Source organism: Cinclus cinclus, chromosome 13, assembly GCF_963662255.1.
Source record: "Cinclus cinclus chromosome 13, bCinCin1.1, whole genome shotgun sequence".
Lineage (NCBI taxonomy): Eukaryota > Metazoa > Chordata > Aves > Passeriformes > Cinclidae > Cinclus > Cinclus cinclus.
The window spans coordinates 6359627-6503805 of NC_085058.1; the positions used below are offsets into that span (position 1 = coordinate 6359627).

Consider the following 144179-nt stretch of genomic DNA (forward strand, 5'->3'; position numbering starts at 1 on the left):
ATCAGGCAGGCAGAAAGGCAGGATTGCACTGAAGATGGTGCTGGACATAAAAGACAGTTTTGACAGCTGAATTGGGATTTTTTTTTAAAGAGGTTTGTATATGTTGTTGGAATTGAGAATTTTAGTTTCTTCTCCATGCTTCTTGAGAAACAGAGCTATGAGAAATGCTCACTCCTAACACGTGCATCCAGTCAGCCTTGCTTTGAATGTGATTACTCTTGTGAACCTGCCAGCAGTTTTCCAACCTACCTTAGATCACACGGGTCTTTGCCAGGTGTCTGTACTTATTTATGTTCTGTGTGTCTTTTAACTCTTACCAGTTTGTGCAGTTTTATAGGAAAATCCTTTTCTTTCATTAGTGTTTGGTGTAGACTGCCAGAGAACAGGACTAATGTACTGAAACATGGCTGCTTTTCTCACACTTGTCTCCAACCAGACAGGTGCAGTGAGACTGGGGAAACTGCACCTGATGTGCACCACGTCAGCTTTTCAGGGTCTTGGAGGAATTAACACGTATCTAGAGCCCACAAAAGCGAGTCCTTGTAGAAAGATGGATGTAGTTTCCTCCAAATAATTAGCAAATTCAGTCTCTGCTTTGGCAACCATTTGAGAGAGCTATTCACCCTAAGATAGGTGACTTCAGCAGCCAAGGCAAACTTGCACTTCTAGGAGGTTCCCTCTTTTATTGCTGAAAGGGCAGTGAAAGGACATGGCATTTCAGGGGAGTGGTGGTCCTGTAAGGGTTAAAGAGTGATGGCAATGGTGGCTTTATGCATCCACTATTCCAATCCTTCTCTCTTCAAACATGGTCCTGACAGGACTGGCTTCGTGTGAGGCATAGAGCATTAGCACAGAAATGTGTGTGAGAATTTAGAAAGATTTTTTTTTAAAGAAAAGTGGATTAAGATTCCTATGCAAAAAAGTACTCATAAACACTTTTGCATTGTGTTTAATGATACTGCCATTGTGCTGTGTGCTTTAAGTAAAATATAGATGGAAAATGGAAGGACATTTGCTGAGACTGATTTTAGATGCTGCTCTTGTTTCTGATCCAGTGCAGTTTCTTCAAATGATCTAATTGAAGATGTACAGGGAAACAGATCAGATATCTCTGAGAGGTAACAAGGGTTTTAGGTGAGTAATAAATGATAAACAGGTCAAAGGAATGTGTAATCTAGTGCACTCATACTATAACATGATTCTCCTCTTCATGAGAATTGCCTATTTTTCTTTGAAACCATCTGAAGCAGATAGATCTTCCTCATGAAATTGGTGGGACGTTCATGGGTTCATGGTGGGACTTGGAAACACATCAGCATTTCTAAGGGTGGGAAGTAGTGGAAGAGGGATTTGGCAGGGTCGAGGACAGCTCAAACACCACCCACTGCTGTTGGTGTTGGGAGTAGTGAGACACTGGGGTAAACAGCTGGGATTTCTCTGAGTCATTCATTCTCCTTCCCACCTCATCACTCTGTCTACCTGCGTGGGTGGCCAGGTACATTTCTAGGCAAGAAAGTCATTAAAATTGATGTCACATCTGACAGTCACATTATGGGGGAGAGGGGACATGATTGCATCTTTTTCTTATCTGTTTTGGAGCCTTTTTGCATTCACCTGCATGTTGTATGTGACCGTCAGTAAAAAGGGCAGGGGAGCAACACAGGGATAGCCAGTTACTGTCCCTCACAAGGATACCATAGCTTGTATCTTTAGTCTCACCTGTCTGTGGCATGCCAGGCCCTGGTCTGCACATCCCTAGTAAGATGCAGGAAGGGTCTTTTTCAGAAACAGAATTGTGAATATCTTGGTATTGCTGTATTCATTTGCCCACCTGCTTTCTGGGAGATGGGTAGTGGTTTTAGGTCCATAGCAGTACATCTGATCAGGAGCATAAAGATTAGGGGTGATGCAAGTGGGGACATGTTAACTTCAGCAGGTAGAGTGGCTTGTGCTTGAATCAATTCTGCCTCCTACTGAGAAGAACTGGTACAATGATAAAGTATCAATGCTGGGTGTCTTGGAGCTTGATGAAGGTCACAAGTCAGAGTTCAGGGTGTGCTCGCTGTCCTGCACTGGCAACTTGTGTCTGCTAACACCAGGGTTGGACATTTTTGTACCTCCAGGTAGAAACTTAGGGCAAGGTTTCTACCTCAGCGTAAGGCTACAGTAACCTGGAATAGTATTTTGTGTACGTGTTCTTTTGTTAGATGGTGTAAGGTAGAGCAGAGTCATCCTGCTTCTATTAATAGTAAAATCTGACACACCTGAGCCCAGGAAGGCCAGCTGGAAGAAGATATTGAAACCCTCCAGTAAGAGAGGTAGCACCATGCAGCATTCAAACAAGCTATCTATAACTCGAGATAAATAATTGTTTCTTTATGCTCTTTGAATTTGTTTGCATGTTTCTCATTTGTTCTTTCAGGTAAGACTGTGAAGTCTTTAACTGCTCCAGAAGAAGCGGGTCTTGAAAGAAAATGTCTGGCAAAAAAGTACCAGGTAACGCTGGTAGTGGGGAAGCTTCTTAATTTTAAAAATATTTATCTGAACCAGTCTTGATGAACTGAGTTACACCTGAATTTGAAGTTACGGGTTCAGAGGAAGGAAATCTTGAGCTCTTAGTCACTGAAACCAGAAAAGTGCCTGCTTTTAGTTTTTATGTAAAGTGCTACTGCTTTTGATATGCAAATGGTGCACTGTACTCTGTAACCTCAGTCTTCTAGAGAGCAAAAGGAAGGGCAGAGAAAAATGTGGATGGTGCAGAAAATAATTCAAATTATAATTCAAATTGTACTGAAACAGGGTTCCTACTCTCTTTGACAATGCAGTCCTAAATTCCAGTAAAGTACAAAGAGATGAAATCAGCTTGGATTCTGAGGGCAAGGATTGCCCTGTGTTGTGAGGGGCATTTGATAATTCCTGCATGCCACTGGTATAAAAGCTAAGTGACGTGACTGAATGTTAAAGGAGCTGGAGCAAGCAGTGATAGATCTGAGTGGGTTGTAGCCGAGTGACAGCTCATCATATAATCATCATGTTTTCCACTTACACCATCTCTGGAAAACAAGAAAGATGGTTGAATTCTTTTTGGTTTTCCTCTAAAAAGAGATTTTGAGTAATTGTTATTTGGAAAACCTTCATTGACATCTGGGCTATAGGTACCTATTTTGAGTGATAGAAGTGCTATTGCCTGTGGTTCAAAATATATTTTCTCTCACACATACGCCCCTCATTAAATCACAGGGAGAATTTCCCTTAGTCATTTTTCTTTTTCCTTAATTGCCTTCTCTTGCGCAGAGGACAGGCTGGCTCTGCTGGCATTTCACAGTGTAGAAGCAATCACTGAGGAAAGCACAGATTTGTGCATTTGTTTTGGTGTCTTTGATGTGCCATTCTTCTTCCTGCCCATGTCTCACCTCTGAGGAGCTGCCAGATGAATCCTGGATGGGTACAAAGGGACCACCTGAGTGTGTCTTTGAGGGCAGCCCCCTGCCCTTCCCATGGCTCAGCTGTACCATGGTGGGGAGCCAAGACATTGTCTCCCCTTCTCCCTCCAGTCCTCAGTTCCAAGGAGCTGATTGAGGAGAAACAATGGTGCTGTGATTACATAAAGCAGTAGCAGGTTCCCAATTTTTTTCAGGAAGCTCTTATTAACTTCTAAGTCAGTCTTTTTTGTAGTATTATTGGGAGAATGGCAACTGGGAAATGCCTTTATTAGGTGAAATAGGATTTAAAGGAAAATGGGTCTCATGAGATGAAGCTGAAATCAATAGGAGATTGCACTTTATGCTGTGAGTCTTTAGGAATCCACATGCACTGTGGTCTAGTTTTGGGTTGGGATCTTGTCAGATTTTGTATCCAGATGCGTGCTTTGCAGTTAATAAAATATGATTCTTTTAATGTGAAATTGCATTTATTATTTGCAAAGTTGAAGCTGTCCCTGTGAAGTCAAGTGTCGTAAAAAGTCTTGAAGGGTGAAGCTATGGCTGTATTTTTCTGTGAAGTCAGCAAAATGTGGTTGATGCAGAGTGTAAGAGAGTAACTGCAATTGTTTGCTTTTGTATGCTTTCAGAGGTGCTTTTTTTCCCCACTCTGTTAGCAGCAGTGGACTCCACTGAATTGCTAAAGTTTGTGAAGCTCTCTAGCAATAGGTTTTCCTGCTGCAGCCCACCACTGAAGTGTCTGTATGCCTGTAAATTGCTTTGCTGATGGCTTTCAGTGACTGTTGGGAGGGTTGCATGTGTATAAGATTCAGAAATAGCTTGCTTTTTCTCAGAAATTTAGGGCAGATAAGCTAACTAGAAATCATCAGAAATTAGGAATATACATGTCAAAAGCCATTCATGTTTTGCTACCTAGGAATGAATGAAGGAAGGAAGGAAGGACATACATTCTCATTTAATTGAGAATTCTGAGCTTTCAGTGGCTAGGGGGAAAAAAACCTCCTTATTTAATAGTGTTTTTAAAAGATTAATATGTTCAATAAAGTGTAGGTGCTCACAGTGTTGGGGAGGCAAAAACAAGGTTTATGATCTTATATTTATTTCTCAGTCATGTTTACAGACCAGTCAGACAATCACCAGAGCAGTTGTCATGAGGTGGCCCAAAGCAGTGGTGCAGAGAAGGAAGAGGAATTCACCCTGTTCAGGCCTTCTGGGTTTTAGCATCATCTTTGAGTCAGTGCAGACAACTTGTGCTGGGAAATTGCTATAAGGCAGATAGGTGGAGATTGAGGATAATACCCATTGTTGGTTCAATTCAGATTGTACCTATTTTATTTCAAAAAAATGAGTGTAGATAATTGATAAACTTGAGAGTTTGAGATTTGATATCTTTCTAGTATGGGCCTGGAAAAGTGCCTTTGCTTTTTGTGATAAAGAACTACGTGTAGTGTGCCAGGTCTTGATTAAAAAGAGAGTTTTCCCTTGTAAAAAGTTGTCTCTACCTTTTCACCAGTCAAACATTTGCTGTGTGTTCTGTGACTTCATGCTGTTACTACAGATGCTGACACACAACCAGACAGCTGTCTCAAAGTGACACGTGCTCTGGGAGCTAAAGGGACTGAACAGCAAGCTTCTCAACATCTTGGTGATACTGCTTCTCTCACCAAAACCTTCATGAGTCATCAGAGATTGTCACATTTTGGTTATGCCATAAACAAGAGCCAGGTTGAATTTTGAAAGTATTAATGGGAATTTACTGTAAATGTTTCATGTTCTTTCCAGAAAAATATTCTTGTGATTGTTTCAGTTTGACTCCGGTGCCATTTGTTTTTCTTTCATTATTGATGAATCATCAAATAGCTGAATGTAGAATTGAATGCTGAGGTCAAATTCATTGCTTGTATTGGCAATTACAATTTCATTTAAATCTGTGGTTCACACTTGTAAGAAGCTCTGGCTTTTGCTCTAGCCTCTTCATTGAAAGACATGTTTTGTATCTCCATGCCCATTGTTTGTGCTGTCATGTGAATTAAACCAAATTAGGATGACACCAATATTCTTTCTCTCAGTTTCCTAACTTCTGTTTTATTACCCAGTGGATGCATGCAAACATCCAGGGATGGTATTGACAGGAGGCAGAGAAACCACAAGACACTTTTCTTTGCAAACCCTCGTGTATTAATTGTTTCCTTCAGGTTTTCCTGCTATCTAGAGAGTGATTTGTTCTGGCTATCTTTTAACTTCTGGAATTGGAGCAGCTGTTTTTATTGGGCCTTCAGAGAGACCAAGGGGCACTTTGATGGACAGTACACTCTGAGTAGTCCTTCCATGTGTGCTGTTTCTAACTGAGTGTTGTGAGTGCAGCAGTTGAGCAGGATGAGAGGGCAGCACCACAGCACTGCAGCATTACTGATGCACCACTTGCTCTCAGTGATTTGTGGCTGTGGCTGTAATGTGTGTGTGAAGGAAATGTTGCTGTTGCAAGGAATCTGATGAACTCCCAGATCATGTTTCACTTATGAGAATTTTGGAATAATTATGTATGCTTGTACAATCTGCACATAACAGTAAAAACATTACAGAGAAACTAAGATAAAGTTTGGGTAGTGTTTCAGTCTAGAGGTTTGAAATGAAGACTTTGGCAAGAGTGAAAAAACTATCTGGATTATCTTTAAAATGTCTAAATTTTGCCTTTTGGATTAATTCCTGTAATGCTGAGAATTAAAGTTCTCTTTAGTCAAAAATGCCAGTAAAATTTTGCACGTGAAATTCTGTAGAAATTTGTTGAAATGTGCATGTAAGTTCCCAACAGCATGGAGTTGTATCTTCATTTTCTAAATCTTCAATATGTTGGTTTGTGACCGTCACCACCACTTGGAAATACTCTGTGTTTGAATGTGGAGACTAGTTCTTTCTGGTCAGGTTACCATGTCTGTTTTCCCTTTTCAGTGCAGTTCCACAGAATAGTGAACTTAATGTTTGAGGTGGCTGACATGAGTTCACCAGTTGAGCTCTACTCAGCCTCTGGAGCAGGTGGTGTCTAAGGGCTTTAAAAATGTCCAGCAAGTGTGTGTTATGTTGAAATAAATTAATGTAACAGCATATACTTGGAAAAAATACAGCTATGAGAGTGGAAAAGGTTAATGGGAAGGGAAAGGTTGTTAGTCTGTCTTTTTTTAAAAAAAGAAATACATTTAACAAATATGTGGATTTTCTTACATAAATACATAATTCACTTCTTCTTTTTAATAAAGGAAAAGTGTAACTAGGAGGGATATAATTTGAAGGAATTGTGTGAATTCACAATTTGTATTCTTATATTTAAAAATTGTGAGAGTGAAAGCCTCAAGAACTTTAGATTACGTTTTAAGACTTTAATTAATGATGCATAGACTGATAGAGAAACAATATTCAGTGAGTGTCAAAGAAAAAATTATATTTGGTCACAGTATTGCTAAACAGGCTGTAAAAGAAGAGTATGTGTAGGTAATTTTTGCTCTCTTAGCAGGTAAATCGGATTAAAGCTATATAAACTGCAATGTGCTCACATATCCAGTCAGGATGCAAAACACTTGAGATAAAACTCATTAAACCACTCAGGTCTATGCTTCATGGTTAATTTAATTAATACTGGGGATTATTTTAGATCAGTCTGCAGTGTTTGTTGGTTTTGGGGTTATTGTTTTTTTTTAAATCATATTACTTTTTTGAACAAAATGAGTAGTTTTCAATCTGCAGGTGAATTTTTCGTAAGTAGAAAGGGACTAAATATATTGGATCTACTGGAATATTTTTCTCTGTTCTGCCACTGACAGAAATTGTCAAACTAGTAGAAAACCAGCCCTCTGAATTAAATTTTGAGGTGTGTTTCCTCTGTTTATTTAAGCCAAATGGGAAGGTGGCAGGATTCCTTAGAAGCTGCCATTTGATGTAGATAGCATGGAATTATTTTTTCCATAATGGTGCTCCAGAAAAGTATTCCAGGGTCAGAGTGTGTAGTGGGTACGACAGATGGATGCAGGATAATAAATTAGTGTCACTTTTGGATTAAAACAGCAAAACTTGTTCTGCTCTTCTCTCCATCCTCACAGGCACATGATACTGCAGAGACTCAAAAGCAGAAGTAAATCAGCTGGACAGTTGCCTCCTGCCTTCCTAAATAGGCAAACATATTAGAAACAGAAAAAGGGGGGGCCTACCTACCTCATTCCTGTAAGTACCTATAAACACCCCCCCACCCCTCAAATCAGCATCTGCCAGGTAGTTGTTTTGGAATGCTGAGAATAAGAATGTGGTGAAGAAAACAAAAATTTTAATTTCTTTTCTTGTTGGTAACAATTAAGTGTAGCCAAAGAAACCAACTAAGATTATTGACAGGCTACTAGCATGCTTATTCTGTGGCTGCACAGAGTTGTTCATTAAATGAGCCTTTATCTGTGCTTCCTAAAGCTTGGATGCTGCATAAATTTCTAAAACCATCCATATCGTTGCCATGTTAAACTGATGCTGCAGTTGATGTGTAACTGCAGAAGCTGTTTGGGGCTTATTTCTTTGTTTTTTTTATTTCTTAGCAGTTCATTCTATAATGACATGGTGCAACCCATTGTGAGGCTTGAACAGAAGATCCCCAGAGCGACCCCCTTGGTCAGGGCAGTGAACAGAACAATGTTTGCTGTGTAGCTGATATTTACCTGCTCTGACCTGCCTTTCCTTTCTCCAGGGAGAAGGTGGGTTTGCTGGTGTGGATGCCTGCCTCATTTCCTTCACCAAAATGAGTTAGGGCATGCAGCAGAGAAGAGAGACTTTTGCAAGCAGAACCTAAAATGGTGAGTCAGATTTTGTCCCTGCTTTTGCTGTAGAGCTTCTCAGTGTTGCCACATTGCTTAAACCAAACTGTTCACACAGAACTCTCTCTTCCCTGGAAGTCTCTTACATGTAACACTTCCTTGGCAGCAGTGCTGGATTGAGAGGTGCTTCCCTCCTGCTTTTGCCTCCCCTGCCATGAGGTCCACAAGAGTGCTTGGAGGAACCTTCAGCAAATTAAAGCAGCAAATTGAATGGAGCTGAAAGTAGTTGCTTTCTACCATGTACACATGAAAAGTATGAGAAACTGTGGTCTGCAGCTTTGATTTGGAACCACACCATCTGTCTTGAACATTATCCTAAAATTAAGTGCATGTAAACTGTATTTTTAATTTTGGATTGCTAAACACCCTCTAAAGTAATTCTCTACTACTACAGGTTAAATTTTCTGTCATTGTTCATTGTGATTGTGAGGGAGTCCCAGCAGAACTCCTGACAGTCCATACCACTGCAGCATGGATGTTGTTTCTGCCCTGTATCTTCATTTAATGGATTTGTTTCTAATTTTGAAGCTTAACCTTGGGTTTGATATTCACTGCAAAGAACTTTCTCAGCAGCAATAGGGAGAAATGACACATAGTTTGCTATAGAAGCATTGCCCTTCTCCCTCTTCCTCATGATGATAATTCTGCCTCATGTCTTGCATTCTTTATTGCCTTCATTTCTCCTGGTTTTCCCAGCCTCCCACTTCTGTGTTATCTCAGTTTTCACATCATCTCAGCACCTTGTGCAGATACATCAGGTCAAGCTTCTGGGCAGAGGGTTCCCACATACTGCACTCAGACAGGCCTAAGCACTTGTGTGTTTACAAAAAAGACAGTTTTGAATTAATTCAGGATTAATTTAAACAAAAACAAATACAATATCTTCTGAAAAATGTTTTCTTTCAAGCAAACCTTCATACCAAATATGTCTAAACAGACTGGACTGTGTGTGGATAAGCAAAAAAAGCAAAGTTAGAATTCACAAGTCTTTCTTTCCTACTTTCAAGCATGAATTTCTCCAGTTCCTGTGCTGTTTTGGGGGTGATTTTTTTGTTTTGTTTTGTTTTTGTCTCTGACTGCCAGAAATCTCTGCTTGAACATAGATTCCATGTCTGTCTCTGCTTGGACACAGATTCTTTGTTATCTTCCTTTTAGAAGTGGGACTTGATATTCCAAACTGTCTTAAAGCTCTTGAACTATTGCTGAGCTCATCACTTCTCTCTATAGCTGATACACAATTTTTTTTTTCCAAGCTCCACCCTCCTCTGTGCATACTGGATTTTATTTAAGATTTTGAGGATTAAGTATGGTATTAGTAAAACCTTTGGGATTCTTGCTGAGAATTGTATAAGTACCATTTTGATCATGGAGAAGCAGCTGTATCCATGTGTTGAATATAGAATTTTTCCTATTGTCACTTCAGAGGTCCTTGTGAGTTTGGACACTGCACACAACATCTGCGAGTCCCTGTCTTTCTACTTGGGTGTCACACAACATTGATTTGTCCTTGCCAGATCACCAGCACTGAGCAGATTGCATTGCTCTGTTCTGCTGGGACAAAGTCAATCCCTGTTAATGGCTTCTTTAATCTTTAAAAGTGATTATTTTATTTGGGGCAGTGGCTCCAGCCAATTCCATTCTCTTGCTAGGTATAGTAGTCAAATAGAGATAAGCAGTGCCTGCATAAGACAAGTCAGACTCTAATCTTACCTAATCTTGACTTTTGTGCCTAATTTAACTGAAAAAATATTCTAAACTTGTTTCTCAGAAGTCGTAACATTGCATGGCTTATGTGGTTTACCTTCTCCAACTTTGATTTCAGGGAATACATTTAGCCCTGTACATACTATTAACTCTTAGGTATCTAATCTAAACCAAATTTATCCAGTCTGTCTTGTTTGTGCATTTGAACTGTCTAATTCTACTGTATGCTTCCATTCAGTTTTGGTTTTCAAGGTCCAGAAGAGGGAAAAATTAGAGTAGACCAAGGAGCCTGCAGACTTGAAGTAAGAGGAGGAAATTCAATTATCTATTATTCTACCTTGCATAATTTTTAATGGTATAAGTCTCTTCTAAGCTATTAATTGTTTTTGTAAAACTAGATCCTTCTTGGATATTCCACTTACCAACTTCATGCAATTTGTTTCTCTGTGTGTCCCTTGATGTCCTGGTTTAGATGGTTAAATCTTCAAGTTACAGATGCTGTTGTGTTGCTGTCTTGAACTGTGGGAGTCCTTCAGGTCCTACTAATTTCAGTGTCTACTTGAGCAAGGTGGGATTCTGGCTTGTAAATAAGACCAAGCATCTCTTACCCTTCCTGTCTGAGCTTTCTAGGTGCTCCTCCTTTGCAAAGGAATTTCCAGGTTCTAGTTTGTTTTACACATCTGCATCAGGCAGCTGCTTTTTCCAGCAGGGCTGGTGACAGCATCACCCAAAACACAACAAACTCCTGCCTACGAGTTGTTGGGAAACTGCCTTCTTTGGGATGTAGGCCATGTCCCAGAACTTTCCTGTAGTGAGGAGGTGGTTATCGCTTTTAATTTTTTGATGCAGTTACTATAACTTGTAGTCAGAGTGATAAGACATAAATGTTATTCCATTTTATTTAAGTGCCATCTTGGTTGTTGCTGTGATAGTATTTTTATAGAAGTTGGCTTATTATAGAGTAGTGGCATTTGGTTTTGCAAGTAACTGGGACACATTAGCTGCCACTACAGGCAGCTTACTCTTGAATTCATCATGGTCACTGTTCATTTTAAGCTGATTTAAGATGATGTACCATTTGATTATAGTCTGAATTTCAATATTGAATTTTTCCTAGGACTCCTCATTAAGATACAATTAATAAAGACTAACTGCTGCATTAGGATACTTGGGCAGCTCTGCCTAACGTGGGTGGAAGTAGAACTGTGTTGTAATTACAAGCAATGCTCTGTAATTTTGAGATTTAATTTCTAGTTAGATTGGTTATTTAATAACTGTCTATTACCAGACACTTATATTACATAATAGCAACAATATTGTTATGGCATGAGGTACAGACTCTTGACTGAGTGCACCCATGGAGATGTAGAAAACATAAACATTCCAGTTAGTGCTCTTTATCTCTGCTACATGCCTTTTTAGCTTTCATCACTTATTTTGTCAGTGTGAACTAAACTAATTTATTCAGTTCTCATGAAAGCAAAATACTTCTTCTATGTATTAGAAGTAGAGTGAAATACTTCTAAGTGCTGTTCCACAGTGAGAAATGAGATTAATTCTCTCTTGCACAAACTGTTCAAATCTGTTTTTTACCACCGAATCCATGTCTCTAAAGAGCAAACTTCACAGAGCTTTTCAGGCCAGTGTATTTCTCCTCTTAGCCAGTACTGTCCAAGGTAGTTTCTCATGGAATTTCAGGAAATTTTTGTTTGTCTTGAAGATTACTTTTTCACAGTAAACCTATTTTTCCAAGGTAGGTAGTTCTAGACCTGAGTGAAAAGAATGAAATGTATCCTTTAAAAAAATGTTCTCACTGGACAATCTAACCATCAGGATATAATATAATTTAAAAATATGAACTGGTTCAGTTCAGAGCAAGACCCTGTCATTCTACAGAAATATATCTTAATCTAAGAATCCTAATCCATGGAAATTACCAATATAGAGCAGTGGAAGGATACAGTTTAAGTATTTGATGCAGTACACTTTGGTAGTATTTATACACTCCTTTTATAGTTATTTAGCATGAAGTCCTTGAGAATTTGCATTTCATTGGTTTACTGTTAATAATATGATGTGCATATCAGCATGGTGTCTGCAGACAAAAATAGAGACAGTGGCTGCATGATGAAAGTATGATCTTTGTCTCTCTTGAGGTATTACTATTTTAGATAGGGTGGTTAGAAACTCTTTAATTTCTGATGTGTTAAACCTTTAAAATCAGAATGGTTCAAAAGAAATATGTTCATCTGTTCTAGATGCTGCATGGCTTCTGTAGTAGAGTTTTAGCATTGCACAACTAAATTATGGTCAGCCCAAATTCATTCAGAGTCATATTTATGAGTAAAGTCATGTGGTTTTGAATTATATCTCCTGTAAAGCCAGAAAGGATTTCAGTAAATCAGACAAAAGTTATCCATACCCGATCTCTCGATGCTTTTAATGTATATAAGGGCAGTCTGGAGAAGCTGGCACTGTTTGTATTGCTAAAAGAAGAAAGAGTCAGTTCATAGAGAAGACAGGGAATACCTTGGTTCCAAGTAAATAATCTCCTCTCACATTTCTTTTGAGCTACCTCTATACTACCTGAGTATATTTAAATGTAGTACCTATACTACCTGAGTATATTTAAAGCATGAAAAACTGACATAATTTGTTTCACATGGATGTTTAAAATCTTTGGAAACCTTACCCAGAGAGAATAAAGTTTTGAGTAACTAAAATAAGTTACAGTGTAAATTAGACCATCAAGATCCTAAAAGTCTGTCTTCATGGGTCAGTGTCCTGGTTTACAATACAACATACATATTCTATTGCCACCTGAGAAGGATGATCATCCTTATCTCTGTGGGAAATGTCTTCTGTTGATGAGCCATAACTGATAAGGGTGATCATCCTTATCTCTGTGGGAAGTATCTTCTGTTAATGGGCCATTGAGTCCTACTGTATAACTGATAAGATTACATCATCCCATTGGGAGATGCTCCAGCCAGGAGGACCAGCCAAACCTTTCCTACCTAGATAAAAACTGAGGTTTAGAACACCAAAGGCAGCCTTTTTCCACTGGATTCCAGAGGAAGAACCAGGTTTTTATCCACATCATCGCTGGACCCTTTGGAGGAAAACTGCACCCTGACTGACAGGGTATCAGGTTGTATTCTGACTCTGTCAGTGGTTTTATTTTTATTATTGCATGTATTTTGGTTTTTTTTCTCTTTTTTTTTCCCTCTTCCCTATTAAAAATTGTATTACTGACTTGAAGTCTCACTAGTTTTGCTGTTCAAACCAGTACAGTCAGTTAATTCTTTACAAAGGGCTAGAGGAGCCTTAACACTTATAACCTGAAACGACATTTGGCAAACAGTAAATTTCAAGACTGGAAAGGGTCAAATAGACACTGTGGTGAAGCTCCAGATACATATTTACTGGTCACAGTTTGCTAAATTTGGAACTGAGTCCACATCCTTTGCAAAAATGTGTACTGCATGTAATTATACTCCAAATATTGTTTCACTGCAGGCTATGAGATTTGACTGTTTAATTTGTGTTATTTATTGTTGCCATGTTACAAAAATGAATTGTGCGTTGTTGGTATAATAAACTACCAAATGTCTTATTTGTCTCATTAAACAGGCAGGGATTAAAAGGATGTTTTATTAAAATGTCTTGGTTGAAAAGTTATGTGAGTAATTGGATAAATTTTTATGTCTTTATGTTTCTTGTTAGAGATAGACGAGATATATTTCTTCAAGTGGTGAAAAAGTCTTTGTTATCTATAGCTTTAAATTTATCAGGTTTGTGTCTGGTTCTAATTATTGGTAACTATAATTGGTATATATATATATTGGTATAGTTGGTAACTAGCTGTAATCAAGCTAGCTGTTTTATTGGTTAGTTTGCTAGAGGTGGTTACGCTTTTGTTAGTGTCTCTTTTTAGATAAGCTTGCATTTTTCTCTTAACAGTTTTGGATAGTTGTTACAGTTTTAGAATTCTTTCTCATGAGAATAAGTAGATTTCTGCTGTTAATGGGGTTCCATTTTTATGAAAGTTCATAGGGTCTCACAGGAAGCTATCAAGTTAGTTATTAGCTTAACTGAAGCAATAAGGCCTGATTTTACAAGGCCTTTCTTTTATAAGGTTTTGTTTATATGTAGTATTTTTATGATGAGGTTTTTTATTATGTGAGGGAATGACCTTTCCCTTTACAGAGAAATTAAGAGAGATTTACACTCTTTCCAGCCACTGTTGTTAACAGAGATTTTACTGCATACAAGAAATCATTTCAGTATTTTTTTCACTGATTCTGGAAGCATCTACTGGATTGCTTAATACTATGGTGAGGCAGTTAGATACAGTTTTGATTCTTGTGCCAATTAAAAGATTACTCAGAGGAGGTGCCCCCCAAGAGGAAGCCAGTTGTCTCTTGTGTGAAAGTTTAGCTGGTGGAGAAAAAAATCCCTGAAATTAGCATAGTACTTCTTTTTTACACTGTTTGACAGAACTGCATACGCGTGTCTGGGCTAATTCTGGTACGTGCTGGTGGCTGCACAAGTTTAGGGTATCAAAGGACAGAAATCCAAAGAAAATGATGCTTCCTTGTCTCTGCTGCTTGCAGAGCAATTTCTTGCAACGCTGATAGGATTTCCCAAATAAGGTTTCTACATGTGGAAGTAATTTATTCATTCTGTGAATTCATAGATACTAAGCGTACCTTGAAGCGTGCTGATCCTTGTGTGTTGTTATTAACCTAACGTAGATAGATGGGTCCAGATAAAACTGAAGAGATTAGCACCTTCAGCATTGAGATCTGTCTTCTATTTCTTAAAAAAATATTGGAGCTATTTATAAATTTGGAAGATCACAGGACTGTATGTGGCTTATCATGCTTATACTTGTTAGTTCAGCTTCTGATGTACTATTGTAATTAACTTTATTCCTAGCTTTCGCAATCACAAGGCTGTTTTTCTATTTTTAAGGCCTTCTGCAAGAATACTGGATATTTTGTCTTCACTGAAGTGCTGTGGCACATTGCAAATGATGTATAAGGCTTAAGTGTTTCTCTTTATTTCTCTTCAGAGTACATAGTATATACATTGTGCTGTTTGACATCACAGCCAGCTTAGTAATGCCCAGGAGAAAGTTTCCAAGGTCTAAGAAGGGAGAGCTAAAGTACTATAAAAGCTAAACCCCAAATTTCATCTTTACACCTCTACCTACAATGAGCAGGGAGCTGAAAAAGTTTTCAGTGTTTTTTTCAGGCTGTTTAAAACACAGATACAGGAGAAGGAAAAAGACTGCAGGTCCTCTCTGCTCTTCCTTAGCGCGTTGCACTCTTCAGAGCAATACCTGCTGTCCATGTTTCCTGCTCCACCAAGGCATGGTGAGTCTGTTGACCTGTCTACAATATTTCCATTACAAACACTGCTTCATTGCTGCTGTTCCATGCTAGCAAGGTAAAGGGATACAGTTCCAGCACTTCAGGTATTTTCTCAGTCAGGTTCCTCCTTTTTGTCTCCACGTAGAAAAGGGCCCTTGCTGAAGCCTTTGCTCCCATAGATGTATGTGCCTTCATCTCAGTGTTTAACAGATTGATTAGTTCATAGAAAGAAATGAGAACAATGTGAGTAAATCCATCCCTTAGTAAATTCTTGTAGTGGTTTGTAGAAGGCCTGATAGGACAGGAAGATTTTCAAGGTCAGCTTTCAGGAGGGACACTGGCTGGAGTGACATTCTGTTGTGTATCTGACATTCTATTAAGTCTCTGACTTTCCAGAGGTACAGTATTATGGGAACGTTTGCTGCTTATCTCTAAGTAGCAATAGCAATTATAATATAAATTCTCTGAATGTCTTTCTGTTTGAGAGCTTAAATTCTATCATTTGAATTACAGAGAAGGTACAGAGCCAGATTTTCAACCTCCTGCTGGAGATGGTTTGTCTAACTTTGGACCATTTGGCTGTGGCTTTACTTCAGGAGACTGACAGTATAATTTAATCAAGCAGTTGTGGATTTATATATGTGGAGTAGCCATTCAGTCACATAAGCTGTGAAAATTGACAGGTCAGATTCAGGACTGTTTGAAGTTGCCCAATAAGTTCTTTGCAACTATATCTCTTTTGGATGAAATCTATTTATGGAAGTGGGGGTCTTTTACTAACTTTTATTTAGTCTGCAATCTACAGAGATCATCATCACAGAAAACATTACTGTTACATATAAGAAAATAGTAGTTGCAGTGTAGTTTCTGGGTTGCATATATTAAAATGCACATCAACAGATCCATTTCTGTATTAATTAAAGCATAAATACTAGTGGCCTGAGTTTAGTTCTGATCCAAGTTTAAATATTTGACTGTTTGGTGGTTGTTTGGTGGTGGCTTCTTTTTTTGACATATCACTTTTACTTTAAATCTAGTGCTTGAAAAATTAAATTATTATCAACTGGGTAAAGTTCAGCTTGTGCCTTTTTACATTTTCAAGTATCATGAAGTCCCCACAGATAGTTTGCTTTTCAGTGTGTACTGACTGCAGCTCCTAGAAATGAGCTCATTCTGTCTGTCAAGAGATGGAGAACACTGCTGGTTAATCGACTGGTTCAGCAAACAGAAAAGCAAGAGGTTTTTCCCAAACATTTGTACATAAGAGAAAAGCTGACTCAAGTGAGTGAATATTGCATGTCTGCTGGTTTTGGCTGGGCTAGAGTTAATTTTTTCCCACCGTCTGGTATGGGGCTGTGTTTTGGATTCACACTGAACACAGAGTTGAAGATATAGAGATGTTTTTGTCATTGCTGAGCGGGGCTCGCACAGAGCCAAGGCCTTTCTTGCTTTTCCTACTTCCAGGCTGGGGTGGGATCCAGGTGGGGTGGTGTTGTGAGGAGACACAGCCAGGACAGGTGACTCCCCACTGACAACAGGGATGTTCTAGACCCTGTGACATCATGCCCAGTATATAAAGCTGGGGAAAGGAGGAGGAAGGGGGGATATTTAGAGTGATGGTGTTTGTCTCCCCCAGCCACCTTTCTGTGTGATGGGGCCCTGCCCTCCTGGGGATGGCTGAACACCTACCCAACCATGGGAAGCACTGAATTGATTCCTTGTTTTGCTTTGCTCTCCCTGTCTTCAGCTCAACCCAGGAGTTTTCTAGCTTTTGCCTTTACCATATCTCATCCTGGTGCTGCTGGAGGGGGAGCAGCCAAGGAGCTGCGTGGGGCTGGGCTGCTGGCTGGGGTTAAACCACAACAGCACATATTGCCTGTCTGGCAGACCGACTGATTTAGTGCAAAGTGACTGACATAAAAAATAAAACCATCATTTTTCCAAATAGGTTTCTGCAAAGCTAAGCAGGGAAAGTGAGAGTTCTGCTTCTTGCTCTGTGGTTGGTCACTCCATAAGCCACCAATGTGAATTCAGCTCATGTAGTTGGGTTTTTTGCAGGTGATGGAAGAACATGGTTACAAGCAAACTCGTTTTCGTTGGTTTTTTTTTTTTTTTTTTCTTAGTTGGGTTTTTTTGTTTTGGGGGGGCTTGAGGGGTTTGGGGTTTTTTGTGGGGTTTTGTTTGTTTGTTTTTGGTGGGGTTTGTTGGGTTTTTTAAAATTCCTTTTGTGTGGTTTATAGTCTTGTCCATGTGTTGGGCATCTGTCTTCCCTAGCACTACTGATCTATTGTTGTGAGACCAACTCCCTGCATCACATCATAATTTTCTCTTTTTCCCTCCCTCCCACACACCCATTTGTGCTTCATTTAAAACCGAAATGAACTTAAAGATCTTCATTAAAATCGTTCCTGCTCCACATCCACAAGTTTTTATTCTGAGCCAAAAGTAACAGAATTCTCTCTCTTCTCATTGCATTTCTGGCTAATAAGCAGCCCTGCTAGTCAGACAGAGCCATTTTCTGCGTGAGTTTTTGAATAATTTCTAATATATTGACAGTAGGTATTGTCCAAAATGCTGAAACATTTGTTTCTAAAAATAATCAGCAACAACTCCCAATCAGCTCTGCTATGCATCTGGCTTCTGATCAGCAGCAAAGCAGAGGAGTTTGATTAATGTCTTTATAAAATAAAGAAAAAAGTTAAATGTTTGACAGAAAATAGTTTTTGATAGCTTAAAGGATTTTTTTTTAATGTATCTGTCAACTTTCCAGGGCTTTTATGACAAAATGCAGGGAAAAATTACAGGTATTTCTGAAATATTTTCAGAATCCAATTTAAGATATTAAAATATGTATATATATATAAATGTTTTTCTCTGCAGCAGATTAAATTGAAATATATTTATATGCTGAAGGTTGCAGTAAGCTCTACAAATATGTCCTAATTCCTTAGAGTGAGGTTGTCATCACGTTTGTCAGCTAAGGCTCAAGGAGACTGCAAATTCTTTTGTGTTTTCCTCTTTTTCCTGTCTAGGAGTTCATGATGAACAGTTTGTTTCAGAAGAGATTGTTCTTCATTTAGTTTACGGGTGCTCTTTTCATATGTGAATTTGATACATAGGTTAAAAAAATGCAGACACAGTTTTTTTTTGGTTTTTTTGGCTGTTGCCTGTAGACATTAATATTCAGTGTAGTGAAAGGTTTTATTCCCCTACCCCCAGGCTCCATTTTGCAATCAATGGCCTTTTCCATATTTTTTCCTGGCATTATGAATTTCCTAGTTTGTATAGTGCTATTTAATTCCATGTCCTGCTTCTCTATAGAATGCAATAATAGATGATGACGACAGTGGCAATTAGAACTAACGGGCTACTTCTTAGAGATGCTGAATATCAATTAAGCCCGTTGAACTTGGTCAGAAATTAGGCTATTTTAACATCAAACTTATAATATCTGCTAGTTGCTGTTGCTTTTTTTGTGCATACAATTCTGCAGCATGCTTCCTTATCACACTTTCCTTGATTCATGAGTTTTTAGTTCTCCTTGTTTAGCCTTAGTATTTCCTATTAATTATTATTTTTCATATTGCCTGAATTACAGGAAAAATCATAACTATAGAGGTAGTTACAGCTTACTTATGGCTAGAGAAAATTAAGTCTGTGTTACTAAATTGATTTGACTAAATGAAAGAGGGATTTTTCTTACTATTTAGGGCATTTATTTAAAAAAAAAAATTGATGAACAACCGTTCTAAATACTCGATAATTTCACATTCATTTCACTGAATGGCTTTCCTACAGCAGGACTTTCAATTGCTTATGTAGTCTAAGTGAAACACACAGTTGCTGTACTTATGTATCTTCAGAATGTTGTGAAATGAATCATTCTAGATGCCATGTCTCAAATCTTTATTTCCTCATTTGTATCTCTAGCTCTTTTAAGATCTTGGAGATCATATTAAATGGATAGGGTTTTTTTAGGACAAAAAGGAATTAAGTCTTCTATTCTTCTTAGTTTCTTTTTCTAAACTAAATGCAGTAACTAAATGCATGATGAGGAACATCAGGTTTCAAAGAAATAGGGTGGGAGTCTCAGGGTTGGGGGGAAATTATCCAGTTCTGTTTTGCTGCATTATGTGTCTGTGTTTTTCCCTGCTGGACCTCATTTAGCTCAGCAAACATCAAGCTGATATTCCAGCTTCTGCTGAATTCCAGCACGTTACTCAAATGCCTGCTCATAGCTTGGTATTCTTTCTATCTTACGTGCACCTAAGGACTTACAAGGACATGCTTTCTTGTAAATAATCTGAATTTCAGGAGTTCAATCCTGCTGCTATTTTTAGGGTTCTTGTAAGAGAGAGAACTTTCTCATCAGTCTGTCACTGAAGCTGTGGGATGAACCAATTGAGTGGATCAGTATTTTTTAAGAGCAATGTGGAAAAATCACCATTGTGTGTTTTGCCTTGATGCGAGGAGCAATGTAATGAGCAGAGTAACAGACAGTCAAGCCTTGTGTTTAAAATAGCAGCTGATTTGTCTCTGTCAAGGCATGGATGTGCTGCAGACTCCATTTTTAAAGTCTGTACTGAACCCTTGATCGCTGACTCTGCACTTGACATACAATTAAGCATTTGAGCTTTCCTCTAATCTCTGTGTACAAGAAGATAAAGGATGCTTGGAGACTTGTATCAGTAAGACTATTTATACAGAGCTCATACTGCTAACACTTCTGATGTCCTTTAAGCTTCTGCCTTCATATCCCTGTCAGCTCATTCCACTGCACACATTTTCTGAGTCAAAGTGGCATAAGCTGGGAGGGATAAATGTGTTCACATGCAAGAACAGTGGTCACAGTAAAACTTCTTTTCTAGCAGGAGGAGAAATCCTTTCCTTCGTCAGTAACTTGTGACAGACTCTACCGGCTTAGGACATAGATAAAACAATAGGTGTTTCTCATGCAGTGATTATAAAGAGATTTCAAGTGATGAAGGTTCAGAAACAAAAAGAAACTGAGTTTGTGCCAGCACTTCAGACTGTGCTCAAGAACTTGTCTTTGAAAGTTAGATCACTGAGGTGCTGCCTTACTCTGGGGAATGACAGCCATCACAGGGATCTGCAAGAACATGAAACGTTAGCTAGTCGTGAATCTTCTGTAGCTGAGCTGTAGACAGATGCTGTGTGTCAAATTCTGCATCCTTCTCCCCACAGTTTCCAACACAGATATCTGCAGGACACAGATAGACACAGTTCCATAGCTAGAATAGAATTATCATTTCTTTGGTACTTGTCCTTTGTCTTTAAGAAGACAAAGTAAGTACCAATAATGGCCATCTGTATAATGAAAACCCCTTCCTGCTGGTGATCTTGTTATTATTTCTTGAATATTATTGCTTCCCAATTATTAGAGATATCTTTTCCCTTATATGTTGCTTGAACTAAATTAAATAATTGCAAAGAACCAATGATCAGTAAGCAAGGTCTTGTACTGAATGTAGAACTTGCACAGAAGAAGCCAAGTCTTGATAGAATCTAAGCACAAAACTAATGTTACAAAAGGTAATGATTTATGTCTGGACTTACAGCTACTTCGGTGTGCATGTATGTAACAAAAATAGTGGAAGCAAGCACACACTTGAGATGTGCTCACACTTCGGGAGATGCTGATCCACAATCAGCAGAATATTGGCAGAGGTTTTCAGCGCTGTGCGGCTGTTCCTAAGCTGCTGAGAAAATAGTTGGAAGTATTTGAGTCCTGTGTCAGAAGCTGAAGTGGGAAATGGAACCCCTTTTGAGTTCAGAACAAGCCGTGCACGAGAGTCCTGGGAAAGAATCGAGGTATTTCTAGAAACCGAGTGCAGGAAGCTTCTTCAGATCTTTGTGAGTGACTACTTTAAAATGTCAGATAAAAATAGGGAAAAATGAGAGTTACTTTGGATATTCATTCTTAACAAAGGACATCTCTGATCTCTGGCCTCAGCTGATTTTGTCTCAGACTCTTACCTTCAAAAGACTTGTTGGAGATTGAGTTCTTTGGTTTGCAATATGTATGTAGCATCTTCAGTTTGTGTTTAATTTTCTTTGCTAACTTCACACAGAAGCTTTGCAGGGACCATGCAAAGGTAAAAAGATAAATTCAAAATTGTGTTCAGAATGATGAAAGAATTGCAACTGAAATTTCATCCTGAACCTTTTCATATGTCATGATAATGTTATTTTGAGCTGTCATATCTTTGTGTAGTTTGTCACAGACCAAGTTGGGATCATATAGGGAGCATTCTTCAGTTTCTTGGGGAATGCAGCAGAGTAAGCAGTATTTAAGGTTTGTCTTAAACTGATGAAGTTCTAATGAATGTGTGAGAGAGGCTGAAAAGGACTGAGCAATGTGCCTGTCCTTGTGCCCTGACCATTACAGCATTTACAAGTGCAAGCTAAATGGAGTAATTTTTATTTTAGTTTAAATGGTAAATTATGATATAACAAAAAAATTTACTGCAAGCTCGTAAGTTGAGTCCTGTTTCAACAGAAGTAGACTCACTGTTGGAAGTGTTTATTGCTCTGTGTAGCAGATGTGTTGAACAAAACTATAAAAATGTTTCAATCATTGTTTGTGAATATGCGTTGAAAAAAAGGAATATACTTTGCTTTTTTATTTCCAGGGCGTGGTAAAAATTGCATCTCCTTAGAAAAAGCATCATCATTCGGTTTTGAGGGCTGGATATCAGAATTTTTAGTTATTTCCCAATAGCTACCAGGAGTTTCATGGTGTAGATGTTTCAGTTTGTTAATATCGTATAGCTGGAAATGTGGAGGTATAGTCACACTTGATTACTTCTATCCTCTGCAGTCCAAGTACCCTTGAAATTATTAAGAGTTATTAAAAGTTGCTCCTGTAAGTTTTACAGTTGTTGTTTTTTTTTTAAGTTCCCTGAGGGTGATAAAGAGAGGGTCACAGAAGAGTGTGGTTTCACTGCATTTCCTTTGCAAATGTATGAAATTAAGCTTTTTATGCTGTTACGAACTTTGAAATAATCTGCTTCAGTGTGGGGGTATCTGTGATGTGTTACATCTGAGTTCCAACGAAGAATTGGAGATAATGCTTTGGCCAGATTTATAGTTCTTGCATCAAAGTATGTCAGAGTGAAGAAAAAAAAAAGGTAATCTTATTAACTCCTACATGTTAGTTCACATACACCTGAGTTAGAGTTGGGTAAGTTAACACTTGATAATTTAGGTACTTAACTCATGTTACAGTTGAGTTTTCACATAGACAACTGGGAGTTTTTGCATAGGAACCATTATATACTGAGATTCCGTTACTTGTGTATGTATTTTAGGAAATAAGAAGAAATAATGTTATGTTCTGTTTTCATATCCTAATTCTCACAAATTCATAAAAATTGTGGACCTTGTTACAGTTTTGCCTGTTTTAAAAGCATTATCAAAAAGGAACATCATCCATGATAAAAAGATTTTGTGGGGTTGGACCCAGTTACAACTGCATGATTTTTGTGAATTGATGAAAAACCCAGAAGCAGTAAAACTGATTGTTAGTGCATTTTAGAATAACAAGGTGAAGCTTACAGTGTCTGGATTTTCTATTTCCAAACAGCAAGATTTATTCTTAGGAGATAGGAGTAGATTATATGGAAAGGGAACTGCTGTATCTTTTAAAAATAAATAAACCCCATGAAATGGTGTTCCTTCTTTCTTCATGTGCTCATCTCTTTGATATCATCAAAAGAGTGGCTTCCCTGATTGAGTCTTGTCCTGGATATCTCTTCATTAGTTCATTGCTTCAGATTGGGAAGCTTATGAGAAGAAAACTTTCAAAGTGTATTTGATGACTCTTAGGACAAAGAACTGTTAAAAGAAATTCCAAGTGCAAGTTGCCATTTTCATGTAGGAGGGCCATAAGGATATTTTTGTACATTCATAATTCTTTTTTTATTAGTTGTCTGCATTGTGCCCAAGTAATATCCTGAATGCAAATTAATGTATGTGGTAATTTATCTGTATTAAGAGTAGTATCTATTAGCCTTTGAAGGTAAAGTCTATTTTGGCAATTATTGTTATTCAAATAGCAGAAGTGTAATTTTTAATATACTACTTCTTTTTCTTTTTCTTCCCAGGTTTCTCAGGGGACAAAACTTTGCTTATTCATACCTTCTACTGTGGCAAAAATGGATTATTTTCCTCACCAAAAACCAGCAGCGTAACACCCATTCAACACCTGCCTCAAGAAATTCCTATTTAAAGTCTATTGTAAGTCAAATTAACCACTTGCTTAAAGGCCCCTTTTATCATCTGTGCGTCTATTTACGGCTCCGGACCCAGCAGACTTGCCAGGAGCGCTAATCTGAGCAGGCTTTGCTGCAGCTGTTGGGTCTTACTAAAGACGGCAGAGAAGGCGGGGAGCGGCTGCGGGGCTTGGGCTGAGCCTGCCCTGAGGACCGGGCTGAGCCGGGCTGAGCCTGCCCTGAGGACCGGGCTGAGCCCGCCCTGAGGACCGGGCTGGGCCCGGGCTGAGCCCGCCCTGAGGACCGGGCTGATCCCGGGCTGAGCCCGCCCTGAGGACCGGGCTGAGCGGGGCTGAGCCTGCCCTGAGGACCGGGCTGAGCCCGCCCTGAGGACCGGGCTGAGCCGGGGCTGAGCCCGCCCTGAGGACCGGGCTGGGACCGGGCTGAGCCCGCCCTGAGGACCGGGCTGGGACCGGGCTGAGCCCGCCCTGAGGACCGGGCTGGGACCGGGCTGAGCCCGCCCTGAGGACCGGGCTGGGACCGGGCTGAGCCCGCCCTGAGGACCGGGCTGGGACCGGGCTGAGCCCGCCCTGAGGACCGGGCTGAGCGGGGCTGAGCCCGCCCTGAGGACCGGGCTGAGCCCGCCCTGAGGACCGGGCTGGGACCGGGCTGAGCCCGCCCTGAGGACCGGGCTGAGCCGGGGCTGAGCCCGCCCTGAGGACCGGGCTGGGACCGGGCTGAGCCCGCCCTGAGGACCGGGCTGAGCGGGGCTGAGCCTGCCCTGAGGACCGGGCTGAGCCTGCCCTGAGGACCGGGCTGAGCCGGGGCTGAGCCCGCCCTGAGGACCGGGCTGAGCCCGCCCTGAGGACCGGGCTGAGCCCGCCCTGAGGACCGGGCTGGGACCGGGCTGAGCCCGCCCTGAGGACCGGGCTGAGCCCGGGCTGAGCCCGCCCTGAGGACCGGGCTGAGCCCGGGCTGAGCCCGCCCTGAGGACCGGGCTGAGCCGGGGCTGAGCCCGCCCTGAGGACCGGGCTGGGACCGGGCTGAGCCCGCCCTGAGGACCGGGCTGAGCCGGGGCTGAGCCCGCCCTGAGGACCGGGCTGAGCCGGGGCTGAGCCCGCCCTGAGGACCGGGCTGGGCCCGGGCTGAGCCCGCCCTGAGGACCGGGCTGGGCCCGGGCTGAGCCCGCCCTGAGGACCGGGCTGGGCCCGGGCTGAGCCCGCCCTGAGGACCGGGCTGTGCCGGGCTGAGCCTGCCCGCGCCTCCGGCGTGCCCGCGGTGTCAGCCGGGTGTCCCCTCAGGAGCGGGCTGTGTGCAGCGGAGCCGGGCCCCGGTGACAGCAGCTGCTCAGGAAGCTGATCTGCCGTGCAAATGAAGGCTCGGCCTCCTGTTGCTATGACAATTGGTTTCAGACGTCGCGGTGGAGAAACAGGAGGGTCAAGAGCTCAGATGTAGGGAACTGCAGCGGGTTCAGCTGGTGGTGTTGGCTGTGCGGCTTAAGGTTTCTCGTGGTGCCCACAGGCCCAAGTGCGCCACTCATCATGCAAGGCTGACTTGGAAAAAAGTAATGAAACTCCATGTCACAGAAATCCAAAAATGGCTGATCAGAATGTTTTTGGTGGGTTTTTTTTTGTTTGTTTTTCATGCACTGAATTTAATTTTATGCAGGCAGAGTGCATGATAGATGTTTTGGGAGAGAAAGCTGTGTTAAGGTTAGAGTTTTGGCCAGCATACCTTCTGTATTAGAAAGGTAAATGGCATTTGGAGAAAGATATTCAATATTTCATTATAAGATCTTGCTGTATTGGGACAAATTCATAAATGAGAAAAATGAGGGGGAAAACTAAGGAACAAAATCCAAATGAGGAAGAAATCTAGTTTGTTCATGTTGCTTGTTTGGAGATATATTCTAGTAAAGAAGATACATGTTACTTAATGAAACTGCATTTAATAGGAGGCCTCAGATTAACATCTGGAAGCCTAATTGTTGTCTTTCCAGTGCAGTATAATACTATTTACTTCTTTATCACTCTCATGGATAAAAGAATAATAAATACATTAATTAGTTTTAAAATCAAGGAAATTGTTTCAGAGAAATTCTGACTTTATCAGTGGCATTACATTTATCCTTTGCACAGCTGCTATCTGTTAGAATAAAATTACCACACTATGAGGGCCCTTGTGAATAAAATAAGAGAAACATTATAATTGACTTACGCTCATTCTCCATATCTTGTTATCTGTATCATGTTTTCTTGTTCGAAAAAAACCAATACTGTAGCAATGGTGATGTTTTATCCTGAAAAAATACTGATGCAGGGATGTTGGAGACCCCTGAAAAGGCTGTGTCTCTTGCTTGATTTATTCCAGTTCAGGACCCCTGTCTCTATGGACTTCTTGTTCATCTGTGACATTTTTTCCTTCTGAGAATGCAATCACTCTTAAGTAAGAAAAGTGGTGTTGTGAAAACCCTCTGAAGCTCCATGAAAATACAGTTGTAAAAATCTCATCTAAAGGTAATTTAGTTGTGTCTTTCATTATAGCTCTAGCTTGAAATAATTTATATAAGCAAATAGTAGGCACTTTAAATAAAATTTCTGAAAATTGAAATGTAGCTGCATTTTTAAAATACTTCCTAGTTGGTCCCTGAACCTTGATGGTGTTTATCCTAGAACTGGACTTGAGGTACTTGAACAGTTCTCTTGGACAGCTCTTCTTTGATGGTACTCACAGAGATGAGGATTCTTCAGCATAGCTTCTATCTGTCTCTGTTTTTTCCACTTCTGTGTCTAATGTATCTGTTCAGGACTTGTCTGCACAAGATACCAGGGAAAATTGATGCAAATCAACTAAATGTAGGAATTTAAAGAGGGCAGCTGAAGTCCCACCAAGTCCCTGTGTGCACTAGCCTATTCATAATTAAAGTGGTCTCCAGTGAATTCAGTTTAACTCCCTTAATGCAAGATGAGCCAAACCAAATTAAGGCTAGCATTTTATTCTCAAATGAAAGTGTTTGCAAAGGAATTTCATGGATATAGACAAATCCAATTAAATTAATTGGGTTAATTTTCCTGAGTACCATTGTGTAGATAAAACCTTAGTAATAATATCTGATTTGAGCTTTTACTTTTTGTCTTTTTTGCTTTTCTTTTGTTCCAAAACTCTGGTATTTTCGGCTTCAGAAGGTAGATAGCCCTCACCAAATGCTGTCTTACAATTTTACTGTGTTTTGAGAGTCCATATTTTAGCATATAAATGCCCCACTTTGCCATCAGGTCTAGTTCACAGTAACTTTTTGTTTTGGTAATTACCATCAATTTGGCTTCTTCAACTAATGCCTTTTAATCCAGTTAGCAGAAAAAAGACCATCTCCACTTTCTTAAGTGGCCTGCATTAACTACCACTTCCCTTAGAGCTGCTGTTCTTCTCCTAAACAAATAATCTCTACTGAATTTGATTAATTATCGATTTTTGCATAATAGTTTAACCTAATAAAGAGTGATTTTAATTTAATAACATTAAGATTGTAGAATTATGGCGATTCCCATCAATCGTGGCCTGTCAGAAAGAATTACTTTCAAAGTCTCAAACTGTGCACAAAGAGATTCTTTCTGCCTTCACAGCCAGTCCAAGCAGCAGGAGTGTTGCACCTAGGAGCTGACTGTACCTTTGTGCATTGCCAGAGCAGCTGAGAGCCAGCAGTGATGTGGGACAGGCCCTGAGCCCAGTCACATTGCAGGAACATCAAAACAGCCTGGGGGAACTGGTTTAATGCAATTGCTGGGTGTCTCTCCACTGGTTTCCCAGAGCACCAAGACTGTGCATCTTATTGATGGTGGTTATTTCATCCTTTCTTTGAAAATTAAGAAAGTGAAAGATCTTAGTTGAAGCTTAGTCGTTCTGTCTTCTTGAGGATTCGTCCAGTGTGTGCTGTTTTCTCTCTGTTCATTGCTTTGGTTTTGTCAGCTGTGTCTGTTCTGGATGCATGGGATGGCATCTGTTTTAACATGGTTGCTTCTGCTTCATTAGTTAGCCCTGTGCATCTCTTTAAGCTTCTTCAGGAAAAAAACCTCTTCATATCATTTAAGTGGGTGAAGCTATTTGATTTTGAAGAAGTTAAATTTAGATTCAGGTGAAGACTGTTTGCTTCCAAGTATGGCTCAGCTTAGAGAGAGAGAGAGAGACACTTGAAGAAGAAAAAATCTAACTGAGATTGTACTAAATTGGTTTCAAGTCCTATTTGCCCATTTTAACATTTCAAATTAATCAGTATCTCCTTTTTAAATGCTTTTGAAATTATTTTTCTTATAATATAAAACAAAATATTGAGTTTCACTGCATCTTGTATTTGCGCTGTAGAAATAGGATTTTTTTTTTTTTTGGGAGGAAGTTCAGCCAGAAAATGAGTGAAAACTAAGGTGTTCTGAGATTTGATGACCAAAATGTGTCAATTTCCATTTGGTTCAAAGTGACATTTGTGTGTCATGTGTGACCCATTTGAAATGAAAACTGCAGGTGTCTGTAGTGTTACACACTGGAGGAATGGGGCTCATGGACAGGGGTGAGGTGAATGATTGTGTTAGATCTGCTCTGTGTGTGTATTTAAAGTGTAAGTTGTGTTAATGCTTTGACAAGCCATTGAGAGCAAAGGTGGTGCTGATGGTTCCTTAGGTGAGGAGAGACCAAATCTGTCTGGGGAGAAGTGGGTAAGAGAGCCACCTGCCTTCTGAGTCACCACCTCCTTTAGAATTTGTAATTTATTTTCTTTTTTGCTTAATTTTTATACTTCCATCTCAGTGGGTTTTCACGGCTGATAGTAGTTTTCTGGCAAAGATAGTATTTTAAGACTTTTTCTGTTGGGTTTTATTCTTGTTTTGTTTGCATTTTTTAAAATCTAAATTCTAGAGAGCTGAGCAAAAAAGTTCCATGGGGAAAAAAAATAGTGTTAGTTCAAATGCAGAGAGGATCCTGCCAACTCTGCTCTTCGCTTCCAGGGTGTAGATTCTGTATGGTAATTTTGAGGCGATGGTGACATTATAAATGCAGAGATTGGTCTTGTCTCTTTCTCTGAGAAGGATGTCTTTTTTTATTATTGAAAATACTAAAGTAATGCTGATTCTGAGACAACTCATGAATTGGCATCTCCAAGCTGATACACACTTCAGCTCTCCAAACTTATGACCACTCCAGCCCCCACACAGTGACTGTACTTGTACCCAGCTGGTGCATTTGAAATTAACACTCATTATACTACTGAGTCACTTCTGGTGGTGATCTGAAATGCACCAATGCTTTGTATCATCTCTGGCAGGTTTCTTTCGTTTGATCCATATGTTTCCGTCCTGCTAGCTAAGATTAATTTCATTCTTTCTTGTAATCACTAAAGAAATTAGTTGTGTTCAGTTAGTTTCTGGTGATCTTTTTGTACAGGTTGGTGCTGTTGAGTACAGTGCATCTATGTATGAGTGTTTGTTAAAAATAAAAGTAGCGTCCTGCTACTAATATCCTGCATTTGCATTGGACAGAGTTTAGATGTCAAATTTGGCCATAATCCATTTAGGTAGTACTCTTTCCAAAATATCTGCATTCCTTTTTAACTAGTCTTCTCAGTGTTTCCAGATTTCTTTCTGTTGCTACATGTTCATTAGTATTACCTTTTAGAAGTGTTTCCCTGGCACAGAGATGATCCACTGTAGTTTGTGATCCTTCATGGGACTCACTCCAGTGTGTCCATGTCATTCTTGTGTTGTGGATCCAGAAATGGACATAATACTCCAGATGAGTCTCATCAAGACTGAACAGAGGGGAAAAATCACCTCCCCTGCTATCCTCATGTGGCCCCAACATAATGGTACATTTGTATAAAAAACATAAAAGATGTGAAACATACGGTATGGTACAGTGTGGAGGCCAAAAGAGTGTGAAGTGGGTAGAATTAGCAACAGTCCTGAAAAACGTGGACTTGGTATCCACAGAGCACAGGTCTGATGAAGAGCTTGTGAGGAAGCTCAAGTTGTTCAGTGTGGAGAAAAAGGGGCTCAGGGGTACCTTATTGCTCTGGCCTGAAAGAAGATTGTGGTGAGATGGGTGTCACTCTTCTCCCAGGCAAGAGTGACAGGGTAAGAGCTTGTGGCTTTTTGTCCAGGGGAGGTTCTGGCTGGACATCAAGATGACTTTCTTGATGAAAATTGGCACAGGCTTCTCAGGCAGGACGTGTAGTCACATTCTCAGGAGATGTTTAAGGAAAGACTGGACATAGCACTTACTGCCATGGTCTAGTTAGATAGGTAAGGTGGTGCCAGGTCATGGGCTGGATTTGATCATCTCAGAGGTCTTTTCCAGCCTCATTGATTCTGTGACCTTAAAAGTATCTTCCAACTGTAGCAGTTTCTATGATTCTGTGATTTTCTATCCCACAAACTTTTAGTTTGTTGGACTAAATTGGGTTTAGTGGCCAGTCCCCATGGATGAGGCTAAGAAGGACCCCACCATCTGGAGGCAGAAGCTAAATGATTGCATTGTAGCAGGAATATGTACTTGCAGATAAAGGCAATGTCTAAGAAAGCAAACACATTCCTTTTTTCGGGCTAAGTATGACCAGGTAATTACACATGAAATAGGAAAAGATTGTTTCATGTGGGGGACAGTGAAATTAATTGGTTTCCAATTTCCTTCACAGTTTATTTTCCTGTAGCTGTGGTGCAAGCAAGAGCCAATCAACATCATCTGCCGCTAAAAGAAAATCTTCATGCCAGTCCTTACCCTTGGCACGAGGTAAAGTTGCAGTGGAGCCTGTGAGGAGGAATCAACAGGAAAAGTACAATTCATGCCCAAAGGTAAACTTTGACCAGTGAATAACAAGAATGAAAGTAAAACATAGCTGTTCCTTACCTAGTGTATTGTTTAATTTCATCCTGTTTTCGTTGATTTGCACTATTTCAGCGGTAGTGCGGGCAGGGTTGAAGTCTGGAAATATGCTTAGGATAACTGTTTTAAATTCCAGCTGTTTTAATAGCTTGCCTAGCACAAACTCCTCTTGTGGTGCCTGCTTTAATTTCTATTTTATGTTTGTAAAGGGCATTGCCTAGAAAGCAGAGGTTCCTGTTTTCAGGAATGAAAATCAGATGCAAAATGCAGTAGATCAGATATATTTTTGTTGGCCATGGATTTGGCAAGAAAACTTCCTATGCCAGACAATGTCACATTTCACTTGGGGCAAAACAAGATCTTCTTCCTAACCCCTGGGTGATCGTGCCCCCAGGAGAGCACCCTGGTAAGATTGTTCCCCATGGACTACTCATAAATACAGTAAAAATTGTTCAGCAGCTACAGCAGTGGTCACAATAAAAGGAAATAAAACAAATAAGCCTCATAAATTACTGTAATATCAGCCATTATGAACACTGGTTTAGCCACAGTTCTAGAAAAGGAAAGAAGAAAATTAACTCCATCCCAGCCAGACCCAGCACAGGAGAGAATCTATAAATTACAGAAGCTCTATTGGCAAGGCAAATAAAAGAAAAAATCCAAAGCCCTGCTGTGTGTGTGTTAGTATTAGTAAGGCAAAAGAGCTCTAGATGTTTAAATCCTTGCTAAACCTCGGTTTATGAGCAGTGACAATGATCTGGTGATTGTGCTTTTAATTAACTGATCTTGTGTTTTGGTGAATTGGAGTCAAGTTGCAAAGCTATTTATGAGCTGCACATAAGAAAAATCAATAAAAGTATGAAATGTTAAGATCTAGAAAAGCTTCCAGTGTGAGTGATCAGCAGCTCTAGGCTAAGGCAGAGATGGATGACAAATGCATTTTATTTTAATATGCTGCAATTTGTATGTTGTAGCTTTTTTAATAGTCTTGTTTAGGGAACAGAGGGCAAATGTGGTTTATGTCACCTGGGAGTATTTTCTAAACCCTGTTTGTTTTTCTCCTTGGCAGATGGAGACCTTTTAGCCAGCCGGTGAATCCAACTGCTGCTGCATGTCTGGCAGCACCTCTGAATGATCACATGACTCTTGATATGGATGCAGTCCTGTCAGACTTTGTTCGGTCCACAGGGGCAGAGCCAGGTCTGGCAAGAGACTTACTGGAAGGTAAACTTTTGGGGGACAGCCATTTCCTGCCTTCACTGCTTGTTTAAACCAAGAACCAGTCATAACAAGAGAGCTCTGGTCTACGGAAACAGATATTTCTTAGTATTTTTTACCAAGTCAACTGTTGTAATAGGATGACCATAGATTATACTAAGGCAGGTTTCTTTAAGAAAACTCTTAAAAATTTCTTAGTATTAGATAGCTGTGTTTTAAGTTACTAGGAGTCAAGCCCTAAATGTTTATGTGCCAGTGAGAGAAGGGAGGAAACTTTAGCTGAATTTTCATATTCATCTGCCTGAAAGTAGTTGTAAAATTTTCTCAGGTCACTGTGTTTAGTCTGAAGTTCAGTCTGAAAGGGATTTACTGTACAGTGATAAAGACACCAGAGGTAGTTTTGGGTCCCAGTAGTTAATATGCATACCTGAACTTCCACAGCATGGGAGCCAAGTGGCTAGGTTGAAAACCAACTAAGAAGCTGTATCAGAAAAATAACTGTCTATTTATGCCTTTTGTTGTAGTTGTTTTAGGTTTATAGGCTTAAAAGTGGAAAGACACCATTGATATTTGAAAGTATTTCATCATAGTTGTGTTTGTTCATTTCTTCTCGTGTGGGCTAACAATAATGGTGAAGATGGGAGGCTGAAAATGAATAGGTGAGACCCGTAAATTGCAAGGTGGTTCCGGGGCCTTGAAACTTCTATATTGGTCTTGCTGCCTGAGAGGTTTGGGGTTTGCTTTATATTTTTTATCTTGATGTGCTCTAAGAAACTGCGTTAAATCAAAGTAACTGAACAGCTACAGCAGACGTAAAAGTATACCTCATGTTATCTATCTCCTTTTTGCAAGAACTGTTTTTCACTTTATGTATGCTGAAAGTTTTTCATTTGTGATAAGTTTTTCCTTTACTCTGGGTTTTTGGGAAATAAGGCATAATAGATTATTAACACAGAGGTGTACACAATTCTATAGCATTTCCAAAGTCATCTGATGTGTGAAATAAAACCTTGGAATGCATAGCAAGGAACATTAGCATAGGCTTGCTATATTTAAGAGCCCTCTGTTTTGTCTGACTGATTTGATCAACCTGTCATTCTTGCCTAGAGTCTGTCTTAGTCTGATGGTCTTTTAGAAAAAGAACATGAGAAGATTTTTCTCAGCTATATCAGGACAGATTGTCAGTTATTGCACTGATAGAGCATTGCCAACATTTTAAAGAGTTCCTACTTATCAGAGGTCTTTCAGAAGAGTTACTTACCTTGTTTTCCTTTCTCTAAAGAGCAATGCTTTCAAATAAGTATCAAACAGGGTTTCTCTGTGGTGTACTTCTCATTTCTGTAGATTAATAGATTCACATTGAACATACTAAAAAAGAAATAGGCAATAAACAATCTAATTATTCTGACAGGCTAATAGACATATGCATCTGCCCCAAATAATTTCCTCCTACACAGGAATTTCTCAAAGTAAAAGGGATTGTTGCTAGTTCAGAACAAGATGTGCTCAGACAACGATTTCAGCACTTTCAGCTGTTACATTTGGTGTAACAGCTTCTAACACTGGTCATATCTTGTGCTGGGAGACAGTAATTGATGGAGTGGTTTCTCATTTGTTTAAAAAAGATGCAACAGGGACTGCCACCCTCACAGCATTTTGAGTTTCATAGTGTGTCAGTTCTCTGTGAGCAGAACTGAAACCCATGGAGTAGCTTCTTAACAATAATATAAGCAATATTCAGAAGAGCAATCCCCCCCCACCATGGTGCCAATGCCTTCTACTTGGCCTTGGAATGATAATGTCCATAGTGTGCACTAATATTTCCCAGAATTTTCAGAGTTTGGTTGTTCTTAGCCCTAAAAATGACAGTCATACTGAACTTGGAGCCAAAAAAATGCTTGTGTAGACCCTCATTTCCATGTAATCACAAGTTTTGATCAGACCTTCTATGATCTCGTATCCCTTTGCTCTTTCTGACCCACTCAAAAATTCTATTTTTTGTAACTTGCTCAGACTGGATTTTCACAGTGTGCTCCTATGGAGCAACACCACCTTTTCGGAGTCAGCGCTGTTTCTTTTGTTTGTCCTTGGGAGAAATGTCTTCAATTTCACTATCTTGTTGATAATCAAGGATACCAACTTCTGCTTCCTGATCCAATTATTTTAACATACTAATTTTTTTTTCTTTGATTATGTCCTGCTACATCCACAGCACAGTTGTGCACAATATGTGTTGTTTGTCCCGGCAGCAAGTGGGTGAGTTAAATACACACTGACTGTTGTGCAAATAGCTAAAAATCTATACACTGCATATAGATTTTCTACATTGCCAGAAGCTGTCCTAAATGTTGGCTCACTTGATGTTTCTATTCTCTGCCTATCCTGCTGGTAAAATCCCTGCAGTTTTCTTCTGCTGAGCTTTTTATTGAGCGCAGCTGCTTGTCTCTCTATCTCAGAAAACATTTTGCTGGTTGTGCTTGACATGTATCTTTCAGAAAGTGTGCATTCTTCTTTTGAAATGAAGAGGCAAAGAGATTTTAAAAAATAATAGTTATATAACATTTTCATGGCTGGTATCTGGTATAAAAGTCTAATATTGGACTTCCATATTTATTAAGATGCTTACAGCTGTTTCAAATTAATTATAAATTAATGTTCATAATTTTCAATTTTGAATCATTAGCTGTACCAATTCTGTGTTAGTGGATTATACACACATGCTAAACCATTTATTTGTTCCTTAGAAATGTCTTTGCTTTCATTTTTGGATGATTACTTACTGAGTCTTTCATATTTTGTTTCTTATCTCTGAGATGTTGCTTGCCCCTTCCTGAGGTTTTTTAGCTTGTTTATGTGCTCTCAAGAGCTGAAAGCATTCTTGTGTATGTGAGGTGAAAGAGTAGAAATTACATTTTGTGAACCTTCACTGGGTCTGCCTTTTCAGCCTTTCATTCTCAGCCTTGGCTAATTTCTATTAAAAAGACCTGAAAAAAGCTCTCAGTTGACTGGTTAATATTGACAGAGCAATTTGACAATAAATGTGACCCAGGTGACAGAAACAATCTCAGCAAAACAGTTTGAAAGGCAGCCTATGCTTGCAGGTGTGTATCACTGCTTTGGGCAGGAGTGAATTCAGAAATGGATCAGCATTGTGTCACAGGGAAACAGGAAATCAGCTGCAAGACTCTCCAGATGTCACCTCTGTGTGTGCAAGGCACCTTCTAGTCACTGGGAAAACTCCTTTAGCTCACTCAGCTTTGGGAACATTCTTAAGCATAAACTGAGAGCTCTGCATGGTGGAGAATTAATTTTCTTCAGCTGTGTGAGCTCCAACTTCTCCAATGTCCAGGAATGAGGAGGGCGCGTCCCTTTTCCTCCTGGATAGTCTGGGCTGGCACCTTGGGTGGCCTAAGGCAGAAAGAAAACCATTGAAGAAAATAGTTTAATCTTTAAAACAAGTTGTACTGTATGTAGTTCACAGTGTCAGGGTTGTATGTGTGGATGAACTCGGAGATCATTGATAAATCAGGAGAAAGCAGCTCAGTTTTCAGGGAGCAGAAGGTGTGCAGGCAGTGACCCCTGGAAGAGAGGGGGAAGGCATAGGATGAAATACTTTAAAATACCAACAAGTGTAGGCAATCATCAGGTACTGGAGGATTGGTGAAATAATAATAGTAATAAAAACTGATTTAAAAATAATATATTTAACTGAAAAGTTGCCCTTTGACTTGTATAAATGGTTTCATTTATTTATATAAATGATGTGGTATTCCACCATTATATAAAAAAACCTTCTATTTCCAGCTTCAAACAGCATAATTGAGGGATACATAGCTGAACATGAACTCAGGAACTGGGGGATTGGCTTTCCAGTCATGAAATGTGGGCAGGAAAGGTGGCTGACCCCATGGATCAAGATAGAACTGCAGTACAGAGGCATCTCCTAAAAGAACAATGTATATGAGCAGAATTCAAAGAAAAGCATGTAATTCATAGAGAGGGAGAGAGACATTTACAGTGCTGTCATGTGATTGAGTGTACAAAACTAGCTCCCCAAAAATAGTCTCTTATTCTCCTCTCCCTCAGATGGTTCTTTTTTTAGTTCTCTTGTGGATGGCTTGGCAGTGGGAAGAGGAAGCTGAGCTGCTACCAATGTCTCATTAAACAGGGAGCAAAACTGTCATTTCCAGCTGCCTGTTCAGTTCAGAGTGGCTTTGCATTCTAGCAGAAAACAAGGCATGTGTTAACAAAATAGCCTTGCTGTATTATTTTCCTTTGAGAACATTGACCAAAATTAAATCCTGGTTTAAAGCATATGGTCTAATTTTATCCTGTTTTTTGTATTAGTTTTTCAGAAGGAAAAAAGCTCGTCTGAAGTTCTTCTTACCTTTTGCCTCTAAATATTTGTTAATCTACTTTATGCCAAACAGGAAGAAGTACCTGCATTTAAACTGAACTTGAGGATTGGTTTATTAGCAGTTGGTTTGTAAGAACAGACTTCTTTGCATTAGCCTGGGGTGTTGCCTTCAAGTTGCACTCACAGTTGCATTTCATAGATACTGTCTTGATGCTCAGTGCCTTCCTCAGATTATTCTTCTCCGATTGAAAGTTAGCTTGTTGCCCACTCAGTTGAAGTTGTCCCATAATGGCTGTATCCCATAGGATCCATTGGTCCTGTTTCACTCCAGGCAGTGTTTCCTGTCCCTGTGAACATTTCCTCTGCTGAAGTCCTATCTATACATGTTGCTGCAAGTTGCCTTTCATTGTGGTCCTTACTATTTAGATCTTGCCTAGTTCCCTATCTCAAATTGCATCCTTTCCAGCATTTCATTTATCATTAAATCAAGAATTCCTGCTGCCCTTGTAAATGTTCTTTTTAGCATAATGGAGTAGGTGGTTATTTGAAAGCTTGGGGAGTGGGGCGACTTTGTAATAGTTGCATGTTTGCTTTTCCTACTAATTAATGATAAAATCCTCTTGGTTTTCATTATACCCAATTTTAAAAGTAAAAGACAACAGATTTATTAACTGTTTAAACCCCACTAAGCTATATAATGTTTTAGCCAAAACAAACGAAGCAAAAAACCCCAGGACTAAATATCATTTTGCTCTGTGGTTACAGCAATGGAGAATGCCCTTACGACACCCCACCTGCAGTGCTGCATGCAGCTTTGCTCCCCCAGTGGACCTCTCAGGACATGTCCAGAGGAGGCCATGAAGGTGCTCAGAGGACTGGAGCACCTTTGCTCTGACACCCTTGGGCTGTTGGTGAAAAGAAGGCTCTGGGAAGACCTTAGAGCACCTTCCACTACCTAGAAAGGCTCCAAGAGAGCAGGAGAGGGGCTTTTGACAAGATAACAATGAAATGATCTTTGAGGTCCCTTCCCGCCTAAACCATTCTTTGAGTCTATAACTTTATCTATGCTTCTAAGGTGAATCCTAGTTGTGCTGTTCTTTAGCACTTTGTTTATTAACCCTCTGCTGATCTAGTTTGAGGTGAAATGCAAAAAATGGTTAAGTGGCTTCTTAGACCATATATAGTTTTATCTAATCTTTGTTTTTTCTTCAGGCTCATAATGTCTCCTGTTGTTATTCAAGGAACTGTTATTTAGGGCAGAAACTTCACAGCATAGCTGTGTTTATTTTTTAATTTCCCTTTTATGTAGGCATCTGCTATCTCTGACATTAAAACAGCAGTACCAGCCTTCAGCCATAGTGTATCTTCTCTTCCTTACTCAGCTGCATTTTTTTTTTTTGGTGTTTTGTTGTTTTTGGTCCAAACAAGAAGGGCTTGGTTTCAAAGAAGAGACCTTGGAGTGTTAAATTGCACACCTGCTGACTCACGTAGCACATGTAGCCGTTCAGGAAGCAATTGCTCAGTGAGAGTGTTCTTTCTGTGCAGTCAGTGAGTTTATTTGGTTCCAGCACCATGATCATTATTTCACTGCCTGTGTTTTCTAATCAACTTTGTGCTTCTCCAGCTTTTTTGCTGACTGATGTTCTCTGGACATTCAAAACTGGAAGCCTTTCCTGCAAACCTACTGTGTTGGTGGTGGTTTGAAGCAGTCACATTGTTCCTGATACAGTGCTGCCAGGGGCTTATCATCTGATGTGATTGTGTGCACCGAAGTAACATTGTTATGCCCCTGAAACGCCTTTTTAAATACAATAATTTGTCATATAAACAAAGAAGCAGTCGGTGATCTAGGTGCATCAGATAAGTAACAGTGTAACAAAAGTAGCAGACAATCTAAAAAATAGTCTTGTGTTGTTTTTGTCTGTCAAACTGAAACAAAGGCTTTTACTTGACTTAATTTAATTGATGTAATTATGCAGAATAAATTATTTGCCTGTTATTTGTCCTTCAGGCATAACCTCTGTGAGGGTAGGAAAGACTGGCCCTTTCTCTTGGGTGCCTGTGCAGGAGATGGCAAAGAAAATGAGAGATGTGATAGAGAAGGGAATTGTGTGAGGAGCAGGGTCTGGGAGATGTCAGAGAAGAACATGGGAAACACACAGAAACAGAACTTAGGAGAAGACTTCCTCTTTCCCTTTTCTAGGGGCAAGAGGGACTCAGTGCAGTCTGCCCCAACCATGAGGCCAATGCCTCTTAGACTTGGACAAGGGGCAAGACTGGAAGGAGGGACCTGCCCTGTAGGCTTTGGATGGGAGGGGGTGTTTGTTTTCCATATTATGGGAATTTACTTTTCTCATTTTTAACCCAGCGTAACTCAGGGGTTTTTTGTATCTCAAAACTTGGTTTGTAATGTAATAAGATACAGTTTTAGAAATTCAAAAGCTTTTAGAATGCAAAGTTTAAAGGAGGAGAGATAGGCAATGTTAGTTCTGTTAATCTCCACAACCACAAGCCCCACTAATATCGTTGGTAACTTGCAGCTGAAACTTTTTCACCTACCTGTTACACTGATAGAAATCCTTGTTCAGATCATCTGCTCTGGACATTTCTGAATTTAATAATCTTCCTGATTAGTTCCCAGTTTGCCTCTAACTTCTGCAGTCTTTTCCTGTGGTCCAAATGACATCATATTTTTAATTAGATGTGTCAAATTTTTGAAATTTTGCACTGCATTAATTTTTGTACCTATTTATATTTCTTCTCTGTGTCTTTCATAAAGCCCTTAGTTTTGTTCTCTCTTTCTTTTCTCTAATTGTCTTTGTTGCCTCCAGTTTGCTCTACTTTAATTTAGGATTTTTCTTTAATAATTCTCCTAAACTGATTGATTCTCCTCTTTTTTTTATGGGCAATGGGGAAAACAAAAGATTTGTCATTTGTATTTACTTGTGAAAGTGTAAACAAGATGGGGAGGGACAAAGGGGGAAACCTTTCCCCTTTCCAGTGGAGAGTGTAGCTGGGAACACACTGGTCAGTGAGGGTGGCTGATTTTCAAAAACACTATTTCATGGAGATGGAAAGGTACCGAATATGTTCTTTAATTTGGTTGAATGTTTTTCTTGCATTTCAATGCTTGGAGACCCCAGCAAATTTAGGGAAAGTGAGTCCAATCATAATTTCCTGTGTTGGTTCTCTGAAGTTTAGGGCTTTGGTGCTGAATTGGTGCTTCAGTTCAGGACATGGGGACAGCCCCAGGGATATGAACAGATTTGAAAATTAAATATTTCTGTGTTAGATATAGAAATTTTATTCATTTTTGTAAGGTTTTGAGTCTATATTGGAAGTTCAGTTGCTACAATGTACCATGGAGCATAACTCAAGAGCCTCTGTGCAATCCAGTTTTAAATGCAACACACTGTGAGCCTGCTTTCTGAAGGCTCAGTGTGATTTTTATGACAGAGCTTTTATATAAGATGATTGCATTTGGCTTAAAACTGAGGCCAGCGGGATTTCTGTGAGTCTGCTGATTTTCTGTTTTCCTCTTACATACATCAAAGCCCTGTCACACAGCAGCTGCTTATAGCACATGCACTGGGATTTTTGTTAGCTTCAGAATCTGAACATGAAAAAATTTTGAGCAGGGGAACTGCAGGGAATGCCCTGAGAAATGCTGTCTGTGTTCTACTTCTACAGGTCTGATACTCAGGGATCTGTACTCAATGAATCCAGGTTGTTCTGGCCATCCCGGGTTTGTAGCATTGCCAATACTAGAATAATAATGTTTTGTTGAAAGCTACATTTCCTAGAATTACACTCACTGCCACCTTCACTTTTGTAAAAATTTACTTTATTGTTTTTATGGTTGAGAAGAATTTAAAAATGTGTTTAAAGTGCCTCTTTAAAGCTAGAACCAAAGAAAAGCAGTTCTTACTCCAAAGACTGATTGGTTTTGGGAACGCACTCCTGGCTCTGCCAATTTAAGTTTTGTAACTTGGTTGGGATCTGTGTAAAGTTAGAGCAGAGCCCTGGCTGGATTACAGCCATTCACTCCACGTGGGACTTTTAGGGAACAAATGCTGGCAATTACTGAAGTTCATGTTCTTGTTCCAGTATCTCTGACAATTTTCACTGAATTTACATTTTGTCCTACAGACGTTCTAATAGGCAATTACAGCATTACAGAACAATTCTCATATGGCTCACATGGTGGTTTATGTTACAGTCCACTTAGAAGCTAGGTAACATTCTTGCTCAGTGATACCAGTTCTCCATTCAGCATTTTGTTAGTACTTCAAAACACGAGGTAGTTTTAGTTACCTATAGATACCAGTTGTTTTTACTGTTCTTTTTTCCTTCTTCAGTTAGGTTTTTGTTCTTCACAGATATGACTGTAACAGTAAAAGGCTTTCTTTTATTTGTTTAAAACCGCTTTGTACTATACTTAGCTTGTCTCCTTGGTGTAAACAAGTAATCTTTAACTGCTTCTCAGGTAATGTAGCTTCTCAAAGTATATAAAATGACAACCTTCTGTGGTGTAATAAATAATGTATTAATCAGAATCAGATTACTTTTGAATTGCCAGGAAAAGTGCTTGTGGAATGCTCTGATAGTCTCATATAACTTGTAGGGTCTCTATCTTGTTACTAAATATTTTTTATTTTGCAATTAGAAACAAGTACTTGAAGAATGGTAGACATTTCTGTATTTTAACTTAGCAGGATTGTTTTAAAAATAGCAGGCAGACATCTCAACATGTTTTTGAAAATGACAAGTCCCGTTTCATCACCTGTACTAAACAGACATCATCTCTGGATATTGGCCTGCACTCTGTGGTTGCTGGTCAGAGCAATATGCTGAAGTGGAAGGTGGAAGCAAATCCTTTAGAGGATTCTGTTCTGACAGATTCCACAAGCAGCTTCCACAGACATGGCACCACACTGATTGAGTCTCTCGTTGCAGGTTTTGTTACAGAACACTCTCCTATATTACCTGCTTTCTAAAAGGCTTTTAAAATCTCTAGGAGAGCAAATTCTCCCTCATGTATGAAATAAAGGGACCTAAAGTATTTTGTGTTTGCATTCTAGCTGTTCTGCAAGTGAAAGATAAAGTTTCTCACTCTTTTTGGGCTATCACTCTTGTCTTTCCATCATTGCTCCTAATTATTATTTATTATTAATACAACCACACAGTTGCAAGTTATTGCTCCCTCTCAGTGGGATTTAGAGTTAATTGCTGATTTCTGAAGCCATTTGATAGGAATCTGAGCAAGGGAAGTCCTGGCCTTGATCACCTCCTGTAATACAGAGTCATAGATTTTGGGTTTGTGGACGAGAGGAGGGCAGTGGATGGTGGCTTTGACACTCCATCCTACAGTGCTGCTGTGTTGGGATGCCACAGGCTGGGTGGGTGTGCCCCAGGAGGGTGGTGGGGGTAGCTGCTCCCCACACAGAGGTGAGCAGATGGTTCCTTTGCTGTCTTGCAGGCAAGAACTGGGACCTGACAGCAGCTTTGAATGACTATGAGCAGCTGCGGCAGGTGCACACGGCCAACCTGCCCCAGGTGTTCAATGAGGGCAGGTTTTACAAGCAGCAGGAGCCAGAGCAACCTCCCCAGGTGACCAAGGCTGAGAGGCCCTGCCTGCAAAGGCAGGATGACATCGCCCAAGGTAAGAGCTCCTCTGCAGGGTTTTGGGGGACAGGTGGGTCTCTAACCTGTCTGCTTGGGAGCTGTGCTTGCCTGCAGATAGTAGGAGGCCATGTGCCAGCAGCATGTGAGCTGTGTCATTGTCAAGGGGCTCAGAGCTGCTGCTAGACCCTATTTTTCATGTTTTGATGGTTGTGAGCTCTGCCTCAGTTCTTCAAGTTGTTTTTTTGAATGTGTGATTAAAGTAAAATATATTTACCCCAAGCAGTCCTGTGCTAATCATGAAAGGACTTAATTAGAGGATGTCACAGACCACTCTTGTATATAATTTTCTATGCTTACTGAAACAAACAAACAAAAAGGTTTAAAAATCTGTATGTCATACTCTCACAGAGTGTGAATAGGGTGTATGAAGACTATGAATAACTTTCAGCTTTAAAATTTCATTCTTTTATGGTTCCACAGAAACTGCCTCCTGTCCCCTGCTGAATAGAAATTGAAACCTTAAGAAAAATCAGTCGACTGCCTTTAACAGTTAATTTTCAGTATAAGATGATAAGCATTAGAATTTGCTTTTTTGTTTGGAGACCTCTTATGGGTTTTATTTCAGATCTCTCTCTCTCCGACTGTGGGGTTGCAACTTTTTTCTGTGAATTTCTCAAGAAGCTGTAGTTTGCACCAAAAAAAATCTGCAGGTCTGACAGCTTGTCATGTAGGCAGGTAATTGCAGTAGCCTAGTGATGGCTTTCTGTGCAGCTATTGAAAGAACAGAAGGGCTTCCCTTCTCCTGCTGGCTCTTCCCTCCTATTAAACAGGAAATAGTGTCAGTACCAAGGAGTTTCAGTAAAGCATTTTTAAAATTGCTGACTTCCATCAGAAGAAAAGGAACTTGGATGCTTCTTTATGACTCCTTTAAACTCTGAATACAAACAAAGGGAGGAAGAGAGGACAGTGGATAAAACCACGTCCCTTCAACCTCTTTGGAAGAGGCTTTTCACTGAAATGTCCATCTGATGTTTAGTGGGTGCTGCCAACTCAGTGTGTAGCTGAGGATGTCCTGGTCTGAGAACCACGTCTGACTGACAGGTGGACCTAGGGGTGTTCAAGGAGGAGCAGAGCAAGGAAAGGAGCACCTTGGTTTGCACCAAGGGGTGGAGAATGCAGCCAGCACAGAAGAGCTGGGCTGTGCTGGGAGGGATGATGGCATGGCAGTGAGGGGATGGCACATGGAGGTGCTGCCCTGCACTTCAGTCCCCCTGCTTAGGGGATTTAGCTGAGATGTACAGGGAGAAGAAACAAATGCAAAATCAAACCTCCTACCCTCTCCCTCAATTTAGGATAATTTAGGGAGTACAGTTTAACTCTCAGAATTAGAAAGACTTTGATCCCTTAGAGAAAAAAAGGTTCACAAACTGCAAGAAAGTTAATTTTAAACAACAATTAGTCAGTTTGAGATGTCTTAAAAACTCTATTAGTGATAAGTTGCGTTAAAGTAAGCTTTAATTAGGAGTTCAAAACCTTAACTGATTATTATCTGTTTATCAATAAATTTTTCTTCCAATGAACCTTTGAAAACTTAAGATACATCAACAAAAAAATTTATAAGAATATTTGTCTTTCATATTTTGTTACATTTACTGCTGGTCTTTTTTGCTGGAAGGAAAGTCAAGTTCCTCTGGCTTACCAAAAGGACCTGTAATAAGAACAAGCAATCTTTTACAGTAGGGAAATAATCTGAAAAAGGTAGCAAACATGACATGGAATAAATTCCTAGTGAAATGAATGTGCATTCACCAGCTTTGACAGTACTAGCCCTTTATGCAGTGGTACAGGCTGTATCTCCTCCTTGGTTTCTCTACAGAAAAGCGTCTTTCTAGAGGGATTTCCCATGCCAGCTCAGCCATAGTGTCCCTTGCTCGCTCACATGTAGCAAACGACTGCAGCAATGAGCAGTTCCCTTTGGAGATGCCCATCTACACATTCCAGCTGCCAGACCTGAGCGTGTACAGCGAGGACTTCAGGAGCTTCATCGAGCGGGACTTAATTGAGCAGGCCACCATGGTTGCATTGGAGCAAGCAGGTGGGTGACATCTTGGGTGTTAGTAGGTGGCAAATCCAACATTTGGGTTGGCATTTCTAATCCTGCTTCATGTCCAGAGCTTGCACATCCTGCCTAGGAAATAAAAGCCAGAGAGTAGATGCAAGCACTGTGTTCTTTGCTAAATGACTCATAATCCAATCCTCTGTTTCTTTTAAAACAATATAGAAAAAAATGGTCAATTTAGTTAATAAAACAAAGAAATTGGGAGAGGAAGGAAAGAACTGATGGGGAAGTCATGCAAGAGACAAGGACATGAATCTGGATGTTCGGAGGGAGTTCTATTTCCAGTTCTCATGAGGAAATTACATTGCAATGACTGTGAAAGGAAGCATCTTCCAACTTCTGTTGCAGCTTGAGAAAATAGTTTTTAGATATGTATTTTATGTCTTTGTTATTTTTTATAATGAGAAACAACATGATTTTAAAGTAATACTTCAGTATTACCATGGGGAAAAACGTGTATATATTTAACATTAATGTTAATTCACATATATTAGTAGTTTAAAGTTTTAAACCAGTTTTGAAGGATATGGAGAAATCTATTTAAAATTAGTATTGGTGCCTTATGAAACAGCAGGAGTGCTAATGAACTATGAAATTAAAGCATCTGTATAGTGAAATGCCCAACCCCGGTGATGTAATAGAGTTGTACAATCAGAATTCATGGTTGCTTGTGGCATATGGAACAGACATTTGATTTTTGTGTATGTGGATTGCTCTACTGGCTTGTATAACACACTAGATTGATCTGAAATTCATTCTCCAACACTGGTGCCTTGTGTAAGCCCAACCTGATAAAGTGCATCTCCAGTTTGATGCAGGAGCTCTGCTATTCTGGTGTTCTACTGAGTACTTATGAGGTGTTATCATGTGTTCTTTTTTAGCTTTGGTAATTGAAAAGCCAGACATACTTAGATAATAGAGCCTCAAACAGTACACTCTTAAGGAAAAAGAAACAAAACCTAGAAACAACCAGAAGAACCCCAAGCAGTGTTCAGAAGGCCTTTTCCTGGGATAAATAGCAGTGTAAAAAATGCTGCCAGCCACCTATGAAGCATGAAAACTGCAAGTCACCTATGAAGAAAATATATTCAGTTTCTCTAAGAACTAACTAACCCAAGGAGGACAGGGAAAAAGTAGGATGGCTCTTCCTCTGGCAGCTCTGCCAAGCCCTCCAAATTCCATAGGGATGTCAGAAGATACCTTGGTACAGTACCATTTTTGACCTACCTGCTTCAGTACAATTACAGCCTTTAGAGTCTAGTATGAACTAGAGGATCACAGAGGCTTTCTGACCTTAAAATCAGGGAATATGTGAATTTAGAGCTGACATCCTCTAATCCATACAAAGCTCGCTGGCTTTGAACATGAAATGGCTGCAGAAGCTGCTGAATTTGCTGCCTCTTAGCATTCATCTCTCAAATCTCTGAAAATTAGAATAAATCATTTATTCCTTTCTTAACATTAATTAGGGCAGTAACTTGATGCACACTGGAAAAGTGCCTTCATCCCCAGAGCCTCTTGCATCCTGGGAAGGAGAGGGCTTGACCATTTGAAGTACTCAGGGTTTTGATCACAGGCGTCTTTGTAGCCTGCATAGACTTAGTTTACTTTGTGAGCATTTCATTCAAATAACCTGGAACTTCCTGGGGAACACGTCTGTATTTCAAGTTAGCTAAACATATCAAACAGTTTGCTTAAGAAAATCATGTAAGGCTTCATAGAAACTAAGCTTTTGTCTTTGTTTTAGATTTATAGATATTCAGTTTCCTGCCTATTTTATTTTACTTGTTGTACAAAATTAAGAGAATTAATTAATAGAAAAGCCTCATAGTAGTAGACATTTTATTGTCTCCTACCAACAGTTTGACTGTGGTTTGGTCCATTACATAAAAAACCTGAAAGATGAGGTGCATTTCCTGCAAAGAGCCTAAAATCTATTTCAAACCAAATCCCATGACGGACAGTAGCTTTTGTAGCTGAGGTCGGGAATGTTAAAGGAAGAGGGAAGTGCACTTGGGTATACTGCCATGAATTTCAAGAGAAAAGAAATAGAAAAGAAGCTGATTAGGCAAAGGAGGAGGAAATTTGCTAGGAACTAACAGCCTACTACTTCCAAAGCCTGGACTGGGAGAGCAGAATTGCCACTAACAAAGTCACACGTGGCTTCTGAAGTGGCCGTATGAGCTAGATGTCTGTAAAAGTCTGTAAGGTTTTATGTTCTTTTTTTTATATACGCTTAAACTCTTTCTACCTTGACATCTATATGTGACAGCATGTCCTATTTGTTTGGAAACTTGGAACAAAATTCACAATTTACTGTAAAGTGCTTTATGAGATGATAAAGGAAAGGCCCAGAGAAAGACAAGACACTGTGATTTATTCCACACTGCTGCAGTGTATTATTTACTCCTTAATATGATTGCTTTCCAAATATTCCTCTGAAAGTATAGAATGCATCACATTCATAAAAAACATTTTGAGGTTTTGTCCATCTTTTAAACTCAGCTGTTGATTATTGCCAGAACTGGAATGAGGTCAGCTTGTGAGTAACAGGCAGACTGATCTCTCTGAGCTCTGGCAGGAATTCCTGTGGTTCTTCAACAGAGGATGGCTGAAGGTATTGATAATATTACATGAAGTCTGTGTGAAAGCAATTTTATAATTCTAAGTATTTTGCTGCAGCAAGTTGATTTTTATTATAGACATGTGCTCCCCTGTGTGTTGTTAATGAGTGGGTTGACACATAGAGAGATGCTATGAAAACTGCTGTACTGAAGTACTGTGTTTTAAAAAACAGTACAGGCAGCAGAATGGCTGGACTAACTAACACAGTGTTTTTAACTGGAAGAAAAACCAATTCTATTGCAGTGCTAAAAGATAATTCAATACAAATAGTACAATTATACTGTATGAAAGTCCAAGAAGTGTTTTCCTACACTTTTATTTCTGTGCTTGTGTTTGTGTTTTCTAAGAAGCTAGAGCCAAAGTAAACAGTAATATGCTGTTAAGCCTGGACTTCATGTCCCCCATACGAATCCACCAAAATTGTGGAAATGTTTGATCTCAGTTTTTGTTTAAGCTCCATTTTCCTGGTTCTTTTTTTCCCTAAAGGGTCCCACTATAACCACTAGATTTGAAAAATGGAAATGCACCACTTTTTCTTATAATCCAATAATAAACCCAAATAATAAACTCAAACCCAAAAGTAAACCCATATTTTTTCAGTCAGCCATAAACTTTGTGATGTTAACCAAGCCCCCAAATGCTTTTTGCAGAATGCATTTGATGAAGATCACTTTTATAGAAACCTCCTATTACTTAAAAGATTCATAAATTCCAGACTTTCAAATTTCTTACCAATAGATGTTAGTTAATCTGCAAATCAATGCCACTCACTATTTCCTTAAGTCTTACCTAAGGTTTGTCTGGTTTTAGGTCTTCTAACTAGCCTTTATGCAGCGCCTTGGTGTACCTTACTGCTGAATATGATTCCATCAAAACATTCTGCTAAAAATAGATGGCAAGTTGTTAGTTCCACAGATGCAGGAGTTGCTAGAAATGATCTTGTTATTTCCAAAGGCTGTCTAATAATGATTTAAATTAAGCTTCTTTATTGCACATTGTAGTGGTTTGTATCAATTTCCTGAAATAGTTCCCTGTCAGGACCTGGGCAGCCTCCTCTATGTCTGACAAAACCCAATCAGTGATTGGTTTTGGAAAGAGACAACCCATTAAACCAGTGAAAGAGATGGACATGCCTCTGTCAAATTCACACTTTAAAATTAACACACCCCAGGAATCTCTCTTTGATTTCTGGCCTCCTTTGGACCTGACAAGAACCAATTGGTGTCTGATTTTTAATATTGACACACTGTTACACCAATGAGAAAATTCATGCACCTTTGTGAAATACCCATGTGGAAATGAAAAATCCCAGGAACTGCTCCTTTTGTTTCAGGCTGTTGAGCAGGTAACTGGTGTGGCTGGGGGCATTTACAAACCAGCTGCTAAAATAATTTGTGGATTGCCAGATGTCCTTATTGATCTGCTATACATCTTTACAGTGTGGTACTCTGAACCCCTTTGGACTAATTGCAATTTAATTCCGTTGTTCTTAATACCCAGAACAAATAACTGGGGTACATAATAAATATTGCTATACTATTTTTTCCCCCAATGTGTATTACCTGTACTTACAAATAAACTTCAATATAATTTTGTAATGAAAATTTTTAATGGAGAAACATTTATTGTTTGAACTTTCTTTTGTTTTGGGGTTTAACCTGTAGTGCAAGCCTGCTGGTACAAATATATAGATGCTATTTCCTCCCAGCTTCCCAGTCAAGAAACTGGGGGAGAAAATGTCTGCCTATTGCATTATTCATTCAATTATTCACTCGTGCATTACTCACAGACCTGGCAAGTCCTGGGAAATGTACCAGCTGTACTCATCCCCATTAATCATCTGCTCTTCCTCATCCTCAGAGATGTTACACTATTACCCCCATTTGCTTTCCTTCTGCTAGAAGTGCTTACATGACCTTTTAACCAAGACTTAACACTCCAGTTTGCTACCACATGGCAACCTATGTGCCAGGAATTACCTACTTGTACTGTGGGCTTGGGCAGTGGTAGTCTTCATGACTATCTTCATGACATTTCTTCATCAAGTATCTTTCCTTTTGCCAGACTTTTCCAGAACCCATCTCTGCTTTATAATGTGTAAAACATGCTTCACATAGCAATTATGGGTAGGTGATTCTCTTAAGTATTCCCAAAAGAGAAAGGCCACATTCTGTGCTATACTTTGGGCTATGCTTTGGTGTCGTTTTAATTCTTTGGTAGTGCAGTCATTGGTTTTAGTAGATCTAACAATGATTTACACTATGGGAAATGAGAGGAGAATCAGCTGTTGAAACAATCCACCTGATTGCAATAATTTACTTAATAAACTTACCTTTATAGTAACATATCTTGATTACCACATACTTTTGTTTTTTGACAAGAGAAATATTCCTTTATTACCTTAACGTAATCTGTCATGTGTGTGGGAGGCCAATGTTGATTATGTCTGGGAACTGACAGCAAGGCTTATAATGGTATTAAGGCAATAAACTCCTTGGAAATTCATTCCTGGATGCAGCGTATGAGACTGGAAGATGCAAATTAATTAAAGGTGCTCTTTTCTTTTCTAGACCCATGTAGAGAATCCTTGTAGTTCATCTGCCTCATTTCTAATCTTTTCAGTTTTGACTCCTGACATTACATTTAAGCCTATTTGGTTTAGAGGATGTTCATGGTTACCCCTCCTGCTCTGTGTTTACCTGCACAGAGCACTGCTTCTGTTCCAGATTCCCCATATGACAGGTGTTTCCTTTCCAGGACGCCTCAATTGGTGGTCCACGGTGTGCACAAGCTGCAAACGCCTGCTGCCCCTGGCAACAACAGGTGATGGAAACTGCCTCCTGCATGCTGCCTCTCTAGGTAAGGGGCAGTCTGGGCAGCAGACCTTCTGCCAGAAATATTCACTGCTCTCCTCTAGCCCCAGCCAAAACTTGGAAACACGTGAGATGCAAAGATTTGCATTAAAAGTCTGGTTCTGGAGCAATATGTCTTTCACATTTCACTGTTGTGTTGTTTCCCTCAAGTTTACCTAAAGTAGGAAAGGAAAAGGTTTCTCAGGATATGAAAGCATAACTGCAACAGTATCCAAATCCATGTATCACAAACGCCAGTGATCTGTATTTTCCTTACATTTTTTGTGTTCCCAGACTAACAGGTCAGGAACAGGCAAATTCCAGGTGCTTCTGCAGGATTGTCTTCATTATGTGCAAGGAATTTGCTTCATTCTCTTGATTTTCTTCAAACAGTTCTCTGCTGTTTCAAGAATGCAGTGTCAAGCTATTATCTCTGATAGTTCCGTGTAGGGTTTAAGCATATGTGAAACAGCATTTGGGGTGAATTAAAATAATTTTCAATGGATAAATTAATTATTTATACAAGATTTTGTAAGCTTTTCTGCAAATCAGTAGAAACCTATGAAGCTGAAGGTCTTTGATGTGCTTTCTACATCCTTACCTATTATGAGGAAAATTAGATTTTTTTTTGCAGTTGCTAAAATCTTCCACCAAAAGTACTCCAAAGAGTGACTTTTAAAAAACACTGGGATTTTCAATATTTTAAAGAGACTCCTCATGTTGAAAGATGTAGTAAGTAAAGAGATTTTGCTGTTTCCAAGGATTGTTTTATCTTTGTCTACTTATTTTTTATGTTAATTACTGCAAACGTTTGGAGTATTTTGACCTGAACCCAGCAGCTGACAATGTGGTGACTGAAACATGGCTGTCTATAGGCATAGGACTGGGGACAGCTCTGCTTTCTTTTGGTGTTGGTTACTATTCCCAACCATGTAAAGATGTTTCATTCTCTTAAAATGAACTTGAAAGCCTGTGGCTGGTTGTGTTTCTAGACTTTCTATCATCCTGAATGCTTGTCTCTTCATTTGGGTGTGGAAACCAAAGGAAATTTCCTGCTGTGTAAGAGCTGGAGCCTTTGGGGGCTGGCACCATCTGTGATTATGAGAGGTGCCTGCAGTGCTTATTAGCACCCTTGTGCCTGCTGGCAACTACAGCTAAAACCAACCTGTGCACTCAATATTTCATGGCTCGCAGCAAAGTTGGAGTTGCCTTCAAGCAAACACTGAACCAATTAAAATCCTCGGTTGTTCCTTAATCAGAGTTTAAAATGTGTTGGTACTCCCTCTTGTTGTTCATTAGCTTATTTGCAATGACTTTTTTTTTTTTTTTAAACCTTAAAAATAGTGTTTACCAGGGAGAATCTTCAGTTATGTATTAGCTATTTCTATCTTACTGTAGCTTCTTTAAAACTGGATGTCATCTTGTGCTGCCTTAGGGATGTGGGGATTTCATGACCGGGACCTTGTGTTACGGAAAGCCCTCTATACTATGATGAGAAGTGGAGCTGAAAGGGAAGCACTGAAGAGAAGATGGAGATGGCAACAGACTCAGCAGAATAAGGAGGTCTGTATGGCTCAAAGACAGCTTGTTAATATCATTAAGAGTTACAAGCATTCTTCTGAAGTTTGCTGTGAAAGTTTCAGTTGCTATCAAATTCCTTGTGCTGCCATTTTGTGTGAGGAAAGAGATACTTGTATTTGAAATTTTCATACCAGAATGAAAATGTTTGTAGCTTTGTTGGTATAGCTATGCAGAGTTTTGTGCTGAAAAGGTTTAAGATGCATTTGGAACCTGTAGAAAATGAAACGTGTAATTTAGCTATCAAAAGCATTTAAAAATTTTGTGGATGGAATCCACAAAAGAGAGAGAACCCCATTTAGGAAAGATTTCCCAGAGCCATGTATTAGGATTTTTAGAGCTGTGGCCAAATATTGAGTGGAAGTATTCTAATTAAAATCATCTGCAAATTTGGCTTGACTTTTGATTAAAAACTGTACCTTCAGCATGTTGCTGTTTCCTGGAGATGCCTGTGCCTAAGCAGTGGCTAGAAAAGCCAGTTTCAGGAGTAGTCCTGAAGGTAAACAAGTGAATGTGCTAACTCTGCAGTTGGTATTTCAGATCTTTTTAGTAAGTTAATATTCTTTCACCTGAGTAGAGATGTTGAACTATTAATGGTCCAAGGTACTGAACTGAGTCATGTGTGAAACTCAGGTTAGTTCTAAACCCTGCCACAGACCTCTGCTTATGCTGTGTATCAGCAGAGTGGTGACAGCACTTCTTTCTGCCCCCTAGTCAGGTTTGGTATACACGGAAGAGGAGTGGGAGCGGGAGTGGAACGAGCTGCTCAAGCTGGCATCGAGCGAGCCGCGCACACATTTCAGCAAGAACGGGGGCACTGGTGGGGGGTAAGTTCAGAGTGTGACACAGTCTCTCAGGCTGGTTCTCAGTAGGAAAGCAACACAGCACAACTGAGTGAAGGTGTTCATAGCACCACCAGACTACCTTTGCAACTGCTGTATTCTTTTGGTGTGTCAGAATTATCTAAATATCCCATTATAGTATTTGTCATTTTGGTGATGTTTTCTTATACAGTTACCACACAAACTTGAGGTTACTTTGTATCCAAAAGACTCTGCATTTAATAAATTGTAATTACTTTGCGTGTGGAACCAGCATGTTGTCAGTATCATTTAGTTGTTTTCCTCAGGAATATATTTGTGAGAAGGTTTGGGATGAAACAGTATCTACAACATTTAAATACCCCTGACCTACATATCGAATCTGCTTTAAGTAGCCGCTGTGATAAACCATCCCTCACTTTCAGTGCAGTTATCCCCAAAGGACAGGATTATCGACCAGCCTTCAGAATGCAGCTTTACTTTTGGTGTCTAGTGTTTATCACTAAAAATATTTAGTGTTTGCTCAGTGTATAATTTTTTCTACCTACTGTTTCCCCGGGAGAAAGTCATGTGTGGTGATAAGTAAATTGGCAAAAAAGGCATACAGCACAATGAGAGTAACAAAGTTTATAGAAAATATTCTTCAGGCTCTGAAAGAATATTATATTTTCTGTTTAGCCTTGTGATATTAAGGATAGGTAATTCTAGGAATTCAGGAATTTGCTTACAGAATTCTCAGCCACAGCATGTCTCATTTACTTCTATTCTCAAGTGAAAAAAAAATATTTCCATTTTAATCTCTAGTTTGTTTCTTATGTTTATAGATATTTTCCTGTTGATGCTTTTCAGCTTTCTAATGCAGTTCAGTTCATGTTTCTATTAAGTCTGGTCATTCAGCCCCGATTTTCTCTGACCTCTTCTATTTCATTCTGTATGTTCCATGTACCACATATTTTCAGTACCTTCTAGTCAGAGATGCCCTCAAATGGCAGTCAACCTTCAGTTCCCAGGTACCTACACGGGGAGCAGTGCTAGTACATAAATAACCTTCTCACTGTGGTTTGCATTTATCTTTTTTTTCCAATCAAAATAAAGTAAATATCAATAGCCAACAGTTAATTTTGCCTTTGAAATAGTGAAAGATGAATAGGCAATCCTTATCCTATTAAAGATATGAATGTATATTTCTCTTTACAGTCATTCCAAACACACAATGAATGTGGCAGAATGAATTATTTTTTCAGTTTAATCAGCCCATGTTCAAAGAAGGGCCCTTGACTAGGAAAAGGAATATCAAAATAGTATTTTTGAGACGGGGTATATTATGTCCTCTAGTTAGGTGCTATATTAAGCAAGCTTGCACATCAGTCTTTGAACTGTAGATGAGATGTTTTCCTTTGGTGTCAGAATAAGCTAAAGCATCAGAAGTTGTATTTGCTTCAAAAGAATACAGTGACAAACCTAAGGCTGGAATTGTGCTGCCTCATTCACCTGCAAGCTTCTTTTAGTTGTTTTTCAGAGTGGACTACATGCAAAGGAGATCAGCAATTGGTGCTAAATTTCCAAAGATTTCTTCTTTGAGAGCACTCTCATTCTGAGGCTGGGAAGTTGGAAAAGGAAAAAGAAACACAAAAAAACCTGGTTGTTAAGTTCTTGCTTCCAGCATGTAAAGCGGAGAAAACTTATGAAGCAGATTCTTGTTTTGAAACAGATTTGCACATCTTCCTGTAAATGTAAAAAATTAATTCCAAATTGATATAATTGCTTCATTTATTTCCATTTATGAGCAAAAGCAGGGGCACTGAATTGAAGGAACTGCACTGAAAAAAGAAAATGTGTGATACCCTGTTTTTTGTTAAGAACTTAACTATTGCCATCCTGCTGAAGAAAATTCCAACCCCTTCCATCATTGTGCAATTGTCAGTCAGAGTCTGTTCTCATGTAAGAGTGAATATCACTGTTGTTATTCACTGTTGAAAAACCAGGTGCTGTTGTGGTTTGAGCTCATACAGACCCTGGAAGTGGATGGTGTTTGTATTTATTGTCACCTCCTAGCTGTGTCTGTGCTGTTGGCATTATCTTATTAATAAATTCAAGGGACTTTAAATGGGGAAGAAGGGAGGGTATACTGCTCTAATCTTCCTGTGTGTCATTGGAACTGAGTTTGAGGAAGAAACCCAGAACATTTAAACAGGAAGTACCTATCAAATTCAAGTGTCCTCTGAGGTTTTGGACTTGGTTTGGTATTCAGAGTGTTTCAACAAACAGCTCTTCATATACAACTCCTGCAGCCATGCAAGACATTCACCTTGTACGTAATTTAGTTTAGACCATTTAACAAGGCATCACCCTAAAATGATTCTTATTTGATCTGGTGTCTGTTACAGGAGTGCTATTTCTAAATTATGCTGTTCAGTGCATTCAGCAATTATAGGGTGCAGATAGAAGTGGGTCATTATAACATATTTATTGATTATTAGCTGTAGTTTCTAAAGGCTAATACCTCTTTTTATCTGCCCTATTTTCAGTTCACATAAAGTACTGCAGCCAAGCACAGCCAAATTGCTGTGGTGATTCAAATATGTAACCCAAAGCATTCACATTCTGTGTTTCCTTTCTTTTAGTCAACTCAGTATACCTTTTTTCCCTTGAAGAATGAAAGAGAATGTTCCACTACTGTGCAATTTCCTGTGTTTGAATTGAAGTTTATTGCTGACAAACACTGTAAGGAAATCAAAGGAGAGGTTCCTACACCTACAGCTGCAGCTGTGGTTTGTGCTGGTTTTCATTTGGGGATTGTTAGCAGGAAAAGAAAAGTGCCAGAAACAGAATGGAGGCAAACTAAGCCCTGAACTCAGATATCATTCTGATCACCTGCTTCTGGCAAATCACCAGGTTCAAGAACTTTATCCCTGTCCTGTTATTGCAGTGCATCTCGGCTGTCTGAGGGCATTATGTGTGAATCCCAGAACAAGTCCTAAACTCAGAATAGCTGTTAGAGTCTGTTGGACTGAAAATCTGGAGCTGTGTGTGGGGAAGGTAGGCAAGGTTACCATAGGGAGCTGTTAGAAGGAAATCCAAGGACATGAGAACAGATCTTGCTCAGAGTTTATAGGTGAGAGAGCAGCAGCTAGCCAGGTGGAACAGCATGGTAGGTGACTTTTCCCTTCCAACTTTTTGAAAGAGGTTTTCATTCATTCCTGGCTGCAGTACAAATTGGATTTTCCATAAGAGAAGGAGTCTCTTTGGAGTGCTGAGATAGTGTCTGCTGCGTTTGGACTGGAGGTACCAGTGGTCCTGGTACCTGGTACTCAGGTCAGACTGAGATTTTTATTTGGTTTTCTTTTTATCAGTAATTTGCTCTTAGAATCGACATTATTTATTTAGTCAGCATGCTCTGGTTGAGCAGGGTTCTGCAATGCAGACTTACACGCTTTTATATAAGTGGATTTTGTTATTTTAAGTTAGCTTTACATGAACAGAGGAATTAATTTCAGTTTCTTACATTTTCTTTGGTTTTGTGTTTTATTGACAAAATTATTTTGTCCAGAATTTTAATGGTCACGTAGCCAGCATGCATAAAAGATCCCTGAAAAAAAGTGGAATGATCAGTGGATCAAAGGATGCAGCAGGTTGCTATGGATACTTGTTAATGATGATTTTTCATTCTCATTAATCATTAGGAAGATTCATACTGAATCCTCAGCAAGTGACACTGACATAACATAAATTGGGCCACATTAATTACTGGCAGTAATGGTAAAAAATTGAACATTGAAAAGGTTTCCTGGAGAGACTGTGAACTCCTTGGAGGTCCCCAAAGGCTGTCTGGACACAGTCCAGGGCCTTGGGTGGCCCTGATGGAGTGAGGGCTGAATAAGGGGTTCCCTAGAGCTCCCTTATGACCTCAGCCACTCTGTTCCTATGGCTGTGAGCAGAGGAATGTGTAATAGCAGAGAAGGGTTTGAAGTGTGTGAATATGATCAGAGATAGTGAATCAAGCAACATGGGGATATGACATAAAAAAAGCCCAGTGGAATTTTGGAGTTTGTGCAGTCAGGCATGGCATCAGCTGATCAAAGGGATAGAGATCCCTCTGATGACAGCTGTATCTGGAATACGTCTTTCACTTCTAGAAACCTCATTTACTAGGAGATGATGAATAATGAGAGGATTTGAAGGAAAAAAAGTAGGACTGATAGGCTGGAAATACTAATGTGAGAAGATAGGTGGAAATCTTTCTTGCACGTTTTCTTGCCATGAACATGGTTCCCCTGAATCGCTTTTGGCTGACAGATTACTCTGAGGTGACAGACTGCAAATGCTGAAAAACTGTCACAGCCAGCTGTGGAGAAGAGTTCAGTAAGGAGCATGGGAAGAAATTGCAAAATGGGGAATTTGGTTTGAACCAAATGGGGAATTTGGTTTGAAATTTTTCCTGGTGAGTCTGGGTAGCGGGAAGAGGGATGCAGGGGAGGAGAGGTGTCTCACTGCTTGACCAGTGGTTGTCCTGCACCAGCCTGCTGGTGATCATTTCCACCCTGCTATGCTCCTAGGCTGGGATGAAAGATTTTAAAGTGAAGTTCCAGAGATGGGCTTGATGCTGTCAGACCTCTGAGAGGTTGCTGTGTTTGTCCCACACAGTCTGGAGCAATGTCCAGACACTGCTGCTCTGTTACTGTTCTTCACATACACAGAAAATTAATGACAGTCAGTTCTGGAGGTTCCCTGCACAGCTGGCAGGAAGAGGACACATGCTGCCTCCATTTAACAGTGTGCCTGTGTCACCTTGCCCACGTTTATTTGTCAGAGCTCACAAAAGCTGGGCTCTGGGTGTATTATATTCTTAAGTGACACTCAGCTGTGAATTATCTTCACTTTTGTCTGCTTCCCACAGCCTACCGTTTTTCAGTCTTATTCCATCTAGTTTATTTTGTTTCCCAGGCAGAGGCAAAGCTTTGAGATGTGGTACTGACATTAATGACATTAAACTGGGAAAACAGAAAGGGGATGACTGAAACCAAAAATTCATTCAATTTTTCATGCAGTCATAAAAGGGCTTGGAAATGGTCAGCTAGAGAAGTGGGGAATTTAAAAGATTTATTCTTGCAGTCCAGATAAAAGAAGGACCTGTCTGGTAGAAATTTGACTTTCTAGGTTGGCTTCCAAAGGTGCTGGGCATTTCCATCTCCTGGAAGAAGTGGGGCTGATCTAAAGCATAGTGACACTAGTTGGAAAACTTAAAAAAAATGCTGCTTTTCATTTTATTATTTTATTTTTAGAAGTGCATTTTCCTTTCCATTTCTCTTTTAGCTACTTCAGTGATTGAAATATGGGTTTCAGAAGAGTGATATAAGGGGATATAAGGGACAGCGAAGAAGAAACAGTTGCTGGGGTGTGTTGATCCACCAAAGCCTCATGGTTGGTTCAAGCTGCTTCATAAAGTCTCAATGCTGTGTCTTCCAGAGTGGACAATGCAGAAGATCCAGTGTATGAGAGCCTGGAAGAATTCCATGTTTTTGTCTTAGCCCATATCTTGAGAAGACCAATTGTTGTAGTAGCAGACACGATGTTACGAGACTCAGGGGGAGAAGGTAAGAGCTTTTATTAGAGATTCCTGCACCTCTGTAAATTGAATCAGTTGTAAACTAATACCAACAAAAGACCCAGCTGTAACATATCAGTGTTTATGGCAGAGCTGCTGCCTTTTTCTGAAAAAAAAAAAACAAACAAAAAGGAAGCACAGAAGAGTGCTCAATCCATTTCTATTAGATAAAAGTAAAAAAAAAAAGATACAGGATAATTATATAAGCCTTGCTGAAAACCTCTTTATCCTAGATATCCGCTATTAACTTAAATAACCACCAAATTGCAGAACACAGTACATTTCTGACTGGTCTAAGTGAACAAAGCTCTAATTTTGCCATGTCATTTAGGTGCCCCTTAAAACTCTGCAGAAATCAATCTAATCTGACTTTGAAAAATTGAATTTTAAATGTTTGTATCTTGGATGTTTGTTTTTAATGACTCCTTTGGAGCTTCTCATCCAGAAGTTTCCAGAATGTTTTATTCAGTTTGCACATGTGAGCACACAAATGTGAGATCCATATGTGGAGCCAACTGGACACTGTCTGATCAGGACTCAGAACATTAAATTCATCTCACTTTCTACCATGAACTAACAGAATTCTAATTCATGAGAGGTTGTTACTTAATTAGAGGGATGTTTTGTCTGATTAAAGGAGGATGGAGGTTAAGCAGGTGATGGAGTTTACAGAAATTTACTTCCATAGGAAAATACTGCATCATTTCAGTTTCCATTGAAATTAGGAACTACAAGTAATAGTTGTAGATTATTCTGTAAGTTCTTGAAAAGCACGCCTGAAAGACATTGGTCACAGCCATAATGAGAGGTTCTTGAGGGGTGCTCATCTTGCAAATATTTCAGCAGTAAAGTCTCATATTTTTATAGCAAAGGAAAAATAATTGGTTGGAAGCAAAAACATTGAGAAAGTTTTCCTGCCCAAATTTCTTGTTTCCCGTAATTATATATATATATATATATATATAAACAAGTATAGAATCTTTCAAAGGAGAATTTTGCCCCTCCAGGTGGAGCATCCCATTCAAAGTCTACTTGTAGGATTTTTTTTTGAGTCTTTCCTTAACGTTATCATATATACATGTGTATGTACATTCAGATATATACAATGTGTGGACTATAAACATGTTTGTAATGGTGCTTATAGAAATCTGTAATAGAAGGCACAAGCACAACACCTTACCAAAAGACCTGACAGTGTATTTACTGACCATTATTAGAAAATAATTCTGCCTAGAAGCATTACAGGAAGGTAAAACTCTGCTTACATGTGTGAGAGTCATCAAGATTTTGTTATAAGACATAATATCTTTACTAATAAACAATTAGAATGAGGAAAATTATGCAAGAGCATAAGGTTTTCTTTATGGTTCTTTGTATATTTCCTGACATTTTTATAATGAAATTTTACCTGTTGTGACTGTTTTCTGCATTGATTACCCCACTTTAAGCTGCTCTCCTGGAGCTCTGATGATATTGCACCACAACTATTTATATAACTCTTGTCTGTACTTTCACATAGTTGAAAAAATCTCCTTTTTCTCTGCAGCATTTGCACCAATACCATTTGGAGGAATTTATTTGCCACTTGAAGTTCTGCCAAACAGATGCCATTGCTCACCTCTTGTGCTGGCCTATGATCAGGCCCATTTCTCTGCTCTTGTCTCCATGGAACAAAAAGATCAACAGAGAGAACAAGGTATGCTTTAAACACAGCAACACTAGTATATATATTGAATGCAGTGCACAAAGTACTTTCTTTTACCTGTAGATGTATTTATCTGTCAGAAGGGAAACAATGCTCGCTACATTTTATTGCCCCATATTTAGGAATCTGAGTGGCCTAATCACAAGACAATGGCACGGTCCATTTCCTCCTTTCTACCAATGGAATAATATCAGCAGACTGACAGGAACCTCATTTATCTCAGGCACATCTATTTGCCTTCAGTATCCCAGATTTTACAAGAGCGATAATGCTACAATAATGATAAATATCTTTATTGAGGTTAGCAACTGCTTTTCTGTAGGATCTTCCTACACCTCTATTTGCACAGGAAAGGTGCTGGGCGAAAAACCCCTACCAGATATCCAGCACAGCATCAGAAATAATAAATACTGACTTTCATGTACCAGTTCACTCAGGTTAATTACAGGGGTCGGTGAATCAAAGAGGTGTTTGTTTTGTGTGACCTGATTGTACCTCTCTTACTACAGGGCCTTGAATGCAGAGGCTTCAGTTGTGTAGAGCAGCAGAGAGCATTTGGCTCTTATTTTGGGCTGAAGGGAATGCTGTAGCTGTAGCTGCCAAGCAGATTGCTGTTGGAGACTGCAGCAGTCCAGCAGCAACCACAGCATTGCCATTGTCCTCCACTTGCTGTGAGAGGAGGGAAAGGGGCACCGGGATGCTCCAGCAGTGCCTGGGGTTTACACCTTGTCAGCAGATCTGCTCTGGCAGCTTTGGCACATGGCAAGGAAGAGCCACAGTTGTCAAGTGTCAGCAGCAATGGCACAGGGGCTTCAGCACATGGGCAGATTTTGAACTATCAGAGCTGCACCTTCTTAAAACGAGCATCTTGGAGAGCCAGGCCATTCATAACTTGCAATGTTTATGCTCTACCCAGGTGTCAGGAGCAGCATCTGAAGGTGTCTGAACTACTGGAGGTACATACACAGACGTTTAAGCAGCTGCTGTGCTCTCTAGTGGAGGAGACACTATGTTTGCATTTGAGAAATATGTGTGGTCAAATAAATACTGATGTGAATGCTTGGAGTTCTGCTTTGGCATAGAGTCCTGTATCAGATCATTAAAAACACTACTGTAAATATATATAAAGAGAAAACATTCTAATATCCCCTTGTCTGGAGAGGATTTAAAATACATTTTCACACTTCTTTTTATACACAGCACACAGCCCCTGGCATTCCGATGGTCGCCAGGTGCCCTTTTGCCTTGAAATCCAGTGTCTGATTAAAAATGGGTAAATACTTTTATATTAATGCAGGATATACTGATGCGGAAGTTTTGTGTCTTTTTTTATGGAAAACACAGACTAGGTCTCAACTGTCCCTGAGATTGCTTCCTTGGCATTGGAGCTTTCCACACTGTCATGCTCAGTCCAAGTAACACTGTGAGAGGTCTTGAACAGCACCATGTCAGTCTCTGTGTCAGCACTTTATTGTACTGGCATGTTCAGAAAGAGTTAAAGTGTTGTTCTTTTTAGATGAATAGTGGCACTTGAGGCATGAGGATGAGAGCTGGGAAGTGCTGTGACTTCCTTCACAGCACAGAAGGCAGCACTCCCAGCTAAGAAATGGCAGCAGAGTCCTGTATATCTCAAAGTGCCATGGACCAACCAGCAGCTGTGGCTCGTCACTTACCAGTCTGTTGGAATTAGGGCTGGTAGACTGTGCTTGGAGTAGTGTAGTTCCAGCTAGGGAGCCACAGCCAAGTGGGACCAACACTGGCCAAAGCTGCAGACCCTGCTGAGTGTCAGGGAGGTGCTGCAGTCTGTCGGATTTGCTTTAGAAATGAATGGGATGGACCTGCTTGCAGTTGTGACACAAAAAAAACTTTTCTGTCAGGAGCTTTGGAAATCTTACATTAAACCCCAACTATCAAACAAAGTTCCCTGAGAGAGGAAACCTCTTGCACTGAAGACAGAATTTTCAAAGTCCCTCACTTTAACAAATTTGTTTTCCATGAAAACAGCAGTGCTTCACACCAGCCTCAGACTATACCTTAAAATGGGGATAACAGCACTCAATTCAGTGAACACATTTCTGACACTCAGCATGTGTACATGAGTTAAAACAGTGACGTGCTACAGACAATCAGCTCCAAGCTTTGTTTTGTACTTAACTTTGTGTTTTAATAAAATGGAGTATCACTAAGCATTTTAATAGGTATTTTCAGTATCAGTAGAAATAGCAAGCTTTAAAAAGGATTCTTTAAAATTTGTTTATTAAAAAAAATAATATTTAGCTATGTGAGAATTAATCATTTCCTGCTGCCCATAAATTAAGCCACATTTACTTTTTGAAGTTTCTATCCCAAAAAGAGACTGCTTCAGTTCTCTGTCAGTTCTTTGCTCCAAGTTGTCCATTATCACCTGTGTCCTGGTTTGAAAGACAGGTGTTTGCTAAGGAAAGCAGAAGCTTCCCTTTGGACTGAAAAAAATGTGATCCTTCTGATTATTATGATTTTGAAATTAAGAGCGCTCTCAGGCAAAGATATGGGGGTAGGAATAACAGTTCTTTACTAGTGTATCTAACAAGACAAACAAGAACAACAGCTATGAAATTACCCACAAACAGAACAGTAACTCAGTCCCAGTGTTTTTTGGCTGCAGGCACCTTTTCCCTGAGCTGCAGTTCCCGGTGCTGGGGGCGGGCGGGTCCCGCAGAGCTGCAGGAGGGCTGGGGGTGATGGCAGAGCTGTCCCAGGGGGAGAGAGAGATGGAGAGAGAGCTCTCCGCTCACGGTGTGGGTTCTGGTGCTCAGCAGAGTGCTGGATGGTGGCAGGTTACAGTGAGAAGGCAGCAGGGCAGGGTCCCACAGCAGTGAGGATGGTCCCCAATGCTGGGATGGCAGGGATGGGGCTGAGGCAGCGATCGTCCTTCTCGTCCAAACTCCAGGGGGAAATGGGGAGAGCCAGAGCCTTCCGCTTCCTCTTCTGGATGTTTGAATCTCACAGGGTTTCTTTCCCCTCTCTCTCTCTCTCTCTCTCTCATTCTCTCTCTCATTCTCTTCCCCCCCCCCCCCCCCCCCCCCCCCCCCCCCCCGTCACCTGGGCCCAGTCAACTTAGCATGACAATGGGGAAAATTCCACAGAGGGAAAAGGGAAAGAACCAACAACCTGTCCTAGGATTACATTCACAGTTCTTTACCAGGCTGTACCTGTAAAACCAGGTGCTACCAGAAGGGAACTGCTGTGTTGTAAACTTACAACATTACTCTTTCCTAAATTGTCTTCTTCCTTTAAATGTTTTGAGGTTTTTGTGCTTCCGGGTCCGATGTCAGTCCAGTCAGTGTCTACTGGTAACTCGGTTAATTGGCAGAATATGCGTTTTTCTTGTGAAACTTGTTCAGTTAATTGTTTTCTCAGTTATCCCAGCCTCTTTGTTACAATAATTTCATTGAATGCATTAGGGTAAGTACTAATGCACCAGGGAGCGTTAGGAGTGTCACATCTGCTGTACATTCGTGATGTTCCGGTGCCCCAGGACGTTGCAGTGCGGTGTATTCTGAATTGCAGACGGGCTCCCCGCCTGTGGCCCCGGAATTTCCGTGGGGAGTTCCAGTACCGTGCAGTGTTGGTGTCCGTGTCGCTGCACTTGGGGAGCGGCGCTGGCAGGGCCGGGTTTGCGGCTCCGCTCGAGCAGAGGGCGGCATTTCCCGGCGTGGCCGGCAGGGGGCGGCGCCCCGTGGGGTTTGGGCCGATCGGGGCCGTTCTGGGCTGAGCCGGGAGCGGCCCCGGGAGCGGCCCCGCCCGCAGCCACGGGGCCACTGAGCCGCTGCGGCTGCCGGGGCGGGGGAACGCTGTGTGACCGAGATGCTGCGCTTCCGCTCTGACAGCGCGTGTTTGCTGGACCACAGAAAGGGTTGCAAACGGCACGGAACCCCCAGTGCGGTCAGGTTTCAATAACTGAGTGCCACGATGTTTGAGTGGCTTCTCCAGGTTTCTTTGCCCTTGGATTGTCCGGAATAAATACCCAGGGCAAGTCTGAAGGGTTCTAGTGCAGAAAGGTAAATGTCTTGATTGGCTGTCAAAGGAGCAGCAGTGACCTGCACCATGCTGAGGATCCTACCCAAGCCCTCAACAGCTTTTACTTGTTTTCTTAATCAAATGGAAGCAAATCGGCAGCTTTAATTAAAACTGACATTGCTTTATTTCTTAGTCTCTTGCTGATGATGAATGATAGGCACTCTGTGGCATCTGTGTGATTCCTGCATACTGAGTATAAAGCAGAGTCATTAAGAGGTAGAGTCATTAGGGCAGAGCCCGAGCAGAGAGGGGGAAGAGCAGAAGAGCAAAAGTGCTGGGCAGCAGTGCTGGGTTGTAAGAACAATAATGGCCTGTGCACTGCACTCACTCAGAGGCCTCCAACTGGGCTCTTTACCCATATATATGTTGATCTCTGCTCTTCAATTATGTTCATTCAGTTTGAATTGAAAATCACTGTAGCTTCCTCTTGCTTTGTTTCTTAACGTTGATATCAATATATTTTTATTTCTTTGACAGTACAAAGTTACTAAACTGAAAAGACAAAATAATTAATAAAGTTGTGAATCTCTGATTCTGAGAGATAAGCAGGAATATTGCAATATGTTATTGCTTTCTGCTATTCTAATGGCTCTGTCTCTAGAAAATGTTGATTGTACAGTACAAATGGCCGTGTGGATCTCTCCAGAGGTCTCCCCTCCTCCACAGATGACTGTTGTTCACTCCAGGAGCAATCAGTGTATTAATCTCTCCCTTTTTATTGCACAAATGTGAAAATGGGCAAATGGAGTTCAGTACAAATCATTTGTGGTCCTTTGGATGAGTCAGTTCTGCAGCACAAATTCTGCCCTTCTTGAAGCAGTGATTCTGCTTTTCACAGCTGAGTCTTTTCTTCTTTTTGTCATTTTTGTTCCCCCCACCCCAATACTTGTTTCTTTTCTGCTTCAGCGGTGATCCCCCTGACTGACTCTGAACACAAGTTACTGCCTTTGCACTTTGCGGTCGATCCTGGGAAAGACTGGGAGTGGGGAAAAGATGACAATGATAACACCAGACTGGCTAAGTAAGACTTTTCTGTAACTTTGGTGTTAAGCAGTAAAATGTCTTGAGCTGTACCTGGTTGGAGTACTGGGAGAACTGCTAACAGCTAGGCTTGGTTCATGTACTCTGCTTACCTGGCAGAAGAAACTGGGGGGGGGGGGGGGTCTTCAGCTGGCAATCACAGTCAGGCTGCTGTTAGATCTCTCCCTGTTATGGAGTATTGTTTTTTTCTTTCAGGATTTTGACTGTTTTGTTCCCTTATTTTTTTATCTTTAGTTTGATTCTGTCTCTTGAGGCAAAGCTTAATCTTCTGCACAGCTACATGAATGTAACCTGGATCCGCATCCCATCTGAGACACGGGTAAGGTAAACTTCCCCTTTGGTCCCTGAGCGTGGGAGATACAAGGCACAGTAGGATAGGCTGCCTGCAAATGCCTCAGTGTCCTGGCAGCAGGGACAGTCACTCATGGCTCGCTGATGCCAATTACCCTTACAGTTCTGATTATTTGTTTTAATAACACTGTTCCTTGCATATTTTTTGCTGAAATATGTCTTCTAGCCTAATTTTTCTGTTATATGTTTTAGTCATTTGTGTAAATTAAAGAAACCTTTTCTCACCATTGTTTTCTCAGAACTTTGTCTTGCTCTCCTGATGCCAGTGTTAGGTCACCAATTTCTTTCTGAGTGTGCATTTGCACCCGTGGACAGCTCCCAGTTTAGAGTGGCTGACAAAAGGCCACAGACTGGCACTGAACTGGAGCCTGTCCCTTCCAGAGAGTTGTTTTAGAACCATGCCCAGCTGGCACTGAGTCAGCTACAAATTTCTCTGCAAATTGCATTGAATAAATGGAGGAGTTGGGCTGGAGGCAAAAGGTTGCTAGGAGAGGATGGAGGTGATTTATACAGCCTACACAGATGGAATTTAAACAGAGAAACAGAACACAAAAGGAGAAAGTATTTTAACAAGCTGCAAGAGGAGAAAAATCCATTTTTCTACAGTCTCTACAGTAGTAGCTACCACATCAGAAAAAGGAGAGTCAAATTGGTCCAGCACTTGTAAGTGGTGAGTCCCTGTGGAAGCTGGATTACCTTTCCCTGCTCCCATTTGCTGCATGAGCACAGTCAGGTCACTGCAGCACTTTCCCCTCTGCTCTGTGGGAGTAACACCTCTCCTCCCAGCTGAGTGTTGAGGTGCTCAGGGCTTCCTGGGAGAGAGGATGTGTAAGTACCCAGGGACAGAGGCAGGAAGGTATTTCTATACCAGAAGTATGTAGATGTACACAGCTTACCACTCCCCACATCCTTGTAGTCAGCTGAGTGTTTCAGATCTATCTCGAGCGGATTTTAGCTTTGTGGTGCCTGACAGCAAGGCTGTTCTGCAGGAGTACGTGAATTGTGTCCTGTTTTAAAGTACCCTAGGATCCATGTTACTGCATTTTCAGGGAAGATACTTTATCATGTTACCTAAAATATAAAGTGGACCTCAGACTTGTGACCAGTTTTATCTGCAGTGTCTTTCCAATAAACATGAATACACATAATTTTATTCCTCAGCCTTCACGCTTGAGTTTAATGTCTGATATTTCAGATGAGATGCTTAGCTCTGGTACATCATACCTTTGATTTTCTTGCACCAGAGACTTAAGTAAATAAAAAGTAATTTTAGTAAGCTGGGTTTTGAACATAATCAATTTTGAAATACTGCTGCACACAGGTTTGTGTGCTGTATCCTCCTCACAGCTTTCAGCAGCAGCTCCTTTCCCTTCCTTTCCTGTGGGCTGAGGGACAGCCTGCACTGCTGATCCTCCCTGTCCTGGCTCGCTGGGGCAGGAGGGAACTCGCTTACCCCCATGACTCAGGCACTGACTTTCACAGAGCAGAGGCTGACCTCTATTCTACAAATGTGCCTGAAACGAGCCAAAAGCTACTCTAGGAACAAGCAAAATACATAGTTAGCCCAGCCTGAAAAGTTTATTTAGCGATGAAACCAGTCAAAAAGGTCAGTACTTAAATTAAAAAAGATATTTAAAATCAGTGTCAAAATCTGTATTGAACTTTGGGTCGGTATTTTCGCACCAATTCCTGTATGAAGCAGATTTTGCTGTATCTAATTATAGTTCCTTTTCCATAGCAGGCCCCTTTGGCTCAACCAGAATCCCCTACAGCTTCTGCTGGAGAGGACGTGCAGTCTTTGGCTGACTCAATGGACTCAGACCGAGATTCCATCTGTAGTAATTCCAATGGCAATAATGGCAAAAACAGTAAAGAAAAAGAAAAGGAGAAACAAAGGAAAGATAAAGACAAAACCAGGACAGATTCAGTTGCCAATAAATTAGGAAGCCTCAGTAAAACCCTGGGAATTAAACTGAAAAAGAACATGGGTGGTCTTGGAGGTCTGGTGCACGGGAAGATGAGCAGAGCCAATTCAGGGAATGGAAAAAATGGTGACACAGTAGAGAAAGTCAAAGAGAAAAAGTCCAAGTCTCGCAAAGGGAGCAAAGAGGAATCTGGACAGTCTGCGAGCACATCTCCATCTGAAAAGACTACTCCATCTCCGACCGACCGGGCCAGCAGCTCCCCCACTGAAAAGGTGAACACTAAACCCTTCTCTGACAAGCAGTCTGACCCATGGAAGTACAGCACAGACGTGAAACTCAGCCTGAATATTTTGAGAGCTGCCATGCAGGGTGAACGAAAGTTTATTTTTGCTGGTCTTCTTTTGACCAGTCACAGGCATCAGTTCCACGAGGAGATGATCGGCTACTACCTGACCAGTGCCCAGGAGCGCTTCAATGCAGAGCAGGAACAGAAAAGAAGGGAAGCTGAGAAAAAGGCTGTGCTGAATGGCTCCTCTAGTAGGAAATTGGAGCCAGAAGCATTTTCAAAAGAAAAATTAGAACCATCTCCTCAGGATAGGGCATCACCTGTCTTGCCTCAAAGCCATACGACCCAACTGGTTTTAAAATTTAAAGACCGCACCAGTCCCACTCCCGGGTCCTTTTCTTCACCCAGCAATGGTGCCAAGAAAAGTGGCCCCATCCCAGTGTCTGCCCACTATAGCCATACCCCCCCCATTCAAAGGCAAAGTGTCATCCATTTGCATGACGTCAACTCCAAGCCATCAAGCTTCCAGGACGATACCTACAAGCCAGTGGTTGGCACCCTGAAGACCTGTGCCACCTACCCCCAGCAGAACAGATCCCTGTCCTCGCAGAGCTACAGCCCCGCGCGGCTGCCCGGGATGCGCACGGTGAACACGGTGGAGTCGCTGAGCTACAGCAGGCCGGCCGAACACAAGTCCCAGACCTACACAAACGGCTTCAACACCGGGGACATCAGAGACTGCCTGGAGTACGCTGATGAGGATGCTCCTCAGACCTGGCTGAACAATGACAAAAACCAAGGCAGAAGCACAGTTTGCCCAATATATTCCATCCAGCAGAACCGCTGTAAGAAGGAGAACTGTTCCTTTTATGGTCGTCCTGAGACTGAAAATTACTGTTCCTACTGCTACAAAGAGGAGTTAAAGCGCAGGGAGAGGGACAGCAAGGGACACAGGCATTGAGGATTCTTCCATGACTACTTAGTTTTACCATTTTCTTACTTACAAAGTAAACGGTGTTGGATTGCAGTAAAAGGAATCCTTAAAAACAGAATAAAGGATTGTTGAGTAAATAGTGTTGAGCTCTTCGCTTTTCCGGGGCAATGAGGAAATAATAGGAATAATTTATCATAAAAATATATTATTTTCCATTTTGTCAGTGTCTTTTTTACATGTACTGGTAAGCTGAAGGGTTGTTTATTCCTTTGTCACTGCTGTGTATATGTTTGGTCAAAAATTTACTAATGGTGCCTGAATTTACACTGACATCACTCAGGTAGTAGAATGATAGGGGAAAGTCATACTAGTGAAGATGCAGTGTTGTTGTACTAGGGTAGTATCTGCCTTGCAGACATTTGAAATGATGAAACTATTATTGAGAGTATTTTTTCCTCAGTAAAACCTAAATTTTTCATAGCCTTTCTTTCAGGAGGGTAGTGATTTTGCATACTGCACATTTTTAACATGGCAGCATATTGCATTGCTACTAACATTTTATATTTCAGTCTGAAATTGAACACTTCTGGAAAAATGGGAGTGAAAGGTCTGAATTCATGAGGGCTGTAGCTCGTCCTAATTTTAAGTTCTTACCAATTATTTCTAAATTTTCATTTAAAAATAAGCAGATTTGAGTCCGTTTTATTTGCACTGAGTTTTTAAACAGGTTTTATAAGAAAAATCAATATGACATCGTGTCGCCAAGCCAACCCCACAGTACAGTTTTGCACACCTGAATTTCAGAAGTACTTTCATTGATGTTAAAACGCAGAAAAATATTACAATAAAATTAAAATGTAAATAATTATTAACTATGGAAAATTTGACGACCAGCTAGGAAATCTAGGATCATTTTAGACTCCAGCTACTTGCCAAAACCAATGTAATGCCTCAATTTATTCCCTTAGCTAGTGCACAAACCTAATCATTATTTACTTATTCCTTCTGAACATTATTGAATGACAATTATTGTAAATGTAACTACTTGGGCCTTTCTTGAAGACTGTTGGCTCTACCTTTTTTCAAGTCTTCTCCTAGAGTGAGTCATTTCCCGCCCCAGGAGGCCCCCAGATGGCTGTAAACTGCCTCCAGCAGGAATGGCAGCTCCTAGCACAGATTTGCACAAGTCTGAGATCCAAATATTTACGTAAGTGTTTGCAATACTTTTGAAAATAAAACTTTGCTCACAGAAGCATTTCTGCAAAGCAGACGCTGCGGATCCAGTTGAAGTGGATGGATGTCATGAGGGAGTTTTCTGGGATACAGTGCTGGGTTTGCACTCCTCTACCATCAGCTGGCAGAATGTAACAGGAGTAACAGGAGCTCTTTGGTGTTGTTACCCTTGTAAACAATGGCTCATTTTAAGAGCTAATTTTGCATAACAGGTGAAGTATTGCCTTCAGGGCTGCTCACTCTGCCACCTCAAGGTGTAGAACAGGAGTTCTGCCTTCCTCATTGGGGAATAACACACTTCTGGCCTACACAGGAAAGATTCCTTGCCAAAGAGTCTTCATTTCTGATTATTTTCCTGCTGTGGCCCAATTTTAATTCTTGACAAGGGTGGCACCATTGCACACAGTTAATCCTAATTAACCCTGAAAGCAAGCCTAAAGTCCCGTGTGAAACAAGATGCACAAATTCTGCTGCTGTGTCCTGACTTTCAGAAAAAGCATGTGAGCTTTTTCCAGTATCCCAAATTGGTAGAACTGAGCACATACTTAAAATTGACCATATTTTTAGGTTTTCTGCTGAATGGGAGGTTTCAAAATAAATCCCTTGGTCACTTTTATAAAATGTTAGGGTCTTTGCCATGTTAGCTGTTCCATGAATCCAGACCTGTACTTCATGTATTCCTTGCTGTATACTGAGCATACACTGAATCTTACTGTACTTGCATTCCTTCATGAAAGGGAAATGTTGGTATTTGGTAAAGCTCCATGTGACTTCTGTCCTCAAGGTAAGCACCTTCCAAATCCCATGTCTCCTGTTGCATACGCTGGTAAGCAGTGCCCTGCTTTGCTTTGCTCTTGTGATTATTACATTTAAGTTCTAATTGTCAAAGAAAACTGGGATTGCAAACTATGCTAAAACAAGCCAGGTCATGTTAAAAGGACTTAAATATTATACTTGGTTGTATTTGCTGCTGAGACTGAGAAAACTGACAGGATAAAACTTCAAGAAAAATAGAAATACTTAAGAATTCTTAGGGCATTAGAGTAGCAGTAGTATGTGATACTCGAAGAATCATTTTTGTGTAAAGTTATGCTTAAGCAATACTACATTAGCAGCAAACCACACTAGCCCATGTATTAAAGTGAGTTACATCCTTTCTGAATGAGGAAAAAAAGATTACATATGTAAAAATAATCAATTACCATGAGATTTTGCTGTTTCTATAGTATATTTTTAAGATCTTCTCATGAAAGAAAGAGATTTACAGCTGATCAGCATTTAGGTAAATTACTCTGTTCAGAATTACTGAATACATTGTACTTGTACATTAGATTACTTTGAAAAATTAATCGGTCTTGTCTGTATGGGATACGAAACCTGAGTGTTCATTATCATCCTCAGGACACTCAGATAGTTCCATAAATATTTACCTCTACAGGACTGCTCACTTTAAAATATCTGTTGTATGAAATACTGGCAGCACCCATTTTAGTTGTGCCTATGTCCTTAGAATCTTTTTGTTGGGATATCTTTGGTTATTTTTCTAATTGCTGTTTTCTTTTAGAATTCTCTTCAGACATTCTATTTCTGATCTATTTGTGGCTGCTGTGCCATAGCTGTCGTTAAATATGCAGAAACTGTGTCCCCCTCCTGAAGAAGTGTTTTTCCATTAAAAGAAGACCTTAGCTATAGAAGAAAAATTTCTATCTATTTTTTAAAGAGAATTCCCAACTGCTCATGAGTTGCATTCACCAGCACTGAAGGACACTGTGTCATTCCTTAGCTACATGCTGGAGGCAGTTAACCTTCATGTGTATTTTTCTGTTGTACTGTATGCTAACCTCCGAGCGCTCTGATCTCTCTCTACGCCCTCCAGAGCTGTAGAGTCCCCAGAGAGTCCCAGATGTGGAGAAATCAGATTTGCTTTGGCGGGACCCTACTCTTCCTTCTGTTAGCCCGAGTGGCTGCAATGCACACACGTATTTTTGCATTTGTATGTGCTTTTTCCTGCCTCTCTTCTTGATAATGAGTCAACATTTGTGACTGTAGTCCAGATTTCAGAAGTACAGAGTAAATACTGAGTAGGCTGCACCTTCCCAGATGGATCCAAAATCACCAGGAGACATTTAGGTTGGAGAAAGCTGGAATTCTTTTAGAGTGTGAATGTGCAATTTTTCTAATTAAAAAAAGGCTTAAACCTATTATACAAGTTTTTTTGCTTTGTTCTAAACTCTGTTGCAAAGGTCTGTTTGTAATAGAGGATACCTGTGATACATAATGGGTTTCAGTCATGCTTTATATTAATGTTTCATTTAAAATTATTTATACAGAGTTAATAAACCACTGTCAGAGCTTACTAGTGTATTTTCATAGGTGGGTATCAGTTGTAGCATATGGCTAACAAGCAGCTCATTCAGAAGAAGGGTTTGTAGATTATCAAAAGTAGCTTCAGAGTCTGGATTTTAAAACAATTGGTGAGCCTTGTGTTCTATAAATGCAATGGCAATATTGTCCCAGCTTTCTTTAGCAATTAGTTGCTTCTTCCTAAATCAAAGGTACCGTGAGGAGCGTCAGTAAAAGAAAAATGCTGTACTTGAAAAGTTTTGTGTTGCTTGTACCCTAAGAAGTCAAAGCAGGCCAAGTGGATCCTTCAGTGGTGTTCGTGGAGCTGAGAGCTGAGCTGTGAGCAGTGGAGCGTGGCCCAGAGAGCCTGGGGACATGCACAGGACCTGTCACACACCCAGGTGCCACGGCTGCTTGGGCCACTCCTCGCACAGGGGCATGTGCAGGGGCATCTGCTCGGGTGATGAGCCTGTAGATGTCAGAACATGCACAGCACAGAGCTGACAGAATACTGCCCTCCACCTCCCTGATTCTGAAACAGCTACACTGGTGCTCACCTTCACCAATGTGAATGGTCTCCCTGACAGCAAAGAGACTGCTTATCTTCAGAAACTTTCGGCAAGTGTTAAAGAATAAATGTTTTTGATCAAGGCCTGAGGCTTTGGCAGCGTCCGTTCCCCACAGGCTGCCTACCATTACTCTTCCAATGAGACAATGGATGAGAATTTTGCCTGAGGAGTAAAGAGAAGCCTTAGGCCTCTTTGGGCTACATTTGTTGTCCTCTGCAGTGTGGGACAGTCCCATTAGTAGTGGGGGCCTTAAATCAGGTGCTTCATTGACATGTAAAATATTGCAAACTGAGCACGAAAGTAAAGTACAAGCTAGTAAGGGAGTAAGGTCTTCATAACACTGTGAGTGTTTTGCACAGGTGAAAACCCATATGTTCGTAGAAACCACAATGATCTCGGATAAATGTAAATCCGGAGAAGCAAAATAACCGATGTTGATTGTAGATGGCTTTCAGCTTAGTGTATTTTAAATCTCTGTCAGTGTATTTGAAGAGTATTTGTTTTAGGGAATGGCAGCTTATTTGAAGGATCACCAAACTAGAGCATAGAAATGAAATTATTTCAGTAATAGACACTAATATCTATTTTAATTTGCACATGGGTTTCCAGTGTATATGACTAAAATCTTACATTGTTAAAAATGAGAGGAAAAACAACACAAAGGTGTTTGTAAGTATGTTCTATTTGTAGACTTAAGGCTGTATTATGTTGGAATTTCACAAGCCAAGTTTAAATTGTAATATAGAAATTATTTTTATATTATTTTCAAAGTACGCTACAGAGCAATATTTTGCGCCCTTATTATAAACAGGGTCATCATTTTAGTAGGTTACTTTCAGAAATGCTGGTAGAAATTAACCATGAAAAGAACGCTTTGTAAATGTACTTGTTTCTAACTGCTCTGTCTGTTGTGCACATCTGTATCTAATGTGAGTTGAATATACAATTTTATTTTTAACTGAAAAGCTTTAAATTTTTCTTTATATATTTTGGTACAACACAGTTCCTCTCTATTCAATTCTCTTCCAGTCCTTCCCAATAGCCACTTTTATAAGCAGCTTCTGAATAAACATGCATCTGGAAAATTTCCTTACCAAATGAAACATTTCTGCACAGATATTGATTGACTTGGACATTCATATACATCCTTGAACCCATTGGAGTAGGATTTGAGGATTTGTTTGCTTTAAAAAAAATAAACAATAAAAAAGAGAAACAGCTATTTATTATTCCTTCAGACTGAAAATCAAGAATGAATAATCCATGCAATCATTTAGTATCTGGAGGAAAAAAATCCCTCTAGATCATAGAAATGTCATCCCTAATTGGCAGATAGAGCCTCTTAATATGTGTCAAATATGCATTAGCTTCTTGCAGATTGAAGTGTTCAGATATTATTTCTTCAAAGTTCTTTGTACTGTACATATCAATTACTGGTGAACTGTGCAAAAGGAAAAGACTTCACAAATTAATGCATATATTAAATTAGAAGTATGTGTAGTTTTTAAAATTCCCTAACTTTTGTGGTTTAGTTTCTTGGGATTTGTTTGTTTGTTTAATACCTTAATACTGTTAAGGTATTTACTGCAACCAAAATTTTCAAACCTAATGATCGTGCATCTGGGTTTCTCCTGGTCAATAGATTGGTTTTAAGGTACTGAGCATCAGTTTGTGTGGGAAGAAAAGCTCCCTCAGTTTCAGAAAATCAATTGTTACTCCAACACATTCAGGTTTCTTCCTTATTAACACTCTACTTCTTTTCAGTCAATGGAATTTACATTTTATCTTTAGCGATCTTCCATGTGTGAACAAATAATTGGGCTTATTCATAAAGTGATTGTTTGAGTATGGAGAGATTTGCCTTGTACCAAAACGCCATATAATTGTTTAACTGTTGCATTCTTAATGGGGCTCTTGTATTCCACTGCTGGGGTGGGGAAACAAGACCTTATTTGTTCCTTGGGTATCATGATCCTGTTATTTGTCTGGTTGGGTTATTCCTCTCAAGTGAATATGCTGTTCTGATTACTATTTTCTGATGGTTTATCTCCCATTACCTGAATGCCTGTACTGTACCACAGGCAATTGAAATGGCTGATGCACATTTGCACTGTGGAACAGGCCATGTGGGTAAAAGCCACCATGTTCCAAACAGCCTTAAAATTACAACTCTCTGGGGACTGAGAGTCACTTAACTGGATGCAGCCTCTGTCCTACTTCCTCATTTACCCATGACTGTAAAACACTCAAGCCTGCTGTAGTCTGTGTGTCTCTAGACTTATTCATCTGATACCCTGTAATCTTAACAGAAAAAAATATTTTTAAAATTGTCATTCTTTAATGACTGTTATTGTGTCAGGAAACCTTAGTCAAAAGAGGAGATGGAATAAAAACAGAGAAATTGTTGTAGCTAGTGAAGGAACCAGGGCACCAAAATACTAAAAAGGGAGAAAATAGTTAAGATGCATCAAAACTTATTTCCTGTCAGGACTGCATGTTTTGTAGATCTTCCTGTATTCTGGGAAAACAGTGAAATGTTTTTGCCATTCTTCTCTGCATCTAATGGAGCTGCTTACTTTATTGCAGAGATTTGCTGTTGGGGAAGAGGGGAGAAAAGGAAGTTCTCTTCCTTTCTTAAAGTGAATTCTAGTGGCAGAATCACCTGAGATTGAAAAAATATGATCCAATGTTGGAACTACACAGTGCCTAACTCCCATGTGCATTCTGTAATTCGTTTCCATTTTGCTCCTTTCAAACACCATTTCTTTAGGAAAAGAAGGAGTGGGAGGTTTAAAGACTAAGCTTGTATGTTAATGATCCAGTTATTCCTTCTTTCACGTGTGGAATCTATATAAACATGAAAAGAGTTACTCAGCACTTCCCCTGCTGAGAGCTAAGAGCCACCTTTATAGGTAAATTCCATGTAATTTCTTTGCCACTAGAACCCCTTGGGGCAGAATCTTTGCTTCATGAAGCCTGACAGCATGTCAGGAGCCTGAGAGCCATGGTTGCCATGGCTGAAACAGCAGGGCTTGGTCATTCTTGCCTTGAACACAGATGAAGTTCATTCTGGCCCCTGGTGTCTGAACAGTACTTTGTAGTAAAGATGGAGTGGAACACTGCCTTGCTGCCATTTGCTTCCAGGTTTGAGTAACAAAAAGCCTCTTCCCCATGCTTTTGGTTAAAATACGCAGGAGATGCAGCAGTGGAATGTGGCATCTCAGGCTCAGAGAATGCCCCACATCTTTAAATGGGCTTTGCAATCAGGTATGAATTGAAACACAGCCATGTGGGCGTGACAGAAGCGCTCTCATCTCTCAACTTTGCAAATTGTGTGCACTTTCAATACTAACAAAAATTAAGCAATGGTTTTATTGTTTATTTGCTCAAGATCCTGTGTACTGTAAATACAGTCTTTGTATAATGCACAGTATGTGTACAGTACAGAAATGCTTTTCCCTTGGAGCCATCAGAGAGCTTTGCATGCACATGGTGCCCAAGTGTGCCCACTCACCATAACCAAGGAGAACAAACAGGATTTAGGCCTAGACTAAATAACGGATGAAATTAGCCACGTAGACCTAAACAGCTGTGAGTTCCCAGCCATGGTGTTCTAGGTCAGCTCTGACAGCTTTGTACAAAACTCCATCCCAATGACTGAGATTAGGTTTGTGCTCTTTTCTGGGTAGGAGCAGTTACTTCTGTGTCTTTTCCAAGCCCATTGCTCTTAGTCTCCAACTCCTGTGTTTGTAATGTGCCATGCTTAGCATGATTCAGCTAGGAAGCCATTTTTTAAATCTCCATAGAACTCTTGTTTTCTTTTTGGAATCCATCTTGAGTTTTATTTTGCATTCGATTTTAAGACATAAAATATTGTTATGAACTTTTCACAATGCCTTGAAATTGTCTTTTATGGGGCTGAAAGACTTTGTTCTCCTTGGGAGGCCTTGTTATTTCTCATTGATTCTTGTGACTAACACTTTTGTATAGAAAAAGTTGAAGAATCATTGAAAGTGTCACTGCTGTTTACATGTATTTCTGCCATTTGGTACACTTTGTGTTATTAAAACACAAGGTGTTTTAATGCCTCTCAGACATGGGCAAAGCTTGAAGGACAGTCTGAAGTAATAGATACAAAAGGTATATGTAGTTTATTCATCAGAACTCTACTGTTGCTATTGTATCATATGCCCCCTTCCCCCAAATCGTACATCTTTTTTCCTATTGCTAACATTTTTTTATTTTCTACTTTCTTAGACAAATTCTAAAGCTCTTTGTCCTTAAAGCCTCTGATAGATTTTCCAATTAAGAAGATTTGGCTTTCTCAGTTCAGGTTGTATATATAGTGGCTTGTCTCCCAAACAGGAATTCAAGTAACCAATGTTGTACCCTTGGCTTAGAGAAGTATATTTATTCATTAACTGAGAGTCTCTGTTCAATTATAACCAAAGCTAATTATATAAAGTCTACTGGTAATGTGACTCTATCTAATAACCTGGCAAACTCAGCATTTTTAACCCATAGAAATGTACAATAAATGTATTTGTACTTGAAGTCTATTTCAAAGAAAGTAGTTGGCTCTCACTGGGGCTTAAGAAAACGTTAATAAGGAATAAAGTAAGTCTCATTGATTTTGGTTGGCTGAGAATTCAACTTCTTCACAGTCTTACCACTCTTCTCATTTTTCAGAGTCTGAGTTTCTTGTTGCCTTCTATAAGTTTATACTCTTCTAGCAAATATTGATGTAGGCTTTCAATAAACTATGTAATAGAAATTACAGAAATTTATTTAAAGCTGAGATTTCTTTTCAGGTTTCTTGTTTGATCATTTTCACACAAAATTGAGTTAATTTATCTTTTCCCATTTCCCCTCTCTACTTATAATTTCAAAACACAACTGGTCGCAGTCATCTTTGTCTGCAAAAGAAAACAGTTGATCATTTTTAAGCTGACTGCCATATTGTTTAAATCCACTGTTCAAAAGAAACAGGAGCATTAATTAATGTTAAAGAATAAGGAATATTTCTTGTGAAAAATGTGAATTCTTGAGAACCTTTTCTACATTCATTCAAATTAATATCATTTTTAATCTGATCCATACTTTGACAAAGATGATGTGTAAGAGCTGTTTTTAGCAGTTGGATTGTTACTTTGTAAAGTATTAAAGCACTAAACCAATTTTTGCAATAGGTAGTAAAACTTGCTTTTGTTTTGAAAAACTTCCAGTTATAACTGTCGCACTTTTTATAGCAGAACTGTATTTAATTTCTTTCTTTTATGAAAGATTATTCAAAGTAACTGATAGCTCTGTAATCTGTGTGAATTGGCTTCTCTGTTATTTGAATCTGAGAGAAGCTACAATGCCTATTAAATAAAATTAACTTATTTCTAAAGTATCTGTTTGCTTGAATTCTTGTTTGTGCTTTCTGTGTGCTCTCTCGGGGTGGTGATGGATACACCCTGAAGCCCAGGGAGGAATCAGGGACAAGGATAAGGAGCAGCTGCAAACCTGGGGAGGGGGGAGGGCAATTGGCTCAGCACAGCCTTGTGCTGCTGCTGCTGTAAAATGTAAATAGCATTAAATTAAGCATTTAGCATTTAAATAACAAATTGAGTTACTTTCCCAAAACTCCACCTAGCTTGGATACCTTGCTGAAATCAAGCTCTTCATACTGTTACCTCAGAGGAAACAAAATGAGAGTAGTTCAAGCAGCCTAACATTACTATAAACCTCAGATCAAGAGCAAGAACAAGTCCTGTGGGAAAGATTTCATTTATTGCCTGTTGTAGGGGCTGATTCTCTCTTATCTAAATCCAGTGTACATCAGAAATGGTGATGATGGAATTGCACCATTGAACAGCATCTCTGTGCCAGTTCCCCAGGTCAGGGGCACACTGGAAATGGTCAGGGTGCTGCAGGGGCTGCCCCTCGAGGACAATAATTGAAGGAAAAAGGCGAAGTGTAGATTGAGTGAAGAAGTTAGAGCAGCAAAAAGAACCTGAAATGAAAGTAGAAGCTGTGGCTGACATGCCAGCCCTGTGCCTCCTGGGAGAGATGATGAAGGCCTCTTCAAGGAGAAGGACTTGGAAGGCTAAGCTGGCACCTAATAATGGTTTACAGGACCAGCAAACAGATAATCAAAACTTGTAAAGGCTGTGAATCGAAGACAAAAACAACAGAGCAGAAATATTATTATTCCTGTAACCATAGTATTTGCCCAAATATTTAGCTATTTGCAACATAAGAGAAATCTGTTTGATGAGGCAAAGGCCAAGGCAGTTACCTGAGCTCCTTGAACTGGAGAAATTCCTAAAGGATTCCTGCCCTCCCTCTGCCATGCCCCATTTTGTGCTGGCAGAATACTGTCTTTCTGCACAGAAAAATGTTAACTCCCTGTGTTCACTCAGGGAGGTCACGGATCATCTGAACAGAAAAGCCATATGTCTCAATGCTGTGCAGAATGATGCTGAGTTGACTTTCTTCATTCTGCAGGAACTCATCTTCAGGATGCCTGCAAAGGCTGAAAACTTGGAAACTGGAATGAAAGGATGGCAGACCCAAGCATCCACTCCTGTTCCACAACATTCAACAGCCTGTAAGTCATGGTATAGTCAAGTTTCTTTGAAATGTGACATTAGACCCTAGACTTCATCTGCCAGTTATGATAGAAAACATGGATCATTTTGAGGAGGAAGATGGTGGAGCAAGTGGCAACAGCTACTGAAGGATCCAGCTATCAATATATTTTAATTAGTAAGTAAAAAAACAAGCTGACACCTTGCTTGCTCCGGTAATATTCCAGATTTTCTGGGTGCTACCTGGGTTACAATACAGTATCAAACACTTTCCAGAAGGCTGGCTAATATGTTACAAAGTGTGTTATAAATTTGCCATTAGAACTAAAGAATTTGTGGGCTTGAGGGAGCAGGACCATCCAAAAAGGAAGATTTTTTTTTAAGGCAGGGCTGTGCTTACAGGCAGCACTGTTTCTGCCACAGCATCCAGATGTTTTCTGTGGACCAGAATGTAGCTATGGAGGAAAACACCCATGTTCATGTCAGCTCTGTCAGTGTCCCTGCATGGTATCCACACGTGTGGGTGGCAGTGGCTGCTGTTTGGTCACTGTCACAAGGGAGCTGGATCAACTCACCAAGCTCATTCCTCACGTGGCAATTCAATCTGTTGTGCCTGATGGCCTGTGAGGTGTTTGAAGTGCCTCTGCCTTGGATCTGCATGGTCATGACAGGCTGTGCATCTTCGTAACTGATGAAACCACTACAGCAGCCAGTGTGCTTTGCCTTTGGCTCTGCTCTTCACACAGTGACTCGTGGTTTTTTGAGGAAATTACCAGAGAAGCCAGAAGCTCATTAGCTATAGCATAAACATCTAACAAATCTGGGCTTCTAAGTTTTGTGGACAATAATGCTGAAATATTATATTATAAAAAATTATTTAAAGTAAATACAAAATATAAATGCAGCAATATCACATTTACTGTATAGTGCTTCTTATTAGAATGTGGATAGCACCCACATAGCTGAAATGCTCATTACCCTGTCACATGTGCAAACCTTTTAAAAATTAGAAATACTGTTCATTAGAAAAGACACTCTGTAGTATGTCCTCATTCTTTCAATTTTTCTGTCTATTCATGGGAGATGACATTTACCTCCCTGAGCTCAAAAATAAACAGATCCTCATCTAGCATGTTTGCAAAGAGGTTTTGTGTAACTGGAGACATGAGGGTGTGTGTTTATCAGGCAGGAAAGGTATGATTAGCAATAATACTGAATAATTCCCAGGGATTTTTCCTAGCAATAGCCCTTCCTAGATCACCATCATGCTTACAGGAAATGTCAGTTCCAAGTTAAAAAGATAATTTTTGTGTGATACTCCCCAAAACAAATCTTTTTAGAGGCACCTCAAAGGAAGGTACAGCTTTAGATCCTGACTGTTGCCCCTTGACATGTTCCACTTTGTGCCAGGTGTCTCACACAAATGTTTCCTGTGCTGTCAGGAATTTACAAACTGGGCTCAGTCCTGTCTGAGGTGGCCCCTACAGTAGAAAGATTAGTCTATGTAACAGTGTGTGTAGATTGCAATTGGATAGTAGAGAACCAGGTTTTTCCTTTGGAGGAGGGCAAGGATGCCCTGTGTATGTATTGGTTGCAAGGTGCTGTGCAGAAGAGGCTGAGCAGGGAAGCTGTGCTCTGAACAGCTGCTGTTTGGAATGCAGTGGAATGTGAGCACATGGACAGAAGGGAAAGTTTTTTTCTTCTGTGGCAACACAAACACTGCTAGAAGCCTATGTCGGCTGAGGGCCGTGAATATAAAAACCATTGACATCAGTAAAAGAGAATTTTGAAAGCATTGCACACATTGTCCATCGTATTTCAGCTCCTGTCACCAATAGGGTGGGTTTTTTCTTCTCAAGAATCTTCTATCTCAGTTCATAAAACCATTTTTCTGGCCTTAAGATTGCCCTGTGCTTCAGGCAGATTATTTGAAGGACCTGGTGAGGGTGCTGCATAGCTTGGCTGTGATTCTTCTTCTAATCTGTAACTTCATGCACAGGTTTGTGCATGTTATCAGGTCCCAGCTGGCCCTCCCAAAGCCAGATCACAACACCCAGAGAAGAGAGCCTAAGCACAGCACAGACCTAGCCAAAAACACAGCCACAGCACAGCTGTGATTTAAAGCTGGCCATTCAGCTGTGCCTTTATTCAAAGTGCTGTCTCCTTGAAAAGCTTCCCCTCTCTTAGCAAACACCACATAACATGCAATTTTTACAGTGACTTGTAGCATATTTTTACTCCTGAAATACAACCCTTCTGTTTTAGATCTCCTTAATCATAGTGATTTTGTGGAGAATAACGAATTTTCCGTTCCTGGACTTAAAACTTTTTTCCTTATTACCTTCAGCATTAATTATCCCTTCTAAAAATAGACAGGTGGGTCCAAAAATATCCAGTGGAACCTTAATGAGAGGTTTCTTGCAGGGAAGCCGACAGCCAGACCTGATTTATTCACCCAGTCTTGTTGTTTGTGCAGACCCACCCTGCACCAGGTTCCTGTTTCCAGGCTTGCCTCTTATTTGCTCACCCAGTTAATCAGTACAGCTGCTTGTGAGGGCAAGTTAGGGGGAAGCCATCCCCTACCCTGTCTTCTGGGGAGGTTGCAAAAATTGGGGAGCGTGTGGCTGCCTTCACACCCTGCACCCCTGAGAGCAACTCCTGTCTTGCAGGGAGGAAGGTGCATGTAGGTAATTTCCTTTGAGGGATCTGCCAAGCTGCTGTGCCTGGGAGCACGGGTGTCTCCCTTGGCCGGCCCTGTGAGCTGGCAGCAGAGGAGGGATGGCATTCCTGAACGAAACTTTCTTCTTCCTCTGAAGTCATCCTGTTCCTCCTAGCAGGCTGCGAACGTAGTTTGTACATCAACCCCAGAGAGGGAAAGCTTGGGATTTGTTTTATGACTTCCAAAGTCAACAAGATGCTTGGAAGTTAAACCGAAGCTACAAGGCCTTGCAACTTCATGGATAATTCTGAAGGGTTTGAGTTGGTTCTCAAGCTTGGCTCCGAGGAGTGGTGATTCTGTGTTCTGGTGCAGGGAGTCGTGATACAGCCTGGGTTTGGGCCCAGCCAGTTGTGGGTGTGCCTATCCCATTACTCCCCTCAGACCAGATGGCAGCTGGGATGTTGATTCTGAGACCTACTTGAGCTTCTAAGTGTGGCATTTTGAGAGTCCCAAACTGACATATTTTTTTGCAAAGGGTGGGGCATGAGGCTTGAGAAAAAAAATGCAGGGTCTTTGAAGTGCAAGGCTTTGAAAAAAACTAGCAAATTCCTGTTGCAGTTCACTGTCTGTGGAAAATCTGGAAACTAACTTTTGACCAAAGAGGCTGGATAACATTTAAAAGTAACAGACTGAGGAAGTGTGGGTTTCATGTTTTAACTGTTTATGCAGTGGTGGAGAAGGTGAGCTTGATTCAAACAGTGTGTACCAAAAAACACTGTCAGTCCCTGCCTTCCTTCTCTTCCACTCTGAGGCTCTGGGTGCATTCAGATCACTGATGTAAAACGTGTGTGTTGTGGAAGGGGGAGGGAGGAATTTCTCTCTTCCCGTTGCCATTGTGTTTTGTTATGTTTTGTGTCTGTTCAGTTTGTCTCCAGGATCAGAGAAGTGACTCAAAGTTATTTCCACAATAGGAGAGCATGGGAAAACACAAACATTAGTCTCTTAAAGACACACAGCCCTGTTTATCACACACTGACATGCCTCACCTTCTGTCTGCTGGAATTGCTACCACGTGAGCTACCTTACTCCTTTCTTTAGAAAGCTGTTAGGATTTTGCACCTTAAGCCTTTCCTTTTGTCTCTAGAAAAATACATCAAACTTCCCCACCCTCTACTCCTTCCTTATTTTTCTATGCTTATCTTCCCCCATTTAACTTGCCTTCCCCATTTATTGCACCTCTCCTGTTCCTCACATTGGCTCATCTCATCCCTCTTTCCATACTGCCACACACATGAAAGTCTCTAAGCAGCACCATCTCTCATGTCCTTCAGCTGGGCCTTTTTTCTCAATGGTGTCCTCATATCCACCAACTTGGCAATAGGACACCTTCCCTGTGGGAGATGTTCCAGTCCCGCCTGGTATGCCTTGGGGAGAGCACTTGGGCTAGCTCTGGACAAGCCAGCCTGGCCTCTATGAACCTTTGGGACCCTTTGGAGAATTCCCTGTAGATCCTAGTGCTGCAGGCCCAGACCTGCTGTGCTGTGCTCAGCCAGGCACAGTCATCCAGTGACGCAGAGAAGAAACATCAGCTCAGCAGAAACCTGGCAGCAACAGCATCCTGGAGCCTCTGTTAGTCCAGCCCCTGGTGCCAACCCCTCCTTTTTGACTGAATATTTGTTTTGGCCAGCAGGAGCCAAAGATGAAATCTAACTCCGGCCAGTGCCAACCAGGTGGGACAGGTTGATCCTTTATTTACAATTATGATGAGGTAGCAATTATACTCTCAGACTGTTTTCTATTGGTGAGGTAGAGCTACTACTAAGCTCAGTGGTTTGGTTTTGTTACCAGACCTTTGGGGCCTGCTCTTGCCTATAACCCCCCCTGAGGTTTTCTTGTGTCTCTTCTTTTCTTGATTTTTTTTTTTTTTGACAACTTGTTTAACATAATCTTGTTCTCTGAGTTTTCCAAAGCACAGATCTGCCCCATACCTGTGTTCAGTCATGCTTCTCTCTTCCCTTCCTGCTGCTCACATATCTGGGCATCCAGACTCCATCCTTTTTCTGCTGCCTGCACTGAGAAATCTATTCAGGTAATTCCTCCCTTTCTCTTTAACCTCTTCAGCTGTGCCAGCAATGCAGTGTAGCTGGCTAAACAAATGTGCTTGCCTGCTTCAACTACTGCTTGACTTAGCTCCCTTCTCTGCTGCTCTTGGAAAACATGTTGCAGTTTCTCCTCATCTTGGGAGGTGCTGCCTTGCTTGCTTGCTGTGAAATTCTGTAGGAAGCCCCATGTGTATTCTGGTGCTGGACAAACCTTTCTAGTCAGCTGCTACAAACACTTGTCTCATTGTCTTCACCTCATTTTTATTTCAGTCTTCATCCTCTCTTACTTTTCTATCTCTATTGACTGTGTATTTATATTTATGTCACTTTCCACTCATGCAGTCAACTAGCAAAGCACGCCATGGTTGTGGTTCCTTGAAAAGCTAGCACAATGAATCTTAAGGTGGATTACTTTGAAGCCAGAAATTATACACAGGTAAATAGAAATAGGAACACCCCACCCTAATTCTAGCATTATTCTGGCTTCTCTTCTGAAATGCTGGACTACTGCCAAGTCTATGAACGTTTCACGGCAAATGCTGAGTCACAGGCAAGACAGAAAAAGGAGGCAGGAGAAATGCACACTCCTTGCATTTAGGAACTGGAGAGGCCAAGCAGGACAGAATGTGTTAACATACATATTTCAGAGGGTGGGGAGGCACAGTACATTACATTACCAAGGCAGCAACTCCAGACTTAAACTGAAAAGGTATAGTCCTTTGGAGGGAATTGTCTCCCTTTTCATCCTTCTGGCAAGTTTAGGAAACAACCCCTGGCTGCTTTTCTGTTATGGAACACGAGGTGAATCTTTCATTGTAGGAAGACTTCAGGAATGCTACTGCTACAAGTCTCTGTAAGGAACGGTGCCTGGAAGTGTTGTGCAACCTGTATTTTCTAGAAACTTCAGCTTCATTCCTTCACATCTGCCAATGCCTTATGTTTTTGAGAAAGTGGCAAAAATTTGTGTTTCGATTTTCTCATCTTTAAAATCAGGAAAGAACATTTCAGGATACTGTGAGATTACCTTGTTACTGTTTTTACATGGTATTGCTACTTGCAGAGATGATATCAGGAATTTGCAAGGAACTGGACTTTGAAAGAAAGGACTCTCTGAACCTTAGGTCACACATATTAATCCCATAACCATCTTGTAAAAATGCAATATATATACCACCTTTGAGAAAGGAATTTCACTATGCAACTACAAAATACCAGTTGAAGGACAGAATACAAAACTAAGGCCACAAAAACTTTCTCTCAAACGTTAAAAGAAATCCCATTTTAAACAATAGAACTGGGTGATATTTAAATAAAGACACCAAACAAAATACCAAGTCTCAAATGAACAGCAGAAATATTAACAATTGATGCTTTTTTTGGTGATAAACAGAGAACGGAATTAAGAGAAAAAAGGTATTTCATAGTTATAAGTTTTATTTTGGAAAATGTAAACTTCACTAACCATGCATACAAGTTAAGACAATGTTTTACAGTTCTTAATTTTCTTCCTTTTTTCATTTTTTCCTTTTATAGTTGCATAGGACATTATCACAATATATAATCTATGCAATACAAAATACATAAAAAGTTACAGCAGAGCAAGAATAGATGAACATATAACTGTACAACTGTAATACTTCAGTGTAGTGATTTAAAGAGTTGAAAAGTGAGCCATGGAAGCTTTCATGTGCTGCTGATAAACCTTTACAGCTCACTGCAGCTGGAAGTTTGGCTGTGAACATGTGCACGCTCCCTGGCACACGTGTCCCCTGTCCTCCATTCAGGCATGTGCTGCTGGAAAAGCACATGTGCACACACACATGTCCCTCACATGCACAATATACACACGTAAATGCACCTGTAACCAGAGATGAATCTCAACCACAAATCTCCAACAGGTTCAAAAACCCAAATGCAGTGGCATTTGGATCTAGGAATTTGGTTCAGGCCCATCACTAGTTATAATGAAATGGATAGCTATTTCTGCTCTGTAGACATCCCTTCATTAGTCAGTGTGTAGTACAGACACACTGCTGTGTATTTATATATACACACATACACTACACACATATATATCTATTTATTTATATATATGTGCATATGCTTATATAAATCCAGATATATAAATATATATATATATTTATAAAAACCTATACCAGTGGATGGGATTTTGCATTCTATATTCTGGCTTCTGGGATAAACAAGTATAATTTGGATATTTTCCTCTGCCTAAGGCTATAGCTCTTATCCCCGAGAGTTACAAATACAGATGTTCATCATACCATTCACTGACATAGACTAGATTTTAGCACCCAATGCACAAACAGATGGTGTGATGGAGTAAAAGAGCACCTGAAAGTTAGTTTGTAGGCATGACCTGATGGAATTAGTAAATCTAATGGAAATGAAGAGGCAAAGACAACACTGCACAAAGTACAAATTCTGTAACTCATGACAAAGCACTGGAGATGAGCAATTGTGGAACAGGTCTGCTCCTCACACAGCCTTTAATGCCTGGCTGTGTGAGACAAGGGGAGTGCTGAACATCTGGGTAGAGGGTAATGAAGTTTAAAGGTGTACAGAGGCTCTCAAAGCTACAACTTCTTGCAAGGCTTAGTGCAGTAAAGAGGGTGGGATACAGGCAGGAATTAGGCATTGCCATTGAACAGAGGCTTCTGATGACTTGTCATAAATATATAGCTTTGCAGTAATGTAAACAGATACTAGGCATGTATTATAAAAGCAAGGAACAATTAATTTGCAGATACAAAAAATTCTCACAAAATCTAGCTGCCAGGAATTTACCAGGACTGCTTTCTAAGAAGCAGGATGAAAACTGAATTCATGTTGCCATTAGGCCTTTGCACTGGGAGAGGTTAATGGGAGGGGTGAATGAGTTTCTAAGAGCATCTTTAGTTTCATCTAGTAGAGAGGTGATGATTTTCACTTGCACCTATTTCCTACAGAAAGGCAGTTCAGCTCAACACTTAAGAGAAGTTAGAATCATGGCTGGAGAAAAATGAACTTTCAGGGCTTTCTTAATAATAGCAAAGCTGTTGCTATCATCTGAAAAAAAAAAATCATGGCAATGTTGTATTTTGTGAGAACACCTCAACAGCTTGCATGGTGAAAGGAGGAGGCAGGAGAGATGCACACTCCTCCAGATGGAGGAACCTGCACCTCGCCAGAGCAGTATTTCCTGAGTGTGACGTGTTTGTTGCTGTGCCAGGAGACTGTTTTAGATTACACTGCTGCTTGAAACAACAGAAGGGTAAAACTCTGAGGTTAGTTTGGATAAGCAGGCAGATTTCAAAATATAATTTGAGCTGTTCTGGCTTCTCATAACTGCAAAGCTCAGGAGAGACCATCATGAGAATAGAGTCTAAGGACCTTGCTGACCATCAGACATTTCTAGCAGATGCTAGAAACCCCCGAACACTCTTTGTTAATATGAAAATCTTAAGTTTTTATTCACATTCTGTTTTGGAAAATACTAGTGGTTTGGAATTTATCATTTTATCCTAAAGTTATAATGTATTAAACTTTTAATGGAGATATTTGAAACTCTCTCTGGGATTTTAAAACACAGTAACTTGACTGTCAGCCTAATACATGCTGAGGTATTTACAGCTATGATGTAAAAACAAAAAGGTTTAAATGACCAATTTCAGAGTATTTCCTGAAAGCCTCATTATGTTGGCTATATACAGTCCCATGGTGTTCTCACTAAATGAATTGACTAAACTGGAAATTTGACTTTGAACCAATTTATTTTTTCCTGCTTAAACTTGATGAACTATTAGTAATATCTATGAAGAATATGAGTAAAAAAGAACATGAGTAAAATTAGTTCACTGTTTGAGTTAAAGATTACATAGTTCTGTGTCCCCCAGAATAGGTTGTCCCATAACCTTTATATCCTATAATCTCAGTACCAATAAAACCTGGTGCAAATTATCCCTTCTCCAGGCTAGTAAAACAACTTGTTTGTAATGCATAAACTGATTCATGCTGAATTATTAAGTCCTAAATAAATGGAGTGGTTCCTCCTTTCCTGAAGACTAAATTATGCTCTTGTTGAAAAAGGTGATTTTACAACAAAATTAATTTGGAATATGAAGCCTATAATGTTTGCCAATACACAGTGCTCTTTTTTATTTTGACTGTTCCCCCTCTCCTCCACATACTTCTCTTAAGGTATCATGAGAAATGTGTTTGACTTGTTTTGAAGTATGTGCACAAGACAGAGCTGACCTGTAGAATTCCTTGAGCTAGATGCCCCTCTACTAACTACAGCACAAGAGCACTTCTTGGAGTCACAGAAGTTATTGGAATGTGAATTCCTGTTACCTGAATTCTATCAAATTGTTAAAATCATGCATCTCAGTACAAAAGATTAAAAAAAAAAAAAAAAGAAAGAAAGAAAAGAGGAAATCTGTTGAGGCTAACAGATCTGGTTTTCCCCTAACTCCAGAGGTTGGGCAACTCATTACATTAACTTTCTTTGTCATCTTGCAGAAACCCCTTACTATGTTCTTTCACTTTCTGTGAAATAAAACAGTAGAATTGTGCCTTTCACAACTTCCAATTCAAAGGGCAAAATTAACAGAGGTGGAATCTGAAGCAAATGAACATTAAAACATACTGAGATGTCAGCACTTGTTTATAGTTGTATCAATAAATACTTAGAGTATTTCCCTATACAACTAATAGAACGTGTAGTATTAGGAATAATGTATGTTATGGAAGTACCTATGAAACTATTTGGAAATCTATATTAGCTTCTCACAGTTAACATACAGTACAATAAAACCTTGCAAAACTGGATCAATGCAAAGCAGCAAGTAAGATACAGGTTCATGGGGAATCTGGAGGCATTCACTTCATAATGACAGGTTTGGTGTAGAGAGTTTCCTTCCACCATGCTACACTTAATTGCATTTATACCCTACAGTAAAAACAGCAAACATCCCAAAATTCCAGAATCAAAAGGATCTGAATTGATAATATGCACCATCAGACCCACACAAACCAAGTGTATTTGCTGCCATTGAGGTTTTCAGTACATCAGTATGCTCCTGGTCTTCTACTCTATTTTCTACCATATAAAACATAAAAATCTATCTCCTTGTGCTCTATCTAGTCTTAAGTATTTGAAGGTTATTGAAAACTAGACAATATTCCCTTTCTGTTCTTAAGCAGTTTTTCAGAAATAAGAGCACCTTGCTTTATGCTGGTATGTGTATTTTTGAGAAACTTGAAGGAGTGCTGAGCTATAATGTCATTTTATTTTAAACTTTAAAATGCACATTTTATTATTCCAGTCAGAAGATACCTTATGATTTTCACTTCCTTTTATCAATGACCACGATTTTGATGCAACAGGATACAGAAACTATGTCTTAGCCAATTTTTCTTTCTATGATACAGCTGTACAGTAGGTAAGTACCTTGATAACCTTTTTGGTGGGCATTGGTTCAGTAATGCTATTTCTGTAGTTCATTAAAAAAACCCCAAAACAAACAAAACAAAGGAAGAAGGAATAAAGGAAATTGTTCAAGTCAGTGTGGTTTGATTTGAATAGTCTGTTGGTCTCATACTGAACAGGCAGTGCAGACAACTTAACTTGGAGAGAGTAACAACAGAATGCCTCTGAGATTCCAGGCCACCTTGCTGTAAAATGTTACCCAGTGTAAATTTATTTCTTTGTGATTTAGGTTACTTATTTAAGGCATCTTGTTGAAAAATTTTTCTCAGAATTTTATCTAGCATGAAACAAACCAACAAGCAAGTTTATCAGCTTCACAGAGAATTCTGCAATTGGAAGTTGGTTTTGGAGCATCTTCAGCATGAAGTGAGAAGACAGCTTGCTACCGTAAGCAGAGGGCAGCCTGAAGAAAGACAAGACTCCTGTTTGGACACTCCCCAACACAGGTGTAAAATCAGGAAAACGAGCAATGGAAGAGTCTGGTACTACATTCCAGTATTGGATTGGTTTCTGTATTGTTTGCTTGTCTTTAATTTTTTCCCCAGTGTGTGAAGAACCTAACATAAAGCTTCTGAGTGCAATTATATCTACAGAGTAAGGCCATGGTTAGGGTGTGTCTTCATTGTAATTATTGTGTAACATAAATATCCATCCCTGAGAAAGGAGAAAGGGGACACAAATCCAACACAGTTGATTTTTAAGTGTATGTATGCTTATATTGTGCAATCCGGTTTTACAAACTACTTTGACACCTGAGGTGAATTAAGCGGATTATTTTCCTTTTTTTTTAAGATTTTTTTTTCATTTTCTTATAAATAATAAAGAAGAGGATCCATAAATGGTTGCAAAATATATGAAATATTGAGACAGCAGAAGTCAGTAAGTGTAACATGTAAATTTCTCTGTCCATGAGGTTAGAATACCCACTTGAGTGGCTGGGTAAAGAAAATCTGACTAAAAATTGCAGTGGGAGGCAGCTATTTACTGATTTTTTCAAAAGAGAGGGTGGCAACCGAAGGAGGGGAAGCAACAGAGTTTTTTAAATGTGTGCAACACAAACAAAACTCCAGGTTAGGCATTAGAGGCAAAGTGCTGACATCCAGTGCAGGTAGTCTACGGGGAGCTGGCGGGGCTGATGGTGGGGCTGGAGGCGTCCGAGCGGCTGTAGTCACTGACAGACCCTGTCCTGGAGCCGCTGCCGCTCCTCCTCTTCAGCATGCTGGGGTGGAAGTTGGCGTGGCGCCGGGCGTGTTTGGTCAGGTGGTCGCTGCGCATGAAGCGCTTCTCACACAGCGGGCAGCTGAACTTCTTCTCTCCGGTGTGAGTGCGGTAGTGCCGGGCCAGCTCATCCGAGCGAGCGAACTTCTTGTTACAGCCCTGCCAGTTGCATTCAAAAGGCCGCTCACCTGCAGGGAGCAAACACGGCACGGTTAGAAGGGAGAGCAGCGTCTTCCGCGGGCTATTTTTTGGTACGCAGAGTATAGGGCAACAAGGTTGGGTGCGGGGCGGATGCCACTTGGCACTAAGCGGATGGAGGTGTTGCCCTCTGCCACAGGAGGCTGCTGTACGTAATGGGCATTCCAACCCGCTAAAAAATGCTGTCAGTCAAGCAAGTAATATACCTTATTTGATAACTGTGTCTTCAGGGACGCTGGGCTCCTGATCCTTTAATGGATATCTCATATCTCTTGTGGTCTGTTGAACTAATGACTTTAATAATATCTGTACTGAACTTTCACACTCACTAAGTGACTAGTGTATTCACTTAGTCCTCCAAGCTGCCCCTATGTGTCTGACTAAGTGCTGAAGCTCAGAAGGCATGATGAGGTCTTCTTCTTCAGCTATTTAAAAAGTTATGGTAAAAATGCAAAATTGCAGTTTTGAGGTGCTGGCTGTGAGGCTGTTACCTTGCATTCTCCAAAGCCCTGCCGGTGTTTTCTGCATTTGCTACAAAGTACTGCAGTTTCCCTTGTTCACTGCCTTCGCTGTCAGTGGAAGTGAGGCAGGGAGTGCTGTATTCCGGTGGGGACAGGTGACACCTTGAAGGTACCAAGGTGCCTTTTTTGAATAGCTAACATAAACGCCATGAGCTGTGGCACTTAAACTTGGAGAAAGGATCAGTGAGCTCACAGAAAGAGTGGTCTGGTGACCTGGTACAGCTCTGGACAGATCTCAAACATGGGATGGATGCCCGGTGCTGTTTCAGGGCAGTGCACCGTGGTAGATGTGCAGCCTAGGAAGCTCTGCACGGGCTGCAGACAGAAGTAGCATTGTTGTTGGGTAGATGGGTATCTGGAATCTATTCCCAGCTTCATCACTGATGTGCTGCATAGCTTGGGCACCTCGTATTATCTGCTTCTATCCTTAGTTTCTCCATTTCATAAAAATGAAAATGTTAAATAATGGAATTTGCTGTCTACTACTTCTGCTTATTGGTTTGGTTCCTACTGTCACTGATTCTGAACATCACACATTCTTTAATTGCTATTAATTGAGAATGTCTTATTCTTTCGTGAATACATAAATACACAGACCTAGCATGTTCTGCAGTTGTAATTTTAATTACTTCCTACTTGCACTAATCCTAATGTTTCTAATTCTGAATAGCCTGTTCAAGAGGCCCAGAGAGCTACATAAATTCTGGGCCAAAATAAGAAATAAAAGTTCTTTCCACAGCAGACTAAATAGGAAATAAAGAAAGAAATCAGCCTCCTGGAGAAATTTGATACCCCTTAATTAAAACTGTATGAGATAAAAATTGACCCCAGCAAATCTTGAATCTAAGCAGCCAATAATCTGCTTTAAATTCACAGATTTGGCAATAACATTTGTTTCCAGAATCTGTTTAGGAGGCTTCTGGTCAGAAAAATAGTTTTATAGGTTCCTTTACTCTCTGTTCATGAGTCCTCCAAGACACCTCAGCCAAATGTCAGTTTCTCAATTAATAGACAAGCAAGACTTTCTAAAACAGGAGTTTGTTCAAGAATCTGGAGAAGTCAAGTGTCCCTGATGTTTCCTTGATTATTTAGGAGAAAGACCAAGGCTTGCTAAAACCAATTGTTCTTAAGCACATTTGGTGGATTCCATTACACCTACAACTACAATGCATGATGCAGTGGTTGCATTTGTGCAGTACACACAGATATTGGTGTATGGAGAACTAAGGACTGGAATAAGGCAGCAAAGATAAACAGAACAGTGGCTTCCCCTGACATAAAGCTTAAAAAACTCAGGGTTCCACAAATGTATAAAAGAATAAAACCACAGCCAACTGTATTTAAAGGATATAGTCTTGTTGCTTAAAATAACCCATTAAAATCCATTCAATGTCCTCCTTAGCCTTATTCTGCCTTCAGTCAGGGACTCAACTCTCCATCTGCTGCTAGAGACAGGAAACAAATGTATTTTGTCTGTTTGTCATATATCCAGTCATGTGTTCTTAGATATGTTCCTGCCTGTGGTGGGACAGCCCTGTTTTATGACCATATTCACTGGTCTTGTCCCTGTGTTTTGGTCATCCTACAGATACACATCTAACAGGACTTTAGAACCCTGGGGAAGAAGGGCAGTGAGGTATGGTCTGAGGGGTAGATCTAGGCTGCAGAATCAGAGTTCCTCACCCTGAGCTATGGCGTCAGTTTTTGCTAAGACAATGGCCTTTGGGGTTTTCTATTGCCTGTGTTAACGTCTCTGTTTATTTGCATTACAAATGGTATCAGCAAACGTTCTCCACTTGAAGAACTGTCCCATTAAAAGAGTGCCTTCAGAGAAGGAAGGCAAAAGTTTTCATGTAATGTTTTGCATCTGCTGTTGACACCACCGTGAATCACAAGCAAAATGGTACCTTCTGTTCCAATCAGTTTAATGGCACCACCTGCTCCTGTCCATGATTCTAGCATTTGGGAGCTAGCAATAGGCACAACATTCCAGCTACTAAAGGGAGTGGTGGTTCTGAAGCAGGATTGTGTAAGATCACTGTTATCCAGCACTATCAGGTGACCAAGGCATTGCACAACTTATCTCCCCTTCCCCTCCCTGCAGGAAGGTCTGGATGAGAACATTCAGGTTCTCATTCTGTCTGATTTGATGTTGATGGTGGTGAGGATTTGGATGCTGAGCCAAAAAAAATGTGCTATTTCTTCCACTATATTTCTACCATCCCTGTCCTTCTCCTTCCTAGGGACTATTTTCCCTCTCAGTCCTCTCTAGTCTTGATTTTGTATCCTCTTGGTACTTTTAGCTTCTTGGCCAAGTGATTTTCCACTGACAGCTGGCATCACTCTAGTAGTGGTAACAGCTCTTTAGGGTACTTCCCAGCTTTGTTGAGGTTTAGCAACTCCTTTTCAGAGAAAAACTGTATTGTGAGGAAATGCTGGATGCCTTGTGTGAAGATACAAGAGTCATTATTGTTCATAAAAAATTAGTACACAGTCTGGAACAAAGTTGCTGGGGGTGTTAATTAAGGCAAGACCCAGCTGCTGCTCCAAAACCACACATGGAAATTCAGTCTGTCATCATTCTCATCTCTCAAACAGAAGGGATGTGGTATTCTGTGCAGGTAAGTTATATAAATGTCCTTTTGCCAGCAGTAAAGCAATCAACAGAATGAGAGATTATATTAATTGATTGCCTAATCTCATGAGGGAAAAGCAGCCACAGTATAACATTCCTGCATAAGCAGTAGCCCATGGACATATACTCAACAGAGATTTTTCAACATTTAAATGGCTGTAACATGACACAATAAGGGTTCTTTCAGGCAATGTTGAAGTCAGAATTTTACCTTTATACACAGAGTGAATAATTTGATCTTATAGACAATTGTAGAAATGCTTTCAAGTATCTTAGATATGGCAGGAAATGCATCAAGCATGTTAATATGTATACTGAGAGTCATAATGCTGTGCCTTGGCAGCAGCAGTATCTTTGTGCATTATGAGCCTTACTAACAGGTCTCCAAGAGTCCTAAGTTTCCAAAAGACAAAGATGCTTGAAAATAAATTAATCGAAATACAACTCTGTCTTCTTTATTTTTGGAGAGGCAGGCAAGAGATGCCTTTAAAAGGTAAGGAATACTGTAAATTATTTTTTCACAATTTTAAATAGGTTTGGATACCCATGTTCCAAATCCTACTAAATGGTAACCTTTCTAGCTCCTTTGCCAGGACACATGACAGCTACTTTGTGTTTAAGTTACACAAACTGATGGAAAAACATCACATTTGAGAATTAGATTCACCTGATCTCAATTGAAAATTACACAAGCAAGAACTTTTTTGGCTTTTTCCTCAACTCCATCCAGTCAAAAAAAAAAAACAACAAAAAAAAACCCCAACAGGTAGTGTAAAGCCACATTAAGAAACTTGCAGTGCTCACATGTGAAAGTACATGAGCTTTGCAGGTGCACCAAGTTCTGCACTCCTTTCAGGGCCACAGGCCTTGCTGTTCATATTGTCTGGCAGAGCAGCCTGCCAAAGGGAAACCAGAGTTGCCTGGGCTATAGTAACAGCATGAAAAATTGCAGCTCTCTTGTCTCTTGTTGGAAAGGGTTCAGAAGCAACTAGAGCCAGCCTGTTCTTACAATATTACATAAAGATCCTCTGTATTATTCTGTATTTTTCAATCATTATATAGTGAGGCAACTGTATGTAGTTACGGCAAACAAAACCTACAGAGATGGTGGCACCAGATCTGATGTCTACTGGGCTTGACTTGTACAATCCTTTTAGTGCACATACAGTGTTAAGGACTCTTTTCCTATACAGTGAGCATCCTGTACAGACCCTGGAGTAATCTGCTTCCTGCTGCACCAATTCATCTGTCTGATACCCAGCATCTGAATATCAATTTAAAAAAGATAGCAAGTACTGCATAGGCCTAAGCATACTTTGAAAATAACCTACTAATGACTGAAATGCCCAAACAGTTTCAGACAATTGTGACCTGAACCGTTTTCTGATTTAAAATTCAAAGATTAGGCAATTGTATGTGAAGAATTTGAAGTGTCATATCTACTGCCCTACAGATTAGAGCATTATCAGGTCAAACCACATACTGGAGGCTATTTTTTTTCAATTTAACTCATGTAATAGCTCTGCACATTATGTTGGCATCTTCAAGCACATGTCAAGGCCATGCAGCAACAAAGAAATTTGTACCCTGGGAATTCCATGAGTATCTGCAAAATCAGAAACAGTAAACCAGAAACAATTTTCTGTGATCTTTAATCTGTTCTGCTGCTTCCCAGAACAGAGTTGAATGTTGTTATAAAAACAGACTAGAAGCCTGAACATGCTGCTGTATGCTATTCTTGTATTTCTACATTTTCATATACATAATTAAGAGTATATTTGGAAACACAGATCAGCAGGCTGGGTGGGGAGGATGAGGGGCAGACAGTTAAACAGAGATGTGACTGAAGAGGCCTTCCTCCAGGAGAGGAAATGCTATCTTGGGAAAAAAGCATTCAGCCAAGCAGACTATGTTCCTTGAGACTGGGCTGTTAATAAAAAAAAAAAAAAAAAAGGAAAGGTCATCCTTCAATTGTACTGATTTGTATTTATGGCTATTTTAATTTCTTTTATTCTCTTGTTTGTGAAAAAGCTCTTTTGCATAGTCAAACAGCAAATCCATAATCTCAGTGCAAGAGAGAATAAGGCTCTGATGTTAGGCAAATGGTGGCTTCTTTATCAAGTATTTAAAAAGGGATCAAAAATTTCCAATGCCTCACAATTTCAAATTCCTATAAAATGAAACCACTTAGTTTTAAATTAATGATTTTGGGGGTGGTATTTCATAACCAAATAAGCCAAATGCAATAGTTTGGTATTTATTTTTCTTCTACTTTTGTGTCTGTCCAACTTCTTTGAAGTATCTCAGCCACATTCACACACAACTAACAGAGGCAGCAAATTCAGCAGTATTAAGCTTCACTATTTCTATGAAAATGAAGATGTTTTAGTAATGTTCTCAGTGAAAAGCAAAGTTATAGGGTGAATTAGATTGTCACTGGACACTGGAAATTCAGTGTGGGAGTGTGATATGAATGTCCAAATCCAAGAAAAGCTCTAGTTAGAGTTCCCATGTCCCTAGGACACACAGCAATAGCAGCTAGGTTGCATTAGGACCTGCAGACAGAAGCATGCAAAGTCCTGCTAATTCCATTATCTGTCATGTGACTTTTTAGGAACTGGAGTTCTCAGAATTCCAGCAGGCACAAACCCAGGCATCTACAAAGTTCATTCACTTTAAAGTGTGCATGTCTTCATGTTGACCTTAACAAATCCAGTCACTTAATTTATACATTACTGGATCTTATGTTTCCTGTGTGCATCCAGTAGTAGTAGGAAACTACTATTGAGCAGGAGTGCAACAGCTACCATCATTGAAATCCATCGTTTATTTTCTGTACTTTAACGTTTTCATTGAGTTATTTAGACATGTATGGATGTTTCTTGTAAGGGGAATTTCCAAGTGGCAAGTTTATATTTGAAGTCAATGTGTGTTACTGTTTGCAGTGGAAGTGTTTGTATTACTCCATCTGGGAGCACAGATTACACCCTGTGATTTATCTGTTACAACCACAGTAACTAAAACAACTCAAATAGCAAATGACGAGCACACATGGTCAGATACTATAATGATAACAGCTACAATGCCAGAGAAATATTAGTGAAAAATTCCTATCCTAGCCTTAACCACAGACAGGTCTGTCTGAGAACCAAAATAGCTCATTTGGTATGTTCCATGCAGATATCTGGTCCTCTTAAAAAATTAACATTCACTTTCATCAAAATGGAAACAAAATGTTTTTTAAAGCAGATTTCATTCTATCAGTTACATTCATGGCTTTTATTTCAAACTTGTTCATTAATGTCTTAAAAACACCATTTATAATAATTTTAACCACTTAACTGTATTTTTATCAGCCACATTTGCTTCACTTTTGTCAAAGCAGAATCATTCCAGTGTATTCTATCCTTTTTCTCCCCCCAGGATCCTCCATCACAAAATCTTTCTATTGTCTAAAATATGCATTCCATGGCTTTACTGAATCTCTTTTCAAACAGGGATGCCCAAGCAGGACTGCTCCAAGTATCTATAGCTTAGCATTTTTAAAATATCTATGTTTTTCACCTTGCATTTTTGCACAGTGAATTAAAAATCTGAAATTTGAACCTGCTAGCTTTACCAACTCATTTTCTGCCTGCCATTTTACTTCCTGATTTACTCCCATTTAGTGCTTGCTTCATCTCTGCTGCTCACCACTGTGTGTACAGTAAATTAAGCTCTGTGTCCCACTCCCAGCCGAAACCTAGATCCAGACCATTTCACACAAACAGCAAGTAGCTAGAAATTATGTTGCAGGATCTGGAAAATAAATCTTACAGCAAATTAGCTTTAAAGCGAAATGGCCACAAATCTGATAAAAAGAAATATTGCTATATCCGTTGCTAAGGTTTTGAATGGAAAAGGGAAATAAAGGCTAGAACTATATGGATAACTTTTTTCCTGCTCAACTGAAAAATTTAAAAATCCCATTGAGTTGCAGAAGAATTTTGCAAACAAAGAAACCCATAGTAATTTTATTTTTAGTTGACTAAAATGTTTTAGTTCTTTTGGATGGATTTTTGTAACACTATTTAAATTCCTTTAGCTTTGGGGACAGTTTTCAAGACAATGAGGATGTTAATCTGAAATTAATTAATAAAACATACTAACATAATTTTTTTCTGAAATTAAAAAAAGTCAGTCTAAACAATTTGCTGACTACTTGTCAGTGAAAAACTGTTCACCATAAAATTTGTTCCCATAGTTCTTGCTAGTAAAAAAATACAGTTTTTTAAATATTCTTCATTAACATTTCTTGGCAGATTTCTATCCATGAAGATGAAATGCTTGACATTTTTATCAAGTGTCTAACTGGACGTCTGATCTTTGAAGGGAATGATTTCATTTGTGCACTCAACTCCATTAAATTCCCTGTAAGCACAAGGGAATTCCAAAGACAGCCAAGGGTATGGACCATGAAAGTTTATCCTCCACTTCACAGAGAAATCTTAGAATAGATTTTAGCTCTACGCTGCAAATGAGAATATGCCCTGTGGCATTGCAGTATGACCCAAAACGCCTTGGGTGATTTCCTACAGCACGTTAAGTACAAGAAACATTTTCCAGAGTTATGCTGAGCTGCTTTCACTTCCTTGTATTTTTGTCCTCCAGAGTAATTTTGCAAACTGGTGGTAAAGTGGTGCAGCTTTCAAAATGCTGTGTCTGTTTGAGTTCTCCCTTCAAACAGCACAAAGATGCACTAAAGTGCCACACCCTGCCAGGACAAAGAAACAAAGCTCATGCTAGAAAGACCAAGCATATTTTCCAAACATGTATTTTTATGAAATTCCCTGCACTGATACAGCATAATTCCATAGATTTATAGTGAATTTTGCTTGGTTTTCTTCTCTCTAGTTATGTTCACACTGTTGCTCCTCTCTGCTAGAGAGTACTTCAAAACACAGGTAATCCTGTTGAGCAATTGAGAAATTAAATTCTTTCCCATCAACTGGAGGTCATAAAAAAAACATTAAAATCCCTTCAGGATTTCCAGTTTGAAATTCACATCTGTAGACCTAAGCACTGAGCTGCTATTTGTTTTACTGCACCCCTGTTCTAAGACACAGAATGCTTGTCAAAGCCAATATTAGGCTTTCTCCTGTGCAGTTTGTCACTTCCTGGTTTCAGAAGAGTTCCTGCTTTACCTCTTCCTTACAAAATCCCTCCCTGTCTTGTGTGTTCCTTTCTTTTGAAACTACAAAAAATCAGCTGTGCTAGGCCAGGGCTTTGTGAAGCTCTGAAGTCAATTATAAAGACTACATCAAAACACAGCTGGGATGGGTGGGTGGGGGTGTGGGTGTGTTAAATATGTTAAAGAGTTTTTCTCTTGAATCACAACCAGAGAAAAAAATCACCAAGGTGAGTGAGTTTAGCATTCCAGATTCCTTCCTTTTATTATGGGACCTAGATATATGGACAAAAATATTTGAAATCATCCTCTCTAGAAGTAACTGGAATATTTAAAGCTATTTCAGCAAAGAAGCTGAATTAGCTGAATAACACGTTGAACCAACAGCATTTCCATAACTTTCCAAATAATTAATTAACCTGGTCATCCACTCACCACTGAGGTATGAATGTGGGCATTTGATAACTTGATTTGATACATCAGAAGAATCCAGTGGAATAGAAAAGCCAGCAGAAAGGAAACTCTGAAAGTGAAGGCTGAGGAAAGGGGGGTGAGGGAACAGAAACATGTAATGTCTAAAACACTCCTATGACTTAGGGATTCTTCATCACTTTTTTAAGCAAGGGTCACAATTAGTAGCAAAATGATGGGAGTTCATTTAGCAAAAGGTGATGAGGGCATCTTTGGTTTTGGTCTCTTTCCCAGCTTTCCATCACAAAACTCCTACGAGCCACAACAAAGAAGAAAAGAATCAATATTCTTGTTGGTATCTAAAGCACTAAATGTAGCAAAACAGCTCAAAATCCTTAGCAAGGTGTTTCTGGGGGACTTGGGATTGATTATATGCAAACGTATTAAGAGCAGGCCCTCTTGGATGTAAACTTGCTCATTGATACTCTGGGTGTTCAGGTTAGACATGTGAGGTAAGGAGGAGATGCACACATATGTCTTCTCTTCACAGAAGTATCATGAGTAGGAAGGATGTTCCCCACATCTCACAGGGCACGTAGTTTTCCTTCATGGCTAGAAAAAACTTTGCTGCAGCAACTGCATTACTGCTGTATCTTCCAGGAGGCCTTGTCAGAGTCTGCCTAAACAGTATTTCCTTGAGCCTTTTCTGTCATATTTGCTGTGTTTTTGCTATGTGACTGTACTGAGAACATGGATACTTTAAATGCATTACCAGTAGAGTAGTACTACCACTTCCAGTTAGTCTGTAAGGCTGCGAGCAATCAAAACTCTAGCCATCTCCTACAAAGGCAGGAATCCATCATCCAGCAAAAAGGTAATTTGCACAATTGTATGAGATGGTGTTTACAATGAATAAAATTTCAAAAATAAGGTATTAATCTCCTTATAGTCCTATATGGATTTGTCATTGTTACCTAATGCTCTTTGTGGATTCTGTTTTAACTCTGAAACCCAAAGTTCACTATTTCACTCTCTTTATCCAAAGTTTTGACACATTACCAAAATGGAGACCTCTCATCTAAGAAGAGGGAGGCATCTGAGCCATTAGGATACCCATGAGGCTGGAAATGTACCTAACTAGCAGGACAATTTCCATATCTAAGTGAGTGCAGACTGGAATGGACCCTGTCTGCCCCACAGGAATAACTCCTATCAATAGTGCTTCCATTAAGTGCAATGCCTTTTTTAAAATGGACTTTGGCCACATCCAATTATAAATGCAGAAATTTTTAACTTCTTGCTTGAATATATGGGTAAATAAAGCTCTTATACTGAACACCAATGATAAGCCAAACTTAAAAAATGAAAAGTAACTGCCTCAGTGACAGAGAGTTTATGTTCTAAAATAATGCAAACTAAATGTTGGGCTTTCTATCAAAAGTGACGTACCGGCAATCGCTGCATAAAATTTCTGTTCACTAAGCCTGAAACTCTTACTGGGTCTCCTTATCTCCGAGGCATTAAATCCTAGACCACTGCTCAGCAAACAGTTGAAATCCACTAATTTAAAAGAACAGCAACTTCCACTTGATTTTCTCTCTCCTGTGGCTTATTCCAAGAATGGAGATCAATAGCTGACCCTTTGACTTTACACTTAAATGCCAGATAATTAAATTGTATTATGCTGAAACGATGAAGTGATGAATTCTGGGGAGAAGAAGATGTATCTTAGCTATGTGTCATTTGCAAACCACACTGAAGTATGACACTCAGCAAAGAAGGGAGCTCTGAAGTTTAGTATAGCAGTGCTCTAATTACTGTATTTCACTAATATTTTTCTACTCAGGTCTATGAATGTAATAAAGAAGGATGATTATTTAAACATCTACTGTGATTAGAAAATAAAAAAAAACACTGTAAAAAAGCCTGTAAGCACATCTAGGTATTGCTGAATGACAAAACTAAACGATGGTAATTTTTTTTTCCATTGGTCAATTACACTTTTAAATAAATATACTTGAAAAGAATACCAGGGTTGAAAATCCAAAAAATCTATGTGCTAATCAGCAAATCTGACCTATTGCATCACCCCAGTAAAGGAATTTCAGCCTAGAGTACTTGCCTTGAGCCAAAAATTTGTTGTTTAAGGGACTTTCTTCATTCTTTTCATACAAAGACTGTGGCTTCAACATAGGTTTGGCCTCTTAAAACAGACTAATATTGATGAAGGTATGTGGGATTTTGTTCTTTTTTTGCCCTGTTGATGAGCCAATTCAAACATTTTAAAGTGACAAGGGACTAGAGGAGGGCTCTCCAAATGCACATAATAATAAGCACAGTTTTTATTGATTTATTTATTTACTTATTCAGCTACAAGATGATTTCAGCTGCACCATTCACCCTATGTTAGAGCAAACAAAGTGATTAATGACAATGCTATGCGGACAGCAACTGAAGCCAAGAAAACAAACTCCCCAGACTCGATTCTTTCTCCTCCAGGAGGGAAACATATCTTTCTGAGAGCAAAAACAACAGATCCAAATGTATATACAGGAAGGTGCAGTTAAGGTACCAAGAGAAGCACGAAGTTTCCATTACAGACTCCTGTCTGGATCCTTCCTGTGCTACCTCAGAATTGCTCAGTCTGTTACCCAGCCCACTCTGCAAACCCAGACCAGCTCCAGATCAGACATCAGTCTGTTAGCAGCTCCATGGCAGCTCTAGAGTATGACACTCCTTGGCATACTTGGACACTCCTTCTTCAGCCCACTCTTTACAGTGGACAAAAATATAACATTCTCACTATAGGACACTTGTGCCTCTCCTTCCAGTCTGGGAATTTCTCTATATGAAGCCTAGAATTATGTGCCAACAGAGCTCACAAGCTCTCAAGCCATTCATTCTCAGTGGTGTGGTCACTGCATAGTGAAATTGTATAGGCAGCAGAATTAACCAATAGGTACTCGTAAGTCAAATGGCAGGAACCAAAAATGGCACACAGTGACTTCTTAATGTCATAATGTCATAACTTTTTTCACAAGATTCTTTTGCAAACACGTCTCCATGGATAAAAAATTTGAACCTGAAGATGCTTGTATTGCAAGAATGCTTGAAATCAAACTGAAGCTTCATAAACCATCCCTGTCTGTACAGTGACCACAGGAATGACCTCTGCAGTGGCTTAGACTGCTTTCAATGAAAGTCTACCTCACAAATTTTTAGTTGTGATGGCTTTCAAAAAATTTTGCATGGTAATGTTCATGCTTTCTGGTTAGACAATGGAAATATTTTAAGAGGGAGGGCAATTAAATAGGTTATAACTCATTATATTAATCTGGTGTGAACTGTGGGTGAATTCATGCTAAAATTGGGAAACTTTGGCTCCATGAGCTCTGCCCAGCAGTTGTATGAAGTGCTGCAAAGAAGGAATCATATGACCTCATGAATCAGTCTTTTCTCTGTTGTCATATCAATGATTTTTTTATTATTCTATTCTACTAAAAACAGGGCAATGCTTGTAAAAGCAAATCTTACCAAATTAATGAAAGGTTGTCCTGCTATGCAAAATAACAGACTAAAGGATTATTCATCTAATCTGAGACCTGCACTTTATTTATCTGAGTTCTGGAAGATGTTGAATGTCATTTGCCTCCAACTGAAGTGCACATACTTTGGCACGAATAGACCTTGTGGGTAAGTTATGACATTTCATGTGCACAGCAGCTCCCAGGATCTGGGGACAGGATGAGATTTCATTTTGCTAGAAGCCAAGCAAACAGAAGTTAGTGAAGTTGTCTTTGTCTGTAATTGTGAAATGTCTCCTTGTGAACTTTTGAACTGCTCAATCAACAACATCACAGTAACACAGCATGCCTGAAACATGGGGCTCCAGCATTTATTAGCACAGCTAAAGCTGTAAAGCTAAGTGAAAAATCTGATACTGAGAGTTTATTGCAACTGTATGGAAGAGAGAGGGAGTGGGTTTTCCTGTTATTTTATTCTCATTCTGGGTGGATTGTTTGCCAGAGAGCAAGGTGGTGTTGAAATAGTTTATGAGCAGCATCTGCCAATGGCTATATTGAGCATCCAGCTTCAAGCAACAGGCAGCTCTGGAAAGTCGTTTTATGGGCTGATAATCAAACACTAAATCTGTTGCTGGACACAAGGCAGCTACCATTCAAGGCAGCAGCATAAAACTATTGCGTGCACACCAAAATCTTCTGCCCAGATTGTTAAACCACCCTCTCTGTTTAAACCAGGCTTCAGGTTTTTTGTATACGGTAGAGGAATTAGATTCTATTGTAACAGTTGTAATGTTCTAAACTGCCCACTTTTGAAACAGATCAACTTTTTAGAAAATACTATTTACAGTTAAACATTCAACTCTTGCAAGTCTCATTTATATGTCTTTTTTTGTCAATACCTTTCCTGTTTATTTTGCATCTCCTTGTAACCTCCTTCTACCACAGCTCTATGAAAAGGAAAAAAAGGCACCAGTTACCTGCTCCTTTCCAGTTTCAGCCTTTTTCAGTCTTTTTTTAATGTGTTAATACTTTAAACTACAAATGTTTTAAGTACATGCCCATCCAGGCCTCATTCTCATAGCAAATCAGAAAATAAGTAAGAGAAGGTTTTCAACACTTCTCTCATTAACACCCAGGGTGTGACACAGCCTAAGTGCAGCTCAGCTTGGTTTAGAGGACAGCACCAGTGCAGTGTCTGAGGGAGCTGGCCCCACCAGCCGTGCCTGATGTGTGGGGTCACGGTGTAGGACAGAGGCCATGGCCAGTGCTGGAATTGAATGAATGGAGCATTTGCTGGATTGTGGAAGATCTGAGTCACGAGCCAATTATCTAAGTGTGGCTCTGGATGTGAAACATGACTGAAAAGCTGAGGTCTTACGTAGTACACAGACATATTTCAAAGACAGCTTTGTTAAGGGGATCTTGAGATATATAACATACATAATTCAAAAAGAGAGAGGTGTTTTCAAAAAACTATCTTACCATGGACTCACAGAAAGAAATCAACTGGATTCCCTTTTTCATGAGGGAATACTACTTTCACTACTTTTCTATCTCAAAGTAGTATTGAAAGAAACATCTATACTATTTTAAAATTTACTAAAATATACATCATGGCCCCTTTAGCAGCTCTGTCTTCCCTGGCCTGCTGCATCCATGTCTTCATTGCTTGCCTTTACAGATCACTCTGTAAATTGTTAAAACTCTGTTAAACCCAGTTCCATCTCAATGCAGAATATGGTTTATACATATGAATCATGCCAGAAGGGCTGCCCAGCAACCACCATTTTCTCTGTTAAGTATTTAAAAACCTTAGTCACGCGTAAACCATTTCACCTCGTGAAAAATCAATTATTCTTTATCAGAGATTCTTAATTCTATGGGTCCAAATATGTCAGGTAAAAATTCAGTAGCTGTAAATGTAGACAAGCTGTAGTAGAAAGATCCCTATTACTTCCCAAAACATAAATTCCTAGTGCCTCCAGCACATTTATTGCTGCTCTTCTACTTGCTTGATTAAGTGTGTAGATCTATTATTTAACAAATCTGCTCTTCTGGGTCAGGAGAGGAAATCCACTGGCCTTTCTGTATTTTTGAGGTAGAGCACATGTTCCCTGTGTTTACAGGAAATCAGTTGACCACACTTAACATGCCTGACACACAGGGGCTAATGAAATACACTAAAATACAGGATCTTATTATGGCCAAATTTTTTCAGGAAAATATTCCTGGGATAGGGAAGTTCTACAAAATATAATAGGAATTGCACCATTACTATGAAATTCTAAAAGATATCAGTGTCACATAAGTCTTCAGGCTAGCTCCAAAACCCTATGCACTGGATATAATCTTTACTTTGAGAAAGATCACTGAAGTTCCCTGCTGTTCTTATTTCCACTTGGACTATTGCTCAATCCAGTCCTAAATCTAAGAACCACAAAATTATTTTAACCTGATTTCCTGTCCATATTCCTAGCTCCTGCTGAGCACAGCTCTGGCAACTGTGGATCTTGGGTTGAGATTCGGGAATTGCAATATGCAGAACTGCAAGGTTCATAAATTTGAGCAATCAGAGGTTCTGTTACAACAGACAGTGAGTAAACCCAAAGGAAACAGGAACTGCAGCTTCATGAGCTGTGGTGCTGTATCCTGACTTAGCTTTGAGGGACCGAGATGATACAATTATTGCTGTTGCAGCTTGACAGGGCCAAATGGGACAGCTTATTATTCCTCCCAAAAGATGTGATGCACAAAGTACTTTGAATTTGATTTTCAGCCAATTGGTTTGAACTTGTTTCTACTTTCTTTTCAAAATTAGTTTTTACAGCTCAATTTTAGAATTTGTGAATAACGGTCAAATAAGATAAAAACTTAAGTCTTAGAAAAAAGGATTCATCATTACACTGCACAAAAACAGGTACGTGTTTAGCAATTTTTCAGAAGAGAAATACCTCAGCACTGTAAAGTTGTGCACACCATGCTGTCTGCATGCTCATCAAGCTGTGTTTTACAATCAGAAGAGTCAAGCACAAGACTGGCCTAGGAACTCAGGACTATTTTAATATTTTTTAAAAATTAGATACTAAAAAATCTAAAGGTGGTCTGATTTCCAAGAGAGAAACAGCTGTGCAGTGAAAGCTACTCTAGTTCTTACTGTGTTTGTCTGTGAAACCACAACAAATGTACTCAAGTGAAAAACGTGCCAGCACAGTCACTTCTTCATAAAGGGAATACCACAGACCTTACATTGCACAAATGAGAATACAAATGGTAGAGCCTCCTTAGAACTATTTGAGTGAAGAAACAGTTATGTGATAATTTGGATTTCTTTGCAAATGAGACTGGAACTCAGTTCCTCCACGGCATTCAAAGAAGGAAAACTATCAAGCACACTAATCACATCAGCTTCTTGTCTTTCTGTAGAGAAGTTCATCTAAACATCTAAGAAAGCAATTTTCATGCCAACACCAGAAAGATGTAGCTTATACTGAATGAGTCTGAGTCTCTTGCAAACAACAGCGGTCATATCCAACTGATAGTGTATGTGTGTAATTTTCCCAAGGATACTCTACACACAGAACTAGAGTTGGCTCCTGGAAAGAAGCTTTAAGCAAATGTTTCCACAGAAGTTCAGCAGAGGTACGGAATGTTTTTCCAAACTAATTAGTCTATACTTCACCTGCAAATGCTAACCTTGGAGCACAAACTGATGACATAATCTCAGAAAGTATAGCTGCTTTTTCAAGAATTCATTACAAAAGCAAAGCACCAGCCAGATAACATTCTCTCAGAACATTTTTGTAACTAATTATATTCCTGTTGACAAAAAAAGCTTTTAGTAATTTTTTCCTGAAAGACAAAAATTAATGTAGTGATTTGTACAATCAAGGGGGAGTAGTCTATTGCATGTAGAAATTAAATTTCATTTCTGTAAACACCAGTTCTGTAAGAACACCAGTCAGGATTCTTTTTTTCACTGAGAGGTTTGGTGTTAGAACGAGAGGCGGGAAGTACACAAATCCTTATGAATCTATTAAAAATAGTGAAAGGGAGAGCTAGGACTTTTTCATGTTAGAGTCCTAAACCCTCAAGGAATTAACAGCAGCCTACTAAACAATCTCATTTGAAATTATAGGGAAGAGAAAAGGAAGTATCAAGAAAACAACATAAGTTTAAAATAGCATATTATCACAGAGGTGATTTTGTTTTGATAAGGTCAGTGATATTGTTGTCTCCAGAGGCCATACTGCTCAGAAAAAGTACATTCAGAAATGCAGAGAAAACAGACAAGTTTACATGACTTTTCATTAGTAAGCAGTGTTAGCAAAAAGTCTCTAAAATGTGTAGCCCTTCACCATGTAGGGTGAGACTCATACCCTTTTGCTATGAGTCGGATGAGAGTTTATGCTTGGAGAGGAAAGCTGTATTTGCTTAGTCCACACTGCTTACTGGAAACATCAGCCAATTCCAAATACTGCAGCAGAGTAAGAAGCAGAATCACAAAATGTTCTGTTCTTTTTGTTGTCTTTTTTTTTTTTTTTTTTTTTTTTTTTTTAAAGAACACCCCTTTGGGGACTGACTGAAACTTTTCTTAGAAGATACTGGTCCTGAACATCTGTACTTTCACAAGCAGTGTTTAAAAGCTGTTTCTCATTACAGTTTGTCTCTGCAGTATATAGTTTGAGCTTTGTAAATTATTACTTTTATTTATAAGGTATCTGACAGTCATGTTCCTAAACAGATTTCATCTGCACGTCCCAGTTACAGAAGTGTGGGACAAGGTTCATGGTAAAACATTTGTGCCAACTGTTGAACAATATTTGCTTATGTCAATGAGCACAGCAAAGATAACATTGTAATCTGCCTGACCACTTCATCCTCTGAAAGCGACCAATGCCACTCATTAATTAAAATGGCTACCCAGAAGTTCCACTGCAAAATTTGCACTCCAAGCTCCAACAGATGCTGGCTTAAATCACGTCTGATTTGCTGAGGTGGTGCCCTTAATGATATTATCCTGCAGACTGAAAGGAGATGCCAACACAACAAAACTCACTCAAGCTGAAGGAAAATGTGGAAAAATGGTGTAAATCTTTCAGCATGCCAACTACCTCGATCTCGTGTCATAGCTGAACTCGTTTGCAGATGACATGTTCAGAAAGCTGTGGAGTACCAGAATGAACGATGAGTAATACTGTGTTCCCACAAGTTTCAGCTATGCTCCTCTTAAGGTTACTGTTCCAGACCCCTCACAAACTCTGGCAGTCGTTTGAAAACTTACCTTAGCAACAGTGTAAGGGATTCTGCAGCACAGGTAAGAACTGGAGGTTTTGGGCAGAGGGAAAATTCTCCCTCCAGGTTCCACTGTTTGAGCAGTGTTGAGTTAATCTACCAGGTTGCAACAGCCCTAATCCCCTTTCAAAGTCTCAGCAGCACACAGAGGAGCAGCAGAATCAGAGTCAGGGTTCACAAAAAAAAGTGATATTTAACTGTGAAAACCCACTTTCATTGTATTATCAATGCAATGCTATATATATGCATATTATATTTGCAGGTGGTGGGTTAGAAAGAGGTTTCTTTCCAAATGAAACACAGGATTCTGTGCTTTAAAAACTCCATGTGTACTTATTAGGGACACTGAGAGGATTTTTTCTTAAAGACAAGAGGTAGGTGATTAGCTAGAGACAGTCTTACCTCATACCATACAGCTTGAAGTAAAACTGATTCTATTAAATTTACACCTAGCATCTACTAAAATTAGCAATCAGTAATTATAATTACTTTGTACCATGACCAAATTCTACTTCTTCTCTGCCATTTGAAAAAAAAAAAAAAAAGAAAGCTATTTGATACATTTCTTATAGGCGTATTTATGCAACTAACACTGTGTAGGGGCACCTATAAATTCCAAAGCATTAGCGTTTCTGGTTGCTCATATATATTTGCTCATACATTTCTATTTAAGCTAGAATTTGGTTCCAAAGGTTGCCAAATTCTTAAATGCTGTTTAAATGCCAAATGCTTAAATTTCTGTTGAGAAATTCCTAAATGCTAGTGAGAAGTCCGTAGTTTTCAGTGATGAAAGCTGGGGGAAATAGGTGTAAATGTGGTACATCTTTGCACAAAGGGGAAAAATGTGTCAGTGAGAATCCTGTCTGCAAGTAATCCTTTGGGGTATATAAGAAATTCAGTTTAGGTCATGTGAGGAGAATTTAGAAGACATATTTACAAACACGTCCTGGATTTATTACACAGTAAGGCTAAACATTCAATTGGCACTGCTTGTATAGACATATTACAGCAAATGAAAGTTTCCTTTGACTTTGAGGGGCTTTCAGTGCTCTTACAAAAGAGTTTCACATGTGTAAGAAACCTGCATACAATTCACATAGGGCTTGGAAAATATATCAAACACCAGAACAATCAAAAACTGCCACGGCCCTCATGTATTAATGCTCAACTGCAGTCCTTCTGCTGGCATTTAAAAGAGATTGCAAATTAAAATTCAGTAAGCCCCTACATACAAATAACAAAAATTAGTTTGTGGTTCTGTGAGGTTTGAGCAGCATCTCTCTTCTATTTGTTACAGCAGAATAAGGCCTAAACTACTAGATTATGAAGGTAGGAAAGCACTATATTCAACTGGAAGGCAAGAATGTGAAGTCCCAGTCTAGTATGTAAGTTTCATTTATTTATCCTGAAACTGCAAAATAAATATTTCCCTGATCTATTGGCAAACAGCTCATAATTTCACCAAAAAATTTGCAGGAAACATTTGAAAATGTACTAATCCTTCTCAGCTGTCTCCATTCTAAGTTCCTCTAGTGGAAATACTGACAGCTGTTTACTTTAAAAAGCTCAATACATCCCTTCTGGCTGCTGTACCTCACCTGATCTGCTCTGGAAGAGTTAGCATTTCTGCTGCTCTCCTTTACCAGCTTTAAAAGCTGCTATTGAAGGTAGTAAGGACATAACCAGCATGCCCATTCTGCTTGAGTATTTACTGTCAAGGGATACTCTAGCAGGCTGCAGGACCAAGGCAGATGGAAAGATGTGAAACATGCAGCAGCAACACTGTTCTTTCATGTGACTTTTTCAAGGTTGTCTATTCCAAAAACTCATATAACTTATAACCAAATAATAGAGAGTGGTCTGGTAGAAATATAGTATGCAATAAATCTAAGATAGCCTATTGATCCATTGACAGCAACATCAGCAGATACTCAGTCACCAGTATTTTGCCTGTATTTCCTAAGAGCACTACAAAAGGACTGTAAGTGATTACGGCAAATCTTTTCCTTGCACTAGAGGTCATTTCAGGATATGCTTACTTTAATACCATTTGACTTGTGCCAAGTTCTTGGTTAGTAAATGCTTTTTATGTTAAGGCTGCAAAAAAGCTTCTGAGGTCGTTTTTCTACAAGTAACCACAACGGTGGCACTCTGAACTTTTAATTTTTTTTTTCTTTTATATTAAGTGGAGGCCCTGTAAAGTCTGCTGAATCTGCAAGACCTGAAAAATACAGGATATGTGTGTCTGACTTCAGTGCCTGCACTTAAATAACCCACATTGTCTAACTATTGTTAAACCGAATACAGCAAGATAATGATCTCACTGCCCATGCAAATCTACCTCATAAAAGCCAAGTGGGTAACAAAGGGGAAAAAGTATACCTATAGAAATTCTACAGAAAGGACCCTTCAAAAGTTGTCCTGCATTTGAACAGCAGAGTATTTTTTTGGCACTGTCAGCACCGACTTCCAGACAGCTGATCCAAGATTGGAAGGGGGTGGGGGGAAGTTGGAACATGCTTAACTTAAAAAACAGAACTAGAAACCACATGTTCAATATAAACAAGTTCCAGGTTTCTGCTCTTGGACATGCCATAACCATGTTCAGCCAGACAATAACACAACGGAACAGTTGTGTTTTAAATGGTTAAAAGTGCCTTCCTTTCAGATGGAATCCAATTGTGAGTTTGTTTCATAAGGAATTCCAGTTTAGCAAGAGGTTTGTTTATGCAAAACTTCTATCACATACACTTTCCAGTGTCTTGCAGAGAAATGCTACTGCAGCAAAGTCTTCTGCAGATCATTCTGAACACTCCTGTCCATAGGGCCGTGACCAATTTCTACTACTAACACAGCAATCAATTGCAACTGTCCATTCATTAAAAAACCTCGCTTGCCAGTTTACTCCCAGCTATTTGTAAGACCTAGGTCTTGCCACTGAGAAGGAAGTGCTACTACCAGTGTCTAGAATGAGGAAAGCAACTGGAGGGTCATCCATCTTCACTAGTTCCAACAATAATAGCTTTCATTACACTAGACCTAAGTCCCACTTCCATGCTAAAAGAAAAGTGGTTTGTGGAAAGAGAAATATGTGATATTTCTGATTTTTTATTAGACACATAGTTGTAACAATAATAAATACAGTTTTACTTTAAATGCCTTTGAGCTACAATACCTAAATTCTGTTGGTAACAGAAACTTCATTTCTGTGTCTTCTGCATGATTAATATCTCCACAAAGACTGGGGTGAAAAATGGGGAGAAAGGAAATAAAGGGAAGCTTTTCACAGAGAAACATGTAAAGCCATTAGAAGAGGTAGCTCCCCATAACAGCTAATATTAATCAAGTGTTTGGTAAATACAGATGTCATCCAACTGGATTCTCCATGCACCTAATTTAGCCCTAACCCCTTTGCAGCTGAATTAACTGAATCTTATTATTCAGTCTTGAAGCAGTCACGTAGAAGGCACGAGCAGGAGAAGTTCTACTTTTCTTCCTGACTTAGCTCCTTTTGAAACATTTTAAAATTTGCTTACTCTTTAAGAAGTTTATGCCCTGTGTTTATTTCAAAGATTTTAACATTAAGAAACCTAGAGAATATATATATATTTTGTTATCTTCAATGAACACAGATTGTTTGATCCAGGCTTAAAATCAATACTTTTAAATCAGAACTTCAGTCCTGAGAATTGCTTTGTAGGGTAAGGACTCAGGCAGGTTTTGAGGGAAGTCATTCAATGTTTTCTACTTACTTTTGTTTATGTGTTGAAACTTTCTTAGAGGAAGTAAGAAAGGAGTTGCAGAGGTCTTTCAGAAGAAACACAAACAGTGCTTTGAAAATCTGCATTGTTTTTAAAAATATAGGCTTATTAAAAGAGTTAATATTACCAGCTTTCAGAAAAAAGTAGCAGGCTGCTGAAGTTCTTAACACTGAGAAAGAAGTCTGATGCCTTAGGCTTGAAAGACAACTGTCTCATGAAGCTGGTATTTGAATCTGTCCAGAAACCACCATTTGGGCCCATCCCAGAAAAAAAAAAAAAAAAAAATTAGAGAAAACGTTTTGATGCACTCAGCAAAGTAAGGAGGTGGAAGGCACTTAAGGGATACAACAGCCTAGCGGTACCTTGCAGCTCTTGGATAACCTGGGTGTATGCTAATGAGACTGAAGGAAGCACACAGAGCCTACGAGTTGTTTCTAACTTTTAACACAAGAAATCAAACCCAGGAGGCCCAACATGCAGACGGACAAATTCATTTAGTCTGTCCTTTTGCCTCTGGGAAATCTGTGTTGGGAAAAGGCCGTTTCAATTTCCTCTGGCATCCTGTTCAGAGGCAGTGCAGCTCCCTGTAAATCCTGTATGCAAAGCAACCAAACTGGCAGCTCAGGAGGATGGACTGAAGCACCAGCACTACTCATTTCATCCTGCTGTACGCAAAAGCTGTCTGCAGTCCTGCTTTGCACTCCTCTTGAGTGGCACAGAAGGCCCTAGATTGGGTTTCTTCTCTTCTAATCTTTTCCTGCAAAGCCCTGGGTCTCCACAAACACTGACCACCTGCTACACACATGCACATATATGCCTTCAAGACTCACTGTGTGCCTAGAGACAAGCGAAAAAAACCTCAGCCAGGTCTAGTCCATGGGTTTTCATTTAACTAGTTATGTTTCTGGTAATTGACAGGTGCTAAAGTGGAAGATAAGGTTTTTTTCCATGATAGAAAAACTTGCTTCTTACATTGGTTAGTAGGTTTCTAGACACATGGATAGCATCTTGATTCAGAACTTAATGGAAGCTGTGCTTTACTGTTTTGTTTTGAATTAAGATCGTGTAAGCAAATCAGACTTACTAGAACTGAAAGTGAAATCCAAACCCCTATTTAAAAGGGATTATTTGTACTTTATATAAAGGCCTTTTTACCAGCCTGAACACAGGCCTTATACTACTCCTGTTTGTCCAGCCTAATTGTTATGCTCTTGTCATACTTGTCACAGTGAGGTCTGATTGCTTTATTCTCAGATTGTTTCCAAATACCAATTGCATAATTAAATTCTCCAGCCTCACATATACCAGCTACAAAGAAATAAGAGAAATTTTATCTAGTGAAACAAGGTATAACAATTGATGGGCAAAAAGGGTACACAAGCTAAAAAAAGAGCCCTTTTTTTAATACACATTCATTATGTTGTCCTCAAATATATGATTATAGAGATTTAATGTAAAGAAATGGAAATGAGTTGGTCTTTTCTACCTATTTCATTTCCGCCAATGAATAAAGGTTTGACTAAAAAGAGCAACAGATGCCAAATAATATATCCTCTACAACTTCAAAGTTAAGCAGGCAGAACACATAGCTGCCCAAGCTCACTCTGCCAGCTAGAGATCGAAAAAGGTCTTGACCACTTTCTCTTGGATGAGTCCTAACCTGACATGTATGAGCAAGGATAATATAATTAGGCATTTTCTTCTTCCTGTGCTTCAACAGCCACATAGAGCTGGTTTAGCAACAGTACAGAGGAGCTACTGTAAGCCACATTACCCCCAAGTTGGTTTTGCTGCAAGACTAAGACTCCAGGCTGAAACTGGTGCCCACTTCTCCCTAGCTTCTGTGAATTTGTGCAGACTCATTTAATTCTGATGGCTGACTGAAAAGCTGCTTCTGGGACATGATGTGCTGCTTAGTGCTTAGAACTAGTATGTTTAGAAGGACAGTTCAGTGGAGTTAAATTAAGACTTATTTTGTGCTTTCTCTGCATTCACTATGGTGATGGTGTGCTAATGGTAATGGCTAAAAGCTTGAAAGGTCACAATGATTTGGTGGGGACCTGAAATACATAGGATTCTTGCGATCCCTGCTCAAAATCCCATCAGTTTTTCTCTACATATAAATATGTGATATAATGCAGTAAGTTGGGACTCTCTACAGCCTCTCAGAACACAGTGGTCCCCAACAAGGCTCTATAAGACTGTAGTCTGTAGACTGCTCTGTACTGTCTCCTTTCTACCACTGGTGCACCAAGAGACTGACTGGCTTGCAGTAACTCCAGAAAATGTCCAGACCTTTGTGCTGAAAATCTGTTTAGATGAAGAGGAACTCTGTCACATGAATTATTTATCTGATTTTTTGCAAGTCATTTGTGTTCAGAAATTTTCTCAGTGGAGAGGATTTTTAAAATCAGTGCATCAGTGAAACCTTTTTTATCAGCGGGGTCAGTATAGCTTAGGACAAATGGAAGTGCTGTCTCTGTGGACCACAACAGAGCTTTTGAGATCCACAGGAGCCTTAGTGAAAAAGTATTTGGACCTGACAAGTACCCACTGACACTAAATATAACCTTCTGGTAAACACTGAGACTTCAAGGGCTTTGTGGCTGATGATCATATTGAACTCCAGGACATTCAGTGAGAGACTACAGTGGAAAACATAAACATGGAAAGAAACACAGGGGGATGGGAACTTTGAAAGCTGGTGGAGAGAACAGAGTAAATTTTCATGAAAAAGCTTTTTTGCCTGGTTCAAGGATTTTCAGTGTAATAAGGGGGAAGTATTCGTAAGGCTGAACAGGTTAACCAGCAGTGTACCAAAAAAGCACACAAGAAACTGGATTGCTCCAGCACATTTTATCCTAATAGGAGTACAAAAAAATCACTGTACACTGAGTAAAGGACAAAAACCAGATGCTTTTAGCATCTCCATCTTGGTTCTTCTGCTTTAAGTAGGAAAGTTAGCATCCTCTGCACTATGGTTTTTATTTTATGCATTTAAGCTCTGATATCTGGCTATAACTATCAGAAGGATTTCACACAGAGCACCAAACAGCTGGAGAATAGGATGAGCTCTCAGTCCCTATCAATGTGGGCTGGATTTGATGCAATAGTACTTGGAAGGCTCTGTATCTCTTCAACATACGCTCAAGGATCTGGTCTATTTTCCTCAAACCATGAAGAGCAAAGCATTTACTTTCTCAGCACAGTAGCAGATGGGGACAAGCAAGTTTCTAAAGCAGACCATAAACTGTTCTTTTCAAGTATCTCTTGCATGGTCATCAGTTATCTTCTAGCCTGCAGTGCTGTTCTCAGCCCTAAATGCCAGCTCATCTTGTAAAACAGCCCATGGAAGGAGTTCCGTTCCATAGCAGAAGTTTGGACTGCTCTTAGCAAACAGGTTTGGGACCTACTTGGACAGCTGTTTAAAGCTGCTTCCACCTGTACCTGGGGTACTTCCACCTCTGCTCTGTGAGGTGGATAGCCATCATGCTATCTATCTGACAGCTGGGCAGACTGATGTGTTACTTAAGTAGTTCAGGATCACTAGAAAGCAGAGAAGACCCGAAGCCCTCGTTCTAAAGCAGTAAATCACCATGACATGTTTTGTAAGAACAAACATTTACCAGTCCTGGAAGTAATAACTTTTTCTGTTAGCTTAACTCTTATTGCCTTACAGACTTTCTTCAAGGCTGTCATAATTTCTTTTAAAGCTAGAAAAAATTTCAAACACCTTAGAAAAAATTATGCAAGGAGAGTAAGAGGCATTTAAGCCTGTTTAAAACTCAATCCAGAGACAGACCTGTTGCCAGTGAGGAGGGAAACTTGGCAGCTTTGCTTAAAGCTTCCCACACAGACACTGGAGACGAAAGAAAACAAATAAGCTGTAGTCCCCGAGGGTACTGCCACTCCCTGGGCAAAAACAGTCCCTTCTCTGCTTTTCTTTTAGCTCTCAGACACACACGTGCTTAGTGCCATTAGCTACGGCAATAACCAATTGAGCCCTACAGTCCTGGAAAAAACACAGGAAATGAAGAGTTAAAAAAAAAAAAAGTTAAAAGAGGAAAAAAAAAAAAGATAACTTGGAGGCGAGCCAGCGTCCCCGAATGACTCCGGTCTGCCGGCAGCCTGGAGCGACACTCCCCGCCGGCCCTGCCCTCCCTCCTCTCCCCGCAGGGTAGGAGGCATGCCAAGCCCTCCTCTCTTTATCGGGGCTGGAGTTCCCCTTCTTGGTCTCTGGTTGGTTTGGAACCCAGAAACGTTGCTAAATTTATCATTCACTTTCAGGACAATGGCAAATGCCAGCAATAAGAATGCAAAAGAACTGAAAATTAGTGGAGACAATTCCCTGCAATCCAAGTGGAAACACCTTTTCTGTGTAACTCCCAAGGCAGCAAAAAGCAGTTACACAGTGCAAAGCAGGACAGACTGCCTGGAGTGCCAGGAACACGCTGTTCCTTTGGCTGTATGCTACAGGGAATTGTCCATCCATATGCTCAGATCTGATGGGGCTTTCTTCTCTCCCACAGAGAGCAAAGCATGCCATCAAATTAGAATGCCTCTTACTTGATCTCAGGAAGGCAACAGGAAAAGCTGAAGGCACACTCAAAGTAGGGCCAGCATGGGTGAGGCTGACACCTCAGAGCTAAAACTGCTCAACAGTTACATCATGTTTAGCATGTTAGATCTGAGGATCTCTTTATTACTGCTCTGTTTAAGAGAACTGACCATACATTTTAGTAAACAAATTTTCCATCTGAAATTACTCAGTGGAATATATTGCACAAGTCTGCTCTTGTCGGTGTGGTGCCTTCAGCAGAGATTGGTCTCAATTTTTGGTGTCCTCTGTCTCACTGGACGTCATCCTGTTTCCCAGCACCAGGCAGAGGCATGAGGTGTGGCAAGTCATGGGGCCTATTTCAAGATGGCCTTCCTAATACTTTCAGTGCAACTTTCTCAACGGCTTGCAAGACTTCCACTTTTTCTGTGGGTGTGTCTTACAAATTACAGTAGCAACAAAAAAGTGTTCAGCCTTCACCAAGAAGTAAGCATTGAACACTGATGAGTACAAGTTACTGGTTGCATTCAAATGTTTTTATTTCCTTTTGAATTCGGTTCTACCCAGCTGCCAAAAGCATTTTAGACACTGCCCATATCCCCCTCTCCTCACTCATGGTGTCTCCTTGTGACTCGTGTTCAGCCTGGCATCTACCTTCTGCTTACTCTAACATTCACAAAGTGTCTGCTGAAGAAAGAAACAGATACACAGCCATGTAGGTGCCTCTAGAACATTTAATTTTAAAATATCAAGAGTATCAATACTTGCATGGGAAGTGATAAGTTGGTATAAAGAGAGGGAGTGGAGCATGGAGTAGGAAAAACTGGGAGGTAAGAAGTACTGGTAAGGGAAGTAGAAGACACACAACAAGAAGGCCAGCAGCTAAAAATTACAGCTTGGTACAATCTACACAGATGACCCGCATGCCGTTCCCTGTGACATTAATAAAAAAGGGCAACATTGGCTTTGAATCTATGCCCAGTAAGGGTTTATTCCCAGAGGGTATTTTTTTTTGCTGTTGTTTTTGGTTTTCCCGAGCTTGAGTTCCGAGAGGTGAAACCATAACAGTGGCCAAATAAAAGTTTGGTTTTGCTTTTCGTTTTAATTACCAAGCTGTAACAAATAAATCTCTGGCTGGATTGTAACTAACCTGTATGGGTCCTTAGATGAGCTTTAAGATGGGAAGATTTGCCATAAACTTTTTCACACCCCACATAGTGGCATTTGTGCTTTTTCTGGGGTGATCCAGGGTCAGTCCAGCTTCTTATGCGTTTGTTCTTTTGTCTGGGGCTTGGCTCAGTTACTGCAGCCAGGCTAGTAGGTGTGGCTGCTCTTTCTCCTCCACGCTTACCAGCTGAAGACAGACTTTCTTCCCCAAACTCCTTAGGAGCAATAGAAATGTGTATTTGTTCTGTTATATCAAGCGTCTCTGTTTTTTCCGTCCTTAGAGCAGGTGAGTTTGGGACATGCTGGTTCAGATCTGCTAAAATGCTAGCTACCACAAGTAATGATGATCCATTGTCTTTCCCGATTTCTCTGACTTCCCGTCTATCTTCTCCATTGGATGAAGGAAGTATTGCTGCATCAGGTTGGGGATCAGGCTCCCCTTTGGGACTATGGATAACAGCACGACTTGACATAGAAACAAGGCACTCTGCTGCAAAATGATCCACACATGCTGCTGTTGCCATTTTTCATAAGTTTTAAAAGAAATCCAAACAGACGAAGACAAAAAATAGAAAAAAACAAACCCAACACAACAGCGCTCTTTCCCTTTTTAAAAAGATTACACAAGCAGACTTTTCCGGCCCTTATTTTTTAGGATCGGTATGTAGGAGTAAAGGCTGATTTAGCAGCCATCAAACCCACACTTTGTTCGTGACGATCACACCCAGCTTGTCACTAAATCGGAAAAGCGCTGGCGGTCCAACGGAAGAGAAAAAGAACAGCAGATAGATCCTGGCACTGGCAGCTTGTTGCTCGGAGTACGGATTAACGCCGTTTTCTCAAAAAGGCAACGAGCTGGCGATGCGGTCTCGCAGCCCTCCCATGGCGCTGTGACAGCGGACCCGGCGCTCCCCGTTATCGCTGCCCGGAGCCGCCCGGACCCCGCGGGGCGTGGCTTGGGGGAAACATCTGGGCGTGACGTCAGCGCGGGGCCGCAGCCCGCGCCGGCAGGTGGGCGGCGCGCGCGGGGGGCAGCGCCCGCCGGCAGGAGGAGGCGCGCGATTGGCCGGCGGCGCGCGCGGCCGGCACCCTCCGCCCCCGCCGCGACCGCAGCGCGCAGGGCGGCGCGGGCGGACCCCTCCGCCGGCCCCGGGCGCGGCCGGGGAGCTGCCGGGCCTTTCGCCCCCTCCCCTGCACCCTCTGACGGACGTGAGCGATTCGGTAACATCGGCGTTAGAGCTGCACTGCAAGAGACAATTTAACGGGCGCTGAACTGTTACAAGATGAAAATGTCGTGAAGTTGGAACTTGAAGAAGTGACAGGAAGGAGCGAGGCTGGCGCGGTTTGGTCCGCAGCTACACAGACGGAGCTCGGGTGTGGATTTTAATGGGTTGTGACAGGTTTAACCAACTGCCAGGGGACACGCTTGAAATCACCTTCCCGTCAAAACCCTAGCACTCCGCAGCTTCTGAATTATTTAAAAATACAAATAACTTGGGTTTCATTATTATTCTCTGCTTGTAAAAGATACAGCTCGGTCAGTTTTATAGAGATTAATGCCTGAATCAACGAGACAGTTGGAGGAGGCTTGCTTTGGAAGCTCTTCTTTCAGGAGGAAAAGATTTGTGGAGTTTGAGGCGGTGTCAGAGGAAGTGAACATCTATTCCAGAAACCCAAATAGTTTTGGTGTTAGGTTGAGCAAAAGCTGGTTTCGTACATGTGAAAATACTACATTCAGGAGCGAAGTCTGCTTATGCTACCACTGTGCTTTGTGAAAAAAAATGGTATTTATGTTCCCAAGCAGCACTGCCCCTCAGGGCCAGGCCCATGGGGTAACCTGTGGCTGCCACAGTGCCCCCACATCTGCTCAGAACAGGGCAGCCTGTGGCGCTGTCTCTGTAGCAAAGAGAGAAACAAGGCACAACCAGTGCAGGAGGATGTGGTTTAATGCTGAATTGAGACAGAACGTTTTGATGCAGACATACCATACTATTCAATTTGTTCTGCTCAGCAGATCTACAGGAAATGTTAACACATTTCCAAATAAAATGGTTGAGTTTGGGGCTTATCCATTAAATGAAAAAGGAATTCTGTGGAAAACATCTTTATAAGAAATATTAATTGTGCTCAAGCTCAACCTCCTACAGAGAGAAGAATTGCTTAAGTAGACCTACCTGGAGGTTCTTTAGTAGTAGATTCAGAGAAGAAACCCTGCAGCTCTTTCAGCTTGAGAAGAAACAGGGGCCATTTCCAGGGAAATGAAGAAAGGACAATACTTAGGCACAAGTTCTCAGTCTTAACTCTGGGGTCAAGGACAGTTATCAGAAAATGTACAGTAAAAGGGAGACCTGGACTATCCTATGCCAACCACCAGCAGGCTTTGCCCCAGCACTGATGGGGGCTCCAGAGAGTCTCTGGTATTCGCTGTGCCCTCAGCCCACGCAGCCTCCTCAGCGCTGCTGGGCCCTCTCCTACTGCCTCTCCTCGACGCTCTCTCACCCCGTCACGCTCTCTTCTGGCCGTGCCCTTTCCCACTGTGTAGCAGTGGTTTCCCTGGAGTCAGACGGGCGGGTGTAGCTAGTACCCGGACGGGGCAGAGGTGCTGGCGGAGCCGACAAGGAGCTCGGCCGACCTCGGGTGCTGCCGCGCTGAGCGCGGCCCGCACCGCCGGCCCGGCGTGAGGGCAGAGCCCCTCGGCAGAGACCAGAACTGTGATTGGCTATCCCGGCCCCCTCGGGGAGGGCCGGCCAATGGGGAAGGCCCTTACATGCTGTGCGAGGCGTCCCTCAGGCGGGTGCCGGAGTTCGCAGTGCGCCCGGCGGTGTCCGTGGGGCTGGGGGTGGTTCTGTGGGTGGCAGTCTGCTGTTTCTCTTGTTTCGTGTTCATGGCGTGAGCGGGTAGGACACGGCTCGCCGCGTTCCTGAGGTGTCCGGCCAGCGGAGAGCAGCGCGGCGTCGTGCGCACGGCCGGGCCCGATGGCGGAGGCGGCTGTGGGCTGGTACAGCTGATGGCCGGGAGAGGGGCGCACTTTGTTTTTCCAATGATCTGTTGGGTTAAAGCCTTTCCCTGACAGCAGCTGCTGTTGTGTAGGAGTGCCTTTCATGTAAAACCAGTGGCTGTAACCGAGCTCCCCGTGGTCCATGGCCTCTCCCGTCCTGACGTTTTGCACTGAGCTTGTGTTAGCAGCGGGCTGGGAATGGGGCACGGTGGGGTTCGGGGTGGGGGCCGCGGGCCTTAGGGGAGGAGGTTTGCTTAGATGAGAACGTGGCTCCCTCTTTGGTTGGATGAACCCTGTTGGCTTCCTTCATTTGGGAAGGCAGTGTTGTGAAGGTTACTTTTAATAGAAAGGCTTTTATATGCAGAAGAAAAGTTAATTATATTTGGCAGATGTTTATGTAGTCCAGTTAGGATTCATGTATTACTCTCTTTTAAATCGTGACTATGAACAAAAGTCCACCTCTGACTTTCTAATAGCTTACTAGAAGTAAAAAATAATTGTCATGTCTTGCACACAGTTAGTATGAAAGTCACTATCACTGCATGCTCAAGAACAGGGTGTGTTGTACGTGTATTTGTCATGTCGACATAATTCCAGCTGCCCAGTGGGACCAGTTTTGGCTTCAGTGCAGGATAGCAAATCTCAAATGCAGCTGTGTGAACTAAGAGTAGTAAATAACCTCCCTGCAAGCAGCAGGGATACGGGGTCAGTCTGCTTTGCAAGGAATTTCAGTCATTGCATTAGATCCCTAGAACAAAAACAATTAGTGGAAAATCACAAGGCAAAATACTGTGCCCATTTATCAACTCTTTTTACTAATGGCATATATTTACCTATTAGTTCAGTGTTAATTATTGCATGTTGTTTTTTCTGATTAACTGGAAAAGTGAATTTCTGTAAGTACACAGTAAATCTTTAATTCACCTGTGTTGAAGATCTTATACATGACTTGTTCTCACCAAAGGAGGTGCATTTTGAAACTGAGATTACAAAGAAAATTAATAAAAATAGATCCTACCTTCTTTTTAGTTTTATTTTATTGTATTGATGTGTTCTTACATGTAGGCATTTGTCCCACAGACTGAGGTGAGAATTTTTCCCTCTGTTACGGCACTATTTTTCTAACCACTCAAAAAATACAGCCCATTTTTTTGGCAGGGGTTTTTAATATTTATTATTTTCATATTACATAACTTAAGAGTTTTGTTCAGCTACAAGTGCATAGCTGCAGAATAATTTTACATGGAATCTACCCTGTTTTGCCCTTCCCAAAATAGCTCATTGTTTTAAGTTACAGGAATAAGAAACTCTAAATGCTTTGTGAAATGAAAATAGTTTTATGGACTCCATTAACAGGAACTTTAAACAGAATAGAACAAAGTCCTTCTAGAAATGCCAGACTGATGGCATGGCCAAAATAAAGAAATAGTTGAGCTCTAACAACATATTTTATAACTGGTGTAAAAATTGTTATTCTGGTTTAAAGTTTGCTATAAGCCAAATAATAGTGGAAGACTGCAACATGCAAAATTGGGAAGAATTTTATGAGCGGGAAATATGAGAAATTTTGTCTGAGAGAAACTAGTTTGCTATTGTGAAGAACATTATAAGATCTATGCATGCAGTTTTATAGTAGCAGATACTTCATCAGCATTTTTCCTGCATGAGTTTGCTCAGTAGTTTTTTCTCTTTGCATACACTTTTGCTTTAGATCCAGTGAGTGAGATACAAGAACTATAAGCCACAGGAGTTCTGTGGACTTCAGGGAAGTAACATTATTATTTATCATCTCAGGAAGTTCTGTATGAGAACAGGAAAAGGCCACATAGCTGCTCTCCCTCTTTCAGTTTCCACAAAGCATCTGTCAGATGAAAAGATGTAGGTTCATTTTATTTTGTCTATATATATAGTACCTTTTCCAGTAAAACAGAAGAAACGAGGGAAAAAAGGAAACAGGGAAAATGGCAGATGTCTCTGCCTGTGTTCTTGCAATACTTGTAGCCACAATCCTATACTTTGACAGAATCTATCAATCTGTACTAATGCTTTCCTGTGGTTCTTCCTGAGTGGTTTTGTGGTTTGAGAGGGGGCTCTGGTAAGAAAAGGGAATAAAAGGGGACAGAATTATAAAGCCTATGGCCTGAAGCTCTCTCAAAGATAAGCTTGCCTACCACTGTTTCTTTTGTTGGTACCAGGTTAATAATAATGCAGAAATGCTGAAGAAGAAGAGGGAGGCAATGAACAGGTTCCTGCCAGAAGTGAGCCACTCTCTCCCCTGAATGTTTGCACAGTGTTGTTTTTACCTGGTATCTTAATAATAGTGAGTATCAGATGTTTAGCCTCATCTTCAGAATCCCTATAGCTCATTTTAATTTGGACAAATAACTGTGGTACATCAAGTAATTGCTTGAATTCAGATCAACATCACGAGTAAGTCTACAGTTGTTAAAGACTTGGTAAAATGAATAAAAACTCTCTAGTGGCTTACATTTGGCAGTACTTTTGCAAAAGGTGGAGGTAAGACTTGAATATTAAAAATGTCAGGAAGCCATTTTTACTTGTGAGTCAGCAGTCAGCAACTTTGACATTTCAGAAACAGCAAGAAGCTTTGGAGAGCTGAGAAAGGACTGTAAGCTCTAGTGACTGAGCTCCCTGGACTGACTGACAGGAATCCAAAATGCCAGAATACTGTCCGTTGTGCTTTTGTAACTAATGATTGTACACAAAATGGCAGAAGATACTGGCATGGCAGTGATAAAAGTATAATTAGGAAAATAAACTCTGTAAGAAAAAAAAATCTCACATGTAAGAAGCATTTTGATACTTTCAAAGGACACAAAAGAGATTGTGTTCTCTGGTGTGTACTACATCAGTTTGTGCTATTGTGTATGTGGTGGCAAAGAGAGTTTATAATATAAATGTGAACATATTCTTGCGTTGAGCAGTGATTTCAGCTGTTCATTTTTGCAGTAGGAGACTGAAGTGACCAGTATGGCAATGTAAGGGGCAGGGAAATGGAGAGTTCCAGCTGGGCACCCTCCCACTGGTCTGAGTGAATTGGTATTTACTGTTGTACCTTTGTGGAAAATGCTGAAAGCTGAGAAACAAAAGGAAGCACAGTGCTTAAATCCTTTTCTGTCACAAAGCATGAAATGATAGTTTAAATCTTAGAAGTGAGCAGCAATGATATTGTATGCAAATGGAATAAATTTTAATGGATTTCTTGGGAGGATACAATGACACCATCCACAGAATCATCAAAGCCACTGTGTGTGTAAATAATGCTTGTGAATTTCTAAGTGCTTGGGGGCTGTGGGGTGCCTTACATGCTTATGAGGTTCTGTGGCTTCTGGGCATTACCCCTTCCATACTGGAAAACCCAGAGACACAAGTCAAGCACTCCTTTGTGAACAGCAAACTGAAGTTTTGTTAGCTGAAATTCAGTTTCTGTTTCAGCTGTCAGACATTACATTGATCTCAGCAGATCACAGGAGACACCTGCAGTTGCTATGCTCATGGCATTCTTTCTTACAGACAACCTCTGAGATAGTTGTGATCAAAGAAATACCATATATGAGGCTGTAAAAGACTATTTCTCTAGTTTCTTTCAGCCACAAAACAGGAAAAGAGGACTTTGAGGTGCTGGTGCTGTTTCTTGCAGTAATGATGAGCTGGTCATTGTCTAAAGCTTCACCATGATCATCATCACTGAATATACCAGGCAGGCCTGTTCCATGGTGTGCCTTGCATCTGCAGCTGGGGCACAAGAGTGTCTTAGTTCATTTCCAGATACAGACCTGCTTTTCTGCTGTGGTCAGACCTCTGAGGTCATGACCCACAACTAAACATTCAGGATTTTTGTGGTAATTTTCTTTTTTATCTTCCTTTTACCTTTCTATCTTCTAATTTCTGTAAGGTTGCTATTCATCCTACATTACAGAAGAGCAATTCATTAAGACCCAGTAGTCTGTAACACTGTGAAAAAGCTTTCAAGTGAAGGAATTATGTTTGATGGCCAGTGGTTCTGAGATAACCAGTCAGAAGTCAGCAGCTGCACCAGTAAAGGGCCTTCTCATTGTTGATGTAAAAACTTAAGAATATTGGGAATTGTGAATTTCCTGCCATAAGAAAATTTTAGAACTTGAAAGGATGACATGAAGTTCTGTGCCTGCTATGTATTTTTGAGGAATATGGTAAGAAAAAGAAAACTTCTTTCAAATGCAATGTCGAGTTGAATAAAGCTTCCCAAAGAAAAGGAGAATGTTCAAGTTAAGGTATGACAAAAATGGGAAGGTAAAACATAAAGTAATTCTTCTATTTTCACTCTGTAAAACCTGACTTGTGTCAGGTTTTGCCAGCCGTGAAGCAGAAGGTGATGAAGTTAGAAGCCATGCACTGAGCATAATCACTTCCACTGGACTTGGTCCACAGAATCATTACTTTGAGCTCGGTTTAATTTGTTTCAGTGTTGGTTTCGGTCTTCTATGATTTATGCATTTATTATTTCTGTTTCTTCTCTGAGCTTTTTGCAATATGTGAATATTGCATGTTGTCACTTTTGCCAAGCTTCTTTTCATTCAGAAGCAGAGAAAATACCAACACATCATCAGGAAGTGCTCAGATGAGTGAATCGATCCAGTAGCTTATTCAGTAAAAGTTGCATAACATTCATTCACGCTCATGCTTGCAAGTCAGCAATGATTCACAGGTGAAAACACCACTGCAAAAGTGCTGGATATTTTTGCAATATGCTTTCTGAAGCAGATATTAAAATGTCAGATGGGATATCTGACATTGTTAGCCCTACTGGAGTAGTCAGTGCTCAGAAATCAGCATTTTGTATTAGCAGAATTATCACAAAAAGATAGTGTTTGAGTACAATTGATGAATAACGTTTGTTATTGTGCAGTTGGGATGTTTGTGTGAGACTGCAAACTGAATTTGGAATAGAGTGTTCTGTCAGTTTTTCTTCTGCCCCTCAGTTGAGCCACTGTAAAGAACAAAAATTCTTTCAGACAGCATCATGAAGTGGTGAAATACTGTGTATTTCTGGGTAGCCATGCATCCTAGTGGAACTTCCATGAGTAAGAAAATGGCTGCTTTCCATGGCAAAACATTTATAATCTCAATCTGGACATAAAGGTGAGAGTGTAATGGAAATTCAAGAGCAGTGATTAGGTGATGAGGCTGATGAGAGCTTAGCAAAGTACCTGCAAATTATACATAAAAGCACCTCTGCTTAGCCTTTTTCTTTTAAGGAGACTATAAGCATACTGCTGGTGGAGACAACATAGGACATGAGGGGAGAGAAATCTGTTTTGTTGCTGCTTGATTCAAAGGTCAGCTAAAGAGAGAGAGTCAGACTTAATGACACTGAACTAGATTGCTCAGACCTTTGATAGTAGAGAGTCTTGAGGTTGCTGAAAAAGTGGGCATGTGGGTGGTTATTGTATGTATATGAGCCTATAACTTGTGATATGTGAAGTGAAAGTAACTGGTTCTCAGCAGACTCATATGACCTGTATATTTACTTTCCCTGAAGATTGCCACTGAAGGAATAAACTGTTAACCCAAAATGTCCACTTAACTGGGAGACTTTGACCCATTTCAAGGGTCTGAATGTAGATGCTTCTAGGAGATCCCACCTCTGCAAAGTTTTGTTCCCCAGGGTAGGAGTGCCCTGCAAAAACAAAATCCAGCAGAGTTTTCAGTGTGTCCAAGAGTGTCACCCATGTCTGTGGCAGGAACACAGAGTTTTTAGGTGGGTGCCCTTTTTAAAAATATTTATCAGCACAGATTTCAGCTTTGCTGGCCGTTGTGCAGTAAAACTTCCTTTTATTCCTGTCTTTAGTCTGCATCTAGATCACTAGCCCAGGTGTGTGGTCTGTCCATCTATCCACACAGCCTTCTGTGTAAGCTCTGCAAGTCAGCTCCCAGAACTCTCTGTAAAATAAGTGAATCTGACTCTTACTTCTTCATTAAAGACAGTGAGATACCCAAGCCTGAATTGTACTCCTCTGGAAACCATTACTCAAGAGCAGCTATAGGCTGAACATGGGATAATGGCTGTTGACAAGGTTCAGCTTTAACTGGGTGAGAGTGGGTCCCTGTACTGGGTTTACCTGAGATGGGGTTAATTGACTTCACTGCAGCTGTGCAGTGCTGTGCTCTGATTTGTCACCAAACAGTGCTGATATCACACAGATGTTTTAGCTGCTGCTGGGCAGAGCTTACACAGTGTCCAGGCTTTGTCCCTTTCTCACTGTGCCCCTGCAGTGAGGGCACTGGGGGTGGGCAAGAGGCTGGGAGGGGACAGCTGATCCCAGGTGACCAAAGGCATATTCCCTACTCAACAACATCGTGCTTAGCCATGAGGCTGGAGTGAGTTTTCCAGGGTTTGCCATTGCTTGGGAACTGGCTGGGTATTGGTGTAGCTGGTGTTAAGTGATTGCTTTTGTATCACTTGTTTTTCTTCTTGGTTTGGTTTGGTTTTTTGTTTCCCCCTCTCCTGATTAAACTGTCTTTATCTTGACACACAAGTCCTCTCACTTTTGCCCTTCCAGTTCTCTCCCTTATCCCACTGCAGGGAGAGTTAGGGAGTACCTCTTGTGGGACTTAGTTTCCTACTGCTGTATCCTCTCTGTGAAAACCAGACCCTTTTCCTGGTTTTGCCTCCCCTGGGCAGTGTCCTGGTGCTCTGTTTCACCTGTTCCAACCTGCAGCTTTTTGTGACTCCTGCCCTGCTGTGGATTTCTTGGCAGCAATGAGAGATTTGAGTTGAATTTTTTTTTTCTTTTGGAACTACTGTCAGTTCTTCTGCAGCCAAGAACTTTTATTGCCTCTTCTGCAAAGGAGATTTAGCCAGCAGATAATCCTGCTCCCAGAAACAGAGCCTGAGAAGCTAAGCCAGCCAGTCTTATCTGTGAACACACACTGCTTCACTGCCTTATAACTGTAAACTCTGATTCATTGTCTCCTATGTATTTAACACATGTAGCCTCTTAAATGCAGTGTTTGTATGATCCCTTATGAACAGACACTGTTTATTAAGCAGTTATTTGCTCTTCTCGTTTAGTGCCCATGCTTGCACTATATCCACTTTCAGCACAAGACCTGCATCTGGCCCATTTTTCCTGCTCCACTGTGCTGGCATCTTTCACATTCATGACTGTTATAACTTCATCTTTACAATAAGCCTGAGACCCTAGTGACACCTGAGTATCAGCCCTACAGATGCCTAAAGTCCATATACCTTGACAGAGATCGGATGAGTTACCCCATAATAATTCATAGATGCCTAAACTTAATCCATGTGGGAAGGTAATATAAACTAGAAAAAGGAACTATCAAGTCCAACCAAGTGACTTTCTTGTAGAATGAGAGCTGGGATACCTTTGTGTTTTGGTTGAGAATCTGATCCTTGCATTTTCAGAAATGACCAGGCACAGGGCACAGGTTTTGCTGACAGCCTAAAAGCAAATACTTTTTACCAGCGTAGTTTATGTCAATAAATGGATTAAGTGCTAGACACACAATTTAGATGCTAAGTGTCATATGCAGACAGACTTCAGAGAGTTCCTTGGTGTTTTTTTTTTTTTTTCCAGGAGCACTAGGTGACAGTGACCTCATTTAACATGACAGTATGTTCTCTCCTGAGTCAGTTCCTGATGCAGAAGATAGATCATGTCTCTATAGCAGAAGACACTCGCAGAAATACGTCATCAAACTGCTTAAAAGGCTCAGTTTGTAGAGTGAAGTACAGAAATGATCACACATATGACTAAGTGCTGTGCAGAAACTAAGATATTTCCAGGAAATCCAGGCAAAGGGGGAAAGCTGGGCATGCCATATAGCACAGAAGCATGAGCTGTACCAGCTGGTGCTCTTAGGAGCTGGCCCCCAAGTTTCCCCATCGTCCAGTATGTCCCTGCAGAGCCATATCAATGCTCTCCGTTTCTGAGAGCACTGGGCTCAAAGACATTTTAAAACTGGGCTCCTTTAGTGTAGTTTTGGAGACCTTTGACATCCATTTTGTAAATTCTGGCTGTGGTTTCTTCTTTTAAAGCTAAGAGTAGTTTCGTTTCCTACCAGAAAACTTGTCCTGAAGCAGGCTTATGTGCAACATTGAGCTATAGCTCTCATATATGAGAGTAATTGCCTTTGAGCTTTGGAAGGAAATATTTATTTCCCAGAAAGCATCACCCAAATACAACCTGCAGTGCTCTTCACTCAGCACTGGTGATGCTGTGCTGCTGCACCTTGACTATTGTATCTAATATTGGGCCCCTTGCTACAAGAAGGAGGTTGAGGTACTAGAGTGAGTCCAGAGAAGGGCAGCAGAGCTGGGGAAGGGTCTGGAGCACAAGTCTGATGAGGAGCAGCTGAGGAAGCTGGGAGTGTTTAATTTCTCACCTGGGGAGAAGGAGGCTCAGGGGTGACTTTATTGCCCTCTACAACTCCCTGAAAGGAGGGTGTAGCCAGGTGTCAGCCTCCCAAATAACAAGCAAAAGGACAAGAAGAAATTGCCTCAAGTTGCACTAGAGGAGATTCAGATTGGATATTAGGGAGAATGTCTTCACTGAAAGGGTTATTAGACATTGGAATTGCTGCCCAGGGAAGTGTTTTAAGTCACCAACTCTAGAGGAATTTAAAATATGAGTTAATGTGGCACTTTGGGACATGATTAAATGGTGGGCTTGTCAGTGCTTTGTTAAAGATTGGACTGGATGATCTTAAAGGTCTTTTCCAGCCTAGATGATTCTGTGACTTGCATACTGCTCCACATACTGTAGACATCTGAAATCACCTAATGTCCTTCAGGAAAGGCTAACCATATCAGGAATTATCTCAGTAGTTTGGACTTGAGTAGGCTTTTTTAGGATGAGGAGTGATTTTTCATGGTAATGGTTTTCCCTAGGAGTTGTCCTAAATCTCCAGCATTTGTCATTCAAGCTGATTATCCCACTTTTAAGGAAGAGTATGGGTCATCTTTCTGCAAAATCAGATTTGCCAAATAGCCTCTTGTGCAAATGGCTATGTACAGTAAAGGTGAGCCCTAAAACTTATTCCTCTTGTTCCTTAAATGACTGATGAGATTGTTACTGTAGTTCTTGTAAATCTTCAGAGTCCTTAGCATACAATCCTGCTTTTTATATGACTGAACTCAAAGGTACCTGGCTTGTAACATTTCAGACTTAGCATCAACTATTAAAGCACATGTTTTTGAATTAAGGGAAAGAAAATCTGGACCTCATTAGACTACAGAGGAACCAGTGCAGTCACCAAATAAATTTTGCTCAATTAGAAACATAAAAATCCAGAGCCAAATTTTTCGAGTCTCCTTTGCATGATACTGCTTCCTCTTGGTTGGTTGGTTTAGTTGGTTGGTTGTTGTGGGATTTTTGTTATGGAAGCCAGACTTATTCAATTCCATTTCTGTTTCCTACTTAAAACATTTTGATCTTGTTCTGTGAGTTCAAGTGATAAAAACAAGTAATGTTGTAGATGTCCTTTGAAAAGAGGTTAGTGGCTAGAGGACAGGTCCTTGTCTGTGATGGGAAGCTGCAGCAGAATTTTCCCCTTTTGGGGCATAAGTTATCCCATGCTAATTGGCCTAGGAAATAGTTTTCTTCAATTCATCTGCCTGCAGAACTGTTTGCTTATTGTTGAGCTGGATGTGGATATATCCCAAACATGGTTTGCTGTTTAGCACTATTCACACATTGTCCTAGGGAATTCTAGGTATGCAGATGGTTTGCAGACAGGTGACTGAAAATTTGCCATTTGTTTTGTTGCCATTTGTTTAGTTTCCCAACTGATGCATTAGTTCCATTTCCTGAATATAACTGCTATAGGAGAGCACTGCAATCCAGTGCATCTTTTTATATTGCTTCAGAGTAATTATGTAATCCAGAATTTACTTCAAGTAAATGTTGAAAAAATAAGTGTGGACTTAGGTCTTCAGATTACCATTTACTGGAATCAAATGTATTCACTCAGATTAAAAAAAAAAACATAGAAGGGCTCAAATAACGCTAACTAGAATGTGTTTAAAATACAGACTGATTGTTCTCCAAGCACACTGGTTGATTTACTCTTAGCCCAGATTATTTACTCAGGGAATGAAACTAACTTTCGTTTTGTACATTCAGCTGTTTTCAAAATAAAAATGTAGTGGAAAATGTGGTCTGGCCATGTCAGCTAGGCAGTGGGCTTGTGTTCTGTGCAGTTAAATGGTTCAGTGCATTCTGCAGTGGGAATGTTCATTGCCTTCCTGATAAAATTAATTTCCTTTTTTGGTTGTTTGTGTATTAAAAAAAAAAAAAACAAACACATTTTTCAATAGGAGGATGAGTTCAGTGACATTTAGTGACACAACATGCTGGTAGTCATTTGGTTTTAGGACAAGGCTTTACCTGTGTAGTTCAAGTGGACAATGAACTTAGGATCCGTGCTTTAGCTGGAGGGATGAAAGGTTTAATGGTCTGTGTAACACTGACTACCTTAGCTTTTTGGTGCAATCTGTGAGTAGCTCTTGTCAAAGCCCCTCTTGTCTTCCCCCTGCTGAACACCTGCAGCAGAAGCCACAGCATCTCTGCAGTTAGTCCTGCTTGTACCTGGGAGGAACAGATTTCCCCTTAGTTATATCACATTTATTTTCTGGGGTATACTGTGCTTCAGTAATAATATCCAGGTAATGCAACAGTTGCTTGTCTAATTTGTTCTCTCCAGTGTAGTTATTCTGTCTTTAGTAGCTTCCTTATCTATCAGGGGACAGCTTAATGTTCTGAATGAGGCTTGTGAATGCTGTGCATGGCAGGTGCTGGCTAACTGTGTGTGTTTGTCCCACAGCTGCCAGTGCTCTTCTATCCAGTTGACCATGTCAGGGCTCATCTGAACAATGACTGGTCAACAACAGCCCAGAACAAGGGACTGCTTGTCCCACAGTGGTGACAGCAAAACGCCACGGGGTAAGGCTGACTGTTCAACAGTTTTTCATGATTTTGCATAGCACAAGTGCTGAACAAAGCACAGTGAGTGAGGGACATGATGTCATGCATTTTCCAAGAAACCTAGAAATTAAAAAATTCATAATAAATGTCTTCAGTGAGTAGGATGCTTTTTGGGGAACCATGAGCCTTTCTGATAATGGTGTATTTTTTCCATAGTGTGGAACTGCCATGCTGTGTCTTAGAGAAAACATAATTATATAATCTCATTCAGTCATTTTGGATGCGCTTGTGTCCTTCTCCCATAACTGTGTAGTTTTTCAGCTGTACTATGAAGGCTGAGGCTTGCAATAGAAATCTTGTACAGACAAAATAAGTATGGTGGCTTAATCACTTGTTGCAGTAATTAGTACAGTGCCATTACAGCACTTGTTTGTAAATTATAAACCCTCATTTAATAAGTAAGTAAATTTTATTTTCATTCTTTGTATTTCAATGTTGTAACTTGCAATACTTTTCAGAAATAATCCCATACAGGAAGTTCAGATTGGAATGTGATGATAGTTAATAATATTTGGAAATGCTTTACTGATAATGTGGTGAAAATATTAAATAATATACTTGATGCCATTGTTTGGGTGAAAAGTGTTAATGTGTACATTACAGTACTGTCAGAGCACACACTCTCTAGCTGGAGCTCACAGAACCCACAGAAGTGAAGAAGATGCTTGTGTATTTCAAAATAGCTTCACAAAGATAGTGTTGACCCTGTAGCTCATTTCTAAACAAAGGTTTTCTTTGGGCTAGGAGATTCCCCAGGTGAGAAACTTGCAGATGAGGAAGCAACAAACACAGTGAGACAGTTAATAGCAGCTGACCCTTAGTGAAAGGGCAGGTGAGTTGTTTCCTTTGGTCAGGAAGGAGTCCACCAGGTGCTTATCTTAACTGGGGCTCTGCTTTCCAACTCTTCTGCCTGCCACCAGTGAGGCCTTTTTACCTCTTAGGTCTAGCTTTTTTCCTTGAAGCTGTGCTCTAGCCAACATCCCTGGTTTGGAAAGAGTATTCAGTTACTGTATTCAGTGTCCTTAAGGTCCACCAAAATCAACAGTATTTTTCTGAAGTAGGACCTTAGAGTTTCTCACGTAGGCAGGGAGTAGAGCTGGTGGTGCTGCACTGCACTGATACGGCTCAAATAGAGAGCATCCAAAGAACAAAAATGTTTAATAAGAAAAACTAAAGCAAATAAATTCAAATAAGGAGAAAACACAAGGAGACAAAGGGGCAGGGGAAGGAGAAGGTTAAGTATGTAAAAGACGATAGCAGCAGCAAAGAGTCACTTTGAGATATTTAGTACAAACACTGTCCTAGGTTTGGAAGCCCTCTCTGAATTTCTCAAAGCTGTCTTTGGGAGATACATCACATATGTTATGGACTACGCACCGTCTTTTGTCAAGATTACTAGAAGGACTTTATGTGACTAGCGAATGACATAATTAAAAACACAAGGAGCATTCTTAATCTAAGTGAACCATGGGGCAAGGATACAGGTTTCCAAGGGGGCCTTTCCCAACCCTGGAGCTCACTGCTTGTAACCCAAAGGATTAGCTCTGCTATACAAAGTGCCCACTGTATCCTGCACGCACACTGTTCCTGTACATTTCCAGACATGTAATGCAATATAGGAAGTAAATGGCATAATTACAGACAAAGCCTATGGAGGATGTCTTGGAGAGGATTCGAGCAATAAAACATCACACTCTTAATTAGCATTTTCCATACAGTAAATAAAGATGCTCTGATAATCAAGAGAGGGAAGGCTGTGAAGACTGCATTTACCCCATAGGAATATTTCCTGTGAATAGCTTATGCAGTATTGAGAATAGGGAAGTCCTACAATTTTGTATTCAGTGGGGAAACTGCTAGAAGAAACTCATTGCCTCGTTTCCTGCTGGAATAGGCTCACCATGTCACCTTTCTTTAATTCTCCAATTTCTTTTTAATAACCTTCTTGCCCTTCTGCAATAACTCTATTTAATTTAGGTCTGATTAAGTATTTGCAGAAGGGCACCTTTTCAGCAAGCTGGTGCAAACCCCAGGGCTGTGGTCAGAGACAGAAGAGGAACAGTTAGCTCAGTGGAGTTTTAGCATTCTATGGCCTCTCTTATGTGGATTATCCACAGTAAACCATCAACTAAGACTTCCTCTTTAATTCTCTGATAACAGAGATTTCAAGCTCTGCAGAAAAGCTCTTCAAGGGTTCTTGTCCTCCAGGAAGCCTGAGACTTCTGGGGTTGGAAGCAGTGTAGTGCTGGTAGTAGTTGTGGGCTGGAGGAAAAGTCCCGCCTGCTACAGATCTTGCCGTTAAAATAAGCTGGAGACACAGGTGTTTCCCAGTTCAGCAGGTGCTAAGAGAGGCTGAGAGACAGGAGAGAAGGTATTGGAAAACATTTCTCTCCTAAAGAGCTGCATGTGGAGGCTTGGCTGCAGCGAGTGGAGGGGGTGAGTCAGGGGCTTGGAAAAATAGATTTGATTTTTAGCAGCCTTTTGCCCGTTACCTAATTTAGCTGGTAGCCATCAGTGAGGGGAAAAGGATAATTTCTCAGGGCAGCAGATGGAATAATTTGTTGTGCTCATTGTCATGACACCCCACCAAAGTATTTTAGGAAACCAAACTTAAAATGTGGAAAGGAATAAAGAAGTGGCTGGTGTGGGACAAAAGTTGCTATCTTTAGGTAAAAGCTTGCTGCATTCCTGTCCTAAATCACGTGGATTGTTGTGTAGTCTTGTGCTGGTTTTGAATATGTTTGCTAGAAACTGAAATTCAGTAGTGATAGCCTATTGAGTCCTTCCTTCTGTAAAAAGACATATGTTAATGCAGAGCCTTTGAGTCTGGGGTCCTCCATTCCTTGCTGTTTAGGAAGGCTGGGAGCACAAGGCCTGTGTAATTGGACCTTCTTTTCAATTTTGTATGTAGTGTAAAAATTTAAAACAGATTGAAGTGATTATTTACCTTCCCTTTTGACATAATGCCTTGGGACTTCTCAAGTTGTCAGTTTTTTTCAGAAATAGAGTCTATTCTAGACTAATAGAGGGTTACAGGGGATGATTCTTATTTTTACACACTCTTTGTAGGATTCATAGACTAAAGAGAAGCAATAGAAACAAGAACTGTGATGTCTGATCAACTTTGTACCTATGGATCGTGATGTGTTTTCTTCCTTGTGCTGCAAGAGTGAGCAAGCAATTCTTACCAGGATCTGACAAGTAGCACATGCAGTGAAAAGAGAGGAGGATGAGACATTGTGAGAGAGGCTGCCAGTCAGCAGAGAAGTTTTGTGCAGTGCATTTCAGGCCACTTGGTCATGTGCTCTTGTCATCTGTGATGTGCTTCACCAGGAGCAGGTGTGACTGGCAGTCGGATGAGTGCAGACAAACCAACATGAGGGCACTTCAGCAAGGGAAGGAGTAAAAAAGTGAATAAGACCTGAGAGTACCTGTAACAGAGCACAACAGCCAAGAGCTACAGAGCAGAAAATGGCACACAAAGTGAAGGATTTGGGAGATTATTGTTTGAGTATTGTGGTATTTAATGGATGTGTGCTCAGTCCTTTTTTCTCCTGTCTCCTGAGCGGATAGCAGTAGGTAACACATACCTAATGAGGGATACAGGACAAGCTAAATGGGTTTCACATTCTTTGTTTCAAGTCTGTAACTGAATCAGATGTTTGGATACATGGCTCTGATTCTGTGTAACACTGAATTAATTGTGTAAAGTATTTGCGTTCTTGTCCCCTATCTCCTATTGCTGCTCACAGAACAAATTTAGGAAGTTTTGAAATCTTGTGTGAAATCCTGTGAACACTGCTCAGCAAGCCACATAGGCTCTGGGCTGTATATATCTGTATCTAGGTTTAAGGGCACTCAGCCAGTGAAGAGAAGTGGGCTGACTTTAGTAACTGGAGGGAGGATTAAATCACGCAGTGGACATCCATTATTGCCAGTTGTCTGCTGGTAGAATGGAGCTTCAAATCAGAACTTGTTCTTCAGGGAGTGCTGATATTATGAGGTAGATGATATCTACATGAGTGTTTTCACATTACTAGAGAATAAAATATAACCTTGAGGTGCTGCAAACTCCATCTTTTAACAAAGGAGTGTTATCTTTTACAGCATGTGCTATTTACCGGGGGTGTGAGACCTGAAGCTGAGGGTTTGTTTAAGGAGTAACTAGAAGCTTCAGCCAAAGTCCTGGCATTTTGATAAAAAAGAAGTACTGAGCTGGCAGTGTTTTGACAGGAAGGGCAAGCAAGTGTCCTGGCAATGCTGTTGCAGAGACCCAGAATGGCTGCTGGAGGCATATGAGGGGGTATTGCTGGAAAGGGCAAACTGCTTAAAAATCCCCATCAGTACCTGGAGGAAGGCCAGTGTCTACTGAATTTGCTGAATAAAGTAGGCAGTCACAATTGCAGTTGAACCTGGATGAAGACTGTACTTGCCAAGGCCTTAAAGTACAGAAATCTTCTTTGGCCACCCCCATCCCTGCCCCAAAGCCCATCAAAGGGCTTTGGAATTTGTTTTCCCTGTGTTTTCTACTCTATGCAGTTTAGTCTAATGCTGGCATTGGAGAACTTTAGCAGGCATTCCTGGTTGTTTGAAGTAAGTGGTATCCATGGCTTGGAGAAGGAGTGTTTTTAAATCTCTGCCAGAGATTTGTTTCTCGCAAAGAAACAAATGGATCAGCTCTAGTGGTGCAACAGTTCATCCTTGTACAAGTGTGGGTTCTCCAAGAGTACTAAGCTATATATCCCCACCACTTCTGACTCACTGCAGTGAAACTGTACACCAAACCCATTGTCTAATTGTTTATCCACTTCTGGTTTCTAAAACTGAGACACTGAATAGAGGCAATTCTTCTAGCTCTGGCTTCATGCCTCATAGCAAGCATGTCATTCCTGACATTTGCTTCAGTTTTACTCTTGGCTGAAATTTGAATGTACAGCACAGGCTTATTTCACATTTCTTTTTCTCCCATGGGTTGGTCTCATTATGGAGGATCATCTTCACCATTGGATAATTTTTGTGCTAAGTAGTGGAAGTGTGTGAGTTGGTTGCATGCATGGTGCTCGCATCTTATCTGTGTATGGGCCATAGGCAGTGGAAATTGTTCCCTCCTGATAAAGGCTAAATTGACAGTGTGAGGCTGCTGCTGTTTTCAGAAGTAGAGGGGTACAGCATTCTGTGTATCTTCCTTCTTCCATTCCAGATATTACAATACAGTGGTGGGTTTAGTGAATCTGACCCCTGATCACGTTGGGGGGATTGCATGTCCATAGACTTCTGTTTGGTTAGAAGGTGCTTGCATTTAAACTGTTGTAGGATTTGGGATGTGATCCACTATCTGAAATATAGAGGCACAAATGAAAGAAGAGCTGCTCAACCCATGCCATGTTTTCTTTTTGCTACCAAGAGCTAGATCTGCTGGTGAATCTCAGGCTTACCATCTCACGCTATGGTTTGAGAGTAAGCAAATCTTAACCACTGAAGAGCTTGCATAATACTCAGTTAGAAAGGAATTTCTAGGAGTCTTCCTTCTTACATTTGCTGTTTATTTCTAGTTGGGAGTATCAAGCAGAAATGTTCTGAGGCCCCATCACACATTTCCCCTATGTCCAGTGTTTCTACAGATGACCACGTGTGGTTCACTGATCCTTCATCTACATATGGAAGACATGTTCTTTTCTGGATGCTTCACACCTAAGTGTTCCCGAGGAGGATGACTCAAGATTCAGCACATTAAAAGTGACAAGACAAACTGATCCCAACCCTTGAAAAATAACCAAGGCAAAGAGAGAATTTGTTGATTTCTGGCCCTCTCCATTCCCCTCAAGCCAAACCATCTGTCCTCCAGCATAACATCATAATTGTAAAGGATGCTAACTAGTATGAGACTTGGTGGTTTCCTCTGAGAAAGGGTTTCAGAATTCCATTATCTTCATCAGAATTGTCCAAATAGATTCTAACTGCTGTCCATTTTGGGCCACATGTTTGTGTCTACCAAGCTCATTAATCCAAACATTAGAATAAGCAGTTATTTCTGCTTGACTCTTAAGATCCTACCCATATTACTTGTAAATACACCTAGTAGAAAGTTTTTGAGAGACAGCATATTTTACTTTACTAGTAGCCAGACTTTCTGGAGGGGTGGAGAGTAGTGAGGTGGAAGTGGTTACCAGACTTTTGAATTGCAGACTATATAGGTATAAGAAAGTTATTTAAATATCAGATCCTCAGGTGACTTTGAGTCTTTTTATTTCAGTAGTCAGGGGTCAGTGCTGTGGGAGGCAGACACTAGCTGCAGTAACACTTGTTTTTCTTCTGTTCTTGTGGTTACTCTTCAGGGTTAAGCAATGTTTATTTCCCAGCATAACTGCTCAACAGCCTTCCTTTCTGAACTGTCAACACATGCTAATAGGTGTTTGAGGAACTGCTGCTACAGTACCTACTGGTAACACTGTTGGTGTTTTAAGTTCACTTACTTGTTTATTGTAGGTTAAAGAACCTCAAGAATGTCACTGCAAATTGTATACAAACTCAGCTATGTAGTTAGTCTTTGTGTTCAAGCATGCACTGTACTTACTGCTTGAAAGAGTCTGCTGCCTTGCTGCATTGAGGCTAAAGGTTTGTGAATTAGTAACGTTCATAGTTTCAAACCCAGTGAGGCTTCTTCCAGCCTTGCTTTTCCTTAAAAACACAAGGCTAGGGGATGAGTGGGTGGGGTAGTGTGTAGTGTCTCTGCAGAACAAAAGCATATATTGTTCTAATACTTTCATGTAAAAGCCATCAAACTTGTTTGCATAAAGACAGACTTGAAGCCAATCTCTGTCTTTCAAGGGCCACCAGACTCTGCAATCCACATAAACAGTGAAATGTTTGTGTCTGCCACTGTCTCCTACTACACTGGTTTTTCATTCACTTCATTATCAAATCCAAGTTTTCTCTCTCTGCATGAAGTGCTGCCTCAGTAAAACAGCACTGGCAAATCCACATTGACTTAATGAGGCAAATGATTTCAAGTCTTGTGTTTTTGTTTTTTTTTTTTCAAAGCCCCTCATATGCTTATTGAACCCTGTATCAAAGACCTCTTCCTGTATCTTTGCCTCCTGGATTCCTCATCTATTTTTAAGTGTTATGTTCTTTCCTGCATCTATTTTAATTCTGTTACTGTGCCATTTAACCCCTGTGGGATACGGAGCTTGTGGGAAAGAAATGGCAAGAAAATTATTACAAGAAAAATACATTGGTTAATCTACACACTCCTCCAAGGGTTTCATGGCACAGGACGTGCAGAAACCCTGATTAGGTATTATGTATTTGTTTGTCAGCAGCTGTAATATGAACTGATGAAGAAATACTTAGGGTGTCATACCATGTCTGTCTGATCTCTCTGCGTAGACTAATGCCTAAGCAAAATACGTAGTTCAGTGCCCGTGATTCAGGCTTTACCCACAATCTGAAATGTTTTCCTAATAGGACATGTACTGGTTTGGACTTGTTATGGGAATTCTTTTCCCTTGGGAGTATCAGTCTGTGCAATGTCCCTATGCTGTGCAAATGTAAATAATATTCAAGCCTTGGATCTCTCAAATGTATTTAGTGCTACAGATCCCCCAGGGATTCCTATAAACTTGTATTACCTTCTGTTTGTTTCCTAAACTGCTTGAACTTGGGTTACCTTCTACTTCTCCTTGATTCACTTTGTCCCACGTCCCAAACAAGGCTGGAGAAGTATTTAATAAGACTTAATTCAGACTTCGGAGGAAGGAGATTGGGAAGAAAAAGTTGCATTTAAAACAATTCAATTCTGTTTTAAATTTAGCAACTAGATAGCTCTCTAGTGGCTTAACCTCTGCTATGCATAATCCTATTGCTATATCTCATCTTTGGAGCTGGAAATTAGCAGTCATGGCAAAAAATGTCTTTCAAGTGTTTACAGTAGCTCTAAGTGACATTTTACTTTTCTTTAGGATTAAGTTTTGGGGCACAAGTATGAATTATGTTGATGTGGGGTTTCCTGTACTGCAAACAGCAATTCCTTCCTAGTCCATGCCTATTGAGCCAGGCAGTGTGTTAATACAGCCAGAGGTTTCTTTAGAAGTTGTTCTGCCCAGCTACTTCCATGGGGGTGTATTCCAGTTCCAGGTGGTAGCTCCTGGAGGTTGTGTTGTGCACATCCTCACTGCAGGCTCTGTCACTATCGCTTGCTGCTTTGGTACAGTTCAGAAAAGAGCAGCCAACCCTCCTGCATTGGGTGAAACCCATTGCAATTCTAGTGTTTAGATACTCTATTTCCATTATAAATTGCCTTTACTGGAAGGCAATTGGAAGACTAACAGGTCCAAAACTGCAGAAGTTAAATTTTCAAAAACTCTTGCATTCAAAAACACCTTACAGTGTCTCATGAGTTATGTTTTCAGAATGGTCAAAATTATTTCCTTCTTAAGGAACATTTTTTAAAGCATGTAAGTTTTCTCATAGACATATCTTGTCTGTTATGTTACTCGAATGTAGGAAATGTGCCACTGAAAGTCATATGTGCCATGTTTTCTTTTCTGAGTAAAGCCAGTAAGATGCCAGATCTCTTGTGTGGCCTTTGGCAAGCCATTAATCTCAACTATTTCAAAACCTTCCAGTCCATTTTGGATGCTGAGTTGGAGGCTGCTAAATCAAGTACAAAACTTTCACAGCTTCCAGCTGGACCTGAGGTGGTGTGCACTGCCAGTGCTTAGCTTATCCAAAACTGCACAATCTAAAACTAAAGAACATTCTGGCAAATGTTGGGTTTTTCATCCTGACCTCCACAGCATCACCTAAAACAGAAGGGTCATACCACCACCTCTGACCCTGCTGCCACGTGATCCCAGGCCAAACTGAGAACTAAGCCCTGTAAGGCAGAAAGACTTTTGAGCTTGGTGTTACTGCAGTACTTATAGATAGCAAAAAGCTGAAGAACAAAGAAGGTTGTGCACATTCCATAATACTATAAGGAATTAAATTCTGTTATAGATTTTAGGAAATGGCTGGCATAGAACTATCAATTTACCAGACTCCAAACAGTTCATGCAGCTCAATTATTCATATATATGATATACATACATCTTTTTCTCTCACTAAATTGCCTCAGCTTTTTCAGTTCTTTTTTCCTGTTGCCCTCCCATTCAAAGTTTTCTTCCACTGTTCCTATTAACTTTTATATTGTCTGTTTGTTGAAAAATATTCCTGCTCTTGTAGAAATGCTGAATGCTTTTTGCCAGTCATAACACCTCCTCTCGATCATGTTATTTTATCTTTTGTTTTCCTTCTTTAAAGATTTTTCCCCTCTTTTTCTGCTACTCTTGCATGTTCATACACATGGGACTAAAGTTTAGTAATCAAAATACCATGTTATCCCCAACTAGGAAGGCTAGTTTATCTCTGAATTTGTTTGGGCTAAGTAGGTTGTTGTGGTTTTTGACTTGATTGAGACTTCCTTTCTCAGCAGTCTGTCTGTTTGCTATTGGGTTCACCATGAATATGTAATCTAACTGCATATAAATTTCCACTCTGGGAACTGTGGTGCATTATTTTCAGCATGCTGGAGATTAAGCTTTGGTGATGCCTCTGAAAAGTATGTATGTAATTTCAAACCCAAAATAATCATATTAGTTGAATTAGATGTTCTTCATGAAACATCTTTATAAAAACAAGAGGCATCTGTGGCTGGAAAGAATAACAGCATAACCTTTATGGCATATGTTTACATGCTTTGCACAATACTATGTTTTGATGAAGCGTTGTTCATAACTTGGTGAAGACGTCTTAAAGATTGTTGGCCAGAACAAGCTGATTTTTTACAAGAAAAACAACGCTTCTGAAAACTTTCAAATTAAATGTATGTTAATCCAGACAGACCCCACTATAATTATCTTCTTGTTTGTAGAGGCTTAAATAAATTAGCTCACCTACTTCCACCATCCCAGCTCTGTGGGGTTTCACTTCACATTGGTGCAAAGGTGCAGATTGAAAAACTGAGTAACTGATTCAAAAACTGGTAACAGAGCGTTCCAGCTCATGTGTATATGGCTGTGTGGTATAGAAAACTGGAAAATCCAAAGGTATTAGTTCCAGGTCTGGTTGACTAAATATACCATAACTTGCCAGAAAATCACATGCAGTAAATAAGCTTACCAAAATATGTTGTTTGCCATAAGGGTATTCTGGCAAGAAGGGGTAGAGGATAGAACATCATGTTTGCCTCTAATTCTGATGTGTGCTTCAACACTTAGTGGTTGAAGAGTTTGCAATGTAGAAAAACCATGGTATTGGTAAGTTGTATTTGATTGTGCCAACATGCAGTGTAGCTGGTCAGCTAAACGCTTAAAAGGCAATAATAAGATGGCAATAATTACAGTAGTTGTTGTAAATTGTGTATCTCTGTGTATCCTTATTGTAACTGCATGATGTAAAGCACAAAAGGCAGCATGATTTAACTATATATGTGATTATTTCTTTTCTTCCTGCATACAAATTTCTATGTGAGAAATAATCCCAGACCCATAAAAATGAGAGTATGTATGTATCTCTGTGTAGCCAAGAAGGTGGAGATACAGAAAAAGAGCTGTTGGGATAGAATTGGGTCTGCTCCCTTCAGATGGGTCAAAACAGGCAAGTTCAGATTTCCATCTGTAACAAGTCCGGTGATAGCAGCAAGAAAATGAAGTAAAAGGTAGCATAATAACTACAGAAAAAATAGGACGAGGGTTTCATTGTTGTTGTGATTACATTAATTTCTCAGAATGTTAGCAATAATCCTGCTAGGTGTAAAATAGCCAAGCAAGATGATGCAAAAGACAGATTTCCAGCTGGTGGGCACATGGAGTTCATTCTGTTCTTATTTTGGCTTCTACGCATGATTGGACTTAAGTGAGTAGGAAGAAGGAGAGTAGTCAGCAGCCTGTGTCAAAGTACTGTGTCCAGGCCACAAAGTGGGGACTTAGGGATACACAAATGTTGCTGACTACATTATAAATTTAGTCATCTTGCAAAGTTCAAGGTTGACTTAATTCAGCCAGGCAGAGGGCCAAGCCAGTAATTTCTGTTTAAGCCCTAAAGATTGAATGTAGTGTAGCAAGTTTTGTGGCTTGTTGAGAGTGAGGGAGAGGTGGAAAGCAGCAATTAATGTAGTTTCCTGGTAAGTGAGGTGCACAGCCAAGTGTAACTCTATAGGCCCTTTCATGGAATATGGATTCCAGCTCTCAGTGACTTTCTGGTGAAATTATTGCTGAACTGCAGATTCAGACATTAGAAGTGTGCTGGATGCTTGCTGCTTTGCAGGTGGGGCCTGATAAGATCAAAGTCCTGTCTGGTAAGGTTTTTACCTTGGTTAGAGCACATGTTTTGCATTCAGAAGATACAAGGTAATGTCTTTTTGATCCTAGCAGAAGTTGAGAGGCTTTGAAGGTCATTGTTTGGGTCATCCCAACCTTTTAAATTACAGTGAGGATCGTACAAGAGGGGCAGGCTCTTTCTTCAGCCACTTTCTTCCTGCCCAAATCGTCACCCTGTTAAATGGAAATTTCCACTACTGATGTGCATAGATTATTGCGTTCTGTCAGTCAGGACCAACTGTAGGCAAGTTTAGGCAGAAGTACTGGTGTAGGAAAGGTTAAACCTAAGAAACTTTCGCTTCTTGGTCTTCAGATACGTTCTCTTTTACATTTCCTACTGCTAAAAATGAGGGAGTATGAGAAATGCGGGCGATTTTGATATCCGGCGTATCCTTGTTTACTACGCTCAATCTCAAAGATCGCCTGGAACGTGATGTTAAAGCCACAGAGCGGGACGACCCAGAGGAGGAGCAATCAGAGGTCCCGTGGACACCCAGGGCTGGGAGACGCGGGGGAGGTGGTGCCGTGCCGGTACGGAGCGGGAGGCGGTGGCTCAGGCGGCCCCGCCGCCGTTGCCCGTTTAAGCGGCGGCCGCCGCTGTCCTCGCGTGCCCCGGCGGGCCCCGCCCGCGCCGCGCTCTTTATGGAGAGGAGGGGGCCGGGCTGCCCCGGCCGGCGGGACGGCGTGCGCGCCCCTTCTCCCCGCGGGGAACGGGCGGTGCCTCCCTGCCCGCTGCGCAACCCCGAGGTTTGTGTAGCTCCCGCTGAGCAGGGGAGGGAGAGCGAGCAGTCGCGCTCTGCAGGCCGGGCAGCGGAGGTTTCTGACCTGCCCCTTGTCCTCTGAGGAGAGAGCACCGTCTTCTTCCCTTCCCCCGTGTTTCTTTCTCCCGGGGTTTTGGCGCAGGAATCTCCACCTGTTCTAACTGCGGTTGCCGGATTTCCCCCTTCTTTCTGGTCAGTGGGACATGCAAGAAAAAGGCCGACGTGTGCTCGCTGAGCACTCCACCCACGCTCTTAGCTATGGAGAAAGGAATGGAGTGCTCTCCTTTTGCAGAGGGGTATAATTTACTACACACAAACCGTACTTTGTAAAACCAGTGAAGAGCCTTTGTCTCACTGCAAAGGCTGTGTAACTGTGTAATGTATTTGTATATACTCTGTAGTCAAAAAGAGGCTGTGCTGAATGAGACGTAGGAATTGCCATACTGGATTAGAGCCATCTGCTTCAGTATCCTGTGTGAACCCAGCCAGAAAAAAAAAAAACAAACAAAAAAACAAAACAAAAAAAAAACCACTGAAACAAAAAAACCCCCACAACTGCTGTAGAGGAAGGTAATGTGTATCTATTTTTTTTTAATTGAAAAATACTGCAGTATTTTGCTGGATATATTATAAAAATTACTTCAACAGATAGCATGCAGCTTGGAACCTTAATTTCTATTTGCTTTTTATTTCTATATTATGATAAATACTCCTGTTAGCCATTAAAAAATGGCATTATTTCACTCCAAGTCTGTTGAAGTATGGCAACAGTTTCCCTTCTCCCAAGTTAATTCTGTATTGCCTCTGTTTTTAACAAAAGATAAATCTAGTTGGAAGCACTCCATCTCTGTCAGTATAAAGGAGATGGGGGAGCAGGTGTCCACATCTGATGCTTTCAATTTTGCACCTTCCCTACAAGTCTTCATCTGAAAAGCAGCAGGTTGTTACCACTTTATGGAAGAGCTTCCCTCCTCCTTTACTCTTGAGCACAACTGGATGCACTCAGCCACCCAGCCCTTTGGCAGGAGCAGTATCTCTGATCAGCAACTGCCCAAG

General features: G+C 40.4%; 2 protein-coding genes across 2 annotated transcripts; one reads left to right on the plus strand and one right to left on the minus strand.

Annotated features, from left to right (window-relative positions):
* The first annotated feature begins 30351 nt into the window (after positions 1-30351).
* Positions 30352-67598, plus strand: OTUD7A (OTU deubiquitinase 7A). The gene is made up of 12 exons (XM_062501416.1): positions 30352-30377; positions 31540-31694; positions 41525-41707; positions 43547-43765; positions 49172-49273; positions 50702-50829; positions 51559-51671; positions 57132-57259; positions 58817-58966; positions 63941-64055; positions 64310-64394; positions 66165-67598. Exons 1-12 carry the CDS (start codon positions 30352-30354, stop codon positions 67596-67598), a joined length of 2838 nt encoding a protein of 945 aa, XP_062357400.1.
* Positions 67599-84546: 16948 nt separating this feature from the next.
* Positions 84547-117905, minus strand: KLF13 (KLF transcription factor 13). The gene is made up of 2 exons (XM_062501194.1): positions 116976-117905; positions 84547-89946 (listed from the first exon to the last, which is right to left on the minus strand). Exons 1-2 carry the CDS (start codon positions 117514-117516, stop codon positions 89654-89656), a joined length of 834 nt encoding a protein of 277 aa, XP_062357178.1. The 5' UTR covers positions 117517-117905; the 3' UTR covers positions 84547-89653.
* Between the last annotated feature and the right edge of the window lie 26274 nt (positions 117906-144179).

Excerpts from the sequence above, each read along its gene's own strand:
- OTUD7A (XM_062501416.1), top strand. The coding sequence starts at position 30,352 with ATGCCAGTCCTTACCCTTGGCACGAG. Across the intron at positions 49,274-50,701 it reads CCTGCATGCTGCCTCTCTAG|GGATGTGGGGATTTCATGAC; the intron begins GTAAGGGGCAGT and ends GTGCTGCCTTAG. Across the intron at positions 51,672-57,131 it reads AACGGGGGCACTGGTGGGGG|AGTGGACAATGCAGAAGATC; the intron begins GTAAGTTCAGAG and ends TGTGTCTTCCAG.
- KLF13 (XM_062501194.1), bottom strand. The coding sequence starts at position 117,516 with ATGGCAACAGCAGCATGTGTGGATCATTTTGCAGCAGAGTGCCTTGTT. Across the intron at positions 89,947-116,975 it reads TCATCTAAGGACCCATACAG|GTGAGCGGCCTTTTGAATGC; the intron begins GTTAGTTACAAT and ends TGCTCCCTGCAG.